The 144,179-nt window shown below is 38.8% G+C and overlaps 2 protein-coding genes across 2 annotated transcripts; one reads left to right on the plus strand and one right to left on the minus strand.

Moving 5' to 3' along the window:
• The first annotated feature begins 24,987 nt into the window (after positions 1–24,987).
• On the plus strand, positions 24,988–84,282 carry LOC142144631 (regulator of microtubule dynamics protein 2-like). Its single transcript, XM_075203728.1, has 11 exons — positions 24,988–25,096; positions 31,734–32,486; positions 38,556–38,754; positions 40,100–40,202; positions 45,191–45,251; positions 59,551–59,626; positions 61,669–61,746; positions 68,765–68,863; positions 71,346–71,399; positions 71,516–71,596; positions 83,844–84,282. Exons 2-11 carry the CDS (start codon positions 32,062–32,064, stop codon positions 83,895–83,897), a joined length of 1,230 nt encoding a protein of 409 aa, XP_075059829.1. The 5' UTR covers positions 24,988–25,096; positions 31,734–32,061; the 3' UTR covers positions 83,898–84,282.
• A 27,473-nt stretch (positions 84,283–111,755) lies between these two features.
• On the minus strand, positions 111,756–123,778 carry CYP1B1 (cytochrome P450 family 1 subfamily B member 1). The gene is made up of 3 exons (XM_075203729.1): positions 123,537–123,778; positions 122,072–123,153; positions 111,756–113,721 (listed from the first exon to the last, which is right to left on the minus strand). The coding sequence occupies exons 2-3, from the start codon at positions 123,139–123,141 to the stop codon at positions 113,139–113,141; spliced, it is 1,653 nt and encodes a 550-aa protein (XP_075059830.1). The 5' UTR covers positions 123,142–123,153; positions 123,537–123,778; the 3' UTR covers positions 111,756–113,138.
• Between the last annotated feature and the right edge of the window lie 20,401 nt (positions 123,779–144,179).

Raw genomic sequence — 144,179 nt, forward strand, 5'->3', positions numbered from 1 at the left:
TTAGAGCTCGTGCACAGTATAATGGAAGACTCGGCACTAAAGCCGAACTTCTGGTTTTAGACATTCGCGTATTCACAGTAGCTGTCATGAATTGCCTCCTGCAACTCCTATCTGCCAAGAACTAACTTGGGCTTTACCATTATATGTAACCAGTATGCAGTACCACTGTTCCACCAAAGGGGCCACTGTGGTACTTGGATTGTTCTGCTATCTGCTAGAGCTAAGCTCGTACTCTGGGATGCTTAACACCTGTCTCTAACCTTTAAAAGTCTGTCTGTCCCAGAAACCTTTGCCAGTTCATCTGTTGCCTTTACTGCTGCTGGTTTTCCTGTGTATGAATCTGATTGCTTTCCTGGTTTTGACCTCTGCTTGGCTCCTTTTTTGCACCTAATCTTATGACCCAGACCCGGCTTTGTTGAGACTTTTCTTCTGCCTTCTCCCTGGTATTGTGGTGGACCGCGTGGCTTTGAACCCTGGCTTGTTTGATCCTCCTGCTCTGTGTCCACATTCCATTGCACCACTAGCAATCCTGCACCTACAGTCTGTGGAATATCCAGTTCCTGTGCCTACATTCCATTTCACCACTAGCAATCTAGCACCAATAGTCTATGGCATATCCAGCTCCTGTGTCTGCAGTTGTTACACCTCTGTGTCTGATCCAGTCTCCTGGCTGTCTGCCTACCTGGACCACCGAGTACTCCGTCCTGCAGACCACTAAACTTTTTCTGCTTGCTGGCCATCCAGTGCTTTGTGCCTCCCAAGTAACCTGCAGTCCTGAGAACCGTGACTCACCCAGTGAATCGTGCCTCCTGAGTAACCTGCAGTCCTGACACCCGTGACTCACCTGGTGCCTCGTGCCTCCAGAGCAAACCAGGTATCCTGACACCTTTGGTTTATCCGGCTTCCCAGTACTGCCATACCCTGACTTGTATTAGTTAAATTACCATTTGTTGCATTTCCAAACCTGTGTAACCTGTGTCATAAATAAACCACTTTGTTCCACTGACACTCTCTCAGTGGTCTTCATATTGGGAATCCTGACAGTAGTGCGTCGCGGACATTGCCATGCGACCTCACTTCCTCCTACAAGAGAGCACTGGGTAAACTAACAGGTTAGGAGACAGAGCGTTGCGCTCCTATTCTAACACATACAGGAAAAAAAGGCCTTCCACTTAGCAAACTTAAATCATTAATGGCAGTTTGAATAATAAAGGTAATAGGAAAAAAGGAAACCTCCATGAGTCTTCTTACAGTAAACCACAGGGTTTATGTTAAAAGAAAAGACTGAAGCTTCCACCAGAGTGTAGTTATCTTCTCTTCATCCTGCAAATTCAGGATATTCCTTTACTTAGTTTCTTCATCATTAATCAAAACCAGCTGTCTACAACAGGGTCAGTTTCTTGTCTGTTTGCCTTTCTTCTTCAGGAAATGTCCAGAGTTCAGGTATACTCCTGCATTATACTTTATAATCAGTAAATTCTGATGCTAGATTATAAACTTATTTTGCACATTAACTCCTTCACTGCATAGCTGCTAAGTTCGTCCATATGTACGAATGTTTTACCTTTACTTGACATTGTGGATTCCATTGTGAAATATTCTCACTTCTCAAGGTCCACTTTAACATTCAGTCATATGTAACTGCGACAGTCTTAACTTCCGAATGAAAATAATCAGGCAAGCATAAAAAGTTGATTCTTGCCTTTGGCAAAACACACATGACATTGTTATCCATAAACAAAAACTAAATTTCCCACTTTTCATCTACGTCAGAACAATGTCTGTGCAGCTAAAAAGTATCTGTGGATTACCAAGAAAGAGAGAACACCCTAAATATGTACAATTTCTATTCATTGAAGCTGTAATATTACATACATTTGTTCTTTATTATGTACAATCAGGTGCATTATTGCAGATATCACATATACCATATGGTACACATTGGTCTGCCCAAGACCAACTAGGGGCTAGATTTAGTAAGCTGCAGGTTTGAAAAAGTGGGGATGTTGCCTATAGCAACCAATCAGATTCTAGCTGTCATTTATTTAGTGCATTCTACAAAATGATAGCTAGAATCTGATTGGTTGCTATCGGCAACATCCCCACTTTTTCAAACTCGCAGCTTAGTAAATCTAGCCCTAGGTCTTTCATCTTTAGCAAATAATATTATCTTCCTATTATGACTGCCACCTGGCTGAATAAAAGGGTAATTCCGCTAAAATATTATGCTGTTGACTTAAAATCACTATGATGGCTACTACAGGTTACTGGAATAACTCCAGAAACTGTCTTTTAAAAGAACACAGAAACACAGTGATGCTGCTATTTGACAGATAGGTTGTAAATAAATGACCTCCTTAGCAACATCTGTAACCATGTAAACAATCAGTGCAGCCCACAGTGTGTTTCCATGGTTACATTTGTTGATCAAGAAGATCAGGCAATTTCAGGCAGTAGTGTTATTTGAAGTAACATGAATTATTCCAGTACGTTTTATTACTTAGCGTCATTTTATTTAGACAAAATCATTTTTGAGTGGGTACTACCTTTTAAACCATGTTTGACTTTGGCACTGCACCCTACCATTTTTCCACAAGATAAAACAACAAACTGGTTATAATAATCAATTTATTAACACACTAGTGCTTAACCAGATATATCCTTAGGAGCATTTGCCCTCACTGAAAGTTGCAGACTGTCCCAAAACATGCAGGAAAAGAATACTTTCAATCCTTAATTAATATGCTGACAATAAATCTGTGTTCACTTGATTTGATTTGAGCAAATCTCTTTGTGGTTAACAGAACAGTAAAGTTCACATAATATAAATATTGTTTTTAACCCCAAATAAGGAGTACCATTCACAGGAATGAATAAATAAATCAGGAGGCTGCATTCCTCATTTGAAGAGGCTGTTAAATAAGTTCATCAACTTGAAGGTCATTGTAAAGACTTATTATTCTTATTTTAATGGAGTATTTTGCATAGCTTAGCCCAGTTGTTAGTGAAAAATAAAAAGAGAAAATGTCTTTTTTTGTATCTTTAGATATAACTTGTCTGTCACTCTGCTGACACCTAGTGGTATTATAAAATAGTTTTTAGTAAGGCAGACACATAACCAAGATAGGAAGGATGGTATTTGTTTCCAAAAAAGGTGGCACCATACCTGCAGGATGAGACCGCACAGGTTAGAATGCATGACATGGTCACCTGCATACACTGTGCTTGCATGTATAGAAAACATCCAGAACAATAAATACCTTGCATTCTTCATACTGGTCTGTTGAAAGTAGAGCTTTAAGAAACCTCCACAGGTTTTGGCCAACATTAACAGAACTTATGAGCGCTGTGAGGCAGAAGTGCTAACACAAGTAGCTCCCATGTAAAAAGTAGAACAATTTTATTTACACAACTAAAACACATACTTGACAAGTAAATGCAATTATTTCAGGTTGAATTTTAATGCACAAACGACAGATAAGGAGAATCGTTTTGCTTTTTATTGTTTTTTGGGGGGTAGGCATCAAAAAGCACTTTTTGCTATGGGCTGCACTTGGTCTAGAACTGGCTCTGATTATAAGTGTGTGGAACATCAGAGGCAACAGAGGGAAATCCCTGAGATACAAGGACTACCTTTTACACATCTCCTAAGATGTTTACAACTGTAATACATTGCTACCTATACATGCAAATAAATAAAACTTTAATTTCATAATTGCTGCTTCAGAGATAAAATAAATATGACAAACAGCATTTGTGCCAGCTTACTGTCTTGCTTTGCTATTTGTGCATAATCTCTGTAACCACTAGAGCTCACTTTTAAACAGTTGATTAATGTCAATTCAGAAAACTCATTAGCAAGATTTATTATATAGAGAAAAGCCCCATCTCCGGAGAAAATGTGTTTTCGCTGGACATAAGGTTTCTCCCTGCCCATCAATGGCTACCATTGCTGAAGAGATTTGTCGAGTTTGTCCAGTGAAGGCTTCCCCTCTTCTGATAGGCCACATATAGCCGCCCCCCGTGCTGCTCTGGCCTTGTTCCCTCCTATCAGATAAGCTGCAGCACTCAGAGGAGTATAGTGTGGTGTCTGAAGTCAGCAGGCAGTTTAATGAGCTCCTTGCTGTGTGACCTCTCGCACCACAAGGCCTTTGAAGCCCCAGAATGCCCTGCACATGAACCAACTTTCTAAGGCTCTAAAATTAAATTATGGATAGGAGGGAGAGCAGATTGGTAGAGGGCAAAGGCAAGGTAAGTGAGGGGAGTGTGCCCCTCCATAGAAACTTTCAGGGCCCCTTCAAATTTTGCTACGGCCCACACTCATTTCTAGTTATGCCCCCTGCATGTATTATATAAAAGTGATATTTTATAGCGCCATTAACAAGGCAAATATTGGCACAAAAAAAGTCAGAAGTGTTGTAAAAATTGGTGGTATATCATTACGGAATATGGAGTACAAAGAAGTACAATTCCCAAAATAAGTTAAAGAAAAAAATTCCCTTCCTCCTATTTTGCAGAATATCTCCTTGTGATATAAGAGGACTTATGCCATAAGTGTTCATGTAGCCCGAAGAATACGCAACCTTTAGCTGACGAGTTAAGTGAAGAAAAGACCACCGACTCATGGACTAACCTGCTGCGAGCTTAGTGTATCTTCACCAGACAGAATGGAAGCATGTGACCCCTTTGAAGGCTACATGCACTCCATGGGCTTCCAGTTGCCAACTGCTGATCTAAACAGTGTTTCCCCAAATGTGGGCCTCTCTCACATTCTAAAAGCAAACATAGCTCTGTCATGTGTATTTAGCTAAGACATAAAGACGTGTACTTTATAACTTAGACATAACTTGAGTAAATATTCTTTCTTGCTTTTGCAAGTTTTAGACTGTTTTCCCAACCCTTTATGTTTAGTTTGCAGCATTTTCTCTATTTTCTTACATTTAGTTTACAGAAAGTATCCTGCTCTAGACGGATGACACATTTTTCAGTATTTAATCTCACTAATTTGTACCTCACATAGAAATTGTCACAGCGCCTGAAAATGTCTAATATATCCTATTGTTTATAACTGCTTTTCTTCCCTGGTAAATCTAGAAGAGAATTCAGGAAATTCCTTAATCTCTCCCTGACACACTCATGCAGAGGGGAATGTTTTGTTTAGAACAAAAATGTTAAAATGACAGACAGGCGCGATTGTACGAAAAATATGTGGGTCAGAAAATGTTTAAAAACTATGGTAAAGGTAGTGTAAATATTAATCTGTAGATATTTTTTTTACATGTTACCTGATCCTTTTCAACTTATGATGGAATGAACATAAAACACTTTAAAAAGGTGAAATGTCACATTTAATTAAGTGGATATTTAAATGTTTTGTATGTCTGTGAATCACATATTTATTGGCTTGGAAAGAGAATAAAATGAAATACAAATTCACTATCTGATCATTTTGATACTGTAACACCATAATAATACATGGCTGGTATCTACTCAGGTGTAATCTGTGTTCTGATTGTTGATAGATAGTATTGGATAGTGTCATATTCTCCAAATGTCTGTACAATCTGTACAGAGAATAGTGTTCAGAACAGTTTACAAATCTTATTAAGTAGTAACTGATTGGCCAAAGGGAATATTTAAACTGGGATCTGCTTCTTATGCATGTGCCGTGAACCTCCTTTTAATAATGTGAAGTTTATGCAAAGAGTCAATATTTGCAGAGTTGACCCTTCTTTTTGAAGACCTCTATTTCGCCCTGGCATGCTGTCAATCAACTTCTGGGCTAGATACTGACTGATGGCCGCCCATTCTTGCCTAATCAATACTTGGAGTTTGTCAGAATTTGTGGGTTTTTGTTTGTCCACCCGCTTCTTGAGGATTGACCACAAGTTCTCAATGGGTTTGAACTCCACAAGTTCTCAATGGGTTTGAACGGTGCAGAATTTTGGACCCAAAATTTTGATGTTTTGATCCCTGAGCCACTTAGTTATCACTTTTGCCTTATGGCAAGGTGCTCCATCATACTGGAAAACGCATTATTTCTCACCAAACTGTTCTTAGATGGTTGGGAGAAGTTCATCTTGGAGGATGGTTTGGTACCATTCTTTATTCATGGCTGGGTTCTTAGGCAAAATTGTGAGTAAGCCCACTCCCTTGGCTGAGAAGCAATCCCACACATGAATGGTCTCAGGATGCTTTACTGTTGGCATGACACAGGACTGATGGTAGCGCTCACCTTTCCTTCTCCGGAGAAGCGTTTTTCCAGGTGCCCCAAACAATGTGAAAGGGGATTCATCAGAGAAAATGACTTTACCCCAGTCCTCAGAAGTACAATCCCTGCACCTTTTGCAGAATATCAGTGTGTCCCTGATGTTTCTCCTGGAGAAAAATGTCTTCTTTGCTGGCCTTCTTGACACCAGGCCATCCTCCAAAAGTCTTTGCCTCACTGTGTGTACACATGCACTCACACCTGCCTGCTGCCATTCCTGAGCAAGCTCTGCACTGGTGATACCCCAATTCCGCAACTGAATCAACTTTAGGAGAAAGTCCTGGTGCTTGCTGGACATTCTTGTGCACCCTGAAGCCTTCTTCACAATTATTGAACCTTTTTCCTTGATGATCCAATAAATGGTTGATTTGTGTACAATCTTACTAGCAACAATATCCATGCCTGCGAAGCCCTTTTTGTTCAAAGCAATGGTGACTGCACAAGATGCCAGAAGACTCCTGACATGGCAAACCATCTGACAGCAGTATGAGCTATGCGCTGGACCCGGGAAGTACACCGGAGAGTCTGGCACACCCAAATACAACAATCTAAATAAAAAAATACAACACTGACACAAAGATGAAAGCAATGTCATTACAGGACATTTTCTTTAATCTCAATGTGCATTTCAAATATTTTAAAATGCATAAAAAATTTATTAAAAAGCAATGCATGCATCAGAAAAAGTAAGAGACATAGCTTATACAAAAACAACCTTGTAGGCTCACACAATAGCAGAATCATCTTTCAGATAGAGGTCAGCCAATTCAGGACTATTATAAGAAGCCAATATTCATCATATATAAGAATGTGTATAAACAGCAGCATTTATTCTCGGAGCAACAGTTTACATCATTGTTTCTTAAAATATCTACATAAATAATTAATTGTAACCATTGCAAAGCCATTAAAATGCAACTATATAACTGACTAGTACTGACTAAAATTAAACTGTGGTTTGAGGCAGTTTTGCTGTACTATTGTACTTTTAGGCTAATTTTGTGCCTAGGAAACGGAGAGAGCTAAAATCACTTGGTCAAACAATTTTTTGTGTGTCCCTACAGGATACCACCAAGCCACAACGTCTTTGCATACTGTTCTTTTGCGGGAAGGCAAATGCTGAACACACTTCCTAGTAAAAAGGGAATGCCACTCTAAATACCTGTTCGCTAGACTGGGCTCCATTTAGAGTGAGGAGCAAATCCAGCTATAGGGTAGAAATTTGCACCTGGACAACGTTGTTGTGATGCAAAGGGTGCACATTTTTTTGGCAGGCATGCATCGAAAATGCTGTCTACTTTTAATTGTAGCATAAAAATACTGGGCAGCTTTATTTTATTTTAACGCTGTGATGCACTCCCGTTTCAACTCTAAGGGGTATATTTACTAATCTGCGGGTTTGAAAAAGTGAGGATGTTGTCTATAGCAACCAATCAGATTCTACCTTTTATTTATTTAGTACTTTCTACAAAATGACAGCTAGAATCTGATTGGTTGCTACAGGCAACATCTCCACTTTTTCAAACCCGCAGTTTAGTAAATCTAGCCCTAAATCTGTAAGTACAGATTACTGCAACAAAGGCATGGCTCAAATTTAAAAGGAATGGCGTGTACACTGCTGTGCTGGACTCTGTACCTATTTTGATTTGTGTGAGACATACAGCCTGCTCAATTTAGCTGGTGCTGAAGCTGTAAATAAAGCGGACACATTTGTCCATTCAGAGGGGAAGGATCAGGAGGATCCAGACACACTAATAAAAAAATTTGATTAGATATGCTTACCAGTGAAATATGTCATAATGGACAGACATGCATTTAACACTGCTGTGCAGAGCCCTCTGAAAGCATCCAGTCATAAGCTGCCAGAATGAAATTATTAGCAAAGAAATGTGAATACGGTGCCTTATCAAGTGAGTTTGTCAGGGACAGAATTGTGTGATGGACTTATGATGTACACATCTCCTGCAGGAGAAGACATTGACACTGCTGTTACATGAGCAGTCCTGCAAAAGTGCAATTGTGTTGAAAAAAAGAGTCTGATATATGTGATCTCCGGCAACATGAGCATCAACAAACATGCTGTGTGAATTGCGGTGATCGCCATTCTTATGAATGTCACAAATGTCCTGCTTGCAGTAAACGCTGCAATGCCTGAGGTAAACAAAATCACTTTGTTCACTGGTTCCGGTCCAAGCCCAAAGCTGATGACAGACAACACTACAGTGCATGTTCCAGCAGCCCGTTGCACTGAATCCATACAGTAGATACCTCGCCAGAAAACAATCCTGACACGGTCTTCACTGTGAGAGTGTTGACCTCAGGGCTGAAAAGGGTGTAATATTTACTACCCATGGTTGATAAGAAGACAAATAATGCCATCAAAATTAAAATCAACACTGGCGCCATGCAATATCATGTCACGTGAACTCCTCCAGCGTACAAACCCCAAGACACCTATTGACTGTTCTAACACAGTGAATCTAATTGCTTACAGTGGCCAGATAATCAAGAATGTGGGTATGGCCACGATTCACTCCACAGATGTCCCGCTGCAAATTCATATTGTGGATAGTAAAGTAAAAACTGTGCTAGGTCTGCTGGACAGTATAAAACTGGGGTTAATGACGTTAAGTGCTGAGGTGCACGCGCTGCAATGGGATATTCCAGAATTAAGAGACTGTTTTCCAATGACCTATTAATCAAACAGATCATCAGTCTCATCAAGACGCATGTGATATGTGACATATCACATGCGTCTTGATGAGACTGTTCCTCCTACAGTGTATGCTCCCAGAGGAGTGCCTTTGGCCATGAAAGATAAGGTGATAGCAGAAATAATTGGTATGACAGCATTAGGTGTCATTGCTCCAGTGGTAGAAACCAGCCCGTGCATTGACCCTGTGCATCTGAATAAAGATCTGATGAGACCGCATCCCCCACTCAGGACCGTGGAGCAAATCATAGCCGACATGCCAAATGCAAAGATATTCACCGCTCTGGATACCAAGTGTGGGTTCTGGCAGATCACAGTGGACAAGGAGTCATCCTTGCTCACTACATTTGTGACACCTCTGGGCAGACATGCATTCCTCTGAATGCCCTATGGCATCTGCACAGGCAGTGAAGTGTTCCAAAGCAGCATGGAGCACCTCTTTGAGGGATAACCTTGTGAAATCATCATTGATGACATCCACGTGTGGGATCGCACCATGAAGGAACATGACAAGTGCATCTTCAAAGTCCTCCACAGGATTTGTGAAATCAACATGTGGTTAAACCCTGAAAAATGTCATTTCAGAGTTACTGAGGTCCCATATGTCGGTCACCTTCTAATGTCAGAGGGTGTCAAGTGGGATCCAGCAAAGACTCGGGCCATCCAGCAAATGACCAACCCCATAGGCAAGCTGGGTTTGCAGTGATTTCTAGGTATGACAAATTACCTTTCAAAATTTCTGCCTCACTACAGCGACATCACAGCTCCGCCTTGCTAGCTTTTGCACAATGGCATTGTGTGGTCTTGGATGGGCTGTCATGCTGATGCTACTGCTTGCCTCAAGGTTATGATCACTTCTAGCCCAGTGCTCCAGTTCTTTGATGTACCTGTTCCTGTGGTAATCTCTGCTGATGCTTCCCAGCATGGCCTTTGTGCTGTCTATTTGCAGCACAACAAATCCATCAGTTATGCGTCCAGAGCCCTTACAGTACACTCAGATTGAAAAGGAACTGTTTGCCCTGGTCTTTTCATGTCAAAACTTCCACGAGTTCAACTATGGACGTCCAGTGGTGGTTGAAACAGATCACCAACCACTGATCACTATTCTTCGCAAACCTATGCACACTGCTTCGGCACGTATCCAACTGTTTGTGCACAAGCTCTAGAGGTACCATAGCGATGTGGTGTACAAGCGTGGAAAGGACCTCCACGTAGCTGACGCTTTATCACGTGCTCACCTTCCACACTCAGGTGTCCTTGATGCTGACGATGACATGGATGTTATGGAGTTTGATGTCTTCTCCTCCCGATGCATGGAAGACCTGCGTGATGTTACACTCAGGGATGATCTTTGCCAACGGTTGTCACATGTTGCCCTGCATGGTTGGACGTATTCCTCCAGCGAATTCCCTCATGACCTCAAGTCATTCTTTGCTTCCCCGAACAAGCTAACTATCTCAGAGGGCATTCTCCTGTGTGGTCAGTGGTTTGTAATACCATATGCTCTTCAAGAATTTTATGCCCACCAGGGCAGGCCACTTTGCAACGGGTTAAGGATGCATTGCATTGGCCTTCTATGGCTGCTGACATTGAGCAGGTAGTCTCTGTTTGTGCCCCCTGCAATGCTCTACGGCCCCATCATGCCAAAGAACCGCTCCTTCTCCATGAGATACCTGACCTCCCTTGGTCTATGTCTTGCAATTATCGTGCACGATAATTGCATGACATAGCACGATGTCGATAAACGACCACTTGGTCAGATATTGGATTAGTGTGTACTCTCACACGATCATGTCTTATCGCACCAAAGCACATTGTGTCAATTTATTTGGTTTTATAAACTTCCTTAAAATCACGAATGGAACGATATCAGCCCAATGTGGCAGTGTGTACGCACTCACGACCAGCAGTGTAGGCAGATCTATATAGAGTGTGCAGGGTCACAATCTTTTCTGTAGATGGTTATGAGAGATAAAAAACACAGATCTGAAGGTATATCGTGTAAGTGTGTACACATAAATCTGTGTGCTTATCAGGACTTTCAGTCGGTAAAATCGTTACAGAAATCGCATCTGCAGTAATTTTCTGTAGTGTGTACCCATTTTAAGGTTAATTTATAAACAATACAAAAGTGCACTGCAAATGCTCTTTTGTAACACACATAATTTTATGTAAATGCACCCAATTTTATGGATAAGCTCATAGATTTGTGGGACAAAGTAATCTGTGGATGTGCAGAGAGTTACACCATCTGATGGAGAATTAGCAAGGAACACCCCAAACCAGTTTTGCACAGCAGAAGACAAAAAAAGAGATTTAATTTTGCAGAATGAGATTATTTAAATTAGCTGGTGGCAGAAGGAAAGGGCACAATTATGAAGGCTTTACCTGTTTAGGGGTAGGCACATAGCCTACTGGAATTCTCTGGCTGGTCATAGGTGCTGCAATCCCAACTCCATCCCTTTTCTTTTAATAGGATGCATTTTGCATTTTTCTATGCACACATCTAACAATGCAATTAAAACATTCAACCACACAAAAGGGACACATGTAATAAAGACAGGCCCAATGCCCTCTCTCTCAGGGGTATATTTACTAAAGTGCGGGTTTGAAACAGTGAAAATGTTGCATATAGCAACCAATCAGATTTTAGTTATCATATATTTAGTGCATTCTACAAAATGACAGTTAGAATCTGATTGGTTGCTCTAGGCAACATCTCCACTTTTTCAAACCCGCAGTTTAGTAAATATACCCCTCAGTATTCAAGACATATACCTAAATCTACATAAACTGATCAATGCTGGTATTTTAAATACGCTGTTTAACTGGTGTTTATAGCAGCAGCTGTCACAGAACCATTCTGTACACATTTTAATATAAATAGATTTCATTAATACTTCACTAAATAAACCATATAGGAATGCTTTAAAATGGGTTCAAAGTGCTTTTAAAACATAAATAAGTCTAAACCAAACTGTATTTTGAGAATAAAAAACATGAAGATGAATGTACGTGGTCAAAAAACATTACTAGGTTGGATTTGTAGTGACATTTTTACTGTTTCCACCTGTAATATTTACAGCTAGACCCTTAATTCTTCAAAGCTGGCTCTAGAAACCAGAATGTGGGTGTACAGAGCATATTCGCAAAATGAAATGCTCTGTGTGTCTGCGTATTTTGTGGTTCATAAACTTCCTTCACCATCTTTCAACTGAGCAAATGGGATCTATTGTTGCACTGTGGAGCGTGAACTGCACTGAGAGCAAAAACAGGTGCAACAGTGCTAAACATGGTGCAACTTCTGCTATTCAATCTAGTTATAAGTTTCCCCTAATGTTATCTTTTCATAAACATATGTTATATAATAATATTTCATATGATTTATTATTTGGCTGCCATGGAAATTGTTCTAGTAGAAATCAAGTTATAAACAAACACATAATGAAAGTTGAAATAGTGGCAAATGTAAGTAGTGTCCCCCACCAGCCTTGATCTAGTAACCATCCATGCAATTTGAGGCAGGCTCCAATAGATTAAAGCAGTGCTTGGAACATTCATGTACTGTCAAAAATTATGATGAGCACAGACTACTCCATGGGTTGGGATCCTACTATTGTGCTACTAGAGGAAAGAGAGAATATATAGGTTAACAGAGTTTTTCCTCAATAAAACTGGAGTATAATAGTTTCCCAATATAACTCTGAATGCCCAGTCACACGCACTTTACAATTAACATATTACCATGTTATGGTTTTGAAGGATACATGAAGATTTGTTTTGCGATCCTCAGATGTAGCCTTCATAAATTCCAGCATGTCCTTCAGACAATAACTAATCTAATAAGTTTCAGTGCAGACAGATCACTTCCAGAAAATTACATCAGAGAACTAAACACTGACTTTACTGCTATTACACAACTAGCAGATGTTCGTTCATTAGCCATAGGTGCTGTACAAATGCATCATGTGCGTGGAACAACGGAACATTTGGCTTTTATAATCTCATCAAAAATGTTTTCAGTAAGATAAGCAATCTCAAAATGAAAGAGATAGAATTTACTGTTATGGTAAGAGTACACTGTTTTTGGTGGACTGTGTGTGAGGTAGAAAATGTATAGGTCCGCTAAATCTAAAACACAATATGAAAAAATATCACGTCCACGCATATTTATGTAAAAGTTCAACTGTCTTTTCAGAATGTTTAATACTAGATATTGTATTCAATCTTACTTTGTATGGGAATGCTACGAGAGGCTCATTTCTTAGAAATGTATATAGGAAGTCTGGTCTACACAGAAAAATGTTTCTCCCATGATCGGTTTCTTTTCATATATAATGTGAGCTATCCTGGGGAGAAAAGATAATATTTGTAGATAAGGTAACAAGAAAAGCAGTGAGCAACAAGTGTTCTGACCAACATAACAAAATACTGGGAGAATAAAGTACTTTGAGATGTGGTTATCTAGGTTAAGGATAGTAGTTGATCTTTAAGTTAATCTTAAAAGAAAACTCTGCAAAGCAGTGTTAACTGCAGAAATGTAAAAAGAGGGACATGTGATGTCATGGTGGTCAAAGACATATGGCAGTATGTCATTGCTACCAACCTGAGACAACAAGAACTATGCATCTGAAAATGTCTCTTGCTAGTACAATTGCATTCCATCCTTTTATCTCTCCTAACCAGTTACATTTTTCTTTTCAGATTACAAGCTACTAATAGCAGGATTCTCTAAAACCTTTGTTTCATTTTGTACTGGTATTTAATGTATGTACACATTTTACTGTTTTGTAAATACTGTATAAAAATAATTAAACTTCCTTTCCCGTTTTTGTTTCTCTATCTTAGAATGACTGGCTTTTCAAGCACTGTGCAGCACCAGGTAGACTAGGTAACAATGGATCAAATTGGACTGACCTTCATCATCATTAACTGAATAGAAAAAGTGTCTGGAGTAAGTGTTTTTAGTGATGTAAGGTTTTCTAGTAGAAGAAGAGGGGGAGGTGTTCAGGGAGATCTACCAAGGAGAAAGATCTTTTTGCGGTTCCATCTGCACTCTCTCATCTGAAGCACCTATAAAATCAGATATTTAAAATAACGTTAGGGTTTTTAAAGCAAAGACAAATAGATCTGCTATATTAGATATTGGGGCACAGAAGGGGGATATAATTTGTTTGCAAAAGTATGGCTTACTATACCACACCAAATAAAGAAGATTGGGAATATGCAATCACTATATGGTCCTGCTGTAATAAAAATAAAAATGTTTAAAACACAATCAGAGCAGCGGGGCAGCACACTCTCCCTGCCTGTCTCTGCCGAACGGACCTGTACATAGGGTGCAGCTGTCGGCAGCAAGAGTTTTCAAAAGGGGGCGGGGACTAAATCGCCCCGGGTAAGAAAAAATTCTAGATCCGCCCCTGCGGTCACCTCTTTTGGTAATGTCAGCTCGCTTCCCAAGTCTACCAGGGCCAAAACAGCATGTTGGTTTATCAGGACAGTCACCCGAAAATAGCAACAGACTCCCCGTGAAGGGTGACATGATTGCCTCCCCTGCCTCCCCTCTCTGCCTTGCCTTATACTGGCTCCCCTTCCCCTACAGAATCCTTTTCAAACTCCTCACCAGGCTCTCTCCAACTCTACTGCCCCTTATATCTCTAACCTCCTCTCCATTCACACTTCTGCCCGCTCCCTGCGCTCGGCCAACGACCGCCGCCTCTCCTCCACTCTTATCACCTCTTCCCACTCCAGAATCCCAGACTGTTCCCGTGCAGCCCCCTTCTCTGGAATAACCTCCCTCATTCCATCTGTCTCTCTCCTACTCTGTGCTCCTTCAAACGTGCACTCAAAACTCACCTCTTCCTAAAAGCCTATCAACCATCTACTTAACCCCCATCTCCTCCCTTTAGCTCGTCCTCCCTTCTCTCCTCTTGCCTCAACTGGCTCCTCTTGTGCCTGGTCTATTTACCCTCCCTTAGGATGTAAGCTCGTATGAGCAGGGCCCCCTCCCCTCCTGTCTCCATACCTGTTCTTCCGCTCCGTCTTTACTGCATATGACTGGCCGGAGTTTCTGAAGTAATTGGTACTTTTTGTTCATTGTTCTGTATGGTTTCACCCTGTATAGTCTACTGTTAGTACTGTGTGCGGCGCTGCGGATACATTGTGGCGCCTAACAAATAAATGATAATAATAATAATAATAATAATTGCAGCAACTAGGAAAGGCAGGTCACAGATGAAAAAAGAATAATCCTTTCATTCCTGAAACCTTGGACATTCAGCACAGTAATGCACAGGTTCAACACATTCAAAGCACTTAGATGGAGAGACTTTTCCTACCAACTCCGCTGGCAGTGGTGTCAACTTTTGCCTGGGCAACAGCTTTGGATTCCCCTCTGGAGCCTTAGACATGTGTTGCAGTGCCGAAATATGGTCTATCGCCGTAGCAAGCTCCTCGTAAGACTGCGGTCCGCTTGTAGCACCCTCCTCTGTAAAGTCCGGTCAAGCCTGCGGACACGGTGATCAATTGCTAGAATCTCCACCATAAGGCCAGGTGAATTGGTCCTTGGCTGTAACCAGTTATTACTGCCAGCTGTGAACAAACTGCTTTACCCTGGAGGAAACACCAGTCATGGAAGTGCTGAGCTCTCCTCTGTCCTGTCACTCTTATATGGGCCAAAATCTCAGCCTTTTCTTGCTGATATTCAGAAACCTGTTCGTCAGACAAATCAACATAAGCCCGCTGAGCTTCTCCACTTAAATACGGAGCCAGTTTTTATTCCCAGACTCTTGGCAGCCATTTAAGTCTTGCAGTGCTTCTCTCAAATGCTAAGAGATACGCCTCCACATCATCCGAGGAGGACATTTTTCTGCAAAACAGATGCTCCAGACACATCATGTACCTGTCTCGCTTGAGCTAGCTCTTCACGCAAGAGCTTAGTATTTTCTATCTGGGCCTCTGCGACCTGCAGCATTTGGGCCTGCTGCGCCTGTTACGTAGTGGCCACATTCAGCAACGCCCTCTGCTGCATAGTGGCCACACTCACCAAAGCCCTCAAGAAATCCTCCATAATAGTATTTTAGCATGTAGGATAGGACAATTTTGCTTCCCTAAACATAAATTTAACAATTTTGTTTGTGAAAAAGATTTTTTGTCACCTGTAAATCACACTTTTATACATTAGTGTTTAAGGTTTGCATCACCTATACATTTAACACATTTGCAGCAAATATATTTGCAGTAACCAGTTTTTGCATTACTCACCACTCTGGATTTGTTGGCTGGATGAACAGCAGGAACTGGTTGTCCTTTGAAAATCCCACGAGGACACCACTTGTGACAACTTGTGAACAACTTTCCTGTAGTTTATTCAGGGATGTCAGTATAGTAGAGATAGAAAATCTTGTAGTTCAAGCAATCAAATGAACAGAAACTTTTACAATTCCAAGTGACTCTTCTTCTAGCTAGACACTCGGTCCCCTCACTAGTGACCATCCACTGGCTTGCGTCGGTCGCCTAGCCCACAACACAGATCCAGTTATTTATGCTCCCTCCTGGCACTAACTAGCTAAATCATTAGATAATTACACCCACGTGATCCACCAGATATCATGTGCTCTCCATGTAGTTAAGTGCGGAGACTTAACCCTGTCTGCATCAGACTGGGTAATACAATTTATCTTGGATATTTAAACATTAACTGTTGCAATGCCCATGTTATTGAATTGGTAAATTATTTTTACATATTAGATGTTGTTTACATTTGTGTATATTTTTATTGCACAGGATTGTGTCTTCCAGCCACACACATTTACATCATTCTTTTACCTTCCCCTCTTATCTTTAATATATGTGCCAGCTACTCCTTTGTTTACACATTTGAAGCTTATTTGGTTTGGTGAGTCAGGTCAGGTTTTTCTTGAGTTTACCCCTGGTGGCTGAAGCCCTCATCCATTTCCTTTGTGAGCCTAGAGAGACAGATGCATGTGCAGACACTGCAAAACCATATGGTGAGTGAAACTACAATCAACAGTCCATACCACTAGGTCATATCTGGCCATGGTTAAAAGTTTATATTGGAAAAGGTGTATGGGAAAAGAATGTGGAGACTGAAAATTAGTTTGTTGTAGGATTCGTGGTTATAGGGGTCATTTTTGGATATGTTTGACAAGTGGGATGGAAGAAGAAGTAAGAAAAAATGACATAATGTATAGAATGTCAGGATTGGATGAAGGAGACTGGGGTAACGTAATTTAGTATTAAATGGCTAAGATTAGCTGCTAGAAAAAGGAGGCAAAATAATATGTTGAATAAGAGATTAAATTATTTATTTGATTTAAGAAATGATGTGAGAGTGGGGAGGATGAGATAGCTACAGTTCGAAATTATTATTTATTTATTTATAAGGTGCGACAGATTTCGTAGCGCCGGAGACAGCAGCAAGTAACAAATAGATGAGGTAACACATGTCAGTAGCTCAGGTGAGTGTGAGTAGTGCTATGGGGACTCACACAGAGTGCAGCAAAAGACATGACAGGATGTAAGAGAGATAGGAGACAGACGTGGGACAATAGGTAGAGAGGACCCTGCCCGCGAGGGCTTACATTCTAAAGGGAGGGGTGGTGAGAGACAGTAGGATCTACTGGGAGAAAAATTTAGATGGCAGATGAGGAAGAGGAAGTGATGGATAGAATGGTTAGGAGGTGATAGGATAGGCAAGCTTGAAAAGGTGAGTTTTGAGTAAGCGTTTGAAGGACTGAAGGTTGGGGAGAGTCGAGTGAGACTGGGTAGGGAGTTCCAAAGATTAGAGGCAGCATGGCAGAAGTCTTTGAGGCGAGCATGGGAGGAGGTAATGAGAGGTGAATTGAGGCGGAGGTCAGAGGTGGAGCGGAGTGACCGGGTAGGTATGTACCTCGAGACAAGGTCAGAGATGTAAGATTGAGAAGTGTTGGTAAGGGCTTTGTAAGTGAGAACTGAATTTGGAAATGGACAGGGAGCCAATGAAGGGATTTACGCAAAGAAGAAGTGGAAGAGGTGCGGTGGGAGAGGAAGATGAGCCTAGCCGCAGAATTCTGTATGGTCTGAAGATCAGAAGTGTGAGAGAGAGGAAGACCAGTGAGAAGGAGGTTGCAATAGTCGAGATGAGAAATGATGAGTGAATGGACCAGGAATTTGGTTGCTTCCTGAGAGCGGAAGGGACTGATTTCCGTAATGTTTACGGAGGCAGAAGTGGCAGGATTTGGTGAGGGACTAGATATAAAGGGGTAAACCTGAGGGCTGAGTCAAGGGTGACTCCAAGGCACACTAAAAGAGTGGCCAGAGAGGTAGGAGGCAAACCAGAAGAGAGCAGTTTCATGAAGACCTAGGGAGTGAAGGGTGGTGAGAAGAAGAGAATGATCGACAGTGTCAAAAGGAGCAGAGAGGTCTAGGAGTACGAGAAGGAAGAAGTGACCATTGAACTTAGCTGAGAGTAAGTAATTTGTTACTTTAGTGAGGGCAGATTCAGTTGCGTGAAGGAGACAGAAGTCAGACTGGAGAGGGTCAAGAAGAGAGTGGGAAGGAGAAAGTGGGTCAGACAATTGAAGACAAGTCGTTCGAGAATTTTAGAAGCAAAGGGAAGCAGAGATATGGGGTGATAGTTGGAGAGAGAGGAGGAGTCAAGGGAAGGTTTGTTGAGAATAGGAGAGATGAGAGCATGCTTGAAGGCAGAGGGGAAGATACCAGTGGAGAGAGAGATGTTAAAGAGGTGAGCAAAGTGACAACAGGCATTGAAAGAGAGGGAGTGGAGGAACTTGGAGGGGACAGGATCGAGAGGACAGGTTGTAGAAGAAGAGGAGAGAAGAAAGGATCTCAGGCACAGTAACAGGTAGGTAGGAGCCAAGGGTGGCAGAGTGAGTGATAGAGAGGACAGGTGGGGAGATGCAAGTCTGACGAAAACAGATATCATTGTGTACAGAGTCAATTTTGTCTTTGAAGTAGGTGGCAAGTCAAGAGCAGTGATGGACGAGGGGGAAGGAGGTGGGGGAAGATACAGTAGAGAATCAATGGTAGCAAAGAGGCGTCAGGGTTTATTGGAAAGGAAGGAGATGAGAGATGTGAAATAGGTTTGTTTGGCAAGAGAGAGGGCACATAGTAGGAGGAAAGGATGAATTTATAGTGGACAAAATCAGCAATGGAGCGGGATTTCCTCCATTGCCGTTCAGAGGAGTGGGAGCACTTTTGGAGGAGACAAGTAAGAGGGGGGTGCCAGGGTTGGGGTTTAGATTGGCGGGGATGAAGGAAAGTGGTTTGGCTGCAGTATTAAGGGAAATAGAGAGTTTGGTGTTGTAAAGAAAGACAGCAGCATTGGGACATAATAGGGAAGAAATGGGAGCAAGTAAGGGTTCGAGAATGCTGTTGATGTAACGCAGCGTGCGAGCGACTTTGGGTGGGAGAGGTGTGGCAAGGGGTAAAGAGAGGGTAAAGGAAAGGAGATTGTGGTCAGAGAGGGGCAAGGCGGAATTGAAGAAGTTGGAGATGCCATAGAGATAGGAGAACACTAGGTCCAGGGAGTGATCATCCCAGTGGGTGGCGGAAGTTGTCCATTGGGAAAGGCCATGGGAGGAAGTAAGAGGGAGGTATTTAGAGGCAGCAGTAGTAATAGGAGAGTCAGTAGGGATATTAAAATCCAAAAATGATAATAGTGGGAAGATCATGAGAGGAAATGGGAAAGCCAGGCAGCAAAGTTATCAAGAAAGTGAGAGGATGGGCCAGGCGGACGATAGATGACTGCAACATGAGGGTGGAGAGGGGAGAAGAGACGGATGGAGTGAACTTCAAAGGAAGAGAAGAAGAGGGAGGTTTTAGGGGGAATAACGCTGAAGGTGTAGCCAAGAGACAGTAGGACACCTACACCCCCTCCTTCGTGGTCCCCATAACGGGGAGTGTGGGAGAAGGAGAGCCCCCCGTGGGAGAGTGCAGTGGGGAAAGCAGTATCAGAGGGGAAGATCCATGTTTCTGTAAGGGCCAATAGACCAAAGGAATGGAGAAGAAGGTCATGAATGGGAGTGAGTTTGATGCACACAGATCTTACATTCCAGAGTGCAAAGGACAGGGGAAAGTGAGTAAGAGGAATGATGGAAATAAGGTTGGCAGGACTGGGTGTTCTGGGGGACAGGGTGATATGTAGTGGAGGGGGAAGCAACAGTAAATTGAGGGGATAGATGCAGTCTCTAAATCTTCCACAGAAGCCGAAAAAAGTCTTTCTCAACAGTCCTAGAAGAATATCTTCTTTTCTCATTTAATAGCATGAATAATCGATTCCTCAATAAATAAATCTTCCCCAAAAAGAAAATCAGAACAAAGAATAGTAAATAATGTAGTATTTTAAGTCCATCAAATGCTGAACTGATCACCAAGGTGGTAATCAAAGCCTCATATCACCCTGCTTGGGTCACTCGGTATCACCAAAAACAGATTTAGTGATACAATATTTTCATGACCACGAACCCTTTGTGCACAAGCTTAATAGAGGTGAGGTATATTAATAAAAAATATATATTAATAAAATTTAATACAATACTTATTTTTCTTCTTATTCTCTCCTTTCCTTTCACCGTTTAAAAAGGAAGCCAACTCTCCAGCAATATGTTCAATCGGGGTCCATACTTAAACTTAAAAGGAGAAATGGCTCTACATAGTATAATACCAAGGTTTAAGTGATGGATAGTAAAAGTAAAATTACACTCACAAGAAAAACTAACAATAAAAAAATCTCATAAGCAGTTTGCTTCCTACCAAATCCAGTGTACACAGGACGCTTCTAACAGGATTTGTCACAAAATAACAAAACGTGTTTCAACTTTAGACAGGTCTTTCTCAAGACTGTGGGGGATGTGTACTTTATTTGCTCTTTTAAAAGATTCATTAGCTAATCACATTACTGATTGGCCCCTACTTAAAAAAACAAAACATTTCCAAACTTTGAAATGTGCATACATTTTATGTTGAGGGGTGCTCAACAAAGTGTAATCACTGGCGGATCCCGAGAGGGGTAGTTCGGGAAATCGCTCCACCTCTAACAGCAGTCTTCATCCCATTAAATTATGCTGAAGAGGTACGATCACTGGGGGGAGGGGTGGGGCCAACCGGGACCAACCAATCAGAATGAAGAAGGGGCATTGCTATGTACCCCCCCCCTCACCATCAAACACATTAATACGATAAAGCTTATGAATTAGACAAAAAAATTATACAGTATATAAAAAAGTAATCCTCCTTATCTGGGGTACTTATCTTTTACAATCCAGGAGCTTCTTTAAAATGGAATGCATCTAGAATGCATAAACCAAAAATAGCAGCTCTAAAGTACGTCCTATTAACGGATTATGTATACATTAGAAACATAGAATTTGATGGCAGACACAAACCACTTGGCCCCTCTAGTCTGCCCATTTTTTTTACTTATTGTAACCTCAAACCCTATTTGATCCTTAGTTCTTTGTAAGGATATCCTTATGTCTATCCCAACCATGTTTAAATTGCTCTACTGTAGTAGCCTTTCTCACCTCTCTGAGGTAATTTTTCCTCAAGTAAACCTACTTCCCTCCAGTTTCAATGCATGTCCACATGTTCTAGTACTTCTCATCCTTTGAAGAATGTTTCCCTCCTGTACCTTGTTAAAACCCTTGATATATTTGAAAGTTCCTCTCATGCCCCCCTTTCCCTTCTTTGCTCCAAACTATACATATTAAGATCTTTTAGTCTTTCGGGGTAAGTTTTGTGCTGTAGGCCATACACCATTTAAGTTGCCCTTCTTTGTTAAGTCTCTAATGTATTTATATCCTTCTGGAGATATGGCTTCCAGAACTGAACACAGTATTCTAGATGGGGCCACACTAATGACCTATGCAGTGGCATTATTACTCTTTCTGTCAGGATGCAGTACGGTAGGGTATGGCAGAAATAGCAAGGAACTCAGTAAACAACAGATTCTGAATGTGATGGTCTGCAGGACTTTACCACAAAGTAGTGGAGATAACACACAAGGTGCGATGGTCTGCGGATCAAGGCACTGAAGATAACAGACACAGGATGAGATGATCTGCAAGACTTTACCACAAAGTAGTGGAGACTGTTGGTAACAATCTGCAACAGGTTAGTCCTCTGTAACACTGGTGAGCTGAAAGCAGGTATTGTTGGTAATACTCTGCAGCAGGATAATGAGAAACACTGGAAAGTTGAAAGCAGGTACAGAGTCACAGACAAGCTGAGTCAGGGGTTACAAGCAGAGGTGCAAAAACGGAGGGACGAGCAGAGATCAATTCCAGGAAATGAATCAGGAGAGGACACAGGAACAGCAACACAAATAATGGCAACAAATGATCTGGCCAAGATTACTGGGAAAAGTAGGCTTTTGTAGGTCAGAGGCAGGTGTTAGTCATCCTGGAGTAACAAGGCAGTTCTGGCAGGTAAGAGAGCAGCCCCAGTACCACAGTGGCCCCTTTGGAGGAACAGTGGTACTACAGGCAGGATGTATGTATATATATATATATATATATATATATATATATATACACACATACATACTCATATATCATATATCTCATATATCTATATGTACACACACACACACACACACACACACACACACACACACAAAGGATCCAACATAGTTCCTGGCAGACAGGAGCTGCAGCTCGTGACAGTACCCACTCTTTAAGGGCAGATTCCAGATGCCCAAATTACTAGGCTCTGCCAAAAAAGTCTGAATCATAATCCAGAATTGGGCATGTAGAGAGGTCCTGTTTAAAGGACAGAAAAGGTATAGAAACCTCGCCCAAAGTATGCAGACACCCTGAGGCCCCAATCCTCTTCTTATTTTTAACTCTCTTTCTATAAGTCTTTTGAAGGACACATGGTTATTCAACTTGAATGGAACATGAAGGCAACTCCAAGGCTTGGGTAGCAGGAGACAAAGAAGATGGCATAGAAGAGTCAGCAGTCTTGGCAACTTTAGATAATGGGGTAAGAGGAACCTTGGGGGAGATTTAGACTGAGAACATGGGTCCTTGACTGGGACGACAGGGCCGGCTCAGACTGGGCGGACGACTTGGAAGGTGTTCCAGACTGGGCGGACGACTTGGAAGGTGTTCCACACTGGGCGGACGACTTGGATGGAGACCCGGACTGGGCGGCACTGTGAGCAGCCTCAGAGCAGACAGCACTGTGAGCAGCCTCAGAGCAAGCAGCCCCAATTGGCAACTTGGGCTGAACCGCATGGAATGGCAACATCTCTGGAACCTACTGCAAGGACAGGACCCTCTCTGGAGTGGAATGGAGGGACAGGACCCTCTCTGGACCAGGCTGTAAGGGCAGCGCCCCTTCTGGAATGGACTGTAAGGGCAGCGCCCCCTCTGGAACGGAATGCAAGGGCAGCGCCCCCTTGGAAGCAGGCTGTAGCTCAGGCACAGAGACAGCGGCTGAAAACTCGCAACTGGAGACAGCGGCAGAAGACTCGGAACTGGAGACAGCGGCAGAAGACTCGGAACTAGAGGCAGCAGCAGAAGACTCAGAACTGGAGGTAGCGGCAGAAGACTCGGAACTGGAGGCAGTGACAGAAGACTCGGAACTGGAAACAGAGGCAGAAGACTAGGGTGCAGAGGCAGAGACCAGAGGCTCAAGACAGAAGACAATGGCAGGAGACTTGGGACTGGAGACAACGGCAGGAAGCAGAGGCTGGCACCTCGGAACTGGAGGGAGAGGCAGGAACCTTTGAACAGGAGGGAGAGGCTGGCACTTCGGAACTGGGTAGCAACTCGGAACAGGAGGCAGAGGATGGCACCTCGGAACAGGAGGCAGAGACTGGTACCTTGGAGCTGGAGATAGAGACTGGCACCTCTGGACAGGCGACAGGAGCTGACACCTTGGGACAAGCGACCGAAACTGGCACCTCTGGACTGGTGGCCAAAACTAGCATCTCGAGACAATCAGGTGATTGTGATAACTGACACAATTAGATGTGGACGCATCAGCAGATATGCCTTTTAGGAGACGTATTTCTTGCAGGTGCTAGAGGGCTAGAAGGTATTTTGGGATGAGTGATGTGGGGGTGCCTAGCTCATTTTTGGCCATTTTTTTTAATTACTAAAATTAAAGTTAATTTACGCCCCTTTTGGCATATGGCCCTTGAAGTATATCAGGTTGCCCATCATTGATCTAGCTTCTTTTGTTTGGCTGATTGCATATTGATCCATCAAGCCGATAATACTTAAATAATCAACATTGCAGCTATATTATATGAACAACTGTCTATTTGCAATAGCTAAATCACATTTCCATTTAGACTACTGCAGGAAAGAAGATTATCCTTTGATTTTTAAAGGGAAAAACAGATGTTTGTACCTAATTTAATTTGTATTTGTTTACTACTGTTTTTGAGCTAGACACATTTTGAGGGGACCGTCCACCGTCCTGTGATTTTGCCCAGATGTGTCCTACTTACAGGTGCCTCTTCAATGCTAACTGTACCAGCAGCCATTGAATGGGTGTTTTTAGGAGAGGGTAAGGGGGATTAAAAGGACCAGCACTTAAGAAGTATTCGTCATGCCCCTGAGACGTGACTATGCCACCACATGGCCTGATGCTGCTCCCTTCGTGTATGTGATATTTGTGTAATAAAGGGGAGGGTTTGATGAAAAATTAAACAAATAGACTCACTTGGATAAGTTATAGTTTATTTATGTCTGGGTTGTGTTTGTGATTTTCCTATTTCTTTGCATGGTGTATAGGGGAGGTGTTATAAAAAAAATTAAGATAAAACTAGGGTGGTGAAATGTTGATGTTTCAATGAAAAACAGTGAGTGTTATCCTTTGTAAAAGTAATGAGGTTTTGTTAAGCAACCTATATGGTTCAAACAAAGAAAATATTGGTACAGTATAACCCACTTACTGCTTTCAGGCTGTGTTAAGGAAAGCAATGCCATGCATAACACCGCCTCCTGTATGTGTCAGAGGGGCGGAACCTTGTCTCTTCCGGAACTAATGTTACATGGTTAGTATGTAGCAACCGAGATCGTCTTCCCTGCACACACAGAAGTGTCAAATACAACTGGCTGGATTAAAAGACATTAAATTAGGTGAGTTAAGAGCTGTATTATGTGTGGTTTATGGGTTTGTGCTTGTTTAGGATGGTTCTCACTGCAGCTTGCAGGCCATAATTATAAAACTGCATGAATGTCTGAATACGAGCTTTTGTCCTGTAAAGTAGTTATGTGCAATGGATTGTATAGATAAAATATGGTTTTATAAATCAGGAGAACCAGTGTGCTTACTTATAAACCATATAAGATTTAGTAAAGATGACCAGAATAATGTATGTATGCATAGTTTACTTTGACAGCTTAGATTTCTGTTTAAAATATATATTCTCCCTATTGTGAATTAGGAATTGCAGATGTCAGCAAGCTGGCAGAACACAATTTGCTTTGTCAACTCTAGTGACACTCAATTACAGACATAAAATAACGATTTTGTTTTGGTACAATATTTATTGCAGAGCTATGCATCTCAATACATAATCTTCAAAAGTCAATTGGTTTATTAAACTGCAATAGGGAATTTATTTCATTTTAACCTTTGTTTGCCTATTGGCACTTGACAGAGAACTGCAATGTCAGTGTCGTGCAGACCTTGCCGTTCCAAGCTAACTTCCTCAAGACTTCTCTCATGAACTGATCTAGCCAGAAACATTAGTGAACAAATCACAATGATAGTAAATAATAAAGAATTGTGTATATTTCCACAATATATATTATTTTATCTACATCATATTAGTAAGCTATTAAATTGATTCTTTTTTAAGAGCAAGTTCATTTGTTAATTTGTCTCACTTCATCTGAATCTCGTATATCTAGTTTTGTCTTTGAAACTGGAAAAATTAAAATAGTTCTCAGAATTTTATGTTAAATATTTCCAAGGTGATGGCACGCTGCTTACCATTGCTGCCTCACAGCGCTGTGGTCATTGGTTTGTTTCTAGCCGGGGCCCCATCTCTATGGGTTTGGACGGTGAGGGCATCTGGTAGAGAATTTAGACTATTCGTTCAGAGACTGGATATTATCTTGGTGCTATATGAATAAAGGTTAATGCTATATTGTTCAATTTACCTGCGGTATGCATACCCACTGATCCAGTCGATCTCCTGTATGGTTGAAGAACCCAGCTCCATTCCTTATTTACTGCCTGCCTGTTTGAAACAGGTATCTGTTTTGTCAATGCTTTACTCCTTGAAGAAAGCTCACGGGAGAGGTATAAATAACACCTTTGTGTTTTTTGAGCTGAGAAGGGAGTATCGCTGGTCTATTGGAACCCCTAATAACGATGTAGATGGGGTTTCTGGTTAATCTAGAAGTGCCTTGGTTGCTGCAATAGCACATTGTCAGAGTGCGGTGCAAAGTAGAGATTAATACAAGCTTGAGCAAGGGCAGAACATACAATTTGCCTTGACTGTCTGGATATATTTTAATGATGATGACCCGACAATCTGCATTTGTCTAGATTTGTGTTAATGTGTCCAAAAATAGCATATTTTGCTTTAAATTATGGCCAAAATAGAGTCCTGCAGGGCTAGTCCAAGGTTAATTATCATATTGAATGGGTATGTAATGAGTGACATGAAAAGGTAAGATGTACCAGAAACATAAAAGGGTGGGGATTATTATAACAGGATGATTTAGTTGCTTTTCTTTGAAGGTCAATGGTAGTGCTAGTTATTGCGACCAAGATAGCAAGAGAAAGCCTTATGGAGAAGAGGAATAAGGGATCAGCATGTAGAGTCAGTGTGGGCATTTATGATCCTAGCCAACATACCTGCAAATGATAATGTCACAAATTGACTACGCATTTGCTATTTGTGCACCTCAGTATGCAAGACCTCGCATTTATTTGCATAACAAGATGGCTGTTGTTCTAGAAAGAGTAACTTATGCTTGTTGACTGGTGGACCAAAGCGAGAGAATAGGTATCTGAAAAATGAAGTAGCTGAAAACTAATCTTTCTTTAGTTATATACCTAAAAGAGTGTAAAATGCAGAGTATTTTATAGGAAAAGCATAAAAGTACAAATGAATGGGGGTGAGAGTTTGACGTAATCAAATTCGGTACTTTGTTATATGATGTTTTCACTTTTCTGTACAATGCACAAACTGTAAGCCTGATTGCTTAAGTTCCTACTGTGTTCTGCAAAGCGGTAGAGCACATGAATATTGGAAGGAGCCTTCATATGTAACTACACAAACCCCTCAAATTCAGAATTAAAGATCTCCTGCTGCGGCACCTAAATTATATGTTTATTAATATAAATAAAGTGAGTGTCAATATATAATATATATAAAGAGTAAAATATGTGGGTTCATTAGGCTTGGTGTGTAAGTTTGTGAATGCAGTGTTGTATGTCTAAAGGTTTGTATTGGAAGTAAGAGACTTATGGTACTTACCTGAACCAGGAGTAGAGCTAAGAGAGTGGCATGAATGGTCTTCATGACAATGTGGGAGACAGAGGAGGAAGTGGTTCTCATCTGTACCTCCCACATTCTCAAGCCACTACCAAGATGATTAATTGCTGTTAGCAAGGACCAGTTTACCCCCTCCCCTTGTCCAGTCTGTTGCTGCAGACCCAACCTAAATTGTTTCCTGAACCTTTTATTAATCATGATTATGAATATTGGTGACTCCAACTTAATTTTTACGTTCGATTAGGGCAGGGTTAGTTTTTGTAGTAGAAAATTGCTACTGGGACCCACTTGCAACTGTTTTCGTTTTGCTACTGGCTGTCTGTAATAAGTCTCTTTTGCGGAACCCCAACATTGTAATTACAACACTAAGATGGAAAGAATCTATTAAAAGTGCTACAGCTAATTAATCAGATGCCACAGTCAGTTTGCTTTTCCATACAGAACATTCCCACCTCATATAACACTTAGTAGCTGAAATAAGGATCCTATGCTTGCATCAAAATTCATGTGCTTATGCCTATTAATAGGTAACACTGGTGGTCAGTCAGGACATATGTGGGCATAAAAATGTATATCTTTTTTTTGGATAAAAGTGTTTTAGAGTGAGCTGCCCTTTAAAAGCATGTCAAAGTCAACTCTAAAAACACACAAAGAAAAATGTATATGTGTTTAATTCTTAGTACAATATAGACCTATAAGACAGCCAAGTCATTTCATCAATAATTTTGTCTGCTCCCCTATTTCACACTGGCTTTCTAATTATTTTTAACCTGGGCTTAACTAAATTAGTGCTGACCAGCTGGTGGCAACCTGCTGCTGCTAATAACATGCCCCATAGCTGCCATCCCACAGTGATGCCAACCAGTCTCGCTGACCACTTTGCTTCACTATCCTAAGTCACAACAATAAGTGGTTTAATTAGGTGAAAGCACTATTGCTTGACTGATAGAAGCTGTGCAGTTTCAATATGAAACCGTTGGGGCTTCATTGCTTGAACTCATACTGGTTTCATTGGCTGAAACCACCTATAATCTTTACTGGCAAATTTTTTTATTTTGTTGGCATTCGGTAAATTGGAAGATAGGGGGAAACACAAAATCACAATAAAATAGAGAAAGAGGAGATGTGGGGTAATGATAGACTCATACTCGACTATTTTCAATCTTAAATTGAGATTTTTAATCCAAAATAATTTGCTCACGTTTTGAACTCTGGTGACCTTCTTCGGCTGAAGTGAGTAAGGTCACTAGCTTACCGAAACACACTGATTGCCACTTTTTTATGGATTAAACCTCAGATTTGAAGACCTGATATATACTAAATGGGTATTTATTGTGATCTACCCAGTGGAAATTAGATTGTGGTGGGCATGAGGCTGCTATGTGGGACACCAGCTCTATATGTTGGGCATATGGTAGTGTATGATAAGAATGGGGGTCATGAGGCTTTTATACTGGTCACAGGCAGTATATGTCGGGCCTGTGTGGGCAAATAAGCTGGTATGCTAGACACAGGGCAATGTACAGTGGGCATGTGATGCATGCATGAAGCTATTCTTATGTTGGAAACAGTGCTGTTTATAGTAAGCATTGGGCTGTTAACAGTGATGCAAGACTAAATGTGGTGGGCATGGGACTATTATATAGAACTTTATGCAGTGGTGCTGGGTCTGCTTTGCACAGTATTTACTGTTTTGCCATTTTGTGTGTGTCAAGTTATTTTATTGTTGTTACTTTATTGATGTGCTGCACAATGCAAGGTGCAGTAGTTCTATGCAATTTTACTGTACTGCACAGCACTATTTAGTGTTTCTATAGTACCTGCCATGCCAGCCTGCCCTTCACCATTCTATGTTAGATCTAAAATTCTGATCCAAGTTTGCCTGTGGTATCAAGTATATCTGGAAGCGCTTCAATCAGCTGGAGAAAGTTGACACAGACCAAGTTCTGTATACAAGGAATATTCTCTGATTTATTGATACAAAGATACAAGTTTTTATAGCCTACTGAATAAATAAATCCTACGTCATAAGCATACAAGTCTATACCACTAGTCTATGGGAAGCGCTACTGATTAACTTTCTCATGTATTCTCCGGTGTTTACTTTCTCCCCCTTCTAAGGACAGATGAGCCTATAATTTTTACCTCAAGGGGAGCTGGAGGTTCATCTCCTATATGCCACAAGGGCACAGCTCCCACACTACGAGCTGAACATGAAACTACTTATTCTCATATCTTGATACATTCTTCAGGTGTTCTCTATGTCAGCTTAACCTCAAGGCCATGGGCTTACATCTTGTAAAACTGCAAATCAGCAGAAAAATGAATAATCTCTTTTAGCAAATAATATTTCTATGCAAGTTACAATAAATGACTGAACAAAGGCCTTATGAGGCCTTAACAAAAAATCATATTTAACACGATCATGTATAAAATGTATGGTAGGTCACATCTGTCATGTTAGACATTGTGATGTAAAGCAAAGTATCAAAATGACTCGGTTTTGACAAATTCTATAATCCCTTCCATATTCACCAATCAGCCACAACATTAAAACCACCTGCTTAATATTGTTTAGGTCCCCTTTGTGTCAACAAAACAGCTCTGACCCCTTGAGGCATGGACTCCACAAGACCTCTGAAGGTGTCCTGTGGTATCTGGCATCAGGATGTTAGCAGCAGATCTTTAAGATGCGAGGTGGGGCCTCCATGGTTTGGACTTGTTTTTCCAGCGCATCCCACAGATGCTCAATTGGATTGAAATCTGGGGAATTTGGAGGACAAGTCAGCAGCTTGAACTCTCTGTAATGTGCCTCAAACCATCCCTGAACAATTTTTGCAGTGTGGCAGGCCGCATTATCCTGCAGAAATAGGCCACTGCCATCAAGGAATACCATTGTCATGAAAGGGTGTATTTGGTCTACAACAATGTTTAGGTAGGTGATAGGTGTCAAAGTAGCATCCACATGAATGCCAGGAACAAAGGTTTCCCAGCAGAACATAGCACAGAGCATCACACTACTTTCGCCAGCTTGCCTTCTTCCCATAGTGCTTCCTGATGCCGTCTCTTTCCCAGGTACGTGATACACATTCACCCGGCCATCCCCATGATGTTAAAGAAACATGATTCAGCAGGCTATGCCACCTTCTATTGCTCCATGGTCCAGTTCTGGCTCGCACGTGCCAGTTGTAGACGATTTCAGCAGTGGACAGGGGTCAGCATGGGCACTCTGACAGGTTTGTGGCTTCGCAGCCTCATACACAGAAAGCTGCGATGCACTGTGTGTTCTTACACCATTCTATCATAGTCCGCATGAACTTTTTTAGCAATTTGTGCTACAGTAGCTCTTCTGTGGGATTTGTGAATGTCTCCAGTTCACTGGTTATCTGTTCTTGACCCCATTTGGTAACTACTAGCCACTGCATATCGGGAACACCCCACAAGACCTGACACTTTGTAGATGCTCTGACTCAGTTGTCTAGCCATCACAATTTGGCACTTGTCAAAGTTGCTCAGATCTTTACTCTTGTCCATTTGTTTTGCTTCCAACACATCAACTTCAATAACTGACTGTTCACTTGCTGCGTAATATATCCCACCCCTTGACAGGTGCCATTGTTACTCGCTTCATTGTTACTCGCTTCACTTGTCAGTGGTTTTATTGTTGTGGTTCATACTATAGTGCAGGCACCAGGGTGTGTTAATTGTTCAGTGTGAGTGCAGGATGCTTGGAATATATAACACTCAATATTGTTTCAGAGTGTTATGTAACATAGAGGTTTATCTGTATGTATGTAATATATATATATATATATATACATACACACACACATTTAAAAAATATAATGTATTTGCTGATCCCTGCGTTACCACCTACTTTTTACTGCATCCTGTTGTACAACTCTGACAAGGGAAGGCAAATGTATTAAAATGTAACATGGCAGGTGGTAATGCTGCTTTAGTTCTGTGACTGGATCATTCACTTAAATGTGTATATGCAGTATCATGTGCTATATATATATTATGTAATTACTTAACACTGAAGCATTGGTGAGTGTTATAGATTTAATGAATGTATGTATTTATGTAAAATGTTACTTAATAAGGATAGAAACTGAAAATAACAGTGTGTTTTGTAATATGTATTTTAATTAGACTTTATTGGCATTTATGTGTTTTGTTTTGTTTTTCATTTTTGTTTAAACCTCCAACTCTCCTACTGCCCCCTGGTTACTAAACAACATGTCTCTTTTGTTTGGCAGGTGTACAAAAGCTTTGAAGCTCAGTCGTGACTTTGGACTTTGAAAAGTGAGATGCTGTGTTACACAGAACTGGGATTCATGTCTATCCTAAGTCGATTGCGTTCTTGATGGCAGCCTTTATTAGCAGAACGTTATCTCATGGTAGAAGGTTGTGTAATAAATCTAGTAACGGAAGAATGTAGCCTTCTATTCTGTGAACTTTGTAATTCCATGCTGCTTGCTTGCTGATAAACCATCACGATTAAAATCAGTGGTGCTTAGTTGTGTTTAACATGAGCAATAGTTTTCATTTTTAGAAATAAAGAAGAAAAGCACAGTTCAAAGAAAAATGTCTCAGTTGGAGCACAGAGGCTTATTTTTGGGAGCCCTCGCTGGAGCTGCAGGCGTTAGCTTTGCCTGGTTGTGTTGGAATAGGTATGGAAAACATGGTTTCTTTCATAGCTTGCTTGCATCAGCTAGAGATACCCAAGGTCAGGACAACCAAGGGGCGGTCACTGTCCTTCAAGGTCGTCAGCTGCAGATCTTGGAGAAACTGGGGACCCTGTTGAAAAGTGTGGAGGAGCTCAAGGATGAGGTGAAATTTATAAAAGAAACTATCCCAAAATTGGAAGAGCAAATTAAGGATGAGCTAAGAGGAAAGAATGATACCCGGAAGGTCAGTCCTCAGCACAGGACTCCTAAAAGAAAGAAAAGTGAAACCACCAAGGGTGAAGGTGACTACCCCAGCTCTGAGGAAGCAGAGAGTGAAGGAGGGTAAGGATAGAATACAATAAATATTATGACACATAAAGGACATGTCAACATTTAATTGCCAGCTTGGAATCTGCCTGTAAAGATTGTTCTTCTGCATTGTTTGTATAACGTATGTATAATGCTCTTTCATAATGATATGGGTCTACCTTTGCACAAGTGCCTCTCATTTTGCAGTAATGGATATGCGAGTATTTGGGGGTGCAAAAGTTTCTAGTTGCCATTGGGGGGAGTTTGCAGAATCGGACTGTGTACAAATGTGCCCAGGTTTTCATGAAGTTGTAAAATTAGTTTTTGTTTGTACAGTGCTATGTAAATGAGCTAGCAGAATAGAGAATACAAATATTTTGAGCGTTTTCCAGGTATATTGGATACACAGAACTTTTGCATCTCCGCTAAAGGACGTGATTTTTCTGCCTTTTCAGATGTGTATAATAAATCAGGTTGCGTCCCATACATGGGAGAAGTTTTTTACCTTGTGTGTAGCATTTCTACCAGTTTAATCAAAACATGCAAGACACGTAACTGCCACATATATAATAAAGGTAGTCATTATGTCTGATTAATTTAACACATAAATAAAGGTAAACCAAGCATTATTCTAGGAGATAAACATAAAAGGTTAATGTTATGGAAGGAGTGGTCCTATTGTTGAAGTAGGTTGGATATTTCTACTGTTTCCACCATGTGCATTTTTCTCAGTATCCCCAAACTTGCACATTTAGAGGAATCCTAAGGTCGGGAAGGGGTTGACACACTCGCAGAAATGAAGAAGCATTTTTAGTGGTCTGTAAATGAGCCCTACAGCAACTTGTTATAGTAACTTTGCTCAGCACAGCAGCTAGAGCAGATCAGTGATAGTATTTCTAAAGAAACAGTATACATTGTGCTCTTACAACAAGCACTATTATACATATTCATCAATACATGTTATATTTATTTTCATTAATAATTGAAAGTGTTTTCTTTCGGAAGTTGAACATATCATGTTTTCTAACATGTTTCCTTAGAGATATAAGATTTATGTCTATAAAAATACTCTGCATAATCTTCTTATTCCTGAGCTGAGATTAGCAATAAAGCGTTATTCTACCTGCCAGCATTATTATGCACAGCGCTGAAGTCTTTGAATTTAAGAAGACAATTTTAAGTTATTTTTAAACACAGCTTTCTATCCAACTCAGAAAATAGGAGATAAAAACAAGTCTTTTGTATTTTTAAAGTTAGGCCTTTTTTATAAATAAATGTGTGAAATAGAAAGATTTTTGAGGTTTGAAATTACATAGATTTAAAAATATAACTTAAATGACTGGCTGCTACTTTTCCCAAGATAGAAAATAATGCTTGAAGCAAGGTGGTCGCTGGTAACTTTATGTATGCAGAATGCACTGGCATCTGTTGCTCAGATTGCTAAATATAATTGTGGCATCCTTATTATTCATTAACTCAATGTTGTATAATTATTTTCTTTTTACTGATTCATATCAAGGGCTACAGTTACAGGAATTGTTTTCATGCAAATTCAAATAATGTTGCACATTGTGGCAATAAAGAAACTCAAGCACATGGAAGCTGCATTCCTAGAGAGCTGTAACTGGGCAGATATTGTGGGTTTCTAACAGATGTTGTAATCGTAGAACTGAACTGATAATTGTGACACTATCCATAAAACATGCAGGGATGGTTTTTCACGCCCCTGCTTTACTAGAAATACTATCCTTGAATAATTTAGCTCTATGATATCACCATTAACTACACATTTTTTGTTTCTTGGCTGCTGTGATGTGGGTTTGTGTGTGGAGCTGTTTAGTCTAGTTTTTGTTTTGTCTGAAATGCTATCTTCTAATGATATGAGTTTCAAATATTGCACATAAGTCAGCATGATGCACATTTTTATTTGCAAGCTGATAACTTTTGAGTGGTCCATTTCACAGAAATGGTAGTGTCCCTATTTCAGTTATTGGGACTATGTTGTAAAGCTGTATCATGTTTCACAACCATGATAGAATTAATTAATGTTTATTTATATAGCACATACATGCTCAGCAGTGCTTTACAGCTTGTAAGACTATGATCAATATTGGGAAAATGTAGCAAGTGAGACACACTGCTGAAGGAAAACAAAAGGGAGCTAAAACCAGCCAGGAGATAGAGCGATGCAGGTAATTGTTACATTCGCACACAAGGCCATTTGCCTTGCAGTTTATTCAGCCAGACAGCAGATGCTCAGCAAAGGAGTAAGTTCCTGTCTGGTGAGTAACTACACAGAGACACTCAAGCATATACATGTATGTATACACAGTGACAATAAATGTATTTATACATAAACCAGGATATAAGTACATGCATACAAGCACACAGAGACATGTATACATGGACACGTGTATGTGTGTGTATGTGTATATATATATATATATATATATATATAATTACATTACACACACACACACCCCCCTACAATACTCAAATGAAGAACTAAATCATCAGCCACTTGTGGACGCTGCTTTCAGGTCGTCTCTTGTGTCTGTCAATGAAATCTATGCAACACTATCAATGGGACAAGTGCAAGGGATAGTGGGTTAGGTTACACTATATTGCCAGCTCTATACACTAATAATCTTAAAAATATAGCAAAGCCACACAGGCTGGTCAGAACAAATTGCTCAAAAAGTTAAGAGCCAGGGCCATATGCTAGTGCCAGGAATGTTATAATGCAACTGTGATATGCATGTAAAAAAAAAAAACAACGATGAGGGTGGGGGGTTATGTACATTACATTAACAGATGAGCATATTGTACCAGCCATAAACTCACACATATTATTTACTGTTTTGTGCAACTGAAGACATACCAGTCATATGTCTTCAAACTTTGTACCAGCAGTTTGCCAATACAGATAATTTCACACATCTAATTTACCAGCAGTGTACCAATACTATTCTATCAATCTGTGGCAAACACATAATACGGTACCAGCCTGTTTCCCTGTGAAGGAGTGACCCCACACTTCTATAACACGACGTTCGTGATGATGCCATCGTGGGGAGAGGGCCTGTTTGGTCACAAGAGAGTGCCTTTGAGATTCTCCCATTTGGTAGTGGCACTGCACATGCGCTGATTTGCGGAACAAGTCCAAGAGCAGTATCGTACTTTCCCCACTTATATTCAAGAAACGAGACAATTTGAAAAATACGTTGGCCCCTACTTTCTTGAAGTCGATGTAACTAAGAATGTTAGTAATTATATAGATTAGGAACACCTTGATGTTTCAAGTATGGTGTGATGAGATTGGGTTACCGTTACCATCCCCCATCCGTCTCTATGAACCAAAAGACTGCATCTGGCTGATAATGACTCTGGTGGAACCTATCAGTGTAATTATTAAGTCATTGGGAACATATGGACTACAATCTCTAAGATTCTACAATTCTTAAATATAACTAGGTGAGCTGCAAATGGAACAGTTGGGATATTGTCACGAGCCACGGTGATGGGAGGGATTCTCAGCATGGTAAATTGGGACCCCTTAAAAGCCTGCAGGGAAGACTTCAGTGTGCTCAAGGATTTCCAGAATTTTGTCTCTCACCAGCTCCATTGTAATTCCTGCTTCTGAATTGCAACTACTCTTCACATCTTGCTGATAGAGAGCATTAGCCAGGACCATTAGGGACAAGAGACAGGATTTCCAGCTCTGTCAGGGGAGGCGTATCTACAGCTTGGTTGGGGGAATCGATCTCATAGTGTGGCCGAGAGCAACTTACTGTATATATTAGTGGTCGAAGTGGAAAATTTAGAAGTGATAATATGGTAAATCTAAGTGGGCCACCTAGTTTTATTGATTTTGATAGGTTTAGTGTAAGCCCTAATTTTAGATGCTTTTTAAACACTATTTAATAACGTACAAAAACATTCAGTTATAGCATTTAATATGTGTTTGTGTTTTTACTGAATATTTTAAAAAAAACATCTAAAATTAGGGCTGTGTCCCCCACCTACGTCTCCCATGCAATATACACACACATGTGACAGATACGCAGGCACCCACATCCATTGGACATTTCAAATATTTTGGGGATCGGAGCTCTGTTGATGGAGAACTAGAAATATGCTTATATGCTGCTAATTGAACTATATTTTGGGGAGTGTCTCAACCCAAAACAAATATTGTGCAATTAGAATAAAGCAGAAAAACAATTCAGAGTAAAGTGTTGTATACATTGTCTTTTATAACTAAATCTTTTAGTAATGTTATTGTGATATTGTTTAGAGATATACACTATATGGACACAAATATTCGGACGCTTGACCAGTACACCAACTGGGACTGTAAGGACGTTGTATGCAAATAGATATACTTTAATATGGAGTTGGTCCCCCTTTTGCAGTGATAACAGCTTCCACTCTTCTTTGAAGGCTTTCCACAAGATGTTGGAGTGTTTCTGTGCGAATTTGTGACCATTCATTCTGTAGAGCATTTATGAGGTCAAGCATTGATGTTGGATGAGAAGGCCTGGCTCGCAATCTCTGTTCCATTTCTTCCCAAAAGTGTTTGATGAGGTTGAGGTCAGTGCTCTGTGCGGGCCAGTCAAGTTCTTCCACACCGAACTCATAAAACTATGTCTTTGTAGTCCTTGCTTTGTACACTGGGGCACAGTTATGTTGGACTAGAAAATGACCTTCCCCAAACTGTTGCCACAAAATTGGAAGCATCGCATTGTCCAAAATGACTTCGTATACTGAAGCATTAAGATTGCCCTTCACTGGAGGTAAAGGGCCTAGCCCAAAACCTGCAAAACAGCCCCATACCATTATCCCTCCAGTCAGGCAGATAACATTCTCCCGGCATCTGCCAAACCTAAACTCGCCCATCTGACTGCCAGAGAAGCGTGATTTGTCATTCCACAGAACACGTTTCCATTGCTCCACAGTCCAGTGTCGGTGTGCTTGACACCACTCCATCCGACGCTTGGCATTGGTCTTGGTGATGTGAGGCTTGCACTCAGCTGCTCGGCCATGGAAACCCATTACATTAAGCTCCCGCTGCACAGTTTTTGTGCTTACATTAATGTCAATGTAAGTTAGGAACTCTTCAGCTTTGAAATCAGCAGCATGTTGGCGACTTCTGCGCACGCAGTCGTTGACCCCGCTCTTTCATTTTACGTGATCTTCCGCTTCATAGCTGAATTGCTGCTGTTCTTAAACGCTAATAATATCACTTACAGTTGACCGTGGAATATCCAGCACGGATGAAATTTCACAAACTGTCTTATTGCAAAGGTGGCATCCTATCACAGTACCACGCTTGAAGTCTCTGAGCTCTTCAGAACGACCCATTTTGTATCACAAATATTTGCAAATGGAGACTGCATGGCTAGGTGCTTGATTTTATACACCTCCTGCAACGAGTCTGATTGAAATACCTCAATTCAATAATTAACAAGTGTGGCCAAAAACTTTTGTCCATATAGTGTATATTCACAATTCTATTTAGTGTTTATTTATTTTTTCCTGTTTTTTTTGTTTGTTACTTTACATTTGGATAAGTGCAAGTGGAAGGTGCAAAATGTGTGTAGCTCTGAGCTAAAGCATATGTGTGCCCTTCTACAAACCAAGGAACACTCTGCTAGTGCGCCTTCTCCATCAGTTCATCTCACTTCAATAATTCTGTTTCACAAAACAAAATCTAATTTTTGCTCTTCTCTGCATAACCAGGTGCACAGGAGCATCTATCCCGCTATTAGCCAGGAACGCCCTCACTCTGCCCAACTCTTCAGATCGGTCTAGGCAAACTTCTGCTCCTCTGAAAAATACCCCCATCTTGCTCTACAAACTGAAAGGCATTTTGGGCATATTAAATAAGGTACATTGACTGATCTTTCTTTTTATATCAGCCAATGGAGCAGTATAGTAGCATATGTTCTTGTTGAAATAAACATCTCTGTAAGCTGGATGTGGTTTGAGCTATGTTTTCCTGAGCAATTCTAAAAGAAACAAAAAGCAAAGTGAAAATAAGCACCAACTTTAAAGGTAGAATAACTTTATGTTTAAGACATTTGTATCTTTCTCTTTCAGATACATCACTGCTCAGACTGACACAGAAGTAGAATCAGAAGATGAGCCGGGAGTGGGACGTGTCAGGGCAGAAAGTTCTGAAGTCACAGAAGAGGAAGCTGAGCTCCTTTCTCTTCTCCAACAAGCAGATTCTAGCCATAGTGGCTCAGAATCAGAGAAGCAGGAAGGGTTTAGGATGATACTCAACAAGCAGGAAAAGGTATTTTTAGTAGAAAACTGGACTACGCCAATACCCACAAGCTGCGTCCACACCTTTTCTCCCAGGGGCTGAATGTGGCATTTGGTTTGACATCAAAACATTTTTTTCCCTAATTAAGATTTTTTTAAGTAAAAGGAGATTTAGGTAAATATAAAAATAAGGATGGATAATTGGGCACATTAACGGCTGTCCAATTGGTGACTCCCAATTGGATTAAGGAAAACACAGTTAATGGTTATACTTTAAAAAAAGAAAAAATATGGAGAATTAGTTAGGAAATGAAGGTTATACAATACACTTTAAAGTAAATTACTGAATTTGTTTTACACAATAACTATTTATTTGTTTAGGAAATCATAGTGAATTTATACTTTTTGGAGGCAGCAGATAAATGGTCTCTTATGTTTTACAGTTATAAAAGCTAAATCAGATGAAATCAGTAAAAGAATATATGAATATATTCATAATTATTTCCAAGCAGTTAGTGCACCCCTTGAAATGTGTCCTTGAATGTGTTTTCCTATTTTTTCCATTTATTTTGATAATTATATTGTTATGTTTGTTTGTTTTTTGTAAACATTTTCTTTAATTTTTTTCTGTTTATATTTTTTTGTTTACCTGTTTTTTGTTTTTTTTATAATGTCCCCGCGTCAAATATATTTTTATTTGTACAGCAACTGTTCGTAAGGTCTAACTTGTAGCTAACATATCCGCTCCTGTTAGAGCTGAAACAAACAATTAAGTTGTTTGTTTTTTTATACTGAGAGCTAATCTTTTTAGCTCTTGTAGCTCTTTCTTTTGCAGGGAACCACCGAGGGTATAGAGGATGTGGAAATACCTATTCTGTTGAGCCTTGTACAGAAATGTTGGATCAGTCAAAACTGTTAATAATGGTTGCTGACCATCTCTTTGGGTGTGCGGACGATTTCTGGGCGATTGTTAAAATGGATAAAAATGATAATTTCTCCTAAAGTAAAAATTCAGTTTTAGATTGAGTGTTATAAGTTAAAAATTAATGCAGAATGTTATCTAGATATAGACATATGCATATGTTTTTGTTTTTTTTGTGATGCACAGTAGGGAAATGCATATCTTCTACAAAATAAATTGGTGTATGTCCATCTGTAATTGAGCGCCATAAGGTTCTTAACATATGTAAGTATAGGCATAGGTTCTTGGGTCTAACCTATTCAGAACAACTCATTTGGGGCATGGGAAAACACTCTTAATTGGCATTCATGCATAATATGTTTTGGATTTTAATCTATTTTAGAATGTTTCTGCTACAGGTATGGGAATGAAGAACTGGTTAATCTTATAGTAAGAACATTATTTTTTTAATTAGTATGGAAACAAGGTTGAATTCCTATGGAGACTGGCACGGGCATACAGTGACATGTTTTATCTTACTAGTGATGTGGAAGAAAAGAAGAGCTATGCAGCTAATGGTAAGATCTCCTTTCAAAAGCAACACCATAGACATGTCATACTTCTGTCCTGTAACACCCATGCACTGTAAACTTGTTAAAGGGCCATTACTTTAAAATTATTTATTGCTAAACATAGCTTTAAAGGGCCATTGCTTTAAAATTGTTTTATTTATTGCTAAGCATTGCATTTCTTATATTTTGTGTAGATAAAGATTTGCACAAAATGAATATACTTTTTGTTTTTTTTAGTAGACTAGCATCCATAGTTGTTGTTTATGCTGATCATCTCCCACCATCTCAATTACTATTTTCACTGTGCTTAAATATATGTAGACAAACACTATCTGCTAATTAGGGATTTATCCAGATCAGTTGATTGAACAGTATAAAGCTGGACATTCATGGAACAGTTACATTTATAAAATTGGCCAAATATTGCTACAGATGTGGACCTGCTAATGACTAGCAATCATGATCAAAATCCTCCATGGATTAACTGGAATTTGGGAAAATGCATTTTGCTGATGACCTTGATCTGTATGCGGTTGGCCAGTTTGGTCTCATCTTGGCTGGCCAAATTACTGGATTTGTCCAATTTGGTCACTCACATGAACACAGATTATAGGTGAAGCAACTGGGTTCTTACCTGTGCAATATTATGCCATATTATTAGATTGGATTGTTTGATCCTTGTAAAAATAATGGGGAAAATATAAATTATGACCTAATTGAATTGGAAAACATCTTTTACGTTATTTATACATCAATGTTCGCTGTGTGTTCACCAATATGCAACCAAAGCTCTCTACACATATTGTGATCCGGCCGCTTTGCCCAATTTGATGAACAGCCAGAGCTGTGGCGAGTTTGGGTACACATTTTGTTATCAGAATGTAAGGATCTGGATGTTTGGATGCAGATTAGCTTAGTGCTCATCCCAATACAGTCATGTTTTCAGTCCTTTACAGATGGATAAGTTCACATTTTTTTCAGGCAGACCTTATTTAATATTATTTCATGTGTGTGCAATATCAGTCTAATTTGTTAGACACCATCCAAATTAGCCAATCAGATCAGCACATTTGTGGTGCTTGCTTTGAATAAAATGTTGCATAGAGGTGAATAGAATAATATTTGTACAAGTTTAGTACAGCAATTCCAAATCGCATAAGTGTAAATGTATATTTCGTATATTCCTAGATATTGGTTTACACAAAACAGAAACATCTACAGAATTATTTTTTTTCTTGTTAATTCTCATTGAAATATTTGTCAGTTCATAGAGTACATCAATTTATGAAACAAGTCAAATATGACCTTACATGAAAATGTCTGGTAAATGAACACTACAACAAAGTGAAGAATAGCATCTAAGGATAAGTAGTACAGCACCATCTGTGTTTAGGTTTTAGTAGTTACCAAAATCATTTTTACATATCCATCAAGTTCAGCAAGGCGGAGGATATTTTCTTTACATTTGTTAATCAGAAATGTATGTATAATAATAAAGCAAATTATTCTGAAGACAAAGTTGGGAATAACTGAATAATTATTTTTTATTATAAATTGTAATTATTGTTTTTTTACAAAGCATAAAGTATACATTTAAAGGGAAGATAGGATGACCCAGCTTGCTAGAGTTTATAATCCAAAATTAAGCTGGGAGAGCTTTTAACAGCAGTAGATTCAGATGACTTTATTTTTCAAAATGTATCACTTTTTGTGGCATTAAATTCTGGATCTTATTGTCACGAACGCACTATCAGCGTACCTGACTTTGGGTGTCGACTAATCTGTCACCCAGGTTATAAATATATGTTGAATTGCCCTCAAACAGTGCACCCATATACACCTATGATTTGCCACCACCTATTGAATAAGGGCAATAGGACCCCAATATACTGGGACACAATGCCCTGTGTTGCACACAGGTTAACCGTGCACACACCAGCAATCAAAGAGTTAACACAGCAAAACTCAAATGTACACACTGGCACACTCTAGGCTTGTTGATCAGATGGATTAACAATTCACACACCAGCATTCCAATGATCAAGCAATACTCCTCATGGAAGGCTAATGGATTCATTAGAGTATCAAGGACAAAACTTATTAAGTTTTAGGTTTAATGTACAAAGGTACAGGGCATTTGGATATATTAAAAAAGATAGAACATATGACAAATGACATACAAAAAAAATAAATGCAATACAGTTATAAAACCAAATGGGCTAAAATTACAGAGAATACATTTACCTATTCTGTATGTCTGGAGCAGGCAAAATGAGATGGATAGTCCTTCAATTAGTTTGAGACCCCAAGAGCTGACAATCTACTCTCTCCCACACAGGATTTTTAAGCAGGCTGACATGGTATTGATATTCAAGGGAGCAGTATATATGCTAGAGATGGTCACTGACCCCCGTGTTTTGGTTTTGTATTCGGTTTTGGATCTGGATTACCTTCGTGTGTTGGTTTTGGTTTTGGTTTTGCAAAACCGCCCTTGCGTGTTTTGGTTTTGGTTTTGTTTTGCTATTTTTGAAAAAAATACAATTTTTTGGGTCTAAAATAACCTAATTTAGTGCTCCACCAGTTTCTTAGATAAGTGAGGTAATTCTAAAGCTAATAAATTATGAAAAAACAGTTGAATCCCTTGTAGGCCGTCCTTAATGCGAACACTTGTCTGCAAATTATACAGTCAAACCTGGTTGTCTACCTCCTCCATCTTTGATTATTGGCAATGTAGCCATCATCTTTGGGTGTATATTAGACCCTACACTTGTAGTTGAATATTAAAAAAGCAGCCTGCACAGACTGTGGAGCTAGAAAGTAGAATTAAATGGACCACAGTACTTTGGTGGCTATCTAAGCCTCCACTTGTAGTTGAATATAAAAAAAGCAGCCTGCACAGACTGTGGAGCTAGAAAGTAGAATTAAATGGACCACGGTACTTTGGTGGCTATCTAAGCCCCCCCCCCCCCCGCCCTCCACTTGTAGTTGAATATAAAAAAAGCACCCTGCATAGATTGTAGAACTAGAAATTTGAATATACAAAGAAATGGACAAAGGCAGTTTGGTATCTGTCTGCATCAGATCCCCTCTCCACTAGGAATAAAATAGAAAACTATTCAGCCGTTGTATAATCTAGAATATAAATAGAAATTGAGAAAGGCAATTTGGTATCTGTCTGCATCATAATCATCAACATCCTCATTAGCGCCCTCGTCACCTCCATAAATCTCCCCCTCATCCTCTTCTATTTACAAAGTGGCATCCTCAATTTGTGTATCAGCGGCTACACTCGGGCTGTTCAGGTACACATCAGCAGAACTGCTGAAAGGGCCCTTCTTTATGGGTACACTAACAGAATGCTCACAATTAGACATACCACTGTTGGATGGACTCTCCACAGGGATCGGTGTCATTTCTGATTCAGAGCAAACATTATTCTCCAATGCCTTACTGTTATCTTGCAGCTCGGCTTTGACGCGTAACAGTAGTTGTGCACCACTTGTAGGGTCGGTAACATTTTTGGATCTGCCACTAATAGCCAAAGGTGAAGGCCTCATTCTCTCTTTGCCACTGCGTGTGTAGAATGGCATGTTGGCAATTTTTTTTTTTATCGCCACTTAACTTTTGCTCAGTAACACTTTTTTTTCGCTTCAACACAGTAAATTTTTTTGGTTTTTTTTGCACTGATTTGGAAACACTCTGTTGTTTGACATCGCCTTGGCCAAATGACGTACTAGGAACACTAACATCAGGACTGGTGACAGAACCTGGTTGCTCATTCTGATCATATGTGGACTTCTTTGAATCCATTCTGAGCGAAAAGCACTGAGGAGTGCTAACAATTATTTGGTAGATACTGCTGACAGATATGACTTTTGACAGCCAGAAATATTTATGCACAATTAGGGAGGACACCCCAAAAGCACTGAGGAGTGCTAAAAATTATTTGGTAGATACTGCTGACAGATATGACTTTGACAGCCAGAAATATGTATGCCAAATATTACAAAAATAAAATAAACCTCTATCCTCCTCTCTTCTCTAGCGATTTTTGTTATAGCAATTGGAATAAGAATATTGTATTTTCTGTCCCTGCTCTAATCCGCCTGTGACTACACCCTGCTTTCTCCCTCTGTCAAATGGCGATGGATTGCTGTGGAGGCGTGTATTTATAATCTTGAAGTATCACGAGATCCGACGACAACACGATGACGTTCGGCCTCGATTTGGATTCGGAACGGGCGGGAGAGTACCGAGCTACTCAGCTCGGTACTCGGATACCCAAAGTTCGGGTGGGTTCGGTTCTCGGGGAACCGGACCCGCCCATCCCTAATATATGCTAATGTGGGGGGAGGAAATGTACCCTGGGTGTCAATTTTGGCTTTTTTCAGGCATATCCCAGAGGCATACTTTCCCTTCAATAAACCAGTCATAACCTCCTACATATTTACATATCAAATTTGATGAAATTACAGCAATATCAAATATCATTCTGAAACACGTGACTACTGTTATTTTCCTATACAGCTGTTATCAATATTTCACAACCCTTGCACGGTTTTTGCTCATGAGTACAGAGTGACACACTGATATCCCAAAATATGAAGGCATTTTCTTTGAAGTGAATATTTCTATATTTTGTGTTGGCCTAATTAGTTCCTTTAGCATATAGCTTTCCCTAATTTACACCGTACACCTAGTGGTTACTTTGTTTTTACCCTGACTTATTAGCAGTCTCCTCTAAATAGGAAATTGACTGAATTACCTGATTACCTGGGCTCGCAGGCCAAATGTATATAAAAAAAAAAACTTAAATAGAGATGTACATGACTTTCCTTCAGTTATCAGTTTAATATTTTATTTGGGGTCCTGACATTTAATATTTAATTAGGCCCTCACCCTGTCACTTATGAAATATGCCTGTGTACTAGAGCAAGTATGCGTGTGAGTGAATACATTACCACCATCTACATATGACATTTATGTTTTCACAGGAAAAGATGTTGCTGGGAAAGCGATCCAATTAGATGACTTTAGTGCTGGTAGCCACAGATGGTAGGTAAATATTTTAATGACTGTGAGACTATTAAAGTACTACAATGATTTGAATGAATGCTGTGTCTTTAACACTGTTGCTGTTTTACTGAATTCCACACTACACAGTATACAAATACTGTAGGCCATTGTGACATTGCAGATGTTCAGTAATGTAAAGAGTTACAGAATGTCTTCAGTGTGTTCCTAATAAATGTCGCTGAACATATTTTTTCACTATTACCTACACATTTAACAGACTGAAGAATGCATATGAATAAACATTAATGAGTGTGCCATTCCCATATAATTACATACATTTTAACTATAGCTGCTAATCAACATGATGTACTTCTCTTTCTCTGGAAATAAGAATAAACTAGTGTCATTTTAATTAGAGTGCGTTTAAAAGACCTAGATAACCACTTATGTTCTATCAGAACAAATCTAACACTACTTGTAAAGTTTCCCATTCAATTGATCTTATTGAGTTATAAATAAGTGTGTGTGTGTGTGTGTGTGTATGTGTATATATATATATATATATATATATATATATATATATATATATATATAACACATGTGTGACCTTTCCGTACAGTTAATAACAGTGCCTGGTACAAACATCAGTCAGCACCATTCCTTTTCTTGCTATCTTTCCAGATAAGAGCTTCTCCTGTATATGTGTGTTAAAACTTTCCACCACTCGCACATCCATCTGCACCATTCCCCTTCCATACTGCAGATAGAAGTATTGTGCATTAGGTTTGCACTAGCCACTTCTTATTTAAACAAGTTTATGGTACTTGTATTTGGTTAATGGAATGAATGTTGCTCTTTATAGCTGCAAAACTTTGTCTTCTCCTTTGTTCATCACTAGTGAAGTCATTTTAGGAAGCCGTTATTTAGTAATGATTTTACTTTAATGAAAATAAATATAGTCAGAATGTCAAAGTGCCAGATAAATATCTGAAACCGATAAACTATTGTCCTTTCATCAGCAGGATTTTTTCATGTTAATTGTTTGCTATCTATATATGACTATTGGGAATGAGCAGAGAAAGTCTCCTACAACTTAATATGACCTGAATTTATTGGCAAGACTATGTATGCAACATGTAATCCTTTTGTTATATACTTACTGTCGCTAACAAATCCAGGCGATATTAGGTATCATAGCTGTTCAGTTTTCTCTATTTTCCCTCTCAAAAAATTATAGTGAAACACAATGAATTTGAACTTGCGTACATAACAGTTTATATACTACGTAAGACAAGTATATGAACTCTGTTTATGCAACTTGATACTTGTAATTATCAATGAATGCCTGCTACACAAGATCTATGGTGGCACCATATTTAATGTCCAATTTAATTTACAATTAACTATACACTATTTGTGAAAGCACAGTGGGTTCGTTATTTAAACATATGGAAAGTATACGTCACATAACTTTCAGTCCTTTAAAAGGGATTAGATTGATATCAGCAGAGTATTGTTAAATCACAATAATTACACTGAAATTACGATCTACAGTTCTGTTTTTTGGAACTGTTTCTGGGAACTGCCTTCTCAACTTGTAAACACAATTGTCCAGTGTATGAAAACATTGCAAGTGCTACAAGTACCCTGTTGATATTTAAAACCTCTATTAGAAATTGTCTAACAAATATATGTTGAAACATAGCCAGCCCAATCCATGTGAAACATTGGGCACGGCTAGTCCAAGCATGGGTCAACTTGCTTCCCCCCACATGTTCTGGTACTGAAGCAGGTATGCTCTTGTATGCATACCCAACATCAGCTTTTTCATTTATCGCCTGGTTCTAATAGCTTTTCATGCTGTGAATTTAATACTGCCGGCAAAAAATAAAAAGGAGTACGTTTGGTCCTGGACACACCATGTTCATCATCATCATCACCATTTATTTATATAGCGCCACTAATTCCGCAGCGCTGTACATAGAACTCACATCAGTCCCTGCCCCATTGGGGCTTACAATCTAAATTCCCTAACATACACACAGACAGACACACAGACTAGAGTCAATTTGTTAGCAGCCAATTAACCTACCAGTATGTTTTTGGAGTGTGGGAGGAAACCAGAGCACCCGGAGGAAACCCACGCCAAACACGGAGAGAACATACAAACGCCATGGTCAGGAATCGAACTCATGACCCCAGTGCTGTGAGGCAGAAGTGCTAACCACCGAGCCACAGTGCTGCCCATATGTTACAATGCAAGGGTGCAAATTAGTTTATTATTTTGCGCATAAGTTAAAAACTGGCTGTTTTTTTTATGTTGCACACAAATACTTGATAGCTTTACTTTTTCACTGAAATTAAAAGTTGATCTAGGACATGCCGTATGCCAACTATAAGTCTGTCCCCATATTTTAAATTTACCTCCCCCGCCAATGCAACATGGTTTTGCCCAGGTTCAAAGTTACTCCTTTTTATGCTTTGCACTCCTTAATGATTTGGGCCTAGTGTATCTAGCCAATAACTTACATTGGGTTGTGTGTTTAGTAGATTTAGGTATTGAGCTTTGAATTATGGAAAATGCCTTTATTTGGAAACCGAAGGTCCCATGTATTCCAGTTAAAAGACCTCATATTCCTATTAGTATTTCTTTAATTATACTTCCGTTAATTCAATTAACCTGGATAAAAACTGAATTAAAATATTTTAAACATTATTTTGAAATTGAGGAAGTGTCTCACAAACGCACTCAACACACCACTTGTATTTAGAAACGTGCACAATATAATCTGTGTACAGTGGACACAGCAGCAATGGACAGCTTCTAAATTTGATTGGTTTCCCAAAAGACTGACACTCGAGGATAATTTTAAATGGATTTTTAAAGATCTCCACCCTCTGCCTCCTCATACCCCTTCAGTGATGTCGGCCAAAGAAAATCTGGGTGAATGGTAAAGAGGGTTTACAACTGGTAGTCTAAAGAGCATTTTCAGGACTTCTTAGACATACAATATTTCTTCTCTGGAGAGTCAAGAGTCACAGAAAGATAATTTCACTAACCTTGTATGAGTTCAGTTACATTCCAAATATTGATATGAAATAGTAATCCCTTAATGGTATATATGATTTCTCTAGTTTCTCAGTAGAGCTGCTATCTATAGTTCGCACATCTTATGTAGTTTATATTGGCAGAGATCTCGCAGAATGTGAAATATGAATAAGAGTGCTTTGAAGTCTTATATTTTTCATATAAATACATACCATCTTGCTAATTGCCAAGACTAACACCTTTCAATACCAATATTCCCTTTTCTTTTGAAAAGGAAAATTGGGTTATCAGATGGAAGTCCACAGACATCAGGTCTGTGACATGCATATGCAAGGCTAAGATGGCTTCCTGTGTGCCTTGTGATGTATTTAACCTAGTTAATCATCCCACTCATCTCCAGGGTTTAACTGGTCACATTCCTGAAGCAATTTATCAAAGGATGAAATAATTTGTTTGACAGTCTTATCTGTATTTCAACTTTAATTGGTCCTCCACCAAAACAGAGACCATTCAATGTTATGTACAAACAGTGTGCTGCAGATTTCTTCCCTTGAGACTGTAGGTCATTTGTTTTCCATTACTTCTTATGGCCTTTTGTGTGGATGAGAATGCTGCTATGTACGTTGTTTCTATCGTCGCCAATAAAGATTGTCCGATGCGATTAATGTGGTTCCAATGCACAAAAAGATTTAATAGCATAATATATCAAAGTATAACAAAATGCAATAAAATATAACCAATACATTACGCTGCGCACTGGATCCAGCAGACTGTTACTGCATGAGTGGCCAGTTTATAAACAGTTTTGTTTGAAAAAACAGTGATGATGTCACAATGTACACACAGATAATACTAAGAAAGTTCTTCATTGGTTCAGTGTTTATGATGTTCCAATAGACTGCAGGTCATAGGTTAAAGCGATTCTTCTCCTTGAATTTGGAAGCAACTCACTCAAACAGCTGCATAAGTGTCTTGTCTCAGGGAACTGCCAAAAATCTAAGTGTAAACTGACCCATAATAGAATTAATCTTATACTAATCATAGCTAGCGACCGGCTATGTGTAATATAAGACCAAACACCATACATTTATTAGGACATGAACCATAAATACCTTTAATGTAGGTTCTTTGTATAAATAATCTCTAAGTTATTAATTAAAAAATGTCAGTTGGAACTTTATTAAATGTGAACTATTTATAAATGTAGGTGTGAATGTAAGTGTATTTGCTCTGTTTTCCTGTGCGACTGCGTAATTAACCATGGTATGACGTAGCGCACTAATTGCAATCACATGGAAAACTGTTACAATCAATAGTTATTAATTTAGAAGGCCTTCATCCAGTTATTCAACTTAGACAAAGCCTATGTATGCGACTCCTTTGTCTACTTCTTCTGTAAAAGTAGCACAGCTCAGCGAAACCATTCTCCAATACATGAGTAGTTTATGATGTGATTTCATGTGACTGTAGAACTTTTGTGTTCTGTACTTTAACTTAACGCATAACTCAAATATTAAATTTCAGTGATATATACATTTTTTGGCATGAGAACGGCATCATCTGAACCTTTCATAAGCAACCTTTCACTTACTGCTTTTTTCTGCTGCCAGCAAAGCATATTTCCTGTCCTTTCGTGGAGAAAACGCGTTCCTTTTCAAACATTCGTAACCTTATTGAAGGGAAAAGGTTTTGTCTTTTAGAGAAGATTGATAATGTAACCACATCTAGTGGCAGAATGTCGATGTTCATTGAGAGATTAGGAATGGCTGCAGAAGCAATGCATAGTGAAGTGTTCTTTGTGTTAAAGTGGCTGAAAATATGAAGACTGTTTCCAGCACTTTCTTAACTCTACCTGAAAAATAAGAATGGATATATCAGAAAAAATATATTTACACATTTAGGGGTCTTATTTATGAATGGGTAAGAAACCCCAAATTAATTCAAAACAAACAGGATTTTTTTTACAGAGTTATGGCTTCACTCTGTTTAATAAGGTGGGAATCGTTTTAACGCTGCCGAGAATTCCGACAACGTTCATACCTACGAAAAAAATCGGATTGGCTACAATAACAAATGCAATAAAAACAGACTTGCCTGCAACCGTAGGTCCAGATGTCCGATGGCACCGGCATGCTGACAGGAACTGATGCCAAAGACACAGCTCTCCGACACTTGTGTGTCACGTCATCGCGACTTACATCTATGTCAATTTAAAGCAGCAATGTGTGGACCCCTCAGGTTAAGTGTTTAAACACTTAACTTGCATAAACTTGTCACAAAACTGCCCTGTATGGCAGGGTGGCACGAAAGAAGCCTCTTCTGAAAAAGTGCCACACACTTTAGCGCTTTGTAAAACTTGGAAAATTCTGATGCCATGAACCAAACTCTACACACCACCCAATACACACCATGGAGCATTATGTTGTGGGGGGAAGTTTCTCTTCAGCAAGGACTGGGTGATTGGTAAGGATTGAAGGGAAAATGCGTCCCTCTACTAGACGGCTGAATATGGGCAAGGTGGTTCACCTTCCAGCACGACATCCCTGAACATACCGGCAAGAAAACAGTGCAGTGGATTAAGGATAGGAAGGTGAATGTCCTTGAATGACCAAGTCAGAGCCCTGCCCTAGAAAATCTGTGGGTGAACTTGAAGAGAGCATTTGCATCGCCGCTCACCCTGAAATTTGCCTGAACTTGAACAATTCTGCAAGGAAGAATGGGCAAATATTCCCGTACTTGCACAAAGCTGGAGACATACCCAAACAGAATGATGGCTGTACTTACAGCAAAAAGTGGCTCTATAAAATAGTAAATCAGGGCACTGATCACTTTTCCAGCATTGTTATTCATGTTTTTTATTTTCTTAATTCATTTTCAGAACTATAGTCTTGCATGTTGTACAGTGAAATGTAAATAAAGCTAAAAAAAATTTATTGAATTTATTTAAATTTCCATGGTGTAATGTGACCAAAGGTTTTTGAGAGGGTATGATGATTTTCTATAGACACTTTGTAACTATCTAGTCTCATTTGTGTGCTGGGCTAAGTACTAGATTGCATGAGATATTGAACTAGAACAAGTAATCATGTTCACCGAAATACTAAACGTTTTTTGTTTTTTTCAATGCAAGAGAGTAATTTTAACACCGATCTCTCAGTTTTTACTGCTTTCACTGAGCTGGAACTTGTTCACTTTAAGGTATAAGCCTTATTGGCAGGAATTCAGCATCCTGTAATAAATTACTTTGACGACTGTCTCTTTTTGCATTCTTATATATCATCATCACCATTTATTTATATAGCGCTATTAATTCCGCAGCGCTTTAAAAAAAAAATTAATATATTTTTTCTGTTCTGTTAAGAATGTAATTTAAACCCAGCCCCACCCACCACATTTAGAAAACAAATCCAAAATATTTTACCATAGATATTCTAAAAGTTGTCTAAAATGCCTTTTACAATTTAGTTGCAGATAGGCATCGTGTGGTGAACATCATCCAGCAGAGGGCACTGTTATTGCACATAGGTCTAGTGAAGTCAGTGGAAATAGAAGAATTAAAAACTTTGTTAGAGGAGTTTTATATATTGTCTACTGTTCAGTACAGAGTGAAATTGTTATAGTCAGATTTGTAACCCATTTGTGTCCAGAGTAGTGGTGTTTGAATAACTCTGTACACTGACTATAGTTGGACATTTTATAGGTTTGTCCCAATTCAGTGTTGGGCATTATGTTGCCCAGGGAAAACAAGTGGCCTCTTCACCTGAGTAGTTTTCTGTTTTCTTAGTGATTCTGATGTCACAAAGTGAGGGTTTCATATTCATATACTTTAAAAGCTACTAACTCAGGACTGTGACCAGTCTCTGTTATATAGGTTGATAGCTGCTCCATTTCCTATCCTTGCCTACAGTGAACTGCAGCAGCAGAGTTGAGTGCAGAACAAAAAACTGAATACTATCAACCTTATCTTTTATTGGCTTTGCTTCCTGTCCACCCTGAAATCAGTTTGGCTGCCACTGGCGAGTAAATGGAGCTGTTATGAGTTAATATAGACCAGTGTTGGCTAACCTGTGACACTCCAGGTGTTTGTGAAACTACAAGTCCCAGCATACCCTTCCAGCAATAAGCTGCTATATATTGGCAAAGCATGCTGGGACTTGTAGTTTCACAACACCTGGAGTGTCACAGGTTAGCCAACACTGTTATAGACTGATCAGAGACTAGACCTAATGGCAGTGCAGGTGGAGGTAAGTAAACCCCCAGAGAAAGAACTTACCACCGGAACTGGTCTGAACAGGTTCACTCTGCTGGTATGTTATGATGTGTAGGACACTGTGCTGGTATATTGTGTGTGGGTTACTGTTCTGCAATAATTAGCTGTTGTTACCATGGAATGTTGTGTGTGATAACTTGGTGTCCTGTAGGGTAATACCTGTGGTGGTGTCGGGCCTTGTGGTTTATGATGGTCATCGAGGTCTCGTAACTACACCATTCCTCCTCCTCGATGACCATCATACGGACACCAGGCTCCAATGCGACACCACCACAGACCTCAACCTACAGGTTATCACACACAGTGCTACTCGGCTAAGCATTATTAGATATGCTAGGGAGACGACACAGTGTTTTGTAGCACATACACACTACATCTTCCACTACAGGTACATGTATTAGTATATCCTTTACTGTTGTAGAATAATGTATCTCCTTGTGATAATGCGCAGGGTTACTGCTAGGTTTAGTTTGTGACGACTCTGTTAGCTTATGTGTGGGTAGCAATGATCAGAATAAATGGAGCTTGCAGGAGAAGGAGGGGCGCATGGGGGGTTTTACATGCTATTACTTTTTAGCTAGCAAATATGCTAAATTTACCTTTTAAACCAATAGCACATTCCTAGCTTGTAAAGAATCCCTGGTTTCCAGGAAAGGTCTCTGTTTTTGTATGCAATTTGTTTGATCAGTTTTATTCTGATTGTAAGCTTTCAAAAGCAGATCTCTCTTTCCTCCTGTCTTCTTGCCCACCTTTACGTCCTTGTATTATGCCTCTTGCATGTTCTGTACTACACTTTGTTCTATCCTTTTCCTATTATATTGTATGATGTATTCATTTATGCTTTGGAATGTTCTGTATTTTGCTTTTGTCTGTTCTTTATGTTGATTTTTTGACCTCTACATTTTATGTGCTATGTTCTATCCCCACAGTACAGCACTGCAGAATTTTGTGGTGACATATAAATAAACGATAATAAAATCTGTGTGAGAGCTATTGTTTATTGAAAATTACAGAAAACTGAATCATGCTTGTCAAATGTTCATGTTACCCTAGAGCAGTGTTTCTCAACTCCCGTCCTCAGGACCCCTAACAGTACATGCTTTCCAGTTGACAAGGGAAATAATTATACCACCTGTGGATCTGTTACAATGTGTCAGTCAGTAATGATTACACCTGTGCTCCAGCAAGGAGATATGGAAAACATGCACTGTTAGGGGTCCTGAAGACTGGAGTTGAGAAACACTGCCCTAGAGAGAAGGAATATACTCTGTATCCACCTACCCATTCATGATACAGTATATTCACCTGCCCTGTAGTGAATGTGTTAATACCATGGAATTTCTATTCAAATCTTGGCAGCTTCCTATGTGCAAAAGTATATCTGGTCATTTTACAACTTCTGTGTTCTGCTAGTATTTTAGATCTTATCTTTCCTCCACTAGTCACCAAGTTTGAAAAGTGTATACATTGGATTGGAATGTTATGAGTTGAAACTTCAAAACTGAATATCATATAAGCTACATAGAACACTTTTATAGGCAAATATTTTTTATAAAAGTATTAATGAAGCAGTGTAGGAGCCTACCCACTTTAAGTTCTCAATATCCTCTTCAGCTGCAGGTTACAACTAGCTTCCAATACAGCCACAATTGAATAGCATAGATTTAATGAATGAGCAGATCATATGCATTTTTACCCCTTGAATGCAAAGAACGAGTCGGTCTCATCCTCTCCATGACACCCAAACGGCTAAGGATGAATTCTACTTGTCATCTGCATTTAAAGGGTTTAGAAAATCCAACTAAAGGGGGCAGTTTTAACCTGGACAAACCACGTTGCAAATGCATTTCATTGTAGGCCTTTCCTTCTTTTGCATGTTGCACATAAATAATGGACATCTTAATTGCACTCTGTTTAGAGTTGAGTTTAATCTGTCAACATATTGTAACCCCCTTTCCCCAGAAGCCAGCAAAAGTTTTGCCAAAGAGCAAAATAGCACTTCTAGGTGATTTAAGTCTCTTTCTAGAGGTGTTGTTTTATTATAGATTGCAGTAGAGCCTTTTTGGCTTTATATATTATTATATTCTGTTTGTATTAATCTGTGCACCAATGTTAATTTATGCCGTATATATTAGAACCCGGCTAGTAGCATATAATTGACCATGCGTGTTTGCTGGAGGAATATATGACAAGCTCTTCAGACCACACATCGTAATTACCTTAAACACTTTGACCTTAGCCAGTTTTAACTAGTCTCATTTTATCTCCTTGTCACGCAAAGAGAAACAAAGTCTAAGGGGTGTTGGATAATCCTGTTCGCTTTTCGTTGTTTTCTTTTTAGTTGAAATCCGTTTAGTTATGGTATGTTGAGTTTATATGATTAGCTCCTGCAGAGTAAGGGAATCAGATGAAGCGTTTTCATCCCTAAGACAGATGTGGTATTGTAAGATTACACAGACTATGTCCCAATGCCGTGCATAGGTGCAACAGACTTAAACACAACGTTTATTCAGGTCCCTTATTACATACAAATGCTTAAACAGACAATATGTCAAATTCAAAAAGTAGGCTTTTATTTTCTATAAATATTCAGTGAATGCATACATGTGTTCTACAAGGGCATCCTATTTGCCTATATACTTTAATTTCATGATAGAAGAGAGATCTTCCATGTTATCTTTGATGACTTAAGTTTAATTCATAGATTGGAATAGGACACTCCCTCTGATTTAGAATACAGCATCTCTTATGCTGACAACTGAATTAAAGTGTACCCATATCACCGTGAAGGCAACTATCAGCCTATAAGCTCACTAGAAATTACTGCCATTATGAGTCATGAGGCCACTGTCAGTGCTGTCACTAATTCCTTTTGAATTAATACACTGAATATTGGTTCAGCTCACAAAATAGTTGCCTTCACCATGTATGTGATAAATAAATATGGGCAGATTAAATTTGATGCAAGGTGACACCATGTATCTCAGTGGTACATTATTCGTCCTGTTTGCATTCTTGTTAATTTTTTAGCTTTGGAATGTGACACAGCCTTTTTTTTTCTCTTCCCCCATAATTTCTTTGATGTGAAAACATCTTTCTGTTTGCAGTTTTCAATTGAGGTGAGATGCATTTACTAAAAGCTCCTTTTTCCTCACGTCCCATAGAGATGCAAGGGAAAATGAGCGGAGGTTTCTGAACCGCATTAGCCGCCAAGGTGCGCAGCTTCGATGTACGACACCACCTTTTGCCGAATTCAGTCTGCCCCATAGAAAGCTTGTTTGGTAACCTTCGTTTCTAGCCACAACATACTATTCCCCAATCTCAAGGCATCATATTAAGACAGGGATACTGTTTAACAAAACAGTTAGAATAATATAGGGACAGGTTGTGTCAGATAGCTTATTAAAGCATTGGCTTCTTTACAAGCTTGTCTTTTCATTGAATTATTTCCGTTGATAAGTCTTTATTCTTTTTGTTAAGTGTTGGTTGGACATGACATAATCTTTCATTTCATTTATCAAAGGCAGCAAATCTGTTAAGACCATCTGGATTTATTTCTAGTGTTGCAAAGTACACTACAATATTATTATATTTTTGATTTTACTGCTTGGAACCAAAGTAATTTGTGACACTTCTCACCCTTTAATGAGCACTTCAGATGCAGTTTAGTGATGCGTTTAAACATGTTTCCATGCTCTCATTATGCATTATGCTTTTACTAATGCAGTATTGCGCACTTCTATAATAAAATATAGCGCATGTTAATTAATGACAAATAGGTTGTGATGCATTACAAAATCTTTAATGTGTCACTAACGGTTTAAAACGCAGTGATTTGGGCTTACTTTGAATTTACATTTGAATGTACATATTTATTGTGTGAAAAATGCTTCCCCCCAGTGCAGGCTACACATGTAATTATATACCAGCAACCAAGATGGCCATAACAGTAATTGTAAAAGAAAAGTACATTGTTTCCCTTTAAGTTCAAAATAAACGGAAACTTGATCAAACTGAACCTTTCACTAACAATTGGGAACTTTTAGCCATTCGGAAAAGAAAATGGATACTTTTGTAGTATTTCACTGCATAGTTTAATGAGCTGTCTCTTTAATGAATAACGAAATGAACTCCATTGACCCTCCTAGCTACCATACCCCCCTCCTTGTGAGAAATCCTTGCACGCCACCGCTACAGCTGACAGGAGCAGCAGCAAGATTAGCCAGATTCTTTTCAGTGCTCTTTGATCACAGTCTGCATCCTTCCCCACAATGTTTGACAATCTCGCCAAGACTCACGCAAGGCCAACTACTGTGTTTACTTTTTGAGAACTGTGGTATTGCCTTTCACTTGCAGATTAATTGCAACCACATAATTAGTTGTGTTGCTAGCTGATTTTCTTTCCTATACACCATTTTGTCGTATATTATGCTGAATGAAACTAGGAGTTTGGTGTTTTTGTGTCAGATGTTGTATTCACAACAGAGTTTTTGCGATTGTTTGTTATTAGCAGCTCATTGAGGAAACGGAACATCTGAATGTGTTTTGAATGGTTGTGTGATATGAGAGAATGACCTGTGCCTGGTTCTCAGTGGGTAAAGCAGCATGTGTGAGCAACTTCATTGAATGCGGTTTGTAAGGGGCACAGGGTGAAAAGACATGGGAACAGACGGTCTCTGTCTAGGAATAGGAATGTGCTATTCAGAACAATGTGTCTCAAGTAGCTAAAGTCAGTGATCAAGACATTGATTTACAGGCAAATGCCATTCACATGTATATTCACAAGGTGACTTAGCATTGCTAACTTGTTCTGGTATGTGAACATCACATATCCATTCTCTTATAAAAAGGAATCGAGACTTTGCCCAAAGCTTTAATATGTATACATTTACCGTAATCGTTCCCAAATAAACTCTCCATTTTATTAAAATATACTATGTCACGTATAATCCACAATTTTTTTTAGAAAAACAGGTATAGGAACCTTTTCCAATTGATCCTATTGTGATGCATTCTGAGACTGTATTATTTAAAAACAAGTATTTTGTATGTAGAAGGCTGTTGGTGAGGAGGGGTGCCCTGGGAAAACCGAAACACATGGGAACAAAAAGCAAATATTTTGGAGTAGTCACGTGAGTTTCTGAATGCGTCCAGGCACAAGTGACACAGAGAGTTTTCCTGTTGAATTGAATAGCCCACAAGGACACAGCATACCACCCTTATGCTGAAAATCTCTGGGCTCTTTCTGACACCCCTGGGCTGTGGCTATCGGTATACCAGAAACCATTCTTTTTAATCTAAACATATAACATTTGTGTATGATTCTGGGTATATAGTGTATTTTTCTTTAATTTAAATGCATGTAATCCTATGGGCAATTTTATTCAAATATCAACTAGTTAAAAGCCCATCAAAATGACAGAAAAAAAATAAGTGTTTCTTGAATGTTCATGCTCTCCTTTTATTAAGTGCTCAATAACAGGGTTAGACCTTATTGCACCCAGTTTGACTTTACCCTTGTGCCAGCATTGATTGAATAGTTTGTCATATGGCTGCCCAACTGCAAAATGCTTAGTGTGGCAAAATTCACAGATACTGTATATGGGACCAGAATTATGAGCATTAATATTTCTTTCATCAACGATACCAACATCAAGAATGGCGTGGCGTCTTGTTCGCTGACTTTGTAGGTGCTGATATGATATTACCTCTGTCCTGTTCGCTCTTTGTATGTTTTCTCTGTGATGGGCAATTTGCTGAGGAGTCATATTTGCATGGCGATGACGATCATGTCGCGTTCTCTTTGGTCATCAGTCATAGTTTGTCGTCGGGCTTTATCCTGCTCTGCGCTTCGTCTTTTTGCTGCTTCTTGCTGTGCAGTTACTTCTACAGTAGATATTTGCCTTTTAGTTGGCATCGCAGTTACACTTTGTTTAATTAGTATGTTCCTATTAATTTGACACAAAGTGCAAATAAAACAAATGGATCGAAAATAGTCAATTTGGAATACCAAAGGTTGTTATATATGGTAGCTGCCACCCAATAAACCTAAATAAACCAAACAAAAAATGCCCAAGAAATGAAGAACATCTAGTCAGTATGAATAGTTAAGTACACAAGTCGTTTGCAAACATTTTACAAAACTTGTTTGTGTGTCTGTAAAGGTGTGAAGCAGAGTTAGCCATATATAGAGATATTATATAGATATAGATCATCATCATCATCAGCAGCAGCATTTATTTATATAGCGCCAGCAAATTCCGTAGCGCTTTACAATTGGGAACAAACATTAATAAGACAATACTGGGTAATACATACAGACAGAGAGGTAAGAGAACCCTGCTCGAAAGCTTACAATCTGTAGGACAATGGGAGTTTGAAACACAAGGGCATGTGCTACATCATATTGCACAATGGACCAGTCAGACTGCAAAGGTAAAAGTACTGAGTGGGCTGTGTGTGTTGCAATGTTGGTCAGAAGGTTGTTGTCTTGCGTTAGCAGTGTAGAGGATGGTAATAGGGTAGTCTAGGGAAATTAAGATGATGGTTGAGGAATATCATAACCTTGTCTGAAGAGGTGGGTTTTCAGTGAACGCTTGAAGGTTTGAAGACTAGAGGAAAGTCTTACTGTGCGTGGGAGGGAATTCCACAAAGTAGGTGCAGCCCGGAAAAAATCCTGTAACGAGAATGGGAGGATGTGATGAGAGTGGAGGAGAGACGTAGATCTTGTGTAGAACGGAGGTGTCGAGTAGAAATATTTCGAGACAAGTGAGGAAATGTATGTCTGTGCAATTTTGTTGATGGCCTTGTATGTTAGTAGAAGAATTTTATATTGGATTCGTTGAAATACAGGCAGCCAATGTAGAGACTGACAGAGTGGCTCAGCAGAGGAATAACGGTTTGTAAGGAAAATCAGTCTAGCCGCTGCGTGTATATATCTATATCTGTATGTGTATTGTATATAGATATAATAAATATAAATGACTGTGCCATTTTTATTTCTATATTTTTTTTTTTAGGTATGCAATAATGTGCGGCTACATGTCTGAATTCGACAGTGTACAGAATAAAATCAAGAATGGCTACCTGTTTAAGGTTTGTTTTATCACATTTGTAGAAAAGCAAAATAAAACCTAAGCTTGTTAATTGACACATGTTCTATGTCAGACTGGAAGACACATCATATTACCTTGTTAGAATAGCAGCCTGCTTCATAACCGTAGAAATGAGCACCTATTACTATTACACAATTCCATTATCAAAACAAGATCAATTCTTATCTATTTTAACCAAAAACATCCAAGGGCAAATTTACTGCAACATTACTGCAATTTAGTATGCAGTTTTAAGATCCAGACCAGATTTAGTTTTTTTTTTTTTCTTATGTATTTATTTATTTTAACACTCTGACATGTAAGACAGCTCAAACAGCATATAGGATTGCATCTTTTAATTTATTTTTTTTACTATTATCATCATCATCACCATTTATTTATATAGCGCCACTAATTCCGCAGCGCTTTACAGAGAACTCGCTCACATCAGTTCCTGCCCCATTGGGGCTTACAGTCTAAATTCCCTAACACACACACACACAGACAAACAGAGACTAGGGTCAATTTAATAGCAGCCAATAAACCTACCAGTATGTTTTTGGAGTGTGGGAGGAAACCGGAGCCCCCGGAGGAAACCCATGCAAACACGGGGAGAACATACAAACTCCTCACAGATAAGGCCATGGTCGGGAATTGAACTCATGACCCCAGCGCTGTGAGGCAGAAGTGCTAACCACTAAGCCACCGTGCTGCCCATACTATTAGTGTTTTTCAATATGGTTTTGCAAACCACCGCTTAATACACTGGACAGTGTGTATCCCAGCAAGGTCTCCAATCTGCAAATGCGATATAAGACCTTGCGGTTTTCATTTATGCTCTTTGATGTGCGGATTGGCCTTTAATAAATTGCACAGTTTACAAACCGCACTTCAAAGCACAGGCAAACCTGCAAATTAAATAAACCTCTGTTTAGAAAATTTTCCCCTAAGAGTAATTTCCAAACCCACAGGTACACTTTATTCCACTTTAACAATTGCCTCTGCGCAGACTCTGAGACTGTTTGCAGAATTACCATCCATGATAGAACTGCTTAAGACGCAAAACCAAAAAATATTGCTACAATTTTAAGTCTACATTTACTTTGGACCACTCCTTAATTAAATGCTTAAATTTTTTGCTCGTTGGGGCCTCATTAATGTCATTTAAGTCATGAGAGTAAGTGACCTTTTAAAAATGTCTACTTCAAGTGCCACAAACATAATCACGTTGGCATTAGCGCACACATATAAATGAAAATCGTATCTGGATAGCGGGTAAAGCATTCCATTGAGCGAAATGACTGACTTCTGATCTCTGGCACCTCCTAGGAGTGTAGAAATCAAGTTGTTCTGTAGGACTAGAGCAGAGAGCGTGCTAAATCTGCATCCTTTGGCGTTCACTGGAATATCTCATCTTACAACACACAAACTCGTTTTTACATTTGGGTGCAGAATTAGGTGCAGTACTACAGCTAGCTTCACCTGATCTGCTCAGTAACTCCTATCTAAACAAGCACAGTTTTTCCAACCTTCTTGATACACTAAGCCTGCTCTGTGTGCCCACATACTTGACTGTTTTTAAATGACTTATCATAGTAATTTTTTTTGCAACAGTTAATTACATACCTTGTACAAAATCATTTTTACATAATAGGGTGTTCAGGCACTTTTATGTATGTTTTATGAGAAAGGGCTTCTATGGGAAAATACGTTTGCTTGTTCCTTTTGATCGTTAAGGTGTGTTTGGTGTGTTTAAAGGTCTTGTTTAGACAAGATTTTAAACAGGCAAATGTTAGCCAGAAAAGGCCAAATACTTGAATGAGGACATCACTAACAGTGATACACACATACAGAATAGAGCAGATGATGTCCTACTCTGCAGTTAAGAGTATTAAGGCAACAGCTTTAATGGGAAATAAATCCTAATAATGACAATAGCGGTGCCATTTGTAATTTCCAGTAGGTAATGCAGGAAGACCGAGCCTTTATAACCTATAGAAGTAGTAATCCCAAAACAATATTGTAATGTTCTTCATATTTCAGGAGCATTTGGACAAAGCAATACAACTACACCCAGAGGACCCTCTTCAGTACTACCTCTTAGGCCGATGGTGCTATGCTGTAAGTAGTCTTCATTTTTTCCCAACATTTCAGAAAATTCCTTGTAGACCATTTTATGCATGCATTTGTCACATCTGGGGGTAAATGTATCAAGCTGAGAGTTTTCCGGCGAGTTTGAAAAGTGGAGATGTTGCCTATAGCAACCAATCATGTTCTAGCTATCATTTTGTAGAATGTACTAAATAAATGATAGCTAGAATCTGATTGGTTTTCCAAACCCGCCAGAAAACTCTCAGCTTGATACATTTACCCCCTGATCTCTGGTGACATAGATTACAATAAATTGGCCAATCCCAGTACACAACTTTGAGTTTAGAAGCAGCAGCTTCATATAGTCCGAAAAATATAGTGTCAAATAGAGCAATAAATATATTTGACATCAATATTAATAATAGATAACCATTTACTCATATCGCTGTGTATCGGAACAGAATATGTCTTTAGCAAAGTTTTTTTCACCTCCTCTACAGGGAATTTTATGTCTTGTATTATTGCTTTATATCTACAGGAAATGTTATTTTCTTTCTATGTAAAATATCTGAGGCATTATAATAAAGGAAGTTATTTTCTTGTGACTAATACTGTCCTCTCCGAAGACTGCGGAATGCACATGGAAGTTACTACAAGATACTAAAAATAGATGTCTGTATTGTACGTTGAGGAAAAAGATCAGCCTGTCTCACACCCTGACACCTACAAGACACTTGACTCACACATACAGTATTTAAGCTATGAATTTACTTCTTGACTGTGATTCATCAGGTTCTAAAAAGTCATTACTCTAAACCTCTCTACTAGTATGCAGTGATTTAATTTCTCCTCCTAGTGTAATCAATTGTTTGTCTAATTTTTTTTACTTCATTAGTGTGCAAAAAAAAAGCACTCCAAAGCAGTGCTATGATTGGTATCACATTTCTAATTGTGTTACAATTTGAAAATTTACAATATGCATTTTGGAATTTTGAAAATGCCCTGTTTTTCTTAATAGTTGGTTACCTGAGAACTGAACCAGTGGAAAGTAATGTTTCCTACAATTGTGCAAAATCTAGAATTGCACATGATTACATTATTATGATCAGCGCTTATCTCTTATTGAAGAATACAGAAACGCTGTTAGGCTTGGTACATACTGGAGGTTTTTCATCCAATCGTCGTGCTAGTCAGCCGACGTACGGCCGTTCGGCCAGAAATCGTGTTAGTCGTCCCAAAGTGTGATTGCTGTTTCATTTGGTTGGTCGTATTGTTTGATAATCTCGTTACAATCACCTTCCGATCATGTAGTGTGTATGAATTCATGACGGATTCCACAACCAACTGCCGATAGTTCCTCAAACTGTGACTCCTTTCGGGGCGTGTGTGTATATAAAGTTCTGATGTCTTCACCTCTCCCATGTGGTGTGGTGTCCGCGCATCAGTCAGATGGCAATGAGGCGCTTCTAATGGAAAAGCAATAGTAGCTGTGCATTGCATTGATGTGTATAGCACAGTGATGGCTAACCTGTGACACTCCAGGTGTTGTGAAACTACAAGTCCCAGCATGCTTTGCCAGAAGTTAACTAGCTGATAGCTGGCAGAGCATGCTGGGACTTGTAGTTTCACAACACCTGGAGTGTCACAGGTTAGCCATCACTGGTATAGCATATGTCTGCTTGCCTAATTATTCACCTTTGTCAGTACAGTCTACGAGATGTTTTATACTTGTGATTTTATTGTAAGTAAATACATAGATTTGTTGCAAGTGCACCAAAGAAACCACTCTTTGTTTTTTTTTTTTAATCCAACACATTTATTAGTAGGCAATACCCCTAGAAATGGATAGAGCAAAAAAAAAAAATTGACTCGGTTAGAAATCCACTGACTTATTTAACGATTAACCTGGCTACTGCTTTCTGACATAGCTTTGTTATACACTGGAAACAATTCCAGGATTTTTTTTTTCATGTTTCTTGAAATTTTTCTTAACATCATTGATGTTTGCCGTTGTTTCAGTTTGTTCTTGTTCCAGTAAAATCCTCATCTTCATTCAGCTTTTCCATCTTCTCGACCACACCCATCTGAAAGACTATGAATATCCTGCTCGTTGCATCTTTCTCTCCATCTGAACTTTCGTCAGATATGACGAAGGTATCTATATGAGGAAAGGAGAAACATTTTAAACATTTTAATTATGTTGAACGAAGAAACGGAGCACAATTTCGTTTCTGCCACTGTGCAAACTACCATTTCCTCAACTTGGTCCCTCTTGGTTTTTCCAATCAAGCTGCTCTGTTGATCCATAGCATCTGTAAATCAGGCGCCATTTTGGTTATTATAACGGGACAGGGTGCTCCTAACATTTCATAAAACTTTTACATGCCATTACAATTACCTTCTTTTATTGAAGCTTTTCTCCAATTGCTATCTGACTTTTTTTTTCTTTTATAATCACTACACCTTCTTCCACTAACTTTTTCAGTATCTACGCAGCACATTTCTTTGTGCATTCTTCATTCTGTAAATGGTTTTAAACCTTGTTTTAGTTTTAATAATCATTATTTTTTTAAAGAAATCTCTAACAAGCCCTTTTAACAGTTCTACAACATTTTAACTTGGCCCTTTTAATACTCATTTTTTTTTTTTATCCGTTAATTGCATTTCCTCTTCTCCATCCTCTTTCACTCGTTCATCAATTCTCTCACCTTGCTCCTGCACAGACACCTGCTGCTCATCCGCCATCTTCACTCTACTCTTGCTGACAGACTGGCTCCGCTCTAATTGTATAAACACAGCCATGGGCATTCTTTTTTTATATGGACCAATCAGGGCTGGTTTTTGCCGGAGTTGTTCTGCCTATTATTTAAATTTCTTCTGCGTATCTCTGCAGGGACCTTATATGTCTTTTTAGTGTGTACGAAATCAAAATCTTTTAAGACTACAATATGGCTATCAAAGGTCGCTGACTGGACGGTTGGTCTTCTACAAGTCATTTAGAAAGCCTCTCATGTTTACGCATGAATCGCCTGACCGACCGGACCTTCAGTCGCAGATACAATCGTTGTAAATAACACATCCGTCAGAAAATGCTCCAGTGTGTGCCTAGCCTTAGCTAGGTGGTTAAGACAACTTACTTTTAAGTAACGACAATGTAATATTTAATATGATGTTCATAGGATGCTTACACTATAGCTGTACTAAACTTATTTGGAGATTAGCAAACATAGCACATTGGCAAACTGGTCACGGCCATAACAACCAATTATATTATAGCTGATTCTAGCCTTGCCATTATGAAAATGAAAGCAGGCTTGTACTGTGGGCAATACCAGAGTCATCTAGTGCACTAGTTTTCAGGAATGTCTCTGGTTGTGTTGTGCAGATTTTCTTACCCTCTGAGCTGTAAAGGTCAAATTTAAGCAACTCTCAAGTTGCTTTCAATCAGTGCTCCCTTATATATTATTTGGCTATGCAACAGGCGAAAAACGTTACCCAAGGCAGAAGTGGTTCACGCTGCCTCAGGTGGGGCAGAAATAACTCAACCAAGACAGCGGGATGAGGAGAAAGGTTCCTATAATAATTACACCAGCCCACACTGCTGCAAGTGGAGCCAGAAGGCACATGGTTAGACAAGGGTGGAGAATATGATCATTATGGTCCCCCACACCACAAATACACAAAAAGAGAGTGGCTAGACTAGGATATATTTATTTACTCATTCTACGTTTCATTTCTCTTTGGCCACACCAAGTGGCTTCAGCAGCTAGACAGGGTACATTGCGGGTTAGTACGAGGCTGCTTTGCAGGCCTACCATAAGCAGCACCATTCCTCACAGCTCATCACCGAGTGCTGTAGACAATTTTCCGAAGATTACTGGGCTGTCTGTTTGGTAAATTACCCCTGCAATTTGCAGGGATGAGATGCAATAGTTATTTAGTAAGAGGACACCTCCTTTGGCACAAGCAATTACATTGCTATCTTGGCAAGACCATTAAATCCATGAACACATCATAAACCTGTTCAGTAGAATTAGTATCAGCATTAACATTTTAGCATTGAATGGCTTGGAATCATCCAATAGTTGAGGCAATGTGTTACATTTCAGAAAGTTCTCCGTTTACTACAACGGAGTCATTGGATTTGTTTGACATACTCAACTTGTTGGGTTTATGTAAATTGTTTGTGTATAGTGTTGCATTCTTAAGCAATGGAAACATCATGTTTGGATAACTATAGTTGGACAGTAAGCCTCTTGTGTGTGTACTTCTCAATGATATATTACGGATGCACTCAGAATTTATTAAGAGAATTTCTGTCCTGTTTATTCACACTTGCTCACTTACATATGTTGGATTTGGTTTTTGATGACATGTTGAATAATCTATATGTGCTTCATCCTCCCTAATCCTAGCAAGAATGGTCCTCCTACATCTGTGTATCATTGTGTTTACATTTGTTCTATTTATCATTGCTAACTTGCTCATTATTTTAATTTAGTATAATGCATCATCAATGTACATAATGTATTAGGCTTCCATTAAGGCAATATACTTGTCAGAAATGTTACATTTTATGTGCACAGAGGTCACAGCTAACACTTGTACCAAATTCTAAAATTATTTGCGCCAATGGAATATTCTAATCACGTCACTGGAAAAGTATTACTAATAATACTAGTAATAATGTGTACTTTGCACCCCAAAAAAATATTAGTGTCATATTAAAATAAATGAGTCTGTTATGAAGATATGATAAATAGTGTTTTGTAGAGACAGTAGGTGGTTAGAATGGGTCACACCAGGAAATTAGAAACTGCATGTTCCCTACTACCTACCCATCCAAGCTTCATCAGGGTTAAGATCTGAATTGAGGATACATCACTCTTGAGTATTTTTAAGTGATTACTTTTAAATGACACACATTCTTATTTTTGTCTTGATGTTGATTGAGTCTGAGAAAATGCTACATAAAGTGTATTCTATTAAAGTGACATTTTATTGTGGCGTTAACTAGTTGATGCCCACTTTTTACTCATTTGCAGTAGAAGAGGCGAAAATGGCCTTATCAACTTCTACAGTATGGTTGACAAAGACAATGCTATTGATAAATGAAAGCAATAGTTCATCCTCTTCTATAAGATATCTCCCTATAACTTTCATATCTCCAACCTATTAAACATATCACTTAGGATTTTTTTTCTAAACAGAGTTTAGAAAAAATTGAAACAAATACTTCTGCTGACTATGCATTTTGTTAGTAGTTGTTTGACTTTGCAGCAGTGTATCACAAACCACCTATTTTATTTTTACTTTTAGTATCTGTCTCCTTTATGCCTCTCCTGTATATAATTTGTCACTGGCATCTTTGTGCAAATGAAACAGGGGTGACAGATTCAGCAAGTAATTTAAAAACTATTTAGTAAAATAAAAAGAAATATTAAGTGCTATCACATATTATGTCTTTTGTATTTTATTAAAATTAATGTAAAGCTATCAAAATCTCTAAAACCTCCCCGCCATTGAGTTACATTTACCATACTCCCACTTTGACCACTGCGTGTGTATTTATATTAGATAAATAGAAGGGTCAAATACATTAGACAGGACCGGCACCAACACTAGTCGAAATTAGACAATCACCTAGAGCGCCAGCTGCTGCTTCTCCATGCTGGTAATGGGCTGGGAGTGCGGTTTCTATGCTGTGATATCGAAGCCAGGTGTCACACTCCCAAGAGGAGAACATGCCACCCCGTCCCCTCTCCACACAAGGTAAGATGTTTGGTTAGGGGTGCCAAGAGGGCATTCCCTGGTCCTGATGTTAGAGTCCCTTTTAAAATTCAAGTGAAGACTGCTTTAATTAAGAAATGAACAAACCTCCTACTACATAAAACTAAAGTTATTCATTTAGAAAAGTCAAATTTTACCAGAGAACATTAGGGGGTAAATGTATCAAGCTGCAATTTGCCTTTATCAGCGATGTTCTCGAGCGAGTTTGACCCCACCGCTGTATGAACGTGCAAGTTGATAATAAATCGCCAGTAAACTGGTGTAACCAAAATCGCCACTTTACAAATCGCTGTCCCAAGGTTTTGTCATTCTAAGAATACAAGTCGTCAAATGCATGAAGCTGCGATTTTGCAAATAGTCGCTAAGTCGCCAGAACAAATGGAGTGGTTCTTAGTGGCAGCATGCACATGGGCACAAGTAGTGCCACAAATATGTGCTTTAAATGTATCCACATCAGAAAATATTATGTGTTGCCAAAAAGTAATATCACCCCACTGTTTGACCTAATAATATAATAAAGTAAACAACTTACCATTACATATAATCATACCGAAATTTGGGCCACTAATTTACTAATAAAATAATCATGCACCATAAAATAATTAATAATCAATTTTGCCCCTCTCAACATAATTAAAACTTGCATTGTGCCTCCTGTTATGTTAAGAATGGCTGGATATCTCTAACAACATGCTGTTGGGGCTATCTAGCCAATCAGTAACAGGTTTAAAAAAATGCAGCGATTTCTCTATTGAAATTCTAGCGGTTTTGTAGAAAGTTTGACTAAATCGCTGTCGGGGTGTTTTAAAATTACCACACATTGCCGGAGATTGAATTTGGAACTTTCAAAATCACAGTTTAATACATATGGTGACTTTGGACATAAAATCGCCAGTGATCTTGAGCGATTTGAAATTGATAAAAAATTCACACTTTGATGCATTTATCCCCAGAACTGCTAAACCAATTTATTTGAGGGCAGCTTTCATTAAAACTGTTAATAGAAGATGAGCCACAAACTAATATGGAGAAAACTCCATATTGCCTACAAACTCCACTTTGCTATGCATTTTTTGGACTTCAGGAAAGCTGCTAAACACCAAAATGACTAAATGTTCGATTCATACATTACTAACAACTGTTATGTCCTCTCTTTATAAGTAAAAGCACAAAACGTATTTAACACAGTACTAAGTAATGTAGCAGCACCCTATGTGTAAAAACATGCAGAAAATATAATGGTTCTCTCTCTTCTCAGGTTTCTCAATTGTCCTGGATTGAGAGAAAAGTTGCGGCTACTCTTTTTGGAAATCCTCCCACTGCAACAGTACATGAAGCCTTGCAGAATTTCCTTAAGGCAAATATTTAATCTTTCTTTTTTTTTTTTTCTTTTTTTTTTTTAATGGAATGATCACATCTGTTTACTGGTGTTATTTTTTTATATAAATAAATGACATCAATACTATTAGCAAAAGGGAACAATCATTTATTTGGTGTCCGTGACAGGAGAACATTAACAGGAATGCAGGATAGTAATTCTCAACTGCTATATAAATGTCTTGACAACACACAGTACGTAAGTACAGTTATGTAATGCTTTCTATACTCTTACAGCACACTTTGTTTCCCGAACAGACTGGAAACTCACTATTAGGACAGATAGCTTACACTGATCGTTTCCACAGCCCGGCTTACGATGTTTAAACTTTTAAAGATGTTGTCCAGTTTAGGGGTATCCCACCCTTTTCTCACCTGCCAGCAGTGCCCACCCCTATTACCTGAAGCCAGGAGTATTATTGCACTGTGAGCGTAGCAGAGTATGAGTATCCAATCTATCCTATTTGAGAAAAATACAGGTGCTCTGTACAGCTCCATTGGAGAGGACTGCTCTGTGCGCCCACAGTGGTCTACTCCCTGATTCTGGTAACAATGGGGCAGGAGAAGAGCCCCACCCTACTTGTTCATGTGGTTTGGTTAGAGAGACTGGCAGTTGTCCAAGACTAGATATCCCTTTTATGTAAGTGACGAGCAAGATTCTTATTTTTTTCCTTTTTTGGTAACGATTGCGTTTGACATGCAGTGTCACTGGTGTTTTACAGTAGCCACTGTGATTAAGTGCCCTAAGTTATTTATTTGTGGATTATATTATGACATAAGGTGTATACATATATTTTTATGCTATGAGTGATTGTGTTTCTAAGTAACTGAATGGAAACAATATAAACATTGTGATTTTTTATTTTAGATCACTTGACATTTGGAGTGAATGTTTTGTAAGAGGCATCATCATTGTTACTAAACCTATGTACCAATAAATGTCTTCCCTTTTTTTAATTTAACACTGAGATCACATGTTCTAGCAGCAAGTATCACAGTGCTTCATAGCCATGACAGTGCAGTTGGGAAAATCTCTCCATTTTTCCATAGAGTCACGATATTTCCTCAATTTACTTTGCTTTCTAAATGTTATCTTGTAGTTATGTTGTTGTTCTGTAGTTGTTCCTTACATGCATACGAAAAGGTGAGATGGTTGTTGCCACATGCTGAAAAGTTTAGAAATTGTTTTTGACTGCCTTTTTCTTTTGACCTGTCAGCCTTTTATAATAATAATGCCTAATAACTTCCTAGTGAAGTGGGCAGATGCGGGATTTTGCCACACATTCCGGGAGATTTGGCAAGTATGACTTATTAGGATTACAAGCTTTATTTTCTCCAAAGCAACATATCAGACAAAAAACACTAGTATAATCTTGGTCAATAAAAACAGCTGGTTGAAATGAATTACAGTTATTTAGTGTTTGTAAAAAGCAGAGTATAGTCGATCTGTGTTCCCCCAACTGTTCTATGGGTTGCCAAAGCCTGCTATAAATTAAGTCAAGAGCAAGCAGACAGTATTTCCATTCAGCATGGTGTTATGAACCAGCATGCTTTTTTAGTTTCGAGATGGGACATATCAAATTATTGGACAGTAAATTCTTTTCAAGAAATGTTAATGTTTATTTACAACAAAAACATAGGTTGAGAATATTAATATATGAATTTGCACTGGCTATGAAAGTCGTCCCTTTGTATAAACAAACAAACAAACCCACCACAAATAATGAATAATAATATACTGTTACTTAGTTTCAACACGATTCAGTGGGTGTTGTTTTTCTATAGATTGTTTGTTTGATTCATTTTCATGTTTCAGTTGAATTGTATTGTGTTTTATTTATTTAAGTCAGTCGGCTGGATTTATTTTAAAAAATTTTTTTAAAAAAAAACATGATTTGGGATGGAAATTAATCCTGTTTTCAAGTTTATATTCTAATATTTATTTTGTTTAGTTGTAACTGGAGCAGTAGTTATCCAAAGTTGATTTATCCAACGTATCCCAGATAGTTTTGGCTGAAACCACCTGCCAAACAGCATTATGTATGTGGAAATTACATGAAGCTCAAAATAAGATAATTATATGTAAACGATTACTCCATCTCCATTTTTTGATCACAGTAGATTATTCTCATTTGTGCCCCTTTATTGTTTATGATTGGCTGTATGCAAGTATTTAACTTCAAAGTGATGAAATCCTCAATCACACGTTCCTATTTTCAGGATCAATGAAACCCAGTCACCTGAAAACCAGACGGGTCACCCCAAACCCTGATCCTGGTGAAAATGAGACAGGTGCCAGGCCTAGAGCCAGATTTTTCTTGTAGACATTTTGCCCGAGTTTTGTGTTTTGGTGCATCTGAAATCATAAAAGAAAAGCTAATGTTCAAGCAATCTTATTTTTAAGACAATTTGTTACCTTGTACTTGCATTATTTTTTTTATCTTTTGCTCATTATATTAAAGGCTGAAGAGATCCATCAAGGTTACTCCAAATACAACTATGTGTTTCTGGCAAAGGTAATAAGAACGTTTTGTTCAAGATCAGCTATTACCATAAATACAGTATAATTTAGACATCTGCGGTTTATACGGCATAGGCACTTTTCATTGTTGTGTTGTATGTTTCTCCCCAGTGCTATAAAGATCTTGGACAGAATCCTGTTGCTTTGAAATACTGTGATGATGCATCAGCAATGCCATCCGTTACTAAAGAGGTGAGGGCTGTAAATAATATGCAGTGTAAACTTATTGTATGAGCACGGTTCACTTAACAAATGATATGAGTGAAAAGGTCAGTCTTTGCACTGATTGAAAAGATCGCTATGTTCTTTTGGTTTGCTCTTTTTGGCTAGTGGACCTGAATATTTTAATTTAAAACATAGCTTTTTCATTTTATTTTGTACTATCCTTTTGCATCCAGAACAGAAATACAGCATGGAGTATCTAATTTAATGTTATCTGCTGACCATCTTCGAATTTAGCTTAACACCTTAGTGTGCTATATCTGTAATAGGGATTGGCTGAATATGTTTTGGTTTAGTTTGTTTTTTTCAAAAAGTTTTATTTAAGAAGTTCAAACAATTACAATGCAGTAATTACTAGAATACTATGTTCTCCCCGTGTTTTTGTGGCTTTCGCCCGGATGCTCTGGTTTCATCCCACAGTCCAAAAACATTCTAGTAGGTTAATTGGCTGCCATGAAATCGACCTTAAGTCTCTTTCAGTGTGTGTGTGTGTGTGTGTGTGTGTGTGTGTATATTAGGTCATTTAGATCATACATGCCAACTCTCCCGGAATGTCCGGGAGACTCCCGAATTTCGGTTCGGTCTCACAGACTCCCGGGAGAGCTGGTGATTCTCCCGCATCTGCCCACTTAAATAAATTTTGAGCCGGAATGTACGGGCGGAGGGGGCAGGGCTTCACAAATCGCGCCATTTTGGGCCCACCCCCAGTGATGTAATGCTTGTTTGGGGTCTTTATACACTGTAAAAAGACCCAAAACAGGCATTACATCACCGGGGGCGGGGCCAAAATGATCCGAATCGCGAAGCCCCACCCCCTCCGCCTATACACCCCTCCTGCCCTCCAGGATCTCCCTGACCCAGCCAACATAAGGTTGGCAAGTATGATTAAGACTGTAAGCTCCAGTGGAGCAGGAACTGATGAGTGAGTTCTCTGTACAGCGCTGCGGAATTAGTGGCGCTATATAAATAGCTGCTGATGAAATAGGAGCATGAGCAATTCTCCAAACTATCGTTCATGATCTCAATGGTAGGACGTAAGAAATCTAATCCTCCAGAGACACCTGTCTTTGTACTTTAGTTTGTGTGACAGTGGCAAAAAGTAGGAAAAAAGAGCACCGTAGAAATGAACATATTAAATATATCCATCAGAAATACATAACATCGATGTGTAAACTTATTTTTCTGAATAAAATATTGGTGGCCATCCATTAACTATTGTGGTTCTTTAAAAAAAACAGCTGTTAGAAAACGAATGGATATATGTATATATACTAAATGTTCATGCCAAACACATTGCAGTAACCTCATTTTGGCATGTTATAAGACAGTACTTGTTTTATTACTCAGCAGAGTTGAGTCAGACCTGAAATGAATTTGTGTTTGTGGTTAAATACTCGCCTTCTAAACATGTTTGCTATATATGTATGTGTTTGTTTATAGAAATATTATGTATTATCTATTCTAAGTTTGTTTTTATCAACTAGCTCTTAATAGCTTCTATATTTTTTTTATTAACCTGATAGCTGGTATTTTACATTGTATGTTTTAAATATAATACAAGTTTATAGCCTAGAATTGGTTTTGTGAAAGAACAAGTTATCAAATTATCTCAAAATTATCTCAAAAGCAAAATGGCAGCGGGAGTGGGACGCATGTTACCTATTCTCCAGCAAAAATTCTGTGTATTAATCCTTTGTTGCAAAATGTCTACACCACAAAGACAGAGATGCGATCCCTAAGCTGGCAAGGCACATTAAAGTTTGGAATTCAGTAAGTGACTTTGCAATAGATGTACAAAAAGTAATTCACATGTCATCCAAATGAAAAGGAGATTTGGGGACCTACAACTCCCTTATTTAATGCTGGAAAGTATGGGGTTTGAATTACAAGATTAAAGAAAAACACTAGTGCTGGGACAGATTAGGAAGTTTAATTCTGAAATAACATGCCTAGTTGAAAGGCACCTCGTGGGTAGTAAAGTTATGACACTAAAGAGGCCCCTGGATGGTTTGGTATTATTCATTCACCAAGTTCAAGAGTTTCAATTGGGAAACAGGTCCATCTTGATCCATATGGTTGATTTGTGTTTGTTCATGCATTTGTTGGCTCCTCTCTTCTTATACTTCTGCCAGTATTTATACCTCCCCTTTCAATAGTGTGACTCCTTAAGAAGTGTACTGCCTGTATGACACTGTCAGAGGGCACACCAGTGATTTTTATGTGAGATTTTAATGATGTTATGAATCTGGTTGGCGTAGGGACACTTAAATTTATCATGAGATGGGATGAATGACGTTTGTACAATCAGATTTCCACACCTTAAACAAATATTCCTGCCACAACATGATGCGTCATACTTTATACAGTATTGATTTGGCCCTAGTCTCTTGTAGATTAGTTATTTTTGTTAAAGAGGTGGACTCCATGTCCAGAGGTATATTGGATCACTCTCTCTGTTGATACTCAGTTACCTTGGCTCCTTATAGGGGGAGATTGATTCTGAAAACATAATCTGTTCTGGCTATGACTGATGGGTGAGGGCTCAGAGCCAGGGCCGCCATCAGGGGGGTACAGGGGGTACTGTTGTACCGGGCCCGGGCTCACCAGGGGGCCCGGTACAACAGTGCAACACATACTTACCTGGGGGCCCACTGTCTTGCAGTCTGCTCTCCGCTACTCTGTCTTCAGCCTGGCTGTCACCGTGACAGCCAGGCACCAGGATGCGATCGTAGGGGTGGAGGAATCAATCCCCCCGCGATCATGTGATCTGCCTGTGACAGGGGGGGCGCTCATCAAGGGGGGGGGCCTGGGGGCCGCTCATCGGGAGGGGGGGCCCCATAATTTCTGAAGGCGGCCCTGCTCAGAGCTGATAGGATTGTGTGAAGGATATTTTGATAATGTACAGATGGTGATGCCACATATGCTTGCGATGGTCTTAAAGTTTCCCCGGGCACTCTTATCTCTTGGGTGCTGAGCCTTGAAATAAATTCCAGACAAAAGGAAACTTAATTTGAACACATTTGCTGTGTTTTGGACTATGCATAATGTTCCTTCCCTGGCTTCATGTTGGAAGCTTTAATTATCTTAATTCCAAAATCTAACAAAGCCCTACTTTATCCTGAATCATACTATTTGCTAGCTGCATATGTTAAAATACTAGAAAATGTTTTGGCCACCAGGCTAAAACAAGAAATAGCTCACATTGTCCTGTGTATCCAGATGGAATTTATTCTGGGTAAATTAAAAACTTCTAATCTCAGGATATATATGCACAGATGGCACCTGACATGATGAGGTAGTGTTAGTGTCTCTTGGTGCCTTCAAGGCCTTTGATTCAGTGCATACATTTTTTTTTAATGTCTTGAATGGTTTTGGAATAGGCCCCAAGTTCAGTTGGTTAAATTTGGTTTGCTCTGCTCCAGTAGTCAGAATACATATCAGTGGGTATGGTACTAGTCCCTTCATCTTGGACAGGGAGACTAAGCAAGTTTGCCCACTGTCTCCTGTGCTGTTTGCCCTTGCTATTGAACCTCTTGTCTATTAGATCACATCTAAATATACAAGGTATTGCGACGGGTGAAAGCGCCGTTACTATTGCTCTTATGTGGATGAAATGCTGCTTTTTTTGCCAGATGTAGGAGACCTTTTTGATAACCTTCTGCGTGTTGGTGATTTAGAATGTATGTCTAAGCTCAAAATTAAGTACAGCATGTTTCCCATCAAGTGAGGGAAAAAGGGGCACAACAACCTCTGAAATGGACGCATCATTTTATAAGGTACCCAGATATTTAAATTTTTATGTTATTTTTTACTTAATATTGAAGCGGTTGATTATCTTAAAACAAAAATCCATACACTGAAAGCTTCCTCTCACCATGCCTGGAAGGGTAAATCTAATTTATATGATAGTACAGCCCAATTCTAATACCCACTATTAAATACATATATATTCCTGGTCTAGTCTTTAGAAAAATTAATACATATATGTCCTCTTTGGTTTGTGGTAAAATAAGGGTGAGAATTAAACTTAGCGCAGTTTGTAGAACTAAAGCCATGGGTGCACTTACCAATCTGAAATTATATTGCTCATCTGCACAATTAGTATGTCTGAAAGAGTTAGTTTGTGAGACTCCGGACTTGTGGAAATCCTTGAGACATTTCCTTAGTGAGCAGACAGGTCCTCGCACAATCCCTTAGAAATCCTGCTAGGAGGAAAAGTGACAAGGAATGTCGCCCCACTCATTAAACAAGCTGTATTGGTTTGGGATCTGGTGCATAACATTAAGGAGGGGACAGGTTTAGCCCCAGACACCCCTGTATGGAATAATGGGAAATTAAGATAGTTGGCAAGATTTTTTAAAGATGTGATTGGTTCTAAGTATGGCTTTGCTTCAATTGGTCAGTTGCACTCCAATATTGAAGATTCTTTTACCTGCAATTAAGACATGCTCTAGTACACAGTTTGGTGGTGTTGCTCATATTTAGTAGTGCAGATTTTAAAATAACCCTTCGAAAACTGTAAATTAGTTTCTACGTTGTATGCTTTACATGTTACCCAAAGCTGCATTTGATTATAACATTGATAGCATTAAGGCAAAAATGTGAGACAGGTCTTGGCCAGGTACCAGATGTGCAGTGGGACTATATCCTGGGTTGCACTAGAGAAGCTTCTACTTCTGTTCAGTTTCAGACTGTCCCATATGTGTTATGGGAGTTGTTTTGTATATGTCGAGGTAGGAGTTAGAAGATTTTGGCTATCTGTAGGAGAATATATCCGTACATTGGGGGTAGTAGATAGTCCTTGAATGACTCCAGGATTATGTATATTTGGCTTATAAAAACTTGTGTGGGCACACATGTAGCAATATGTGTTTAATGTGTTGGGACTGGCCAAAGTCATTATAGCCAAAATTTAAATGGCAGGAGAAAATACACGTTTTCATAAATCGGTGGCCTTCGTTACAGTCGCTGTTTAATTACGTAGATCGTGATTTTACCAGCAGACTGTTAGATGTATTTCAATGATGTCATTTGTACAGTGTGCAGACACAATTTCCAGAATTGTCTTTTATAACTTGCCAAAATTATGATATTGAATAGCCATGTCATAGTAAATGCATCATTCAAGTCAAACTGTTCATGTATTCAGCTTGATGAGATAGTAAACACTAACACTAACCTCTCGCATAACCAGATGTTATAATTTCGTACTTTAGGGTATTTTTAGTTGGGGTTCTTTCATTTAAAAGAACTGATTTAAAAAATGTGTTTGCGAAGACAAGAATAAATCGGTTTACTGTGTTTCCTGTCCACTGTCTACAAGTTAAAATGAAATAACCTGAACCCATGTTTACATACTTTATTCCCAGCTGTAGCTAGAACAGAACTATTCATGAATGCTGACTGAAAAAGTATTTCCACTGACCAAGACCATATTCAGTAGGCTTCATTCTCATGAATATTAATTAGTTCAGTCCACAGAATAGCCACTATACTGAGATTACATAACATGTTCTCTTAATACCTTGTTACTTAAGAAAAAAATAAATATTCAAGAAATGTTTTCTTAATATTGACACTTCAAAATACTTGACTGTCACAGCTGTAATATTTTGTGTTTATGTATTAAAATTAAGCATTCGGAAATATTGCATTTATATCACCTTTCTTCCTAAGACTGAAACCCAAGTAAATATGGCATTATGCTAGGCTTACTAATGTGTACACGCATAGCCTCAGGGAATACTTTAGAGTGCCACTGCACAGTTGTTAGCGTACAAGCAGTTTGACCGTAGCCATGAGAAAACAACTAATTATTTTTTAAATCCTGTAATTTTTATTTGAAATAATTGCATACTATAACGGACAAAAATTACCTTTTCCCCCTGTTTGTTATTAAAGAACATGCGTGCTGGAATAATATGATTATCAGCAGAGCAGCATGTTAAATTGTTAACTTATTTTACTGGTAATAAACTTGTTCAAACATATCTGCATAGCATTCAGAACTGATGCGTTAAGCTTATGTTTGTTATTAACAAGTAAGTCACACTGTTCTAATTTCCATTCATAGATTCTTGAATTTTTAATCTAAACAAGTAGTTAATGATGATGTTTGTTACTATATGCCAAGTCTTCGTGGGTGGTGGTGAATTTTGTGCCCATGTAATATGGCAGGATCTGTTTAAAACCTTTTAACTTTTAAATCCGGGCTTGAAGGCATGAGGATTTCAAATGTTCTTGTTTGAAATCATTGTTTAGGGTTGACAAAATCATTAATTCAAAGCAATGAATATATATAAAATTTAGGGTAACATTAAAAATCAAATCAATTAATATTTCTTCTTGCATACACGTCAAATGGGGTAAAGTTCTTTCTTTCCTATATTAAAATTTCCCAGGAAAGCTTTAAAGGGGCATTAAAATTAAAGAGAGGACAGAAAGAATAGAGCTTTATTTACTGGATGAATTGTGGAAATTCAATGGTACCTGCAAGTATGGCCATGTTGGAGGAGGACAAAGAGCATTTGCCATAGGTCCCAATACTTTGGGGTCCCTATTCCCTTCGTTCAACTTATACTTTGAAATATATTTATTAGTTATTATGCAAATAAATAAGGGAGGCAGAATAAGGTTACAGAAAATTAAGGAGGGAGTTAAAGGAGGAGTTACACAAAAATGAAATACCTAGGATACATCTCAAATATTAAATTTAAAACAACAGAATGATCTGTTTTATAATTACTTAAGTAATTGCATTTTTGTTGTGACTTGATTTTTTTCATAGAGATATGTAATAAATAATACAATTTGAAAGGGGTTATGTTGAAGCTAATCATAATCTGTGCTTACACTTTAAAAGGTGAAAGGGGAGGTATATCGAAAAATGGGCAAGTCAAATTTTAATACTTTTAATAAACTTAAGTCATATAAGCTTTTAGAATGATATTTAAATATTAATCTGATGTGCATGAGCCATAGGGACCACATTTTGACAAATTTAGTATAATTACACTGGTCAAAAATGATTTTGTTATATGGCTAATTTTGACTGATTCTTAAGTATTTTTTGGTGCTAATTCATGAAAATAAGATCAGAATGTGTCCTAATGGCTCCACTTTTTTTGTAACAGATATAGTTGTTTTTGAAAAAAAATTAACATTTTGCTCAAAACAGTCTGCTTCTTATTTTTTAAAAATTATTTTTTTGCTTCAAGCTTTTTAAAATGAGCAAAAAATCATGATAAATGCATTCGCTATTTCCTATTAATCATTTATTTATGTCCAAACAGACAATAAAGTAGAGGAATCAGCTGTGTATGACTAATTCTGTTTAAATCTCTATTGTAAATGTGGAGGAGCGAATCAATCTGCTTTTAGTTTGTTTGCTAACCCCTGAGAAACTGTACCTTCCACCATTGCATAATAAACTTGGTTTAGTGAAGAATTTTGTAAAAAGGATGGATTGTAATGGCCAAGGTTTTCTTTTCCTAAAGAGGTGGTTTCCTAGACGAAATGATGCAATAATCAAAGGGGATATTTGTTGGACCACAAATTAAGATATTGAAGCTTGAATGAGTGTGAGGCAGCTGCATGGGGCTCATTTATGAGAAACTTTGTGAGAAAATTTCCTGGAAGGCTGAGAACTGGTTAATGAACTTCTTGAAAATTACAGAGCACTGGTTGCAATATGTTTCTGAAAATCCATTTTTTGTATTTACATTTCGACATTTTCCCAAGCAATATTGGATATGTAAGTGATGAACATGGTGAACGCTTCCACCAGGCAATATCAACGATGGAAACACGCTACCAAGGAAAATGGAACCCAAAAAATAATATAAGAAGCACCCTATCAGATCAGTTTCACATAAAAGTCAAAATGTTATTGCCCAGTGTTAACTTTTAAAATACTTGTAACTGATTCTAAATTATATATCTGCCAAGTTTATTAATCACTTTTATTAAAGTTTGTCTATATACCTTTCCAATATGAAGTAATTAATAAGCTTGTAGAATTAACAAGTTCTGAGAGTTAGTTCGGTGTATTTGTTATGGGATGACGGAGAAGAGAGAAAGGACATGTTGGTAAAATGATACTTGTAATATCTTTTATGAGCCGATGTACCTCATCCCAAAATGTCACAATTTTTGGCCAGTTTCCCCAAATGTGAGTCAGGATGCCCTTTTCCTTGCACCCTCTCCAACATCTGTCACAGTTGTTTGAGCTAATTTCATGTAATCAACTAGGGACTAAATAGCATCTATAGAATATTTTAAACATGTTTTCCTGCGTTTTTACACAGATGGAGCTTTTGTTGATTCTTTTTCTTATTTTCTCCGATTCATTTGGTTCTAGAGTATCTCCCATGACTTTCTCTTATTTGATTTCATTCTTATCTTTCGGGGATTGGCTATGTGCGATAATTAATTTATAGAATTTTGATATTTGTCCTCTTGAAGATGTTGTGTGTTTAGTAAATGCTTTTAATGGGGAAATTTAGTTACAGTATTGGGCAGTTTATTTGAGATAAATGTTTACTTTGTAAGTATTGATAGACAATTCTTATAAAGACAATTCTGGGAGGACGTTCAAAGGCGCTCTATCTGTTAAAAATGTAATGTTCTGGAAAGTCCAAGGCTTAAAAGTTTTATGCGATTGACCAGGGAGGAATGCAGGATTATTCCAAACTGGAACTAATCAGTATTGTTCAGATAGTAAATTGTATCCCCTTGTGCCATAATCCCAAATTGTTAGTGAAAATTTGTTGGAGGGATTTGTTTGAAGGATGGTCTATGCTTATGGGAAATCTATAACAAAGAATAAGGAAAGAAGAGGTTAGCCTCAATATTGACTCAGAGTCTAGTACTAGTATTAGCATGAATTAAGACCAATTGCGATAGATGGCGACATAGCATTACCAAACATCCAAAACTATTAACGCTCCTACAGTACTTTGTTTTTGCATAATATTAGAGGAAACCCTGGGCTTCTTGCCTGACAACATTCATTTTTAAATATCTCGTCATGTCTGTTGCTGCTATTTGGTGGACATGTTGAGAATATCTGTCACTGCTTAACAACAGCTTTAACCATGGAAACATTAATTTCAGTCTGAAGTTGGTTGCCATAATTACATATGTTAATAAGGATTATCAGATATTCACAACATGTCTACCGAGTGCCAGCAACAGCCATGTCTTTAAATTCCAACTGCAGAGTTTGGATAGAAGTTCTAAGTCACATATCAACGGTTATAGTAGTGTGACACACAGCTTAGTGATTTTATTAGACAAAATGTCAATGGGAAAAAAACATCCTTTCCCGTTTTCTCAGGAGATGGTGCAGCAGGAAGAGAGGTAGTCAGACTAGACTGCTTGGTAATTCTGTCTCCATAACTTTTCCCTGCAGTGCTATTGCCATGTTGCTTAGCAGGAAGTGCTACTAGTTCTGAAGTAGAGCATAAAGGCCGTAGTGTAGAGAGCGAGTGCTGCCATTAGTTTACTGACCATATGTTATACTGATACCTTTCCCAGACAGGGGAGGTGTTTTTTTCTGCATTACCTTTCTATTTTTTGTGCACCCCTGCTTACAAATCAGATATACAAAGTCAGAGTAATTCTTCCAGCATAAAGATATGTAATTTCTAATAGTATATGTACATTAGTGTTAAATAGTAAATATATAATATTAAACAGTGTAACTACAAAGCAACAGGAGACTGCATATTTCCTCTATAACAAATAATCTATGACTGTCACTACATTTGTTTCAAACAACATATCAGTTTGGAACATCAGTAAAATAATATTTATGTGAAAACCAGATACATGTGTCGTCGTTTGGTCTGGGATACATCACAACATAATAGTCTTAGAAATAGATAGCGTTTAGGTTCTCATAATCAGGCACCTTTTTAATGGAAATGAGCTCTGTATGTACACTAACGGCTTTGAGACCGATTATAGCAATCTGGCCATGATGATATGTGTGAGAGAACTTTCTGTGGTTACCCTATGTATTGAATGAAAGAAGTATTGTCTATTGACACTGTAAGCGCTAGGCTGATATGTGAATTAAACATTCTATATAGGACCTTGCTTCTGCCATATTGTTTAGTAGCATAACAGATAAATAGCATCATGACTGATGCAAATGGACAATTATGAGTAAGTTATATAATATCAAGGTCTGCTGTGATAAACAACTGTGGATAGTATATCATATCCTGTGTACTAACGGGTATCATACCTCTAATAATAAATTGGTTTTAATTCTGAGTGTGAAATAACAATGATGGTATATTGGAATAAAAAATAGAAAGACCATTTTGATTTTATTCTGATCACAAGTTATTAACACAATTCACTCAACACAATATGCAGAAGTTTAAAATATTTAACAAAGCTTAAATGTATGATGTTGGAATAATTAACTAAAAAACAAATATGACATATAATAAAGGTGCCAAAATAGTGTAGCATTGTCTGTATAACATGCAAGTAAAATGTGTGTCCCAAGTGAATAAATATTCAACACTTTTCTGTACATGATGATCCTGAAGTCTTGTGTGTCCCAATGTCCCGGTGCCTCAAAAAATAATAAACAAAGACAACCACAATCAAAACTTAGTGTAGTACTTAAATGAAACACATATTGGTGTCAAATAGTGTATAATTATGTGAAATAAATAAAAATATATATGTAAGTTATCTGGTGACATTACTTGAAGTCCTTATTCCGTTCTCAGGTTCATTTCCAATCTGTGCAGCCAGTACACACAAGGAAGTGCTCTTGTCCACACTCCTTTGTAAAACCTGTTTATACCTGACACTCCTTCCGAGACTTTAAGGAAGGCAGACGCCTGTTATATAGAGGAAGTGTTTCTATAGCTTCTCTTGTGTTATTTACATTAATCATTGATGCATAGAAAAGTGGAGTAAAGTGCCTCTATCACTCCATTGCTTTGGCAGTACGTATCAATTATCCTGAGGTGCACCACCCAAACTGAAAGATAGACACTATAGAAAATATAGGCGTGAGTGAGTTAAAATAATTTACTTTGGTGTGGATTGTCAACCATTTTGTCCAACTAAGCCATACTTGCCAACATTTGGTAAGTTCCTTCCGGGAGATCCCAGGCAGGGGGGCGTGGTTGGTGGGTGGGAGGGGCGGAGCGCGGTAATTCGCTCATGTTGGCTCCACCCCCTGCGACAAAATGCCGATTTTTGTCGCGGGGCAGGGCCAAAATGACGCGAATCGCGTCATTTTGAGGAGCAGATGCCATATGTGGGATATTTGCCTGCTCTCCCGAGAAACCTACCCGAATTTTGGGAGTCCCGGACATTCCGGGAGAGTTGGCAAGTATGAACTAAGCACTGGCTGAACCTTGCATTAGGTCACCCAGCTCTCTTTATATGTTGCACATTAGCAGGTACTGAAAGTAGCGTGTCTGAACTATCTGAATGATCTGTGCACAATAACATGCAGCACCCACCTTTGACTTCTGCCGCCTGTCCTTGATATTTACCCAAGCAGAACAACTCTAGTCAGGTGGAAATGTTCAGACAAACAAGTACTTGTTCCTGTCTAGCTCAGTATCTGTTAGATCTAGTTTTACATAAGCCAAAAATATGAGCTGTGGCAGAATATCCTTTTCTTTTGGGTGGCAAATGTCTCTGATTGTTCAGTGACAGTATGACAGCCAAAAAAAACTTCTTTTGTTGTCATACTTATCACTTGTCAACCACATTTATTGTAGTCAATATATAATGTGAATATCAATTTCCAAGTATTTCAAATGTAATTTAATCATATTCATTACAGAGTGTCTAAAATATCTGTCTCTTTGTACTACCATTGTATTTACAGCAAGGAGTAACATAGATCTATCAAGACTGTCAAAAGAATTGAAACCAATATTCTGAAGTTTACTTATAACCTGATTATTTATTATGGGTTCTTGTTTTTGTTTTTCTGCTATTTGGCAGTTCGTCCATTTAATTTAAAATTCTGAATGTTTATTATGGCGTTGTTAATTTTGCTTTCTTAGCATTGTTTAAATGCTTGTAATCTGTTTGCATGTCCTACTATGAGCTTTATAGGAATGTATATGGGTTTAATCAAATGTTCGCCATCAAATATGCCTTGAAATATTCAGGACACAAGCCATTTTGCACATCAATAATTTAATTTTTTTTTATTTTTTTTTAAAAGGATATGGATGCCCAGAAAGATTTGGAAGCCTTAATTGCATCCCTGAAGCAGTAATAAGAACACATTCCAACTAACAATTAACTTTACTGGTGATGAGATAAACTGTGAATATATTGCGCAAATAAAAATTTGTGGACAAAATATTATTTTTATTATATTGCAAATAACCATTCCCATATTCACAAAAATAATTATGAGGCGCGATTTTCAAATGACAATTATCTTAAACTATGATATAAAAGTTACTTTGTAGAGATCTTAGGTCTAAGTAATGTGATGATGCCTGCATGTATACAATATTACCTCCAAGATTTTACTTTGAAATAAGTGTGTATATACTAGTATATTTTATGAAGAAAGAAAATAAGGAAAATGTTCTATATAAGCAATAATTAGAGCTTGTATTGAAACTAGCACAATAAAAATATTTTGGTTTAAACCGTGAAAGAATGTTTTTCATACAAAATGTTGATTTGTGCTAGATGTGGAACGTATTTATTCTGAGGAAACAAGTCCTTGTTAGAAAATTAAAAGGTCAATCTGGATCTGACATCCTTATACTAATATTGGTATCTTATCACTCTTGGAAAAAGCGATCAGTAGACCAAGAGCTTAATGCTATACAAAAAACGGGGACTCATATGAAACAAACATGTTAGAAATATATGTAAAATTCATACTTTAATCCATAACATAATAATAATAATAATAATAATAATAATAATAATAATAATAATAAAAACACATTTATCCCAAAAAAAAACATGAGTGCCATGAATATATTTGGGGGAAAAAGTTATTCATAACTTGGTAGTATCCAGTAGATTGATTTTCGTACGCATAATTATATCACAGTGGCAATTTTAACAACATAACTGATCTAAGAACTTTATGAACATGATTATAAATAATCATATATACTACTAAGGTATGAATAAGCAGGAATAGTTCTGACACTTTAGGAAAGACAATAACATGACATCATGACATTCAAGATGGACAAAATCTATTAGGAATTCCATAAAGCATTGGTTGATACATTGCACTCTATAGGACTCATTTAGAGTTGGGATTAATTACTAGGAGGTGCAGTTTTTCACCTTGGTAAAACCATGTTGCAGTGTTACTGGTAACAATATGAAATGTGCTGACAGATTTAGGGTCTGAGTCATTAAGGAGAGCAAAGCATAAAAAAGGAGTAACTTTGCACCAGGGCAAAACAATGTTGCTTTGGAGGGTAGGTAAATTTAAAACGTAGGGACAGATTTACACTTTGGATGGGGTATGTCCTAGATCAACTTTAAATTTCAATGTAAAACTAAAGCTGTCAAGTATTTGTGTGCTACATGACAAAACAGCCAGCATTTAACTTATGTGCAAAATAATAAACTAATTTGCACCTCTTGCATTGTAACATGGTTTGTACTGGAGAACATTTACTCCTTTTTTTTTTTAGCTTGCTTTGCTTAATGACTCAGGCCCTTAGAGTTTGGAGGAGGTTCATTCTAAATTGCACTATAAAAATAAAGCTGGCCCAATATTTCTGTGCTAAATGTGTATTATCTCTGCATGCAAAATTATACGTTTGCATCTATACAGACATAAGGCAAGTTTGCACCATTATGCTGGATTTGCTCCTAACTCTAATGCTCAATATAAGGACAATTAAACAGTTTATAAAGTGTCAGACCACATACATAATACATCTAACGCGTACTGGCCTGCAGACCACACTCCCGGTTCCCATCCATTAGCCCAGTAAAAGTCGGGTGTGGGGCTTGAAGCAAATCGAAGCGATTTATGTCATCAAGAGGTTAGAAAAACTTGGATTGTTCACACTGGGGAATAAAGGTGTCTTAATATGTATAAATAGATTAAAGGTCAATGCAAAGATTTAGAAAAAAAAGTGACAAAAAGTGCATTCTAGTGTAGTAACTAAATTCAAACTTAAAACATACAAAGTGCAAAATGTCCAGACCAAGTGCAATAATAAAGTAGGACTAATTGGTGTGATTGACTTGTCTGCTGACACATAGAAAAGAGTAAAATCAATTCCAACTCTGTTATTAATATATAATATAATATATTTCCAAAAAGAAAGTACAAAACAAGTCCACAGTTTACTATTTGAAACGGTTACAAATATTTTACAGATGATGTGAATGATTCATATTTTTTCATGTGAGGGGAAAACCTGATTAATAATGTGACATTAAATAATCAAATGGATCCATAAGAAAAATAATCTAGCGCTTTGTGTAAGGTGCAACTTGTGTTTTTTGTACATTATATTTTTGTACGCTTCACAGAAAATAATTTGCTTCATGGCTACTAATATGCTACCTAAATATTACCAGATTAATTGCTTAAACTTACACTACCACCTACGGATGGAGCGGAGCATGATACCTCCGACATCTCCCCGCAGCAACTTTTCTATGGGTTCGGTGATTAGTCTTACAGCCCTGGCTGACATCAGAGTTGTATTTATGCCTTGATATTTCAGCGTTTTGCTTTTGTGTATATGTGTGTGTGTGTGTGTGTGTATATATATATATATATATATATATATATATATATATATATATATATATACATATCCTGACAATACTACTCTATGTTGTGCTCTGTTTTTTGCATTGTCCATTACTTGACCAACTGGGAGGAACAATCTATGAAGAGGATCTTCCTTCTCTGATTAAACGACCTACCAATACCTCATGGTACGCATGATATTACATCCATTTACGCTATACAAGTGATAATACACATTGAGGCGCCCTGCCTGTCTTCTGTTACAGTGTCTCCATTTTCCGGATTAACCATCTGGCTACAGGGTATCGTGGCTGCCGCTCATACTTGAGCTATCTACACATCTGGAACTTTTCTGCTTATTATACTGCATTATTGTGACTACGTTGTGGTTGTGAGCGCCATTCTATATCTGTTTGTTTGTTGTTTATCCTTTATGGTTATTTGATATAGGCTGCTTAATACCCACGTTTTCCAAATAGATTAGGACAATGTGGAAATCAACTAATAGAATCAATCAGAGAAAGGATTGCAGTCAAAAAATCTTTGATGATAATATTGAGAACATTAATAAGAACGATGAGCTTGATCAATTGTTTTGGGACATTGAAAAACTGTTGGTTAAGGAAACAAAAGCATGGTGGGACATTAAATGTCTACAGTCCTACCTTGAGGTCAATAGGATTCCTCTGGGTCTTAGACTTAATAAAACACCCACGTTTGGACAGGAAAACCATACCTTCATCAAGGAATGGGATAATATATTACATGACTGTTCATTGAAATTGATCAAGTTAATCATACTTGAAAAATCTAATATTTTTAAGGATGTTGAAAAAGAATTAGAAGCCAAAGTACTCATTTTACAACCATTTAGGGAAAATGAAAATTTTAAAGCCAATGAGGTTGTATTAAATAAAAAATTAGATGGGATTGAAGCGGAGGTGATTAGAACTAAAGAGCGTAAATTCCAGAGAGATAAAAGAGATTACGCACAGGCTAAAATAAAAAAATGGTCTAAATCTAAAACTAATCATAAATCCTCATATGGTGAATTATCCCAAAGAGCTTCCACTAACAAATGGAACAAGGTTCCAGTGGGAAGGGGAACTATGTCATCTAGTCCCAAATCTAATAAACAAGTTCATTTTGAACCCCAACTCAGGAATATGTACTCAACTCTTTCAGTATCTGAAAGTGAGACGGATGATTTTTTATCTCCGGGTCCTTCCAAACGGGAAAGGCTGCTACATTACATGACCCATTTCAAGGAAAATACAAGGGTAGCCTCCCCCCTAAAAAGGAGATATATAGACGACAAGGTAGAAGAGGGGGAGTCCAGAATTCACAAAAAAAGATTCTTGTGACCTCTAGCAATGAGTTAAGAAAAAAGGGCATTTTTAATTTGTCAGAACACCAACTGTCGAAGCCTGAAATATCTGTTTTAAATAAGGGTCTTTCTTTTGCTCCTACTAGTCATCTTAACAAATTCCAGGTATACATAGACGTACATAAATTTGTTCGCAAATTGACTCTAAAAAGACACTTTGCAAGGAAGGACATGACCAGCCTTAAAAACTATGAGGAAAACCATAATTTATCGTCAAAATCAGGTATGAGATTGACTTCTAAGTTTTACCCCTTAGAATCTAAGAGTAACTATATACATATTTTTCAGGATCTAGTTATCCAAGATCTATGTCGTACCGATCATAAGAAAAAGGGATATGGGAACCTGACCCAGTATGAGAAACAGGCTTTGGAAAAATTACAGTCTAATAATAACATTGTCATTAAACAGGCCGATAAGGGAGGGGGCACTGTTATTTTAAATAAATCAGACTATGTGGCTGAGGCCAATAGATTATTGGGGGACCATCTTTCTTACCAAAAATTGGAAAGGGATCCAACCACTGATTATATCTCTGATATACGGGAGCTATTCTCAAAAGGGCTCCACGATAACACCTTGACTAAGGAGGCGTTCCAGTTTTTATTTACATCTTGTCCTGTTACCCCAACCTTTTACTATCTCCCTAAAATCCATAAGGACTTGTTGAAGCCACCAGGGAGACCGATAATCTCGGGCATTGATTCCCTTACTTGTAATTCGTCTAAATATATAGACTTTTTTCTTAGAAAATATGTTAGTTCTTTGAATTCATACCTCAAGGATACGACGAGTATCTTACAGATACTACAAGATTTCGTGTGGGACAGTAGTTATCATTGGGTTACTATTGACGTACAATCCCTCTATACTTCCATACAACATGAGAAGGGTATTGAATCCTGCAGAGAGTTTTTAAGTCAGGATAGCTCTATTACAGTAGAACACAGAGATTTTCTGTGTGATCTTATTTATTTTATTCTTTCTCATAATTATTTTAATTTTCTAGATACGTTTTATCTTCAAACATGGGGTACAGCCATGGGTACCACTTTTGCACCCAGCTTCGCCAATCTTCATATGGGGAGCTGGGAAGCTAAATATATATATATCAACCTAATCCTTTTTCAGATAAAATTAAGTTGTATAAACGGTATATCGACGACATTCTACTTATCTGGAATGGTACTCGCGATGAATTTGAGGAGTTCCTCGAGTATATTGGTAGGAATGATTATAATCTTAAGTTCACAGCCAACATAAGTAATATACAAGTGGAATATCTGGATCTTGTTTTAACATCAAACGATACACAAGTGATTACCAAAAATTATATTAAGCCTGTCGACACAAACAGCTATCTACACTTTAATAGCTGTCATCAGAGAAGATGGAAGGGGAGTATTCCGTTTTCTCAGTTTAATAGGATAAAAAGAAATTGTAGTCACAATAATGATTTTGAGCAACAACTCAGTATTTATGTTGATCGTTTTAAAGAAAGGGGATACCCACAACAGGTTCTTAATGAGGCTACTGAGAAAATTAATAAGAAGGATAGGATTGAAACTTTGAGATATATAAATCAGAGAAAGGTGAAATCATACCGTTTATTACGGAATTTAACAGTGGAGAACATTTGGTTAGGTCAACTGTAAGAAAACATTTTACAGAGAGATCCGATTCTCTCCACAATACTCCCGGATAAACCATTTTTAATTTTTCGGAAAAATCGTAGTTTGAAGGAATTGATAGCTCCAAGTCTACTCTCAAATAATAAAACTACCCAGAGATCCTCTAGTTTTATACCTGATAGGATAGGATCGGTGAAGTGTACTCATTGTAATATATGTCAGTACATGAATCCAGCGGTAACCTTTTTTTACAATCATGACAACAGCAGAAAATTTAATGTCAAACAGCGGATGGATTGTTTAACAACTTCCGTTGTTTATATGTTGGAATGCTCATGTAAATTGAAGTACGTTGGTAAGACCAAACGACTTCTAAAATTACCAATTCAGGAGCATATCCGTAACATTAAAAACGGAGTTCAAAGCCATTCAGTTTCTAGACATTTTGCGTTAAACCATAATAGGGATCCAAAACATCTTAAATTTATGGCTCTGGAAAGAGTAGTTCTCAATTCAAGGGGAGGAGATTTACAGCGCAAACTTTCTCAACGAGAAATGTTTTGGATTTTTCAATTAGGTACTATGACTCCATCTGGACTCAATGAGAATTACGAGTTGGCCCCTTTCTTATAGTTTGGAGGTTTGGGTTCCATGATATTTATTGTATATTTTTAAACATTTTTTCATACTGTTATCCATTGTGGTGCAGTCTGGTGATTTATATTCTAGGTTGGGGTTGCACTCTGTCTGTAATATAGAATGTAATGATTCCTAAGCAGTGGTGATTTACTATATACTAATAAGATACAATAGAGAGTACGTATGTGTGCATCCCCTCCCTCCTCTTTTCCCTTTTCCCTCTTCTTTGGCAATGTGTCTTTGTTATATAATCAAGCCATCAATGGTTTTCTGATTTAAACCCAGGTCATGCAGTAGGGTTTCCTTGGCAAACATATGATGTTTGAGCTTTTTTAATCTAAGGTACAATTATAGTCTTGGGTCCAATAATAGGATGCATATTTTATGGGTGGTAGTAGTTCTAGTAACTCTATCGCTCTTACTAGATATTATTATTCAAGGGTCAGAGATATAGTTATAAGGTGTCAATCTATAGCATTAGGATATAATCTCTGCTAGTGCTTAGTCAGGTTGATCACATATACTAAGCAGTGATTTTGGTATCTGTATCTGGTATATTATCACCAGGTTTTAGTTTAGTTATAACGGTTATGGGTTGACCTACTATTTGGTAGATCTGATCAGTATGTATGTGTGTGTGTATGTGCATGCATATATGTGTGTTTTTTATATATTGTATATGTATATTGTGTATAATTGTTTTTAATGTTTTTATATAGATGTTATGCCATGAGTTCTCTGGCGCTATGGGAATTATGCAGCGTGTGCGATCATATTCCCTAATTACATAATTTTGCTGATGAGATGAGAGTAAATATCTTGATACATCATTATTGTCTTATAAGGGGCATATATGTGGCTCCATCTGAATATTATATTATATATACGGAATTACAGCACTGATCCGTCCAGTGAGATCAATAAAGTTGTTCTGACGCATGCGCGGTGAGTGGCGGCATCCGCGCATGCGCCAAGATGGCGTCTGGGCTCTATTTAAAGCCGGTAATTCAGCGGTATTTGTATCTGCTATTTCTCGCTCCTGATGAAGTCCCGTTTTACCGGGACGAAACGCGTTGAGCCTACTACCTTAGCATCTATCTGCACTCCCTGATGTAAGTGCATATATTTATTTTTTAATAAGGCGCTATTGTACTATTTACACCTCCTTTCTTGTCATTATTGCTGCCAATGACTGAGACTGGAAGAGAGGAATTATACAACTGATCCTCTAAAGAATTAATCTTGTGCCAATTTGGAGAGACCATCTGGTACGCAGTTTTTATTTACATATTTTCTATATGGCTGGTACACATGGGTGTCCTATATATTACAATTGTTGATTTCTGGGCATAAGTGTTTTTGCACGATAAGGAAGCCCCATAGGTGGTGTATATTTCACAGGTGGTGTGATTGCACATCCTGACAATACTACTCTATGTTGTGCTCTGTTTTTTGCATTGTTCCTCCCAGTTGGTCAAGTAATGGACAATCTATGAAGAGGATCTTCCTACTCTGATTAGACGACCTACCAATACCTCATGGTACGCATGATATTACATCCATTTACGCTATACAAGTGATAATACACATTGAGGCGCCCTGCCTGTCTTCTGTTACAGTGTCTCCATTTTCCGGATTAACCATCTGGCTACAGGGTATCATGGCTGCCGCTCATACTTGAGCTATCTACACATCTGGAACTTTTCTGCTTATTATACTGCATTATTGTGACTACGTTGTGGTTGTGAGCGCCATTCTATATCTGTTTGTTTGTTATATATATATATATATATATATATATATATATATATATATGTATATGTATATATGTATATATATATATATATATATATATATTATATTTTTTTCCTTTGCAAGGTGTAGACAAAGTGAAGAGTGCAGGGGTCTTTAAAATGCAGGAACTAACTGGGCAATATAAGGAGCCAAGAAGTGTGGCACTAGTTTACTGTGTGGCAGTAGTTTATTTGTATATTATCTAGATTGTACTAAATTAATGACAGCTAGAATCTGATTGGTTGCTATGGGTAACATCTCTGCTTTTCCTTTTAAGAAGTTTTAGTAAAATTGTCCATATATATTTTTGTAGGGATGTATTTCTGCATGAGCCTTCAGAGAATTTTCATTCTGTATATAATGGTGAGTAGTAAACCAATATACTTCAAGGGCCGCATTTGCTGCCCTCCAACCTTCAAAAGAGATGCACATTGCCTTTAATTTCAAGAATTAAAGAATTCACATAGGACCTTGGCATGCCCACATCATTCATCCCAAAATACACATGTTCCTTACTTGCTCCAAAATAGCCCCACATGCCACTCAGACCTCCAACTTGCTACAAAATAGTCCCAAATGCCCTCAAACCCACACTTGCCACAAAATGTACCCTCAAGCACTTAGACACCCAAAGCCCACAGATCCCACGTGTACTCTAAAACTCCCCACATGCCCCCAGTCCTTGCCACATCCCAGCAGATCTCCCCATAAACCCCTTAGATGCCTGTTAGACTTTCCTGTGTGCCTCTTGCTTGTCCATCAGACCTTTCATTGTCTGTTTTTATAATTGAAATGTATCTGTTTTGCTTGAATTATTAAACCTTTTTATTATTATTCTTAAATTGTGCATTTTAGTTTAACTGTACATATTTGTGTAACAAAATAAAGCAGATGTATGAGGCGTTCTCTGAACTCTATATATGACAGTTAGTTTATGAGACTGTAATACCTCCCATATATGCATGTTAACTATGCCAACCCTTGTTTGATGATGCACTGGGGAGCTGATGATTAACAGATTCTTCCACTTATCTCAGAAACTTGCAGGTTTTCCAGGAATGGCACAGATAATGTAAGTACATAAGAGGACAGAAGTATGTTTTCGAATAACTTTGTCCAAATAAGCAGAGATATGGTTCCTTCTATCATTTTCGTCATCAGCATCTATATTTTCTGTCATATTTGCTTTGTTTAACCATGCAGAAGGCACTCTGCAGAGAGTGGACTCCTAAAGGTCCATCTGTGCTCTGTGGGAAACAAAGGTCACCCATTTGTCAAATAGTAAATTTCCTGTTGCAGCCCTCAGCTAACCCATGACTTTAACAAACTAACCCATGAAGCATAAACAAAAATTGGGTATTTTCGCCCATATGCAGAGCCATACACATCTTGAGATGCTACAACAGCGAACAACAAATTGGTGTATGTAGCGCTTTTGAAGAATGACAACGCTTCTATAGATACCAAGGGGTAAATGTATGAAGCTCCGGGTTCTTTAACACCCGCGAGTTCGGCGTCTTCAGCGCTTAAATTTAAAGCGGCGCTGCCTTGTAAAGGGAAACTTACCTTTACAAGGCAGCGCCTCTTTAAATTTAAGCGCTGAAGACGCCGAACTCGCGGGTGTTGAAGAACCCGGAGCTTCATACATTTACCCCCAAGTGTGAAAGTGAGATTCTCAATTAAAACATAAATTAAACAAAGTGACCGTGGGAAATCCGATATCCAGCAGAAGACACTCCGTGAGAGCCGCAGGATTGTGAGGATAAGCTGCCAGCTTATCCTCACAATCAGACTGCAGGAAACGTCTTTCCTTACATGTCTGTGTCTCGTCGAGCAAGGGTAAGTGTACAGCTGTATGTGAAATTGGATGGTGAGCCTTTTTTTTTTTAATGCTTTTATCCAGTTGTCTTCTGGTAATAAATAATAATCGTTTATTTTTAATTAAAGCTCTTAAACTGTTTTTTTCTATATGATAAAGAAAAAAAGTATTTGGATCAATTCGGAATTATTAAATGAAAGAATAATCACTATAAGTAAATGATTTACACATAGATTACCTCTGAGGAGACGGAAGAAAGGTTATCTAAAGTAGAGAGAGATTTTACTGCTCATAATAAGTGGAGCAAATCTTGCTTACAATTCCATTATATTAGAATAACTACCATTGTGGATGAAATTTAAAAGGACCATGTGTTTTAAGTGATAGAAAGGAATATAGGATGATCACTGCAATTTAAGTATTTGCTATATTTGAAATATCAATATATACAGTTTGCACTATGTCTTTTATTGTTTGTTTGGGGTTTTTTTTACATGTCACACTGGAAAAAAGAGGCACAAACTATTTCTATATTAAGTGAAGATATAACAGTACTTTAAAGAACTTTTGCACTTCAATTTATTGGACATCACTTCAGACTTTATTATATTCACATTGCTTAATTTATGTTGTATTAATTGAGAACCTCACTTATTCACAATTGGTATCTTTATAAGAGTTGTCAGTGTTCATAAGTGCTACTTACACCAACTTGTTGTTCATTGTTGTAGTATACTTTGGTTTACTTTGGATGAAAACCTGTGGCGTAGATTGCTGCATGTGAAGGAAGTGCAGGTAAACCTATGTACATCTTGAGATGCGTCCAGCTTCACATCAGCAGCATATATGCCTGGTTTACGCTAATTCATCACCATCAGCGCTATAATAGGTGCGAAAGATACGTCTCCTAACAGGCATACATGAGTGTTTCTGCAAGTTCGTATGAGCCCATGTGCATGAGCACACCCTTACTGTACTAGGCCTGCTGAGCACACCCATTCATTCCCTCCTTCCACCTCTCCAGTTGTAAAGAGGCGCAAGCATGCACTAACACATATGCGTCCATTTTCTTTGTGGGTATGCAAAGTGCAAACTTCAAAGCATTTTATGCAATACAAACTGGTGTAAGTTCAACTCTGCATCAGGATCTCTGTGTTTTTCTGGTTCCTTTATTTGAAACAAACCACCCATATTGCCAACCAAAATAAAGGAACAGGGCAAAGACAGCATGAGTTGTATGTTCCTGGACCCAGAGCAGGCGCACACTTATTGAGGGGTTCCAAGTTATTAATGACTTTTAATAATTATATAATAACTTAAATACAATAACTGTTTTTTATATTCTTGGATTCTATTAAAATGATCTTCTAAATGTTCTATCCTAAAGACTTATTGCCATTTAAGTGTTCAACTCCAGTTTAAGCTACTCTCAGCATTCCATCTTTAGTGTTGGATCCCTAATTGGTTCCAAGTATCAATCAGTTTGGTAGTAGTTTGGGTTCAGCTCTATACGTTTGGAGTTGGGCCAAATAGACAGCAATCCTATGGAACATTTGCCGAAGCCAGTATTTATGCGCGTGCAAACTAAGGCATCCTCTAGCTCAAGCTAGACAGTACTGGAACCTGGCTGTCATGGGTCCAAGGCTGCTCTTTGGATCAGCGGTGGTGGATGGGTCTCGTAGTCCTGAAGACTCATGCTGCTGTTGTCATATACTATTCTCTCTCTTACATTCCCTCTCTTTCTTTTCTTCTTATTACTTTGTCTCCCCTTTGAATATCTGGTCAGATTGACCGGCCACTGACTATCCAATCCACTGATCAGACTAACTGACTGATAATTGACTGACTACCTTACATACTGCTAATAGAAGACTGATTAATTGAGAAACTGCTAACTGACACTGAAAGACAAGTTACTTAACTAATTTACAGAAATATAGTACAATGACTGAAACACAAGGAGACAATATTTAAAAGAAACAGAAATACCAAACTCCCATTGTCCTATAGATTGTAAGCTTGCGAGCAGGGTTCTCTTACCTCTCTGTCTGTATGTATTACCCAGTATTGTCTTATGAATGTTTGTTCCCAATTGTAAAGTGCTACGGAATCTGCTGGTGCTATATAAATAAATTTTGATGATGATGTTGATGAAATAAATCAATTTTCTTTCTTTCTCATAGGACTGTCCTCTGTATGTTTCTTACTTTTTTCTCACTATCCTCATGTCTATTTATGACTGTCTTCAAAACTTATCAGCCTTTAGTTTGGTTACTATTTCCACATTGGTATTAATACTTAATAATGAAAACAAAGTATTCCTTTTTACTTGATTACCCTTAGATTGGCTGCAAGGCTCTAGAATTAGCTGGAGGTACATAGGTTGCCTCTCCACATGCATATGTTAAAATGAAAAGTATATACATCCGAATACAGTTATTCCATGATTGCATCATTTAGTTTTCTTCCTAATAAGCAAGGTACATCGGTTTATGTTTTATTTACAACTCTCATTTGTGAAGGGCCAGTTCCTGCACTCAACATACCAGAGTTAGTCCCACAATTATGGATGATTAAGTGTCCCAACATGTCTTGCCAGCCAGTCGCTGACAGGTTGTGATGGAAGTTATAGTTCTACAACTGTTAGCGAGCCACAGGTTTACTTACCCTGTAATGTACTTGTGGTACATTTTTGAACAATATGCAATGTAAATATAATCATAAGTCTATCATTAAGTTTTCAGTATTATCCTGGATTTGTCTATTTTATGAATAACCATGGGAGAACAGGTTATTCATTGCTTTAGAGGTTGCTTATTGTAAGCAGGCAAACCTCCAGGAAAGCATTGATCTGAAATATTTTACAACCACACATATTGGATTATTTTATACATGTGGTAATCTTGCAATTTCCCTATCTTCTACAGCACTGTATTTTCAAATGCATTCATTGTGTACTTTTTGGTATTTACTGTCTATTGGGTACATCACAACCTCTGTATACCCAGAGTAGCAGGTGCACTCTTAGGGGTTTACCAGTTGCCCTGAAATACCCTTATTCCTTTTTTTGTTTTGTTTTAATAAGGTTGGCCTACCTTACTGCATGCCGCCACGGATCATCTTGATCAGTTTTTTTTTGTAGCAACCCCCCCCCCCCCTCCCGTATGTGGCAGACGTCTCTCTCCAGCTGACAACATGGTGGATCAAAGATGGTAAGTGTACAGGGGAGTGGGCTACTAATCTAATAGTAGGGAGAGGGTGGGAGCTAATAATTTATTGGTGGGGCTATTTAGTTTAACAGTGTATACATGGTGATACATATAAGTTTAAGGTGGGGTGATTTGGGGACTATTGATTGAATGCGGGCTTGAGTTTCGGGAGAAAAACTCTATTAAATGTGAATACTGATTATTTAATGTTAAGACTGTTTGAAAGAGAAATTGGTTTATTGTTTTTAAATCCAATGTTTTAATTGATTTTTTTTAATTACAACTACAACAAAAAACAAGCAAAACCCACTATAAACTACCCTTAAAATCATAACTTAGAGACAAAAAAATTAACAATCAAATTAAAAAAGCATCTAACTAAATCAACAACAATATTACAGATAATTAGCAGAATAATAATATTGAAATGAAAACAACCAGATGTTTTGTGCAGGGCTGTATATAAAAAACAAATTACACCACGGTCACTATAATCACTATCATCTTGGTGGGGATGTATAACAAACTGTGACGGAAGTAGATTTTGCTTTTTAAATATTTAATGTATATTTTGGTGTAATGGTTCTATTTATTAAATGAAAATGCTATTAATGTAATGTCAGGGTTGGTTGGGGGAAATAGGTCTGTATGTATGTAGTATGTAAATAGCATAACGTTCGATCATGTGATCTGCTGCGACTTACAACTTTCCTGATCAAGCATTTGGAAACCCCCTTCTAAAAATCTGGACACTAGGCAAACCTAGTGTCAAATGTCTATTCTGACCTCCAGAACAGGGGACACAGTTCACAACCTGATGCAAAAAAATAGCACACACAGAATTATCATGTCAAAAACTTTACATTGTTTAATGCATAACGTTACAAAACACTGTACATATGTGCAATTCTCAGATAATGACCTAATGAATATAATGCAAGTTTATGTCACAGAATGCAGTGGTTACAAATGCATACCAAACTGTAGTATTAACAAATGAATAACAGGCTGGTAAAATAAGAAGAAAAACAAAACCCTTGGCAATGCTAGTGTGGCCTTCAGATTTCCCTTACAGTGTCTAAACATACTACACTACAAATATACTATATGGCACCATCAGCTCTATAATCAGCAAACATAAGGTTTGTCTCATTAGTTATCATGACAATAGCTAAAGAAAGATATGCACATGGACAAATAGTATATTAAACATTGAAAAATGACATAAGTAAAAAGCATAAACAATGTTTCATTGAGGTGGAACGTTCAAAGTCCAGTGTACCATCTTTGTATTATGTCCTACAGAAGAATCACATTCCGTGGCACTATAGCCAGAGTGAGGCCTTGGAAAGATAAGAAAAATAAGACATTGCACCAATAAAGGAAAGTGATCGTGCATGGCAAGAAACGTAGCAGAAGATGCGTCCTCTTCATCCCTGTTTACTACAATAATCATGCTCTGGAAAATGAAATCTTGTTTCTACACTGCACCAGTGCATGTCTTCCATTTTCTAGCGAGAAAACCTTTAATCTACCCAACTCTTCCACAAATGTGGCCATTTTGCACTGCTACACACCATTGTGCAAATCTAGGCACATTCACACTAATTGAGGTGAACAGCTTTTTGTGTCTGAGTGTATCTCAGCCACCTTTTTATACATTGTAAAGCATCTTTATATTGATTTATTTCCTGAATCTGGTTGGGTGTAGTATGAAAAACATCTTCTTTTCTTTGGTCACAGAAACTACCTTTTGTATCCAAAAGACCATGGAAATAATGTTCTTTTCTTCTTTTTCCCCTAATTTAACGGAAACCAGCAGTAGGCTGGCAGCACTAGGGTTAATAGTGTCTATTGGGAGGGACCCCATGCTTTTTTTTTACTTCTATTTTTAACAGTATATAGCCGGCTTAATGCTGGCAATCTCACTGTCCGTATTTTATGTGTGTCAGGATTTCTTGCAAGTAGGTATTTAGGCTGTCAGGATTTCTTGCATGTCAGTGATTCCAATGTTAGATATTTCCTACTGGTCAGTGTTTTAAATGTAGGCATTTTAGTGTCAGTATTCTTTGTGTCAGTGTGATTCGCATAGGAATTATGATTACCACCCATGTGGTCACATGACAGTCATGTCATCAAATGGTCTTAAAACCGCTGTATTCTAGATAGAGGAGAGCTCACAGGAAATGGGGGGAGAGTGGAGTGCTGAAGGAAAATTAGATAAGGAACCTGGGAGTATGAAGGAGAATGATATGTAAGGTGTAGTTCAGAGTTATGAAAGCAGGGAGAGAGAGGACAGATATCTGCAGTATGTACCTTTAGAGCAGGCCTGTCCAACCTGCGGCCCTCCAGGTGTTGTGAAACTACAAGCCCCAGCATGCTTTGCCAGTAGACAACCAGTTGATAGCTGAAAGGGCATGCTGGGACATGTAGTTTCACAACATCTGGAAGGCCGCAGGTTGGACAGGCCTGCTTTAGAGCATGGTGTAGGTCAATGAGAGGAGTGGAGGACGGACGTTTATAGCCGAAAGCATGAATTAAGGAGGATGAAGTTTGAAAGTAATTCTGAACAGGGTTTATGTATAACAAGGGGTTTGGAACATAATCTGTCATTTTGGAGGAAGGCAGATGGTGATGTGAGTCATGCAGTAGGAGCGGCCTACAATAGACACTAAACTGTAGGAATGGTAATTTTATGAAGGGCCATGAAGCACCATTCCTGGACTGAATTTCCAAACTGGACATCACTGCACATGCACTGGTCCTCGTACCTGCTCAGAATTGCAGAACAGAGGCCTCGACAGCAGATGGATCAGTATTGCTGGCTCCCACCCCCATAGCCTCTGCACCCCCTCCCTAAGTTCCTTCAATAACTAGATATTTTTAGACTACAGTTATGAAGGCTGCTGCTGAATTGTCACCAAGGTCAAATTGGCCTTTTCAGTGAGAAATACTTTTTATATATATATATATATATATATATATTCATCAATGCCATAGCTGTTATTGTTATCAAATAAACCTGTGCTTTTAAGGTCTGTATTTCAACTAACAAAGAGAATCTTGTGTACTGATGTAATCTAGGGCACTTGTTCTTAATCTTTATTACTGTGCAATAATATAGGTGCATATAGTGTTAATCATACTGTGTATTCTTCACATGTGCTTTGAACAATGAACTGTTTTCATAACACATTGTGTAAGATATGCAGGGGAAACTTCAAAAGCAATTTGTTTATTAACTTATTATCTGCAATCAGCAAACAGTATGCGGTTTAGTCACGCACTTGTAGGAAGACACTGACTGGCAACTAGTCTCATGCTGATAATTCATCCAGGATGTTGTGAGCGGAAACTGGATCATACTGATACATGCACTAGTTATCTCACCACTTTCCCCTTGCTTTTGCCGTTTAGAAAAACTACCAAGTCATTCTGCCCTAGGGGCAAGATTTTAAGAGTATGGAAGTAACAAGACAAAATGAGACATTATAATTTGACATACTTTCTTGTGAGAAAAGATAATAAATACTCTGTAATTCATTTTAAATCACCAAGGGTTGATGTTCAGTTCATGTTGTTTTCAAATTTAAATACTGGCATGGTAAATGGTGAAATACCACCCTCAAATGCATGTGTTTCAGTTGTACTGAAAACTAAGAAAGTAACTACAAAAACAATATCCTGTTTGATGTAGCCCTCCGTGCCTGCACCTGCCGCCCCCAACTCCTTCCTCCTTTGTGTGTTGTTGGTCCTTTTCTCAGATTTATTCCGCATTGGCTCCTGATCTTATTCTCTGCTTTATGCCATGTCAAGTTTAACCCATGGCCCCGGGTCTTATTGAAAGATGCGGCTGCTGGTCAAACTCAGAAGGCCATGAAACGGAGAATAAGGGCTATATTTACTAAACTGCATGTTTGAAAAAGTGGAGATGGTGTCTATAGCAACCAATCAGATTGTAGCTGTCATTTTGTAGAATGTACTAAATAAATAACGAGATTCTGGTTGCTATAGGCAACATCTCCAGTTTTCCCACTATTTCAATCCCGCAGTTTAGTAAATATACCCCAAAGACTGAACAGCAGCCGACATGTACGGCACATGACCTGGCTTGTAGTCTGTACCACATGGTCTCCTTTATTCACGAACAGAGCGATGTGAAGAGGGGCATATCTTCCAACTGCCCCTGAAGTCTGGACAAAGTCGCATTACTTTAAGTGCACCGTTTCACCCACACTTACAATCCATCCATGCTGTTCTTTTCTGTATATCAGGGGACACCTCATATAACATCAGCATAGAGCTACAACTTGGTTTATTTAGTTAAGACCCATAGGTACTTGTTAAATAAGAAGCAGAGCATTAGAAAGTGACAAGATTAGCAGTGGCTCGTGTACCTCACTAGTTACACAAGTCTTCTGAAGAGTTTTCCTTCTGCAGCACGAATAATAGAAACTATTAGAGTTTGTATTGCTCTCTGTTCATGTGAGACATCGGGTCAGTGGTGTGTGCCCCCGCATGTGCCATAACATCAGCATGGGTAGTTGTAGACACTTAGGGGGAGAAGAACTGTTAAATTCCGAATCCAGTGGAGTGCCTGGTCCCAGGGAAGAGACCAGCCTGACGATCAGTACATCACACCATTACCGGGCCATAGATAAAGAAATAAAACTCCACCCTAGCCCATTTAGTTTTATCTTTTAGATACTTCACATTTTTCTGTGTATTTTCAGATGGATTGGTATTTAAAATGCCCACCATAGAAAGCTAGGAATACCATATGGAGTACGTCAAATTATGTGGGCAGGATGGAGACAATGAACATAGAATTTAAATATACGAAACAAAATGTGAAAATCACATAACAATCTAATGAGCTATCAAACCAACACAGTTAGGTAGGGTTTTCTATGTTAAATGCCTCCTAGCTTTTATTATATTAAATATTTTAACTCCTCCAGGGACAAACACATTATTTTCACTATGTGGATTACACATTTGTCAAACTCAAATGACACCAAGGGCCTATTTGACTGGCCAATAAATAAATGGGTCGTCCAGGTTGGGACAACCACTTCTTACTCAGCTGCCATCCTCCCCCAAACAGTGAGCTCATAGTACTATATGGTACCTAACTGTTCATCCAAACTTTATAGCTCTTACTCTTTAAGTAAAAGCAATATTATATATATAAGCTGCAGGAACACTGTGCGGGATATGTTACATTATTCAAGAGATTAATACATGGCTATAAAAATTCCCTACTATTTTTTACTTGATTTCACAAAAGTCTACATTTGTAGATTGATCTAGTCATGGATATGCCACCAACCATCTCTGCTGAATCATTATACTTTGCAAATCGCCAATATCCGGCAACTTTGCATGGTAAATTTAAAGTGGCAATAGATTTAAGATTCTCTTTAACACATTTAAATCTCTTCTCAACCCTCCCACCCCAAACCATCCAAGTACTATCAGTGCCTAGGATCTTACTTCCTACTTCAAGGACCAGATTGATAAGATCACAATAGAAATAGTATCCTCTTCCTCGGCTAGCAATCAGCTCAGCTCCTTTTACATCACCCTCTGACACCCTCTCTTCATTTGATCCCACAAATGAAGATGAGGTATCTACTTCCTTTTTATCTTCCTACTCTACCTCCTGTCCTCTTGATTCTATTCCCTCACAAATCGGTAGATCCCTGTCTCCTCTGCTAATTCCACCTCTAACTAAAATCTGTAATCTCTCTCTGTCTCTCTCTACTGATAACTTTCCTTCATTATTTAAGCATGCAGTGATTATGCCTATTCTGAAAAAAACAAAATTCTGACCCAAACTCCCTCTCAAATTACCGTCTCTGCTCCCATGTCCCTCCAAGCTTATAGGGAAAATTGCCTGCACTTGCTTCACACGCTTTCTTTCTGCAAACAACTTATTGCATTCTCTTTAGTCGGGATTGTGTTAGCAACACTTCACAAAGACTGCATAGACTAGGGTTGTCAATGATTTGATCACTATTAAAACTAAAGGCCATTACTCTCTTGTAATTCTCCTGGATCTCTCTACTGCATTTGACACTGTTGACCACACTCTTATACAAATGATACAATCCCTAGGTCTTCAAGACACTGTCCTATCCTGGTTCTCATCTTACTTATCTAATCACTCTTTCAATGTTCATTCATTTTTCTGGATCCACCTCTGCTTTCCTTATGGATTGGCTTACCACAAGGCTCAGGCCTAGGTCCTCTGCTATTCTCGATCTATACCACTTCTTTTGGAAAACTGATAAACTCCTTTGGATTTTAGTATCATCTCTATGTGGATGATTCACAAATTTATCAATCCTCTTCAGATCTCTCGCCATCTGTGATTTCCCGTGTTATCGATTAACTTTCTGCCATTTCATATTGGATGTCGTCTTGCCAACTCAAAATCAATCTTTCAAAAACGGAGTTCATAATATTCCAACCCAAAAACAGAAGTTTACCTACCTGACCTTTCTATTTCTGTTGAAAACATGACCAGAAATCCCATCCGCAAGCTCACTGCCTAGGTCCAAGACTCATAACTCTCCTTTGTTCCCCCTATCAACTCTATATTTAAATCATGTTGCATACATCTAAAAAACATTTCCAGAATACAGACATACCTCCCACAAGACACTACAAAAAGTTTAACTCATGCACTCATCAACTCCCTCCTTACTGGTCTTTCCTGAATCAGACTACCACCCTTACAATCTATTTTGAACACAGTGGCTCTACATTGGCTGTCTGTTTTATACCAAATTCAATATAAAATACTGCTACTAACATACAACAAAACTGCACCTACATACATCTCCTCACTTGTCTCAAAATAGCTATCACCTTGACACCTCTGTTCTGCACGAGATCTTTGTCTCTCATCCACGCCCATTACATGCTCCCATTCACAGTTACAGGACTTTTTTCATCCACACTCACTTTGTGGAATTCCATTCTTTGCACAAGAAGCTCTTGCTTGAAACATTCGTGTTCTCTGAAATCTCACCTCTTTAGGTAAGCTTATATTATTTCTCAACTTCCCTCTTAGGTTACCCCAGGGTTTCCCAAACCCAGTCCTCAGGGCTCCCCAACAGTGCAGGTTTTCCAGATCACATGTGACATAATTAAGACCACCTGTGGATCTGTTACAATGTATCAGTCAGTAATGAATACACCTGTGCTCCAGCAAGGAGATATGGAAAACCTGCACTGTTGGGGAGACCTGAGGACTGGGTTTGGGAAACCCTGGGTTACCCCATTACCACCATTTACACAGTGTGCTGCTCAGAGTCATATAGGACCCTGCTTTTCCTCCAGTAAATAGTTTAGATGTCTATACTATTACAACAACCAGTTGCCACTGCTTGTCTACTCTTCACTCCTTCACTTCCTATTTATCAACATGCAATTCTAGAAAACTGATCTCAAAATAAACTGCAGTAAAATCACAGCTATTGCAATATAAATTGCCTCTTTCACTCTGCTCAAACCTCTCCATCCAATATTCTAAGCACAAAATTGGAGACAACGTCCTACCCACATGCTATCACTTCTAAAATGGCAGATCAGAACAGGGAGGGGGGCTATGTATAGAAGATATGGATCCAAAAATCACAATATCTGACATTTTATCGGAAATTACGCTTCGCCTCAATTTCAGCTTTGCCGCACAAAACTTGTTGTGGATCGGTCCAATACAGAACCCCAAAATTCTATTTTTTTTTCTACTTTTCAAAAAATACTTTTCAGTCAACAAAAAAAAACAAACTATATTTTAACTTTTAAGGATCCTTTTTCATTTTCTATTGCTGTGCTCTGCCGCCTACTGTTCCCGCAGAAATTGTAGGTGGTTGGTGAGAGGTGATAATGGAAGCGCTTCGCAAATTGTGGCTAACATAATTTCTTGGGTGTCCTACAGCTTTAGTTGTGAGGATAGATAGATAGGAATACTGACTAAAAATGGAGCCTCTGTGTGTGCGTGCTTCTGTATTAGTCAATTTAGACTGGAGGCTCTAATGGGGCAGGGATTGCTGTGAATGACAAATATTCTCTGTACAATGCTGTGTAATAAGGTGGCGCTATAGAACTAAACAATGATAATAATAATAATGACAGATAGATTACACTACACATGACTCAGATATCATAGCGGCACGTGTTATTCGGTTCACAGGCTTTACAGACCTGTGCCTACATGACTTTCTGCGGAATGACATGATCATTTTCACATCCCATGCTAGAGGCCCTCACAATCTGCATTCATTTTCAGCACCTCATTACAGATTATGTTATTATATTTTATTTAATAGAGAATGAAGCTTAAACAATGAAAACATGAGCACACTGGTTTAGAAAGAAAAAAAACATATAAATATGACAGTACTACAGATAGTGTTCCAAATTAAAATCTCTGTACAGTATTAAATATGCATAATATTCCGTTTAAACTACCCAGGACACCATGTTACATTTAAATAATAGCACTTTGGCCAGTATGCCATTTGTTGCATAAGAATTTGATCTCTTTATAATGGAACACCAATTAAAATTAGGTTTATTCATGCAATGGAGATTTTACATAGCTGTAAAACTGCAATCCATTGTGAAAATGCTATTTTGTGATGTGAAGCACATGCCAAGATTATGGCCGCTGCCGGGATGCAAACTTTAGCTGCTTCTCTTGGTAGCTGCTGTGTAGGACGACGTTCTTTGCTGAATCCAGGCTAAGCACAGGAGACCACGTCTCTCTGCACCTGCATGCCGTATGAAAAACTAAATGAGCTTTAAATGGGTAGAGATTGCATGTTCAGGGGAGTCCTATGTTTAATCGGTGACCACAGAACTTTTTCCCTCAGCAATATAAATAGCTGCTGATGATGATGATGATAACTGATTTTTACATGCTCTCGGTGGTAGTGAACACCATGCGCCAGCCTATGCTTTTAATGGATGCATGTTGTACTATGCAGATGGGAAGCGCATTTTCATGTGCACAGATATCAATATATGAACAACACTAAAATGTACACGTGACAGTCCTGATGTCCATTCTCTTTTTTAAAGCTACAAATTAGCCTCCAACCAGCAGCATTTAAGTAGGAGGTATGCACCTGCCAATGGGAAGTGTGGGGTGCATCTAGTTTTTCAGAGCAGTGAAGAAATAAAAATTTGCAGAGCAAACTATGAAAATTAGATGCAGGGGTTTTGAGCAGCTTTCCTTGCTGTATGGAACCCTTTCCATTCTGCACCAAGCTCTCAACTGGCAGAAATCGTGTCCCTTACAATATCTAGGATATACTATATTAATGGGATGCTTTCGAAAGAGAACTGTGGTTCTAGGAGCACTTTGCCCAATATAATAAAAAAAAAAAAAAAGCTTTAGTGAATGGAATAGTTCTCACGTGGTAGAAGGTTGGACTTTAGATGTGACATGTACACTTTTGCACAGTGCACCTCTTTTGATGTTTCCTCCACGTCGCACATATAATCTCAATTCCAGTTTGCAGAGACATCTCCAGAGAGCCAAAAGTAGGCATGTATCTTAATTTTCTCATAGTGGATAAACTCGCGCCTGCCTGTCAAGCAGAAGCTTTCGGCACTGCACATTGAGGCGGTGGTAGTCACTAACGCGACTACCACTACACCGACAAGGACTTACCCGACTTGATAAGGTAGAAGGTGCCAATGTCGATAGGATGGGAACAGCGAAGCTTTGAAAAGAGGACTTTGCAGAATCGCGATCAATACAGAAGCCGGCACACAGAAAGCCATGTGACTTTCTCGGACTCTACTATTATTAGGGGGGTTTAATGAGTAATGCAGGGAACCACACAATGTAAAACATTTTACAGCAACCATACTACTTGGTACATTTTCAAACTCCCTGCATTACTCATTAAACACCCTAATATTAGTACAGTCCAAGAAAGTCACATCACGTTCTGTGTGCCGGCTTCTGTATTGATCGTTGTTCTGCAATGTCCTCTTTTCAAAGCTTCGCTGTTCCCATCCTATCATCATTGCCACCTTTTACCTTATCAAGTCAGGTAAGTCCTTGTCGCTCAACTCAGAGTCGGGGACACGTACCCTACCCCATAGAGGGTACATCACAAACAAGGGCCAGAGTTAGCAAAACTGCTTCACAATTATCCTCAAGGTTTCCTTCACTTCACTAGTTATTGTTATTGATATTATAATTTCTATTCTTTTAGAAGTTGTTTTCCTTTTACAGATTTACACAAACATAAACAATAATCTCAAGAGATGAGAGGGCAGCTAGAGGCATTTAGATGGACAAAGCATCATTAGTGGCCCTCGTTACAGAGTTGGAATTAAAAGCAACTAAGTTAAAGATCAAATGTATAAAGTTATGGTCAAAATAATTACACCTAAATGATTTACCTTCAGATCTGTGCTCTTCATCTCTAATACCTGCTGAAAAGAGCGTGACTATGTACACTCTGTGGAGATCTATCTATACTGCTGGTTGTGAGTGTCTACACACTTCCATATTTGCCCGATATTGTTCCATCGATGTTTGATTTTGATTTGATAAACTGACTAAAAAATCACTGTCAATACGATGTGCTTTGGTACAATAAAACATGATCGTGGGAAAGTAAACTACCTAACAGTTGTTTATCGTGTGATTGGCGCTTTAATTGCTTGAAAAACCTGTAGTGTGTACCTAGTTTTAATTGCAACATTTAATCAGGTATGACTCCATATCTCTCCATTTTGATGGGCACTAATTCAGTACGCACAGTTTTCTATTCAGAGATATAAGTCAACTAATTTTACTTGTTGTACAATATAATCAAAGACAACCCCAACTTTCCAGGATGGCTGTTGGCTGCTGATCAACTTATTCATCACACAATATTAGCATAGCCTTTGTTACAATACATCTATACAAGAACACAAATGGTAGGAAAGTATAATGTTATCATAAAACTTCTTAGTTTCTATAGTTAAATTAATAATATGACATTAGCCAAGAACATTAAAGTGTCAAGGGCATATGCAGATAGGGATATACTAAAGGTAGGGTCACACAAAGCTTTGTAGGGAGACAAATTACATTAATGAAACAGCTAATTGTCATTTGCCAATGAGGTATGAAATACAGTATATGGTATTGTAATTCTAGACACACCAAATTTTTAAACCTTTGAGTTGTTGCTGTCTATAAAGTAGTCTTGTCTAAGGAGATTGTGATTGTTCAAAGGTCTGAAAAAATTCTACACCGTCATATCAGATTATTTACTACTAACTGGAGTGAAGACCAAAATATCACTAAATATAATTGTATCATATCTATTAAAAAGGGGATTTACCCCCTCTCTCACATTACACCTAAACTAACCTGCTAAGATTAGTACAAATACTGCAAACATTAGTACAATCTAGATTTATCTAACATTTTGACAAGGTTATAGAACACAAATATTGTGGATTACAATGGGGAAATTGCCTTGCTGCAAGCATGTGACTTAGGAAGTCTGTCGCATTTACAATGACATTTTCAGCATGTGTGTTCTGTCAAAACAAGCAGCAAGATTAGCTGATGTCTTTTCCTGTGTGTATAAGGCAATAGTCAACCTGGGTGCCCATTGATAGAGTAATGTCCAGGGTCCAATATGGTCCTAATCCAGTAATTGAACACGTAGAAAGAAAAATAGAGCTGAACATTAAACAATTGCTCCATGTCAGACTGCCAGAACATGTTTTTACTAGTAATTCCTTAAATCCGGCTTCTTAAAAATGCAGGGAGTTTCCAGAAAATGGTATTGATATGTGTAAATATTTATGAAACAATAACAAAATTGTATTTCACCAGATTAAAAGTTATAAAATAAAGTAATAATATGAGCAGCTTTATACATAAATCACAGCAATATTACTCAGTGGTAGTCTACCCCAACAACACTTACCCCGACATGCTGTTAATATCGATTGTTGAAAAAACTGACTTGCAATCAATGCGACTATTTAAGAAGCCGCCCGCACAGAATCACGTGACTTTGAATGCCAGCAGTATTATTCTTGGTCTTAAGGGTGCAATGGAAGGAAGCTCCGCCTGTACAGTGTTGTTATGAACACTTCTATAATACACAGGCGCCACTTCCTTCCATTGTACCCAAGAATAATACTGCCGGCATTCAAAGTCACGTCATTCTATGCAGGCGGCATGTTAAATGGTCGCGTTGATTGCAAGTCAGTTTTTTCAACAATCGATATTAACAGCATGTCGTGGTAAGTGTTGTTGGGGTAGTCATGTTCGGGACCATTACTACCACCGAGTAATATTGCTGTGATTTATATATAAAGCTGCTCATATTATTACTTTATTTTATCACCTTCATTACTTTTAATTTGTTTCAAAGAGACTTTGTAACAAAATAACCTGCATGTGCGGGGACCCCTTGGTAATTTTCACCCATGCCCATGAGCTAGCCATGGTTGGAGAGGGAGGTGCACTGTGTAACTTGTGCAGCTCACACTACACACCGGGACAGGGGTTATATGTAAGGTTGCTACTTTTAGCATCGATAACAAGGACACTATTTACTGATGTAATAAATTCATATGGGATTCACACTGGGGGAAACAATAAACAAATTAAATGAATGCGATAGCAAATATGTGCTTTGTATAAGGTTAGGTACACACTGGAGTTTTTTCAGCCAATCGCCTGATAAACGACAGCTTGGCCACATATCACGTTAGTGTGCATAATCACACGATGAACAACAATCCTTCCAAAGTGCCGATTGTCGTTTGATTTGGTTGGTCTTACTGTTTAATAATCTTGTTCTAATTACCTGCCGATCAAGTAGTGTGTATGCACTCACGATCTCCATAGAGTTGACAGAGTCATGGTCTTTTCAGCCAATGCCGGCAATGAACATGTCCTGGTGACTGAATGTAGAGTCCTGTAGATGGAATAGTTTGCTTGTTTGTTCTGAGACTGAATATTTAGTTTCAGAGTCACAGAAGCTAATGACATTCATAAGTACATTTGGATAGCTATAACAGGAGGTTTTAATCAGTGTGACAGGAATGAGTGAATGAGTAACTATTGTGCTGTCATTCTCTAAACGGCTAGAGGACCAGATGAAGAGCACAGATATGAAGATAAATCTGTCTAGTGTGTAAGCATGAATCGCCCGACCGATGGACCTTCAGTTGCATGTAAAATCGTTGTAGATAACAAGTCGGTTGGAAGATTCTTCAGTGTGTATCTAGCCTACACCATGCATGTTTGAGAAATGCGCAATAAACATACAATAACCACCTAAACAGATGGAGCAAAAATGAGTCTTTGGGATATGAATATATATATATGCAAAACCTAAATGCAGTAAATAGTAATGTGATGCATCACATTTTAACGACCACCATAAGTTAGCATAATGAGTAAAACTTTACACTTTGAAGTATGATTACAAGTATTTAATAAAAATGTTTAATACAATTTTATTAACATACTATCAATAGTTTATTGCTTTTCAGATTGTGTACATTCCATAATGTTCATAGCTTACATAAAGTAATGCGTTTGCTATCATTTTTCATAACATAAGAGATTGCTAAAATTGTGATATTGAAATTAAATCAAACAATAATCACCCCAAGAAATTATTAAAGGGAGCTTTTAAGGGCTGTTCTACAGCATTTTACCTTCTGCAGCTCAGGTTTTATTTCGACAAGGCTACCGACTAGCTCAATTTAACACCAGTTCAAAACTTGATCAATAAACATCTAATACAAAGCATAGAAATATTTTAAAAGGAGAAACTAAAATAGTTTACAAAAATATTTGTGCTATTCTAACACAAAAATATATAAAATACATGAAGGCATACATGTCATACAAAACATTGATCTAATGTAGATCTAAAATAAAAAATGGATGAGTTTCACAGATGCGTGCTAAGTTCAGGAAGAGCAAGCTGATCAACATGTTGATGGCAGCCTTGAGATCTTTATGGTTCATTTATGATACATAAACAGCATTTCCACTATACTTCAAAATCTACAAAGACATTTGTGTCAAGTAAAATATTGAAGAAAATAGTACAATAGGCTAAAATATAATTTCACCGCAAATTGAAAATTGATATTTAGAGAGAAATACCCTAACTCAGGGTTTCCCAAACCCAGTCCTCATGGAAACCCTGCACTGTTAGGGAGCCCTATCCTCCTTGCTGGAGCACAGGTGTATTCATTACTGACTGACACATTGTAACAGATCCACAGGTGGTCCTAATTATGTCACATGTGATCCGGAAAACCTGCACTATTAGGGAGCCCTGAGGACTGGGTTTGGGAAACCCTGCCCTAAGTAAACCACAGTCCTCAAAAGGTCATTTACCTGTGGCTGGCGTTGAGGCTTTCCTGAATTTGCAGGTTTGGTGAAATTATCTTTTAATACAAATTATTTGCATGAATCAGATTTAAATTCATATTAAAACTGCTAAACAAGTGACAATACTCTTTTTAATGCTTGCATTATATACTTTTAAATATCAATGGAAATATCATGTTCAGATAATTTAAGGGTAAATAAAGCATGCGAGAGATTGCAGAAGAGTCAACACTGGAATGTTATTGGAATACAGTATGTAAAGAGGAGACAATTTGAGCCCACTGTAGTTGTGCAGCTATAACATACTTAACACATAATGCTATGGAAATCATACACTTTATAGTTTAACCACAAAACCCAATTTTTGAGTATTCACAAATTAATCTCCAAAATGTACTCTTGGCAGCATGCACCTGTCCCACTATCTATCATTTTACCCCTCAAACGTGAATCTTCTGTTCACAAAAAATTCTCACTTTTTGCCCCATCACCTCGATTTAGAATATCTACAGGTTTTCTACTTCCTACATACATTTGGCTTAGGGATTTTTCTAATTCTCTTTAGCAAAAATAATTGTATGGAGGCCAAATGTGACTTATGTATACTAACCATACATCACTAGAATTATCCACAATTGCGAATATGGATAATTTTAAATATATGGCCACAGGTTACTTACGTAGGTACATCACATGTTGGCTGTTGTGTCTATGTGACCTCACCAACCAGCTGCAATGTTTTTCCACTTACTTTCCAGATAGGTTAGGAGGTCAAGTTTGATTGCTTACTATGGAGCTATCCTACATGTCTTCAATGGCTAATCGCATGACGATATTAAGAGATCTATGTATCAATTCAAGACCCAGCGATATGGAAGATTTCCTATTGCTGCTTATTATAAATAGACAATTTAAGAAAAGAAGTCTGTCGGGGCAGCTGAGAAATGCTCACAACCCGGCGCGCTACTGGCTGGCAGCGGTAAGAGTACTTTTACGGTTTCAACAGTCAGTGTAGGATCCTCCTGCACATGCAGGACCCCGCATTGCCGGGTTCATAAACACGCAGTTGAACTGGAATCCCGGACGACCTTCAAGTTATTATTGTCTCCAACATAGTACTGGTACCTTCTTTGCATGGAAAAACTTCATCAGAGGCTCCTGGTGAAGACTATTACCGGTAATACCCAGCAATGGCCTTCACCAGCCAGGGCATTTGTTAAAATAGACCCCTGAGTTTTATTGCTTGTATATAGGGTCATGAGCTCAGTCCTTGTATGGAGTACATCATACATATTAGTCATAAGGGTTCTATGAAGGATGGATTGGGAAAAGGTGATGTGAGCACTTTTATGTCTACATCTCATCTGGCTGCACTCAGCCACATAAGTAATTTAAGTGTATACTTTATAGGGAGTTATATGGCTCTAAAGGAGTGCAATACTTGAGTTAAACAGAATTATATACAGAAGTGTTTTAGTTATGCACAATATATAGAATGCTAGACAGGCTATGTTGCTAGATCATTCAGTTATTTTAATTTTATGAATGTACTTCCAATCTTTAACTATTGGGTTATTAAATAATCATGAGGAGAGACAGAAGTCACTATTAAATTTAAAGGCATGGTTAGAGATGATTGCACTCAGTATGCCAATGATCAACAACTACACTTAAAAATTATCTCAGCACATACTATAGTTGGGCATCTGGGATATACAAAAGCAAATTGGTGCTTTCCTGCGATATACAATATGGGACACAGAAGTCAAAGTTTGTTAAACTGGCAAATTCTTTGAATTGTAATAAGTATGAGTATTAATGCACCATTTTGTTTCCAGTGATAAGATGTACAGTGTCTACATGAAGTCCCCAGTATTTCACTCCTCTGTTTTCATAATGTGCACAGTATTGTCCAGTAAGTCCATATCACCGCCACGAAGGTTCATACTAATGGTGAAAGGCTTTGGCTTGATACTCAAGCCATAGTCGCATTTCTGGTTGAGGTTCTCTGCTGGATTGGCAGTAAATGTGCACTGATGCACCAAAAGAGATGCAAAAAGGAACAATTGCATCTTTGATAGCTCTTCCCCAATGCATCTTCGTTTTCCCACTGAGAAGATCATCACATTTCTCACCAGGGCTTTGTTGAGAAATCCATTTTCATCCAAGAATCTAGATGGGTCAAATTCTTCATGGTTTGACCATTTCAGCGAATCATGGTTGACTGACCACTGATTGACAAATACCACTGTGTCTTTGGAAATATTATAGCCCATTAGGGTTGTATCTCTTGTGGTTGCATGAGGGATGGTGACAGGAACAAAACTGCTGAAGCGCATTAATTCATAAAGAAAGGCTGTGATGTAGGGCAAGTTGGACTGATCATCCACACAGGGTAAGCGATCCCTTCCGATGACCTTGTCCACTTCAAACTGCATCTTCTTCTGAACCTCTGGATATCTGGAAAGGAAGGAAGCATAGACTATTTAGTTAAATTACAGGTTGAACAAAAGTTACTTCAAAAATGTTTACTTCCTTCAGATACCCCAGTGTGTGTGGATACTACCACATGTTAAGGATATTTACAATAAAATATGCTGGGCAACGGTCAAAGTTGGTGTTCTAACCAAACCTATTTTTCACTCTGGTGTCTGATGTGCCTAATTAGTTTCTGTATATACAGATAATGACGATTTAAAACATACATTTTAAACATATCTAGTTCATAATACATAAAAAAGAGGGGAGTGCTGGGTGAACGGAAGGAGGCGCCCCCATGACAAAATCTGCATTTTGTCACGGGGGCGGGCCAAAATGATGCGATTTACCATGAATCATGTCATTGAGGCCTGTCGGGGACAGAATGCGGGAGGATTGCCTGCTCTCTGGGAGTCCGGGACACATCCCCGGAATTCCGGAGTCTCCCGGACATTCCGTGAGTGTAGATAAGTATGTAATATCCATATTATGTACCCACCTATCTGGATTTAGATAACAAAATTCAGCAATGTAGCTTTTCAGTGTGGTATTTTCAGAAACTAGCTTTTTAATCCTTCCATTTCAGATCACTTTGCTTAAAATGATCTATGTTTATGTCCTGTTGGCAAAAACACCAGTATCACTGTAGTGCAAGTGGGATGAAAATAATAGTATAATTATTATAGGCATCAAAAACTTTTAACTTGTCTTTTGAACTTTTAACAAAAAGAAACAGCCCTATACTGTCTTGTATAATGTGTACATTGCATGGGGTGGGTGGGGGGAGTTAAGTGTAGTTTATCTGTTCCACAAGGTGTGTGGCTGAGTTTCTTTGAACAGAGAGATACAAATACAAGACTTGCTCAGACAGACCAGAAGTAATTCAGCCTCTGGCAGTAAAAATACCACTTCCACTCTAAAGTCAACATGAAGTTGAGTACTGCATGTGCTTGTGTCAAAGCAGCTTCCTGAGAGGGTGTGAAATGTACACAGGCTGAACAGTAAGTCCATCCTTTCTCCTCAAGTTCTCATGCAATCTCTGATAGAAGTCAGTCCCAGTCTCTCAGTGAATATTATAACCAAATGGGATATATAGTTTGTTATCACTGGTTAAATCTCTCACATCCATCTGAATCATACCTCTTCTCAAATACATTATCTGTCTCCGTATAGAGCCTGCAAATTCCTTTAAGGTTCAAATCTTGAAAGTCAAGAATTTGCACACAGCTATATCTCATCTGTTATTGGTGGCTTTACACACACACACACACACACCTCCTTGTTCCAACACGCCACATCTCTAGAACAGTATTCTTATATAATTAACAGGAGCATACAGTATAACTCTGCATTAGCCATTTATAGAAACACAAAATTTGACAGCTGAAAAAAAATTAAGCGATCTAGTCTGCCTTCTTGTCATTGATTTTTTTATTGTGCTATTATATCTTAATAATGTCTATCCAAGTCTTATCAATAGCTGTCTCTTTCCGGTCTCTCCTCTAAGTTGTAAATGTTCAGCTCTTGGATCCTTGACGGATACGTTTTGTTATGCAGCCAACACCATTATAGTAGCCCTTAGCTGATATTATTCTATTTTATTAATGCTTTTTGGAAATAGGGCTCAAGACTGGTGCACCATACTCAAGGCGAGATCTTACCCGTGACCTACAAGTGTCAATATAACCTCCCTCTTCCTGCTTCTAATACCTCCTCCTATACAATTAAGTGCTCTACTGGCTTTTGCAACTGTCTGCTTATCTTCATATCATCTGAATCTCTATAGTGCCTTTCCACTGCTGTTGTTGCCATTACATCACCGCTCATTCTGTATTCTTCTTCTGGACTATTCTGCCCCACATGCATTATTTTACATTCGGATGTATTCAATTTAAGGTACATTACTCTATTTTCCCTACATCACTATGCATTTGTTTTACGGCACCTGTGTTATAAATTCAGTTAAAAATCTTTGTATCAACTGCAAAAAGACTTCTCTTTTCTTATAAGCCACAAGTAATATCATTATTAAAAAAAAACAGGACCCAGGATTGATCCCCAAGTACCCCGCTGGTGGAATTAACAGTAAATTCAGCCTGAAAATGAATTTTATAATTTGGCAAAACCATGTTGTGCTGCAAGGTGGAGGGGGCAAATGTAAAATGTATTGACAGATATTGAGTTGGGAGGGAGGCTCGTCCTGGCTCAACTCCATATTATAATGTTAAAATAAAGCTGGACAGTATTTGGGTGATACATGCAAAGGCAGAATTTTTTTTACCACTTGCATCGCAATATAGTTTGTCCAGGTGCAAATTTGCACACTTTAATCATCAACTTATAGAGCGCCACTAATTCCATAGCACTGTACAGAGAACTCACTTACATCAGTCCCCGCCCTTTAGAAGCATAAAGTCTAAATTCGCTAACACACACACACAAACTAGGGTAAATTTAAAAGCAACCAATTAACCTACCAGTATGTTTTTGGAGTGTGGGAGGAAACCGGAGCACCCAGAGGAAACCCACGCAAACACGGGGAGAACATACAAACTCCACACATATAAGGCCATGGTCGAGAATCGAGCTCATGACCCCAGTGCTGCCCATTAGCTTTAGCTGGATTTGCTCCTAACGCCTCCTCTGTTTCTTATCGTTTGGGGTAAAACAACAAACAAAAAACCCTACTGTCTTTGAGTCAAATCCAAGGACTTTTCAGTTCCTAAATGAATTTATTGTGTGATACCATATATAATGCCTGTCTAAAAATGAATTAAACATATCCACCTCTTGTCCTTGATCTATCACTTTAGTTATCAAGTCAAACAAAATAGAATTAATTTGACATGATCTCCCAGCAGTAAATTCATACTGCACTGGATCTTGTAAAAAAAAAATTGACTCTCAATAGTCAACAAGTCTTTAAAAATGATACCATTAATGTACTATTGAAATCTATTTAATGCGCTCATGTGACATGTGTGAAAGTCTCTACAACCACTTCAGAATGTAAACTGGTCAACTCTTAAAACGTGAATTACTGATCTGAATTTTGAAACTCAGAATCTTCACATATATAAAGAAATTACAAAAGATTGCGTATACATTTATTAATCTGGATCAGACTATTGTCTTTTGAATTATATATTGGAATGTCAACAGATTTAGGGGACAGCATCTTGCATAATGAAAATCTATAGCAAAAATAAGTGGGAACATAAAAGGATTATGGGAGTGAAATTCAGAGAGAAATTGTGAGGCATTTTTTAGTACTTTCTTACATAAGACCTACCAGGAAAGCTACCCTTAAATGGTAAAATAAACAATATAAGAAAATACCCAATAGGATGTTGCTTGATAATGACCGAACATAATCGTTCAGAATGCTGAACTAACAGGTCTCTATGTGATCCCGAAGTAATCTCGGCTTGAGCACCAAACAGAGGGACTTGGTCCAACTTGGACAGTTATAGGTCTGTTAAAGGCCATCTAAGATATTGAGGGTTCAATACATTGTCTACATGACGGTGAGAGCAAGAGGGGGCATAATGGTTTGTTCATTGCCATTAGTCTCTGTACTTTGGTTGTCTGGAATTATATTCAGCAAGTTTGCTCAGTAAAATATTATAAAGGACTGACCACTTTTTTGGTGAAATTGGAGCTTGTATTTGGCATAAAAAAAGTTTTTTTTGATGGTATAAGTCAATATTACATATTTTTATAATATGATAAATGTGAACTATCACGCCACTGACATGAATGAGTTAAACGTTTGCTGAAGGACTTTTTCATATAAAATTAAAATTGTGATTAATTTGACAGACAGATCTCAAACCTATGCCCACATACCTGGCACGTGCACTGATCCCATTTGATGCCTGTGGAACCATGTTGACTTTTTTTTGAACTGATAAATCACTATTGTGGTAAGTTTTCCATTTATGCTTGTATAGCTTTTGCCAATTATTGTAGTGCCTCTATACTTATTACTATTATCATTTACTGATTAACCTTTTTTTCCTTGATTGAAGCTTAGTACGTTATTTTTTATTTGGCAAAGAGATGCTTGTTTATTTTACTAATTTATTCCCAGGGTTAAAACATTCTGAGTGTGCCCAGTTTGTGGTGAACTTTTTATCCTCAGATACAGCTCCTGGCGCCTTTCCCAGATTACTTTATATTACACTACTGTAAGTGCAAGTTCTTTCAGCTTGCCACAAGCACACAACCAATATAGTAGCGTGTGTGATTTCTCCTTGGAAAGCACCGAGATCACCATAAGGGACAAGACAGCATCTTAAAATTGACCACTTCTCTTAATTATCATATTTGCTTGTTTACCAGCCTCTCTGTTAAATAAGTCTGTGATTGAGCCTCAATTATGTGATGTAATTAGGGGTGTAGTAACGAAAATTTTCATGGGGGGGGGGGGGCAAAAGGCCAAGGACTATTATAGGACTTGGCCCCTTTATCTCATATTTGGTATGTCGTTTTACAGTGACTGTAAATATACAAAGACTCCCAATCCTATGTTAATATCTGTCAGTGTTTCAGGGGTTGGCCAACCCCATTTTCAATGTTTATTTTACTAAAAACATTTATTTATATATTAAATACTATTAATATTAACTAAAAATCATTTTTCATAGTCATTAACCTAGTTTTTATTCAGAGTTTGTTGACAGCCTAATCTCTTTTGATTGGGAGTATTTTTAAATCTTTAGTCACTGCCTCAGTGGTTATGGTATGTGCCATAAATTTAAATTGCTAGATCTCATGTTTGTTCCTGGATGCACGGCATGAAATTCAGGGTAACCGTAAAGAGAATAGTTGTTCATCATTCATCATCAATACATGTTATTTATTAAAGGTTTATGAACGGAACACTTAAGAGTATTTTAAATAAACAAATCAATGAATCTATACAAAGGCAATCTATATTAAAGAACATTTGGTAGTTATACTAAGACAATTTATAATTAAAAAAAAAAAGTTTCACAAGTTTAGAACAGATTCCATGACTTCAGGAAGTAGCATGAAGGCTTTTGTGTAGAAGTTCATGGAGGGGTGAAAGACAGTCTTTACCCACCCAACAGAAATCATGGGGGAGCAACTACAATGTTTATTCTACATTGTACACACGTTACTTCCTCTAAATGACCACCTTAATACCAAGAATGTCTTTGTCGCAGTTTAAGATCACGTCATTTTTACACGGCGGCATGTGCATTGGCCGCAATTGTTTTCAGGAGGTATACCAAGCAGTCCATGTGACCTCAAAGTAGGAAACCTGAAAATCTGAGTTCTCCTATTGGGAAAAGTGCTGTCGAATTTTGGGGAGTCGCTGAAGTGACTACCACCAACCAGGATGCTATCCCTGTATGAAGGCAAACTCTGGGCTGGAGCCAACACTAGTAAAACTTTTCCCACAGTCAGTGCAATATACAGGACAACTCTCTCCTTATTGGTTTCTGGGCTGTTTTCATCAAAGGACCAGCCTCTTTCTCTCTGTGAAAAAGGGCATGTGGAGAGGTCATCTTTGTGTGCAAAAAAACTATTCCCCTTTAAATGACCTCAGTATGTTTCAGCCAATGGAAGCTCCTCTTCTGATGACTCACACTTATTGTCAGGGCAGACCCATGTTCAGTATGAATGGGGTTGACCCGGGAAACTCTCGTGTCCAAGGTGCAGTGTGAACGGGGTCTCTGAGCTGGGACGCTCTGTGCCTCGGCAAAAACGACTTGAAAAACCCGGAAAATTGCAGGGGCGGCAGTATGAAAGCGGTATATGTCTCACCAGTAGAGTTTGGCCATATTTCCAGTCCTACTGCAACTATATCACACAGCAGAATGCGTTAATCATTTTCAGCTCCATTCAGAGACGATAAGTTTTCCAGAATGTGTATTTACAAATGCAGGGCAATATGGCTAAAACTGGATTGCCTGAAACTTTGCACTTCTGCGAAACAGCCTGTCCATTTCAAAATCCAATTTGTACAAAATGTTTCTTATCATCAACATTTATTTATATAGCGCCACTAATTCCACAGTGCTGTACAGAGAACTCACTCACATCAGTCCCTGTCCCATTGGGGCTTACAGTCTAAATTCCCTAACATACACAGACACAGACTAGGGTCAATTTGTTAGCAGCCAATTAACCTACCAGTATGTTTTTGGAGTGTGGGAGGAAACCAGAGCACCCGGAGGAAACCCATGCAAACACGGGGAGAACATACAAACTCCTCACAGATAAGGCCATGGTCGGGAATTGAACTCATGACCCCAGTGCTGTAAGGCAGACGTGCTAACCACTTAGCCACAATGCTGCCCACCGTTCCTGCATCTCCGCTCATCTCTACTGCACATATATCCAACTCCAGTATTTTGGGTGTAAGCGCCTCTGTCTATACATTGCTAGAGAAGTCATTGAAGATTAAGTATTCACAAAATGCCTAATGTATGCCACATTTTAATTTCATCTCTTTCTTAGCAAAACTCTGCATAGATAAAGGAGCTTGTCGCAGCATAGGTGCATTGATCGGCATTTTCAGACAAAGATAAAAATCTGGATTTCAATTGGCTAAAAAATGTAATTCAAGTGTCAAAATATTATTGTTTTTTTAGGTTTTATGCTTGAAAATAAATAGATTACCTAACAGAGCATTTAAGTGCAAAGTGTCCAATGAACAATGACAACCAATAAGACATTTGTGGGCTTATTTATCATAGTGAGGAAAGCCCCAGATTAGGTGAAAACTGTAACTTTACAGCTTTTAGGGTTTCCCTCTATTTAACAAAGCGTCTGGGCTGGTGAAGACTATTGCCAGCAACAGCCTTCACCATGGACCTCCGGGGAAGCTTCTCCATGCAAAGCTGCATGACAGCAACAGATATTCCGCAAAGGAAAATGTTTTTTATTAAAATAAAAAATAAAAACAGGGAAAAATGCTTTAAGTTATTTGTTACATTGTGTCTGGGCTTCCAGCTCCAGCCGGCTCACACATGAGCAATGGGACATTGCACTGACCAAACGAGAGTTTCCGGCTAGTATCGCCAGGGAGCTAAATAGGCCCCATTGTATGTTGTGTCATGCTCCATTTATTTATGATGCCAGACTGGGGCTACTGATAATACGAAGTACCTATTGTTATTAAGTTGATGATTTACTAAAGGCGTATGATTCACCCCAGCCGGAGAGGGCACATTTACTAAAGGCATAAGTATTATCCAAAACAGAGGATAATTTACTAAAGCCATATGTTTTAGCCCAGACTGTGAAAGTGATTTACTAAAGGTGAACGTTTTACTCCAGACCGGAGTGGGGGAGGGGGTAATTTACTAAACTTATAGCTTTTACCACAGATTGAGGTGGTGATTTTTCTAAAATGTGTAAATTTTACCCCAGCTTGATGTACCTGTGTTCGCTTCCAAAACCTAATTTGATTAGGGAAAAATTATAAAATAGATAATTGTTTGAAAATTTTATCCAGAGCTGATTGGGCATTGGGTGCGAAACAGATCTGCTAATCTAGTATGAAACTTATGCTCTGAGGGCAGATGCAACAGATCCAACAATAAAATATTATAGATTGAAATGTCTTCTAGACAAAACAACCTCCATAAACTTCTAAAAGGTTACAGTTGTACATAAATTATACTGTTCTGATTACAAGCCCATATTATCATATACAAACGTTACAAATTAATGTTCATCACCTTAACAGATATATACAGAGATTTTCTGTTTGTTTGTTTTTAGTGTATCTGAACTATAAGGAATGAGACTACAGGCAATTGGACCTTACAGAGACCTCAATTAACACAAAAGTTTAATACTTATAAAAACGTGAATGTTACAAACAACTGTCTTTGTACATTGCCTTAGTGGTTTTAATATGGACTGCTTAACCATCAGAACACTGACAATATAAAAACTCCTAGGTTTTAGGACTATTGCTTTTATACAATGACCTGAACATTATAGTATTCCAACTGTAAATTGCTATGGAATAATAAATGTTAACTATAAATAATCTTTCTAATGGAGAGTAGGTAGTAGGTTGATACTTGTAAAACTATGGTGACATGCTTCACCCTTGTTTATATGCATGTTTATTTTATGTATATTTTTAAATATTATTGTATTGATTGATTAGATATTTCAGTGTCCCTTTAATGTCCCCTATGTTGTTGCTTAATTCTAAAGAAAGGATTAAAGGTCTAATGTACTTAACTGTTTAACCATCTTCAGATGAATAATAACTAAGAGGCAACTGGTGCACAATGCAGCAAGTATAGTACAGTACAGGTAACAGGATAGGATGTCTTACCTGATGAGGAAGAAAATGAGCCACTGTAGAGATGTGGAAAGAGTATCTTGGCTGGCTCCAAATACATCACAAACTGTAGCTGGAACATGCTCAGCCTCCAGCAGGTGACCTAGGTTACCGTTCTTTACCTCATCTTTCCTTTCCAAACCATCTTGGTGGACATCACCTTTTCCATCCATTCCTGTTAGGATATGGATAAAAGCGTCCATCATGTCCCGTGTTACGCCCCATATACTTGTCTCTCGGTGCTGTAAGAACTTACTATAGACAAAGTTATAAAATTCGTTATTGACCTGCTGGAAGTCCCTGAATGCTGTCCGCACAGGGTTTGGGAAGCGCTGGAGCCAGGGCATGACATCTACCAAACTGCCGGCCCCCACAGTCTTACTGAACTTATCGTTGTTGCTGAGCAGCGCTTGAAACTCCAGGTCCGTGTGGCTGTAACGGCGACCAAAACATACTGCGCTCATCACATTGGCCACAACCACTACCAGATGTCTTCCCGGGGCGAAATATTTGCCACCCTCTCCAAGGGCAGAGAAAAGACTGATAAGCTCCCGGGTTTCGCGCAGTACATGCTGACCCACATTGCGCTTGGTGTCAGGGTTGCCAGTGGAGAAGGCTCTGACGGTTGAGTGCGCAAGTTTGCGGTGTACTTTCCATCTCTCGTTGTGTGCGCCAAAAGCCAAACTTCGGCCACCTGATACAAATTTGAAAGATGGGAATCCAGGACGACCTGCAAAATCGTCTCCTTTATGCAATAAAGCATGGCGGATTATCTTGTCTCCATTCAGCACCACGACTTTCTGGCTGCCTAACTTGATCTGAACGATGTCCCCATACTTTTTGGCCAAGGATGCGAACACCAGGTGAGGGGAGCTACCCATCTGCATAGCATTGCCGATTAGGGGCCATGGAAAAGGACCAGGTGGATGATTGGCTCCTAACCATCTTGGCAATATCCAAAGCTGGAGCCACTTACAGACGTAAATGGCAATCAGTGCGCACAGTACAGGGAGCAGAAGGCTACGCACGGAGGAAGGGGTCATTTCTTCATAAATCTTCAACATTTCTGCATGTACCTGGAGTCAACACAACAGAATGGATGAAAATTAGTAATGTTTCAGTTGAGCAAAATAAAAATCAATGAAATTGTAGCAAGACTGTCTGCCTATAAAAGCCACACTGTGCGTATTGACAGAGAATCTGTGTACTGACTCGTATGCAAACTATTTAGCTTATAATAACGGTGTACGTGATCATTTAGATATACTGCTAGGAAGTCTATAACAAGAGCACGCTTCCAGCAGGTAGATTCTATGATAAAGTGCAAATACACGCTGATCAAATAGCAAGCACACCTGCAGCACCGAGTATAAAGGTAAACGCAATTCTGAATCCGAAGTTAACAAGGTATATGCATAACTGATTTATGATAGTCTGCACACACCACGATTCTATCTACCTGGGCAGGTGAAGCATCCAACACTTTGATCACAGTGTTAATATGTTAACTCTCTTCTCAGACGATCAAATTAAACAGCTTCAGAAGATGTAACTTCACATGATTCCTTTTACTTCCAGGCATTCTAATTCTAGTTAGGGTATTGGGTGTTAAACTATGTAGTAGGATCCTGTAGCAGCACAGAGTGTTTGGTAGACTTTCTTGAGAGATGTGTGCTGTCCTTGAGAGAGGTCCACATTGGAAGATCATTTAGCATTGATCTCCAATTCCTCAGCATTGCCATTTATATGAAGCCCCCCTCGCCTCCCGGGGAGGCACTGATTGGTCACCGCCCAGTTCCTCACCATTGGACCCTAGCTATTTTGCACTTACACCATTCATCGAACAGCTCTTGGATCATACTGTTTGTTGAGAATTTTCCTTTTCCCTTTAAAACGTGGAGTTAGTAGCTGACTTCATCCTAAAATCTACCTTGCTTGTTATTGGCTGAAGTAAGGTCTCGTTATAAACCACTGAGTTATTAACCCTTGCATGATTTAGGTAATGTGGTTGATCCTTTAAAAAGAACATCAGCGTCCTTGACAGGGTTAAATGGCTGTGCGTGCGGATCCTGCATAGCGTGACAGTAGGAATCCACTAATCTTGGTGCTTCTGAATTTCCTTCTCCTTTACCAAAGTGCTGCAGGACACTGGCGCACGGCAGAGATTGTGGAATGGTGAGATCTCCCAATTGTGCTGCAGCTGCTTGTGGATAAAAGTGCTTGGGGCGCTGTAAACGGTCCAATTTGAAAGACATTGATCAGGTATATTGGCAATCGAGATGAAAGGTCTGGGAAAGGGGTGTGTTGTATATGTAAATAAATAACTGCTATTATGAATGGAAAAAGGCTGAAGTGTGTGAATGGTTTTGCCATTTGTATAAAGCACATTAGTTAGTTGCCTATTTCTGTACTTGTTTTATAATCCTAATAAAAGCCTAAAATAACATACACCTGTTCCTTTCACGGCTTTGCATACATTTCTGGTGATATTAAAATAATCATGTAGTACCCAGTGTGTAAAAAATATACAAGTCTGCCCCTGCTTTGCTTATGAGCAGTTATTTATGGAATACTTGGGATGAGAATGCTTATTTTATAACTTATTCTATGGTAATTAAGTGAATGTACAAAAGTTATGTAGTATATATCATTGTAATCATTCACATGAAATTATTCAACTCTGTGCTTGAAACATGAATGATCTGCTAAACCGCAATTTGTCATTAATGAAGTAAAATATCAGAGGTCAGTTCTGTTGAAATATTACACTGGTGACACCACATGACTAAACAAAGGACTTTAACTTCTGCTCTCCATGTTTACTCACGTTTATTCATAATGTTATTACTTGTATAGTGATCTCATACAGAGAAAGCATATTGAACTCCATATAAAAAACATCATTTTACTATTTTTTTTGTATATGTTATGATTCAGCAATCGGCAGCATTTCAGCTGTTGTGGAGCTTTAATAACACCCCATGGGTATAAAATGCATTTCTTACACATGTAAGTAAAATGTTATAAACTACATTGCATTTATGTGTGTGTTGTGTATATGTACTGAAAGTGAGCAAAAAGGGCCTGGTACCCTTATTGAGGAGCAAAACCCGCAAAAATGGAGCAAATTTGCAACTTGGAAAAACCATGTTGTGTTGGAGGGGGCGGTAGATTTAAAATATGGGGACAGATTGAAAGTTGGGATAGGGCTCATCCTAGATCATCTTAAATTTCATTGTAAAAATAAAGCTATCAAGTGTTTGTGTGCTACATGAAAAAGCAGCCACTCTTTCCTTGCTGCAAAAAAATCATTAATTTGCCCCTTATGCATTGTAACATGGTTTATCCAGGAGCAAACTTACTATCTTTATTTTTTTTTCTGCTTTGCTCCTAACTTGGCATCAGGCCGGACGTGTTCAAAATAACGCATATTAAAACAAGTGATAATGGCTACATTGCCAATGCCAGGTCAGGTAGTTTCACAACAGTTGACAACAGTGGCGGATCCAGGGGGGGGGGGGGGGGGGCGATCGGGGCGTTCGCCCCCCCTAGCAGACACTTGCAGCCGACGGCTGCACAGTATGTGCAGGTCCGTCCAGCCGTGACAGGCAGTGACAGTGTGCTGCCCGGCTGCTCTGACTGTGTTTAAAACACAATCAGAGCAGCCGGGCAGCACACTGTCCCTGCCTGTCACGGCTGGACGGACCTGCACATAGTGTGCAGCCGTCGGCAGCCTAAGATGTTAGAAAGGGGCGGGGCCTAAATCGCCCCCCCCTAAATCGCCCTGGGTACAGCATTTTTCTAGATCCGCCCCTGGTTGACAAGCAATATAGGTTGACTTCATCTGGTGTATATCAAGTCAACAAAGTGCATATTGTACAACAAATTGATAAAATGTATTTTTACTATGATGACAAAAATGTAGTATTCTATAAAAATAAATGACATTCAATAACATTGGAAATAGTGCAAGATATAAACTCCTCAGAGAATCTGCCTATTTCCTTTTGTACGTTTGAAGGGTACTTTAGTCGCTATTCCTCCAAATTTTGTGAGTGTACAACAAGGCTTTCAACTTTGTGGCACCATATAAATAAACCTAGACATCAATAATGTAATATTTTTTGCATTACGATCAAGTCTATGAAATACTTGTGGTTTATAGATCTATGCATTGAGAATCAGATACATATAATACCCATACCTATAGTTTCACTATAATACAGATACCTACAGGTGATGCAGATACTTATAGTTCCACTATGGTGGTTTACAGAAAGAGCTTTTTGCAACTACAGATGGTGTAGGGTTTGTTGTAGGGAAGACAAATGGTACATAATGTTTTTTTGTAATTAACTGAAAATATCCCCAATTTTCCATTGCTAAACTATTCAGTAATCTGTAGCTATTTTCTGCAAAATTATATAAAACTGATGGACAAGTTACTGCTAGTCTTTTTAATTTAAAGTCTGATTAATGGACCTAAATAATGCTTACCGAATGCCAGTATCCAAATAATCTTTTCAAGACAAAGGATGAATAAACATCGACTATTTATAGGAATATACTGATTTACGCTCATCTTTTGAGTCACAATCTTGCTTAAATTCACAGGTAATTTAAAACTAGTAGTCAATTAAATAACCCTCCAAGGTATCACATAATGGTAGATAGAAATATATACACAACGGATGATTTCCTGAAAGCATATATTCAGGGTCTGGCTTGGCTGAGGGGCAGGGTCCCATTTTGGGCTACTTTGGGCTGGGTCACTGGGCTACCTCATCATCATCATCATCATCATCATCATCATTTATTTATATAGCGCCACTAATTCCGCAGCGCTGTACAGAGAACTCATTCACATCAGTCCCTGCCCCATTGGATCTTACAGTCTAAATTCCCTAATGTATTTTGTTCCTTTAAAATGTTCCTACAGTCTTGGCCCGGGCTAAAATTTAGCCTTCAACCCCTGCATATATTTCATACTTACCTGTGTTTGCTTCCAAGGCCCATTAAATTTTATCTTAAACATATTGGGCATTTTGAAACCAATACATAGGCACTATACTTGAGTAAACCTTATGCTTTTGGTAAGTCACTCCCAAGAAGTCAACATGTTTAATAGAATTGTAGTATATATGCTGGTGTATTGACTTATGGTGTATTCATTATGAATCAGATTACTCATACTGCACATTTCACTATATCAGCCTGAGGGGCATGTTCATTTGTTGGCGGTTTCCGCAGCGAAAAAAGTATTACCGCCGGATTTCAGCTCGCCAGCTCCCTGAACCGCGAGCTGAAATCCAGCGTGAAATGTACCGTAATAACGGTATTTACGCGCACTATTACCGTAATGACGGTAATAGTGCATGCGCCACGTTACTTTAGGCAGTAACGCCAACAATTTAATATGCCCCTTAGTATGTCTTTATGTAACCACAGACTGAATGTTTTGCAACTAGAACAATGCAATAGATGTTAAGATAGGAAAATGGGACTTGATATTATTGAATTACTTTAACATGTAAAGATCTTCTATAATGTACTTAATCTTTAATGTCTTTCAAGTTGCATTGTAGGTGTTGAAAACTTACAATTGTCTTTTTACTAACAGTATTAAATATTCTGATTGTTGCCATAGCTAGGGCTCTGTGTATCAAAGCAGTTATGGAGGAAAGATTAGGGCATTGCTACTATTACCTTCATATTTGCTATTGTTGTCCGCAGCCTTCCATCTGAATGTTGGTGGAGCAGTTTTGCACTGCGCTGTAATGATATCAATCATAAACATGCGGCCTATAGGTCCGCTCCCTCCGCTCTTTTCTGCGTCCAATTCCTCTGTCACTTCTGCAGATTCTTCAATATTACATATGGCAACACTCTTCTCTGAAACCGAGCACTATGGTGTAATGTACATACGGCTCCACAGTCGGTACTTAATATGTTTCTCAATGCATATGTTCATCATCATCATCATCACCATTTGTTTTTATAGTGCCACAAATTCCACAGCGCTGTATATTTGTCATTCACATCAGTCCGGGCCCCATTGGTGCTTACAGTCTAAATTTCCTAACACACGCACACGCGCACACACACATTAATGTTTGTTAGCAGCCAATTAACCTACCAGTATGTTTTTGGAGTTTGAGAGGAAACCCACTCAAACACAGGCGGAATATACAAACTCCACACAGATAAGGCCATGGCCGGGAATCGAACTCTTGACCCCAGAGCTGTGAGGCAGAAGTGCTAACCACTTAGCCTTCATGCAGATTAATTGGTCACATATCTCTTATGCTGTGAATATTTATAATAATATAAATGCAATCCAACTGTATTTTCATCACAATATCCTAGCATGTAACTGCATCAACAGAACAACCTGCCAAAGTGCTTTTAATCTTGACTTGTGCTAACAAGGAGTTTGCAAAGGGTACAGACTGCCAATTTTGTCAATTTGTTTATAGCTCTTGTAACATTTATGTAATCTGTTTTTCAGTGCCTTGTTCCTGTGGAAAGTGAGAGCTGGGTCAGACAATACTAATCATGGATTGTGTGATTGATTCAACTAGCCATTCAGTAAAATGCTGTGTTTGGGGAAAATACACTAGTATCCATCCATGCATACGTACTGTAGCAATCATATTACATATTGGGGATGCCTAAGGGATTGTACAATAAAAGCATACACAAAGCCTTGTATTTTTAAATGGGTTAGAAGTGAGTTCTCAATGCATCCCTGCAGCATAGTGTACTATGCATCTAATGAGTTTTCCCATAGAACTCATTATATTTTACCGAGCATTAGAACTTGGGTATGTTGCAGGCAACATCAAAATTTACGTGAAGCGAAGGCTTGGCACAGTGGATATACAGGTCTGTTCACTTGCATTATTTTTGCACAATTACCAGGACAGAAGATCACATATAAAATCACATGACCTAAGGGTTATTTTTTTGCATATGTGTATAATAAAAATCGAATTATTTATTTTGTCTTGCAAAATATGTTTGTATAAACAAGTTCCAACTGTAATATATATTAATACTTTAGCTCCCCAAACCTAAAAAAATATGATACATGTATTGTTCTTTCCACGGCACTGCTTTTGTTTTGATAACGATCATCTCAACAGTAAGATATTACATTTCCCATTATTCATCCTTAATTTAGATGCTACAGTTATACTTCAATATATTTCTATATGGTTATTTAGACATATTATCCACAAACATTGACCATTATCATTGACAGTTCCAGAGCTGAGCGAAAGTTTCAAAACTTCTGCAATTTGTTTACCCTATTCTGTATTTGGCTGCAATATTTTGACGATTTTGCTGGTCGAATTTGTCCTTCAGTTTTCTACCCCAACTACGCCACACAGCAGAATGAGCTGCTCAATTTACAAGTACAGTGTGGAATGTCTGTCCACAGAATGTTCGAGCTCAAAGATTGTATTGCTGGAACTTTGCACATCTGTAAAGCATCCTGTTTAAATATGAAACTGGATGCTTTACAGCTACTGTAGTAGTTTCAGCAATCACATAAAAAATATTTAGAAAGTCAGGCGACCCTAACACTAACTAGACAGATAGTCCCCTATCTGGATACCTGACACTCACTAGCATCGGTTGCACCACCCACAGCACAAGTCCAGCTATTTAAGCTTCCTCCCAATCACTACATTAACTGTTCCCTTTATTAATTATAGCCAGGTGCTCCTGTGTTGTTTGTGTGGAAGAGTGTGCCGACTTAACCCTGTCTGTAGCCTGAGCCTGCAGATTTCCAGGGAAACTATTAGTCTCTTCTTTAATAGCATGTGGCAAACTGTCTGTATTGCTACAATATATATTTGTTTTTTGGTAAAATATGCATTTTTCTGCTGTACATTTTGCTTACGCATAGGTGTTTGCATATCCCTGACTTGTCTCCTTTAAGCTTGGAGAGGAAGAACAGGACAGGAAAGGGCTTGAAAGATGCTGATGCAGATGCAGATAACCCTATCAGGAAGCGGGTGCTCGATCCTTGGAGCAAAGGTCAGAGCTGATGATGATCATCTGCGTGGACTTTTGCAGTGTTAAAAAATGGATTTTATTAAAGTTTAAAAAAAAAAAAATGTGTTGCCCCCACAAATGTTATTGCTAATTCAGGGGGACAAACAGTGTGAGTCCACCCTCCTTCTCCCCCCAAAAGCTGCAACTAGCACCAGGCTTTGACAGGCTCGGCTGGTCACACTATAACAGGTAAACCTGCAGAGTGGGGCCACATTGTCAGTGGGACACAGACCCAGCCTGTTCCCTAGGGTGTAGTATGTTTACATTTAAAAAATATAACATTATATTATAAACACTATAATAACAATAAAGGTTATATGTCACTACAATTAAAGGCTGCATGTATTTTGTGTATGTTTATTGCACTTAACAAAATATGTCAGTGAATCCCTGCAATGAGGATTAGGATCTATAAGCTCATAAAATATTAGATGACACAATAGAAATACAAAAACTGTACAACAGTTGTTTTAAATTTGTTTTAAAGCATTTTACTGTTTAAATCTTTAAGGTTTAATCGTTATATGTATAGTAAATATAGTTTCATTATAACTAGCTGTACTAATAATCCATAAACAGCCCACTTACCTGCTGTATATATGGTTTCTGAACATTTATACTTAAAGCAGAATAGTGTAGGTGGCTTTGCATGTATGCTATACTGTACATTATGTTTGTATTTATGTTTGTATTAAGTACATTTTACTGAACAAAAGATATATGTAATGTCCTATCAAAAGGCAGAATGCCTATTTGAACTCCAGCATACTTTGCGCGCTTTGGGAACAAACATACTAATAAAATAAGTAGGGTAATAATAAACAGACAGAGGTACGATGACCCTGTTCGTAAGCTTACATATCTGCATGGTGTGCATATGCTTTCTCCTATGGAAATCCCAATAGCACCCTACTTATGCAGGCTGTGAAAATTGCCTATTGTGCAGTGAGTGCAAAGCACCATGGTTTTGTTACTATTGTCAATTCTAGTGCTTCCCTGAACAACCTGTTTCTGTGCAGGATCCCACTGCGCACACCAATTTCTGACAAAAACATAGAGCGACACCAATCTCGTACAAAAGCATGAATTGTGTACCAATGTTTAAAATGACTTTGATTGGTGCAGAACTTTAATATTATATCAGGTAATATTATATGCTATAAAAATTTAATGTATCAAATAAGGAATGTAACAAAAGTGGAACACTTGTTACCTAACCTAAGAGGAAGCCGTCACTTCACGAGGTATGACCAGTAGTCATGAAGCACTGGGTCCTTGTGAATTGATTCTCTGCATTTACATTAATTTTGCACACAAAATTTCATTATTTGTAGAAACATTTTAAAAGTGAGCAATGATTATTTTATGTATATAAACTTATTTGTGGATGTTGTTGATGCTAAGCAAGAAAATTATACAATGAAGTGCAATACACATGAACAGAACAAAACAGCCCTATCCTAAAAACTGGAACTGGAGCTCCATGTACTCCTGCATTAATCAAACCAAGTAATTTCTAAAGTTATCAGCCTGAGCATGGCAAACAGAATGCGCTTACATGACTGTATATACAGGTTTAAGGAAACAATTATGATCTGCTTCCTGACATGTAACAGAACCCTTTGGAGTGCACTGTTCTGGAGCTAATCTGAAAAATATGCTTACATACAGTACTCAAATGTTCCTGTACAACACAGTAAAATAGATACCAACGTTTTAAGTGCCTGATAATTGAAACCAAGTTTTCTAGGACAGCAACATCGGCAAGCAAATTAATAGGTAAGGAAATGAGTACTTAGTGGAAATGGACAGTGGTGTGACAACACTTGAGAATATGTAAGAATATAGCCATGTAAATGATAGCAGACACTGCACACTAGTAATCATCATCATCATCATCAACATTTATTTATATAGAGCTAGCAAATTCTGTAGCACTTAGTAATGGACCGATTCCTTGGGTGAAAGAAGATTGAGGAGCTCAAAAGTCTAGAACTGAACACTCTATTCAGCTAATGCTGCAGTGGGATTCCAGAACAAAATGTCTTGGTTTGCCATGGCATTTCAGATTAAAGGCAGAGTACATGTTAAAAAATCAATAGTATTTCCAAACTAATTTAAACAGCGCTCTACATTAAAAAATATTTGCCTGGTTACAATTGTTCTCTAGTTGGAGGTTTTTCACTGTTCTAAATGGCTGGTTGCACTTCTAATAATGTCCTTGGTCTGCAGGGACAATAATAGATAGCAGATCCACCAACACTCTTGCCCATCATAATGCTGATTGACAGTTTCAGGGCTATGGCACTTAGAAAAGACATTAAAACTTCCCAGAAGAAAAGTCAGTTTTTATGAAGAATGAAGCCTGCTGTAACTACTAAACAGTAACAACCAGGTAAGTATATTTTACATTCACTAGCTACACCTCCTTTACACAAAACATTCTGCAATGTGACAACACTCAGCAACTTAGCATTTTCAATCCGCAATTAAAGTTGAAACACTTTAGTTTTTTTTTTTCAGGTCCTTTTCCAACCTTTTCTAAATCAATAAAACTTGTTCAACATCACATGAGTTCTTTGTCCCGACTCTAATCTAATGTCCGGACTCCAATCTAATGTCCCGACTCTAATCTAATGTCCCGACTCTAATCTATGAAGCAGGGAATTTTAGCAATGTAGAAAAGTTGTGATATTTAAAAATAATTGTAATCTTTTGTTAGTAGTGGCAAACTCCAATAGCAGAGGTATTCCCATTCATTTCAACTTCAATGTGCCCATAAATTTAAAATGGGTTAATAGCACACAAGTGGATACCACCTTGAAATGAATGGACCCATGCATTTCAATGCTTGTACATGTTTTCCATTGTACATTGTCATTTTTCACCTCACTGTTTATAAAATAATGTACAGTGTATGAAACCAGTGACATGTTTTTTTGTTATTTCCAAGATCAGTTTACTAAATTCAATCACCTGCTCTATACTTATCACTCAGAAATCTAGTTGCCTTTATTAGATTTGGTGATTATGAATTAAACCTATAAATCGCCCAAAAATTTATTGTTCTCCTGCAAATTAGTAGATGACCACCGTTGTCTTAGTTCAGTTTTCTGTATTGATGAAGAAAAAGTATTCAACATATATGTTGTGTAGAGAAACAGGTGCTCTCAGCCTCTGCCTCTCCAGGTATGGGTGTACGTCTAAATTTGCAGCCCTAATTATATTTGTATACCCAATAGGTCTTAGAGATCATGTTGTTTTCAGTACATCCAACCAAATGAGGATGACTTCACATGTGTCATTGGGTACATGAACTGAACTTATTCTCCCAAATTGACTCTGGTCATTCTCATTATAATTTAATTATTTAGAATAACCATTTAGAGGGCCACACCCTGTGCAGTGTAGGGATAATTTGGTTGACAATTGATCTGCACAAGTGCGGCAAGTTTTAGACAGAATTTCTCCTGCTTACTTTCTAAATAAAAAGAAATGCCACATAGATTGTTCCTAGATCTACCAATGAGCAATATACAAGATATTCTCTTAAGCTACCCATATACACAGGGGTGCCGCGAGAGAGGGGGGTAGGGGTACAAATTGCCCGGGCCCGGACCTCCCTGGGGGCCCCACTGGATCTCTATAGTTAATAAAAATAATAAATATTTTTTAAAAAGTACTTTTTTTTTTTTGTTCGCAGGTGACACGCGTGCACCCGAGAGTGCATGCACCCGCCAGTGCAGGGGGCTGTGTGCAGAGCCGAACCAGGTACCAACAAGGAGCATGGCCAGATCTAGAGGAGCATGTGTGACAGAAGGTGCTGGGCAGAGAGGGAGCATATGTGACTAATGGTGCTGGACAGAGAGGGGGCATGTGTGACTAAAGGTGCTGGACAGAGAGGGACATGTGTGACTAAAGGTGCTGGGCAGAGAGGGGGCATATGTGACTAATGGTGCTGGGCAGAGAGGAGACATGTGTGACTAAAGGTGCTGGGCAGAGGGGGGGCAAGTGTGACTAAATGTGCTGGGCAGAGAAGGGCCATGTGTGACTGAAGGTGCTGGGCAGAGAGGGGGCATGTGTGACAGAAGGTGCTGGGCAGAGAGGGGGCATGTGTGACAGAAGGTGCTGGGCAGAGAGGGGGCATATGTGACTAATGGTGCTGGGCAGAGAGGAGACATGTGTGACTAAAGGTGCTGGGCAGAGGGGGCATGTGTGACTAAAGGTGGTGGGCAGAGGGGGGGCAAGTGTGACTAAAGGTGCTGGGCAGAGAAGGGCCATGTGTGACTGAAGGTGCTGGGCAGAGAGGGGGCATGTGTGACAGAAGGTGCTGGGCAGAGAGGGGGCATGTGTGACAGAAGGTGCTGGGCAGAGAGGGAGCATATGTGACTAATGGTGCTGGGCAGAGAGGGAGCATATGTGACTAAAGGTGCTGGACAGAGAGGGACATATGTGACTAATGGTGCTGGGCAGAGAGGAGACATGTGTGACTAAAGGTGCTGGGCAGAGGGGGCATGTGTGACTAAAGGTGGTGGGCAGAGGAGGGGCAAGTGTGACTAAAGGTGCTGGGCAGAGAAGGGCCATGTGTGACAGAAGGTGCTGGGCAGAGAGGGGGCATGTGTGACAGAAGGTGCTGGGCAGAGAGGGAGCATATGTGACTAATGGTGCTGGGCAGAGTGGGGGCATGTGTGACTAAAGGTGCTGAGCAGAGAGGGAGCATATGTGACTAAAGATGCTGGGCAGAGAGGGGGCATGTGTGACTAAGGGTGCTGGACAGAGAGGGACATGTGTGACTAAAGGTGCTGGGCAGAGAGGGGGCATATGTGACTAATGGTGCTGGGCAGAGAGGAGACATGTGTGACTAAAGGTGCTGGGCAGAGGGGGGGCAAGTGTGACTAAATGTGCTGGGCAGAGAAGGGCCATGTGTGACTGAAGGTGCTGGGCAGAGAGGGGGCATGTGTGACAGAAGGTGCTGGGCAGAGAGGGGGCATGTGTGACAGAAGGTGCTGGGCAGAGAGGGGGCATATGTGACTAATGGTGCTGGGCAGAGAGGAGACATGTGTGACTAAAGGTGCTGGGCAGAGGGGGCATGTGTGACTAAAGGTGGTGGGCAGAGGGGGGGCAAGTGTGACTAAAGGTGCTGGGCAGAGAAGGGCCATGTGTGACTGAAGGTGCTGGGCAGAGAGGGGGCATGTGTGACAGAAGGTGCTGGGCAGAGAGGGAGCATATGTGACTAATGGTGCTGGGCAGAGAGGGAGCATATGTGACTAAAGGTGCTGGACAGAGAGGGACATATGTGACTAATGGTGCTGGGCAGAGAGGAGACATGTGTGACTAAAGGTGCTGGGCAGAGGGGGCATGTGTGACTAAAGGTGGTGGGCAGAGGAGGGGCAAGTGTGACTAAAGGTGCTGGGCAGAGAAGGGCCATGTGTGACAGAAGGTGCTGGGCAGAGAGGGGGCATGTGTGACAGAAGGTGCTGGGCAGAGAGGGAGCATATGTGACTAATGGTGCTGGGCAGAGTGGGGGCATGTGTGACTAAAGGTGCTGAGCAGAGAGGGAGCATATGTGACTAAAGATGCTGGGCAGAGAGGGGGCATGTGTGACTAAAGGTGCTGGGCAGAGAGGGGGCATATGTGACTAATGGTGCTGGGCAGAGAGGAGACATGTGGGACTAAAGGTGCTGGGCAGAGGGGGGGCATGTGTGACTAAAGGTGCTGGGCAGAGAAGGGCCATGTGTGACTGAAGGTGCTGGGCAGAGAGGGGGCATGTGTGACAGAAGGTGCTGGGCAGAGAGGGGGCATGTGTTACAGAAGGTGCTGGGCAGAGAGGGAGCATGTGTGACTAATGGTGCTAGGCAGAGAGGGGGCATGTGTGACTAATGGTGCTGGGCAGAGAGGGGGCATGTGTGTCTAAAGGTGCTGGACAGAGAGGGACATGTGTGACTAAAGGTGCTGGGCAGAGAGGGGGCATATGTGACTAATGGTGCTGGGCAGAGAGGAGACATGTGTGACTAAAGATGCTGGGCAGAGGGGGCATGTGTGACTAAAGGTGGTGGGCAGAGAGGGGGCAAGTGTGACTAAATGTGCTGGGCAGAGAATGGCCATGTGTGACTGAAGGTGCTGGGCAGAGAGGGGGCATGTGTGACAGAAGGTGCTGGGCAGAGAGGGGGCATGTGTGACAGAAGGTGCTGGGCAGAGAGGAGACATGTGTGACTAAAGGTGCTGGGCAGAGGGGGCATGTGTGACTAAAGGTGGTGGGCAGAGGGGGGGCAAGTGTGACTAAAGGTGCTGGGCAGAGAAGGGCCATGTGTGACTGAAGGTGCTGGGCAGAGAGGGGGCATGTGTGACTGAAGGTGCTGGGCAGAGAGGGGGCATGTGTGACAGAAGGTGCTGGGCAGAGAGGGAGCATATGTGACTAATGGTGCTGGGCAGAGAGGGAGCATATGTGACTAAAGGTGCTGGACAGAGAGGGACATGTGTGACTAAAGGTGGTGGGCAGAGGGGGGGCAAGTGTGACTAAAGGTGCTGGGCAGAGAAGGGCCATGTGTGACTGAAGGTGCTGGGCAGAGAGGGGGCATGTGTGACTGAAGGTGCTGGGCAGAGAGGGGGCATGTGTGACAGAAGGTGCTGGGCAGAGAGGGAGCATATGTGACTAATGGTGCTGGGCAGAGAGGGAGCATATGTGACTAAAGGTGCTGGACAGAGAGGGACATGTGTGACTAAAAGTGCTGGGCAGAGAGGGGGCATATGTGACTAATGGTGCTGGGCAGAGAGGAGACATGTGTGACTAAAGGTGCTGGGCAGAGGGGGCATGTGTGACTAAAGGTGGTGGGCAGAGGAGGGGCAAGTGTGACTAAAGGTGCTGGGCAGAGAAGGGCCATGTGTGACTGAAGTTGCTGGGCAGAGAGGGGGCATCTGTGACAGAAGGTGCTGGGCAGAGAGGGGGCATGTGTGACAGAAGGTGCTGGGCAGAGAGGGAGCATATGTGACTAATGGTGTTGGGCAGAGAGGGAGCATGTGTGACTATAGGTGCTGGGTAGAGAAGGGGCATGTGCGACTAGAGCTGCTGGGCAGAGAGGTGCATGTGTGATTAAAGCAAGTGGGCAGAGGGGAGGCAAGTGTGATTAAAGCATGTGGGCAGAGGGGACATGTGTGAGCAAAGCTACTGGGCAGAGGGGGCATGTGTGACTAATGCATTTTTCTGTAAGAGGGTGGCCTAGTGTTTTTCACCTGCTAGACATGCCCCCAATGATGCACAGCTACTCCTACAATGGTACGGTGTAGGAATTACAACAGTTTCTATATGTGTTTCTATATGTGCCTCACACTTTTTAAGGGACCCAAAGTAATGGGACAATTGACTCAAAAGCTATTTCATGGACATGTGTGGGCTATTTCCTCATTATTTCATTATCAATTAAGCAGGTAAAAAGTCTGAAGGTGATTCTAGGTGTGACATTTGCATTTGGAATCTGTTGCTGTCGACTCTCAATATGAGATCCAAAGAGCTGTCAATATCAGTGAAGCAAGCCATCATTAGGCTGAAAAATCAAAACAAACCGATCAGAGAGATAGCCTTGGGCATGTATGGCTGCCAATGGAACTGGTTCCTTTGTATTTATTGATGATGTGACTGCAGACAAAAGCAGCAGGATGAATTCTGAAGTGTTTCTGGCAATATTATATGCTCATATTCAGTCAAATGCTTCAGAACTCATTGGACGGCGCTATACAGTGCAGATGGACAATGACCCGAAGCATACTGCAAAGGCAACCAAAGAGTTTTTTAAGGCTAACAAGTGGAATATTATGCAATGGCCAAGTCAATCACCTGACCTGAATCCGATTGAGCATGCATTTCACTTGATGAAGACGAAACTGAAGGGAAAATGCCCCAAGAACAAGCAGGAACTGAAGACATTTGCAGTAGAGGTCTGGCAGAGCATCACCGGGGATGAAACCCAGCGTCTGGTGATGTTTATGCGTTCCAGACTTCAGGCTGTAATTGACTGCAAAGGATTTGCAACAAAGTATTAAAAAGTGAAAGTTTGAAGTAGGATTGTTTAGTTTGTCCCATTACTTTTGGTCCCTTAAAAAGTGGGAGGCACATATAGAAACCGTTGTACTTCCTACACTGTTCATCTGAAATTAAAGCTGAAAGTCTGTAGTTAAAGCCCATCTTGTTAGTTACATTTCAAATCCATTGTGGTGGTGTATAGAGCCCAAAATATGAGAATTGTGTCGATGTCCCAATATTTATGGACTTGACTGTATATATATATATATATATATATATATATATATATATATATATATATATATTTACATTTATATATATATATATATATATATATATATATATATATATATATATACATACAGATATCAACTGTATGCATTATAATATCTTTCTAGGCCCAGACTGATGCAGCACTATGACTTCGAGATTGCAGTATCTGACATACAAAGGGACTTTTCATAACTTTATTACCACAACCAGTCATTTCTTATCATCATATTTGTGTTCAACATACAATCAACAGATAATTAAGCCTTGCCACTAAGCTCTGGGACTTATATTCCCTAAAACTGAAGCTCACCTCCTCAGTATCCCCCTTGACAAAATCTGGCATAACCCCATGTTTTTCTCTGGGTCATCCACCATGCTGTTTCGCCGTTGAATTCAAGCTGACTTCAAATTTCCTACTGATTTTTCAGAGAGGGTCAATGACTATCTCTGGTGGAGCCCAACAGAAATCTCCCTCCCAGATACTCAATCCTTTTGAATTCTTCCAAATACGTAATATTTCCCCATGTGTAAGACGCACCCATGTATAAGACGCACCTTAATTTTGGGGCCCAAAATGAAAAAAAAAAAGATGTATTACATTACTGCACAGTGTTGTTGACAAGAGACAAGTCACGTAGACACGCCCCAAGCGTGTCTACGTGACTTGTCTATTGTCATCAACGCTGTGCAGTCTACTGTATACATACCATACTACAAACACGCTGGGCTCAGTTATCGACGGTCATAGGAACTGCCGGTCACGTGACTGACAGCTCCGGGACATCAGAGACAGTGGGAGGCGCCTGAAGGACCTGAAGGTCCTTTTACCTGAAACTAGGAAGCGCAGATCGGTTCAGCCGGGACTCCTCTCTCTTATACTCACACCAGGGATCATCTTCTTCATTCAGGTAATAGCGCTGGCAGTGTATAAGACGCACCCTTTTTTTTAGACCCAAAATTTTGGGGAATAAGGTGCGTCTTATACATGGGGAAATACGGTACTTGCGCTCCTTGTCCCTGGCACACCTGCTCTGGGGCCTAACTCAATTTGAAAACATTTGTAGACATCACCCTTTGGCCAAGGCATGATTTCCCATCTTTACAGTATTTTCCTTGACACTGCCCCCCCAAATATCATGAAGCCGAGTGGGAAAAGAACCTAGGGCATGCATGGAGATGCATGGAGGACATGAAACTGGGAATTGGTGGAGTGGTAGAAGGAGACAGCATGCCTGAATTGAGACCTTGGACAAATCTATTATTGGTTCTGCTATACCCCAGCGAGACTCAATAGAATGTTTCCCAGCTCTTCATCTGGCTGCTGGAGTAATTGTGGTCATAGAGACACCATGGCCCATATTTGATGAGTGGGGTGTACCTTGTAATTGCTCCTTTCTGGGAAAAGTCCATAGACTCTTGAACAGCCTTATTGAGGCCTTGGTGGAAAGGGATCCTTGGGTATTCTTTCTGTTACCCCTACCCACCCCCCAATACCTAGATATATTTTCTAAGAAACTTACTGCATATATCTTAGCAGCAGCCGAATCCCTGTTAACTCTAAATTGGAAAAACGCCTCCCCTCCATCTCTATTTGCACTTAAATAGCGAATTTGGCATATAGCGGCCATGGAGGAGATAACTTACTACCTTCATGGCAGAGGTCAGGTTTTTAATTAAGTATGGGCCCCCTGACTGTTCACTGAACATAGACATTTGTCTCTCTCCATTCCTGCTTCACCTCTTCCCCTGATAAGCCATATTCGGTGGATGATCTATCCTCCCTAATTCTGTAAGACTATGCCCATGCTGCCCTTCTCTGCACAGTGATGTTTTGTGGTTGCCCCCCCACCTACGATCCTTTAATCATTCCTCTCTATGTCTAGCTTCTGTATATTATATGGTTTCTGCCACTTGTAAAATTTAAAATCTGGTCATACATTTTCATCCTCCAGGTCCTGGTTTTGAACACACTGTAGACCCTGTTTTCTTTTGTGACCTTGATACAGTGTGATATTCTGTACATGTTAATTGGAACTTTTTGTGTCACTGTACCTCTGGTTTGTTATTAGTGAATCCCTTTGACCACTCAATAATAAAGAACTAAAAAAAATAATAATAATAATAATAATTCTAGGTAGCAAGTTTGTTTTATGTTGGAGATATATTAGATACAAACTATCAATCCAGCCAGCACAACCATGAAAGACCACAAGGTACTATGATTTTCTTGCCAAGGAACTGCCTTGGATCAATAAATAAACTGTTTTAGCAGCATTTAATACTTCAGCAGACTTTATTTTTTAAGCCTTTTACACTTACATAATATTGGAACCAATGCTTTTCATTATCGTATAACTTTCTTTGCTCTCAATTTATACAGGACAGTACCAAACATTGTCCTGGCACAGATTGAAAGACATTGCAGAGCTGATGTAACTAAATTAATGTAAAAGCTTCATTTACTACTTTCATGTGAATGGACAGATGAGTTCAACATAAAAATATGCATTAACGCAACAATTCCACATAGTGTAGACAGAACTCAGAGGGGCATTCCATAGTCTCTCTGCTCTCTACTTCATGTGCCATGTGACTGTGGTTGCCATGGACATCCAGAATCATAAATCATTAAAAGCAGCCTGAAGAAGAAAACAATCATAAATGATAAAAAAAACAGAATTCCTGTTATAGCCTTCCACAGTGATTTCTGTTAAAAAAGAAACCTGATTTTTTCATGGGCTTGCTGCTTTAAAGAGAAAATAAAGCCACTATTTGAAATTAATATATATATTAAATGCTGTGTGTTACTGAGCTGTATAATGTAACTGAAATAACTAGTGCAATTATTGTAACTAAATATGTACACAATGCTCTCTTTCACTCTTCTGATGCAGGTTGCCATGTTAGGAGGGAGGGGCTTCTTTAAACAAGAAGATATTGAGGTATCGGCATTGCAGATTTACTGTGTAGAAATGCACAGTGTGAAATGGCTGATTCATACAAAGGAGCAGGGCAGCGTAGTCATATTAGCTCAGATCACGGAACTCTCAGCTCTTTAACTGGTATAACATCCTTTCAATACACTGTCCTTAAAGTGTAGCTGTATCGTGAACAAATCTCATATTTATGTACAGTATATGCTGACACGCAGTGATTTATATTTTTTTGTTTTACGGCACTGCACTGTCTTTTGTTTTCACAGCACATGCACAGTGGTCTTAGATGTCCTGGCATCACTTTCTCAAATGATTTTATTTACTTGTGCACATTTTTAATTTATTAATTTAAAGGAGAATGTCCTGATTTCACTGATTCCTAAACTGTCCTTAAAATGTTGGAGAAGCTTCAGTTGTAATTGGTTAAGTGGAAAGGTAATCCTTTACTTTTTAACAGCGCAGAAGTGGGTTATCTGGTCAACATTGAGCTCTATGTAAATAAAAAAAATAATATATATATATATGAAAATTACAATTTTGGTGATCAGTGAAAATGTTTAGGATTAGTCCCACTTTAACTCAACAGAATTACAGTGGAAATTGCATACTAGCAAATATAGAGAACCACAAATGAACCCAGCACCTGGTGCTTGTGATAAAGGTAGCTGTACAAACTACAGTCCAAGTAGAATAGATCATGGCAATCACCACAATGTACCGCAAGGCATTTCTTATTCAACAATATTGAACATCGTACTACATTTAAACCAAGCAGCAGCGGCAAAGGTCTCCAGTTAATAGCTGTTTGGAAATGAAAGACTTGCCAAAGAAAGAAAAAAATATATAGTACCTTGTGGTGAGTGTCATGATCTAATTTTTGCGGACCATAAACTAACAATAGAAACTAATCTAAGGCATGTTGTAAAGTGTACATGCAATGTGTCCATACCTAGATTTTTTTTAATAAAAGTTATTATCCTCTCTTATTAGTTCAATGTAATTTCCTTCAATAGGATAAATGAAGGTTGTATGATGTGCACAGAAAAAAGTTCTCTCATGATAAAAGTCTGATCTGAAATATATTTAGTTCTTACAAGCTCTTGAAACATTTACACTTACTGTTTTAAATCTTTTTAAGAGCTCTTTATAAAACACTTTACATGTTTTCTGTATTTTTAGATGTCCTTTAAGAATGAATTATCATTATGGGTCATATGATCAATGTCTCCAAACCAAAAACATCTGGTTATAGATGTTAAGAAATATAGTTATAAGCAACACCCAGTAACAATGCAGCAATATATACTGAACACACTACAATCCATCTGTTTCATATAACTATCATAAAGAAATGCACTTACAAAGGAAAAAGAAAAACAGCTTAGGTTATCAAAACATGGTTGTTGAGTGGATGTGGAAGGAAGAAAAACGATCGGCTCAAAGATTGTCTGATTCAAGTACAAATTGGATCTTAAATCTGAATGGTGTTCTAAGATGTGGAATTATTTTAACAATGAGTGTCTGCCAGATTTGCTTGAAATAAGCATATTTATTTTTATTTTTTACATGGATAAAGTCTCAAGCTGTGGACTAAGGATTATTAACATAAGTGGTGCAATGTGTTCTCCTTTTACACTTTATTGAGTTTCTTACTGCATCTATGTAGTGAAATGAGTACTCCTAAACACTGAAAGCATTTTATACAATACAGGATTCTATAGATGAACAAAGGCTTATTCAAGAAGCCCTATGCAGACAACAAACATAGTGACTTTGATGTCGCTGAGCTTAAGCTAGGAATTTGAACCTTAACAGGTGCATTGTCTGTATAGGGCATATATCTAGTTTGAGTATTTGTAACAAGTGTGAGTTAAGAATTATAGTATAGTTAGAGTTGTAACAGATGTTCAACAAGAGGTGATGAGTGATGAACTCCTCTCACACCACATATACAGTATCTTTTTCTCTCTCACCACTACTCCATGCATTAATCCACCTTTCTTCTACCTACTTCTAGCTCCCCTTTCTTCAACATCTCAACTCTATGTTTTCCTTAATTACTTCCCCCCACAACAATTTTTTTTGCTTGGCTGCACCTTTGAAATACACTACACCCTCTTTACTTCCATGCCTGGAACTACAGACACACTAACCTATCATCCTCCCTGGTCCTCTTCCTCACACATCTCCACCTCCTTCTGGCAACATCTGCCCTAGCCCCAGTTTCCACAGAATCTCCACTATCAGCTCACATGCTTCCTTCCATGCCAAAATGTTCCACCCACTACAGACCAGCCTCATTCTAATCTCAACCCTTTTTCTGTGCACTCTGTAATGCTAGCTCTGTCTATAACAATCTCACATCCATCCACAATTTTTTCCTCTCTAATTCCCTCAGCCCCTTTGCTGTTACAGAAACCTGGCTGACACTGCTTCCCCTGTAGCTTTCTCCATTCATCCACACTACTTGACCCGGTGGCCAACTAGGTGGTTGTGATGGCTACTTACTCGAACTTGGCTCCAATTTGTTGAGTAATTCCCTTTGAACCCTCCCTCTCCTTCTCCTTTAAAGTCCATACCATCTGTTTCTTATCTCTTATTCTTTTCCATGTCTCTGTTATTTACTGCCCCCCAGGCCCAGTATCCAAATTCCTTGACAACTTTTCAGCCAGGTCTTTTCACTAGTTCTCCACTGACCTACCCAGTCTTATTTTAGAGACCAACTGTCATGAATCTACAAGGATATATAGGATCCTTCTGGGTCTCAGGTGGGATTGGCAATATTTCTCCCGGAGGCGCGGAGTCTAACAGA

Source organism: Mixophyes fleayi, chromosome 3 (genome assembly GCF_038048845.1).
Source record: "Mixophyes fleayi isolate aMixFle1 chromosome 3, aMixFle1.hap1, whole genome shotgun sequence".
Taxonomy (NCBI): domain Eukaryota; kingdom Metazoa; phylum Chordata; class Amphibia; order Anura; family Limnodynastidae; genus Mixophyes; species Mixophyes fleayi.

Excerpts from the sequence above, each read along its gene's own strand:
- LOC142144631 (XM_075203728.1), top strand. The coding sequence starts at position 32,062 with ATGTCTCAGTTGGAGCACAGAGGCTTATTTTTGGGAGCCCTCGCTGGA. Across the intron at positions 40,203-45,190 it reads GAAGAGCTATGCAGCTAATG|GAAAAGATGTTGCTGGGAAA; the intron begins GTAAGATCTCCT and ends ATGTTTTCACAG. Across the intron at positions 71,597-83,843 it reads TGCCATCCGTTACTAAAGAG|GATATGGATGCCCAGAAAGA; the intron begins GTGAGGGCTGTA and ends TTTTTTTAAAAG.
- CYP1B1 (XM_075203729.1), bottom strand. The coding sequence starts at position 123,141 with ATGTTGAAGATTTATGAAGAAATGACCCCTTCCTCCGTGCGTAGCCTT. Across the intron at positions 113,722-122,071 it reads CTCATTTTCTTCCTCATCAG|ATATCCAGAGGTTCAGAAGA; the intron begins GTAAGACATCCT and ends CTTCCTTTCCAG.